This window comes from Sciurus carolinensis, unplaced genomic scaffold (genome assembly GCF_902686445.1).
Source record: "Sciurus carolinensis unplaced genomic scaffold, mSciCar1.2, whole genome shotgun sequence".
Classification (NCBI taxonomy): Eukaryota; Metazoa; Chordata; class Mammalia; order Rodentia; family Sciuridae; genus Sciurus; species Sciurus carolinensis.
In genome coordinates this window covers 668,932-813,110 of record NW_025920147.1, presented here as the reverse complement: position 1 = coordinate 813,110, position 144,179 = coordinate 668,932, and the positions used below count along the sequence as shown (strand labels likewise).

Genomic DNA, 144,179 nt, shown 5'->3' with positions numbered 1-144,179 from the left:
TGGGAGATCTTTCCATCTTCTAAGGTCTTCCTTAATTTGTTTCTTCAATGTTTTGTAGTTTTCATTGTAGAGATCTTTTACCTCTTTGGTTAGATTGATTCCCAAGCATTTTATTTTTTTTGATACTATTGCAAATGGAGTTGTTTTCCTCATCCCTTTCAGCTGTTTTGTCGCTTGTGTATAAAAATGCTTTGGATTTATGCATGTTGATTTTATAGCCTGCTATTTTGCTGAATTCATTGATGAGGTCTAGAAGTTTTCTGGAGGTGGTTTTTGGATCCTCTAAATATAGAATCATGTCATCCTGAAATAGTGACAGCTTAAGTTCCTCTTTTCCTATTCATATACCTTTAATTTCCTTAGTCTGTTTTAATTGCTCTGGCTAGAGTTTCGAGGACAGTGTTGAATAGAAATGGTGAAAGAGGACATCCCTGTCTTGTTCCCATTTTGAAAGGGAATGGTTTCAGTTTTTCTCCATTAAGAATGATGTTGGCAAAGGGCTTAGCATAAATAGTCTTTACGATGTTCAGGTATGTTCCTACTATCCCTATTTTTTCTGGTGTTTTGAGCATGAAGGGGTGTTGTATTTTGTCGAACGTTTTTTCTGTGTCAATGGAAATAACCATATGATTCTTATCCTTAAGTCTATTGACATGATGGGTTATGTTTATTGATTTATGGATGTTAAACCATCCTTGCATTCCAGGGATGAATCCCACTTGATCATGGTGCATAATTTTCTTAATATGTTTTTGGATACGGTTTGCCAGTATTTTGTTAAGGATCTTTGCATCTATGTTCATCAAGGATATTGGTCTAAAATTTTCTTTCCTTGATGTGTCTTTTCCTGGTTTGTTATGAGGGTGATATTAGTTTCATAGAATGATTTGGTAGGGTACCCTACTTTTCTATTTCCTGGAATACTTTGAGAAGTATTGGAATGAGTTCTTCTTTGAAGGTCTTGTAGAACTTGGCTGAGAATCTGTGTGGTCCTGGGCTTTTCTTGGATGGTAGATTTTTAATGGCTTCTTCTATTTCATTGCTTGATATTGATGTATTTAAATTATGTATGTGCTCCTGGTTCAGTTTGGGAGGAGCATATGTCTCTAGAAATTTGTCAATGTCTTCAGTAGTTTCTATTTTGTTGGAATACATATTTTAAAAGTAGCTTCTCATTATGTTCTGTATCTCAGTGGTGTCTGTCTTGATATTTCCTTTTGTATCATGTATTTTAGTAATTTGAGTCTTCTCTCTCCTTCTCTTTGTTAGTGTGGCTAAGGGTTTGTCTATTTTGTTTACTTTCTCAAAGAATCAACTTTTTGTTTTGTCAATTTTTTGAATTGTTTCTTTTGTTTCAGTTTCATTGATTTCAGCTCTGATTTTAATTATTTCCTGTCTTCTACTACTTTTGCTGTTATTCTGTTCTTCTTTTTCTAGGACTTTGAGCTGTAATGTGAGGTCATTTAGTTGTTGACTTTTCATTCTTTTCTGGAATGCGCTGCATGCAATGAATTTTCCTCTTAGTATTGCTTTCATAGTGTCCCAGAGATTTTGTTATGTTGTATCATCATTCTCATTGACCTCTAAGAATCTTTTTATCTACTCCCTGATGTTTTTTGTTATCCATGTTTCATTCAATGGCATATTATTTAGTCTCCAGGTGTTGGAGTAATTTCTCTTTTTTATTTTGTCATTGATTTCTATTCTCAGTCCATTATGATCTGATAGAACACAAGGCAGTATCTCTATTTTTTTGCATTTCCTAAGGGCTGCTTTCTGGCATAACACATGGTCTATTTTTGAGAAGGTTCCAGAAGAAAGTGAATTCGCTTGTTGATGGATGGAATGTTCTATATATGTCTATTAAGTCTAGGTTATTGATTGTGTTATTGAGTTCTATGGTTTCTTTGTTTGGATTTTGTTTGGAAGATCTATCTATTGGTGACAGTGGTGCATTAAAGTAACCCAGAATTATTGTGTTGTGGTCTATGTGATTCCTGAAATTGAGAAGGATTTGTTTGATGTACAGGGATGCACCATTGTTTGGGGCATAAATATTTACTATCGTTATGTCTTCCTGCTTTATGGTTCCCTTAAGCAATGTGAAATGTGCTTCTTTATCCCTTCTGACTAACTTTGGCTTGAAGTCCACTTTATCTGATATAAGGATGGAAACCCCTGCTCTTTTACCGAGTCCATGTACATGGTAGGGTTTTTCCCATCCTTTCACCTTTAGTCTGTGGATGTCTTTTTCTATGAGATGACTCTCTTGCAGGCAGCATATTGTTGGGTCTTTCTTTTTAATCCATTCTGCCAGTCTATGTCTTTTGATTGATGAGTTTAGGCCATTAACATTCAGGGTTATTATTGAGATATGATTTGTTTTCCCAGTCATTTGGCTTATTTTTGGTTTTTAATTTGGTTTGGTTTCTCCTTTGAGTGGTTTTTCTCTAAGGTAGTTCCTCCCTTTGCTGACCTCCATTGTTGTTTTTCATTTCCTCCCCGTGGAATATTTTGTTGAGAACATTCTGTAGCTCAGGCTTTCTATTTGTAAATTCTTTTAACTTTTGTTTATCATGGAAGGATTTTATTTCATCTTCAAATCTGAAGGTAAGTTTTGCTGGATATAGGATTCTTGGTTGGCAACCATGTTCTTTCAGAGCTTGAAATACATTGTTCCAGGCCCCTCTAGCTTTTAAAGTGTGGGATGAGAAGTCGGCTGCTATTGGTATTAGTCTCCCCCTATATGTAATCTGATGCTTTTGTCTCGTGGCCTTCAAAATCCTATCTTTATTTTGAATGTCAGGCATTTTCATGATAATGTGCCTTGGTGTGGATCTGTTGTGATTTTGTGCATTTGGTGTTCTGTAAGCCTCTTGTGTTTGATTTTCCATTTCATTCTTCAGGTTTGGGAAATTTAGTGATATTATTTCATTGAATAGGTTGTTCATTCCTTTGGTTTGTATCTCTGTGCCTTCCTCAATCCCAATAATTCTTAAATTCGGTCTTTTCTTGATGTCCCATAGTTCTTGGAGATTCTGTTCATGATTTCTTACCATCTTCTATGTTTGGGCAACTTTATTTTCAAGATTAAATATTTTGTCTTCATTGTCCGAGGTTGTGTCTTCCAAGTGGTCTAGTCTTTTGGTGAAGCTTTCCATTGAGTTTTTTATTTGGTTTATTGTTTCCTTCATTTCAAGGATTTCCGTTTGGTTTTTTTTTTTTTTTTGAGAATCTCTATCTCTTTGTTGAAATGATCTTTTGCTTCCTGCAGTTGCTCTTTCAGCTTATTGGTATTATCATTCATTGCCTGCATTTGCTCTCTTATCTCATCCTTTGCTTTGCGAATCATCTTAATCCTATATAATCTGAAGTCCTTTTCTGACATTTCTTCTACCATACTCTCATTGGATTCTATTACTATAGAATCTAGATTTGTTTGGATCATTTTCTTCCCTTGTTTTTTCTTGTTGTTCATGTATCTTCCCCTCTAGCAGTGCAGATCTGGGGTATTGCAGATTTCCCCCTTATAGGCTTATAGTGGCCCTATAGGTTTCCAAAACCCTTTCTTTAATATTAGCAGTGCCCATTTCAGACACTATGCAATCCTAGACCAAATAGCCCCTATGAGGACAATAATAAAATTGTCATAATAAAGAGAATGATTTCAAATATTATCTTCAGTACAACAGACAGATTTGCAATAAGGTCTGAAGTTTCAAATGGAGGACAAAGAAGATGCAGAGGGATGTAGAATGTGGCTGTTAATGGGATAAGAAAAGAATATACAGAAGTTCTAGATACTAGAAAGGGTGAGAGTGTAATCAAAAGAAATTGGATGTTAGCATGCAAAAAAGGGAGAAAGAGACTCTGAGGGAACAGATAAACAAAGGAAAAGAGAGCAAGAAAAGTAAAGAAATAAAAACTTAAATTTTTTCAATAAGGAGAAAAAAGAAAATCTACAGTATAACAGACATATAGTAATGCCAGTGTTCAGTAGCCTGACACATGAGAGGTACCTGACAATAAGCTTCAAGCCTCTAGCAGACTTCTCAGGATGGGTTTTGTCCCACCTAAAGATGGGAGCTACAGATCCAGGATTATCCAAGATGGCTGCTCTGGCTTTGAAATGTGTTGGAAAATGGGGAGCTGCAGCTCAGGATGTTGCCATGGTCAGCAGGAGGTCCTGGAGGCAAGATGCAGTTGGTCAGGCAGGGCTCCTGGAGGTCAGGTGTGTTTGTGGAATCCTGGAGGCCGGTTGCAGTCAGTTGGTCTGGGGGTCCTGGCGGCAGGGATCAGTCAGTCGATGTGAGGGTCCCAGAGGCAGGGAGTGTTCTGTGGAGCTGAGGGATCCTGGAGATGGAGCTCAGTCAGACCAGCCCGGGGTCCTATGGGGCCTGGCTGTTTTCTCAAAATGGAGGCAGTCCCATGTAATCAAACCTGCAGGTACTGTGACAGAGAACTTCCAGGCAACAGCAGGCAGCTGGTGCTCCACTGGTGGTCGGCAATCAGTTTGCTGACTGTTGTCGGATGATTGGGAGGTGAACCTCGTGTGTTGGGTGGGTGATGGATAGGTGTAATGCAGGCAGTGGACAGGCAAGAGGCAGGCAAATGGCAGATGATAGGCCCCTGACAGTGAGCAAACTGCACTCAAAGAAGGCATTGATATGCTGGCAGACTGCAGGTGGTCATGGCAGACAAATGGGGTAAACAGCAGGGGATCGATAAGCAGCCAAAACTGCCTCGCCAAGAAACAGATATCCTCTGCTTGAAACAGAAGTTATAGAGCACCAAGGAATGCAGCCTCCCTCTAGTTGGCCATCTTGGATCCCTCTGTGCTTATTCTTAACCTGACGCCAACTAAATCAGAATAAAATAATTCTGTAGATTCTGGGTACATTTTCCCTTAAGTTTATTCTTCTGTTTACTCCATGTATTTTTAGTAAGTGCCTCCTATCTACTGGGCACTAGATATATATTGATTTTAAAAGAATGATAAAAGTTTATTCTCAGCCTTTATGAAGAAAACTTACACAGAGACATGTAATATATATGTTGTTACATGTTTACACATAAAAATTTTATATAAAGTTATAATTATTGCTAAAGAGTCATAGTATCCTATACTCAGACAGACCTTTACATGCACATTAACCACTTAATTGTTATACAAAACCTTGTTAAGATGGCATTACAGGGCTGGGGTGTGGCTCAGTGGTAAGGACACTTGCCTAGTACATATGAGGCACTGGGTTCAATCCTCAGCACCACATAAAATAAATAAATAAAGCTATTGTGTCATCTACAACTTAAATTTTTTTAAAAAAGATATTACAAGCAGGATTTGGTGGTGTGTACCTGTAGTCCCAGCTTCTTGAGAGACTGAGGTAACAGAATCACTTTAGTACAGAAATTTGAGACCAGTCTGACAACATAGCAAGAACTCCATCTAAAAAGGAAAAAAAATTAAAATGACAATATTACAAGCATCACTTTTCACATGGGAATATTAAAGAACAGGAGATTAACCTATCCAAGATCACAAATCTGGAACATTTAAAAGTCACTGCAACTGGGCATGGTGGCATACACCTGTAATCCCAGCATCTCCAGAGGCTGAGGCAGGAAGATTTCAAGTTCAAAGACAGCCTCAACAACATAGCAAGGCCCTAAGCAACTTAGCTAGACCCTGACTCTAAATTAAATATAAAAAGGACTGGAATGTTACTTAGTGGTTAAGCTCCCTTGGGTTCATTTCTGGTACAAAAAAAAAAAAAAAAAAAAAAAAGAAGTCACTGCAACCTAGATCTCCTTATTCTAAGCCCAATACTGTTAACCTAATGTTTAGAGGTTTTAAATATTTTTTTTCTAAATAAATATGCAAAAATATCAATGTCTAGCCTAATCCACGGCATGATATGCAACTCTAAAAAAGCAACTTGCCCATTTTGGTACATTTCTTAGCCATTTTTTTATTTCTGCACAAAAACCCACCCCAACCCACCACCTCTACAGATGTCCGTGCCTAGCAAATGCCACACAGGTCTGATTGTGACTGCATAGTCCTTTGAGTCACATATATACTATCTCATATTCTGAGTAGTGAGGGCAGGATTTGATCTCTTAAAATAGCAGTTGTTTGTCACAAATTTTGGAAAATGCATCCCAAAACTTCTCAGGCTACAAAGAAAAGAAAAGACAGATCAGTTGAGTGCTGAGAAAACCAAGTGAGTCTGTAAACACATGAAAAATTTTAATTGCTTCCAAACTGATGAAATTGGCACTGAAATATATCTGTAATTTAGAAAGATCAAACTTACTAGAGATTTGTCCTAGAATCATGTAAGTACAAAATGTTGTGTTTAATCCTTCCTCAAATTAAATGACCGTTTTTCAAAATCACAATCTTGATGTTGCCATGGCATCATGACTGAAGTCAATCTTAGCAGTGAGATTTTTTTGAGGTAACCCATTTACATTTTCTTAGAAACTTGTTTAAGAAATTTCTAGTAATACAGCTGTGTGTTATTGGCAATGTATTTTAATATAAAGTTAATATTTTCACAAAGTATACATCGATAATTCTACTGGGATCATAAAGCCATAGTTTGGAAGTGGCTGCAAATATGTGTTAATTTTGTATTTACAGTGTTTTGGGATATCTTTTGGGGTACAAGCTAAATGACTTAATTAGATCAAATAGGGAAAAAAATTACAGGTTACTCTTCATATATGACAAGGAAGTATAATCTTAAGAAACTATTAAGTGAAAATAGTCCTAGAATATTCATGACACACTGAAAGTCTTATGTGGAATGCAGATTCCTGAAGAAAATTATTTGAACATTTTTTTGCATTTAACACTTTTGTAACTAATAATTGTCTCTCTTTTTTAAAATCAAACATATACTTATTACAATAGTATCCATAGTTTGAAAACAGTAATTAATTTTGGGCAGATCAGCATTGTGTAATATCGACAAGAAATAAACATCAGTTTTACTTATTTTCAAATAATATATTCATAGGAAGTTGCAAAAAATGGTAGGTCAGAGAAATCCCACCCTTTATCTTCCAGTTTTACCATCTTGCAAAACTGTAGTGCAATATCCCAACAAGCAATTGACCTTGATGCAATGTACAGTTTTTTCAGACTTTACTAGTTTGCCTGCATTTGTTTGTATTTGTGTGTGCATTTCCATGCAATATTATCACGTGGATACATTCATTATAAAAACACCACAATCATGGTACTGAACAGTTCCATCACCACATTCCTAAACCTTATGTCAACAATCTGTTTTCCATTTCTGTAATACTATTATTTCAAGAAAGTTATGTAAATGAAATCATTCAGCCTATAATCTTTTACAGCTTTACTCAGCATAATTCTCCAATGATTCGTCCAGGATGTTCAGTATACCAAGTCGGTGTGAATCTCTTTGAACCTGTACTGGTTTAGAGTGCTGCCCAATTTTTAAGTCCTTCTTTGCTCAAATAAGTTCAAACTTAACTTGTTTAATCTTTCTTTCAGTACATATATTTTTAAAAGAAAAATACAAACTATTTTAATAGTGGATGTAACATTTTACACGTCTATCTGCAAAATATGAATGCCCCAATTTCTCAGAATCCTAACTAGCATTTGCAACTGTCACATTTTTATCTTAATCATTCTGATAGGAACATAGTTGCATCAGATTTTGGGGGTTTTTTTGCTTGTTTGTTTGTTCGTTAATGGTATTGAAGGTTGAATCCAGGGGCGCCCCATCACTGAGCCACCTTCCCAGCCCTATTCATTTTTTATATTGAGACAGTCTTTAAGTTATGTAGGACCATGCTAAGTCACTGAGGCTGGTCTTGAATTTGAGATCGTTCTGTCCTGGCCTCCCAAGCTGCTGATATTACAGGCATGCGCCACCTTTGCAGTTCATTATACTTTTAATTCTCATTTTCCTAATGTTTAATGATGTCAAAGGTTTCTTTATGTGATTATTTTCTATCTATAGTTCCTCTTCAGTGAAATGACTGTTGCATATTTTCTGATTGAATTGTCTGTATTTTTGTTGTTGATTTTTTAGTCCTCTATTCTAGCAACAAAAGGTATTTATATTCTTTGTCAGATATGTGGTTAGCAAAGCTTTTCACCAGCCCACAATTTAGGGAAAGAAAAAGGAAACACACTGTTAAACATGATATGCAGTTAAATAATATCCTCCAGGGAACATCAGATCTAATCAGTACTGATAAGTTGTGGTTAAAAATACAGAGAATAATCAGGAATCTTACAATTAGAAACAATAATACAGCACCTGAAGGGCAGCACACCTTATCCTCTTTCTCAAGATTAATCTCTTTGTGGCCCAGTGACTAAAAGTGCAGCAGTGGTAACTTGCTTCTTTATTCAGTTTCTGTGTTTGGCATCATACATAACCTTAGAAGGTGGCTCACTTTCATTGAAATGTGTTTATTGGATATAGTGAATAATTACATTACTTTTGGGTTCATGGAATATTCTAAGTCTAGAGAAGAAATATTTCCAAAATTCTTATGACACAATTTAAAATATTACTAATAATTACACAATTAAAAATATTAATTCTGATGTAATCTGATTTTGTTAAAGTAACTTAAAATAAACCAACCTGAATTTTTTTATCAGTTAAAATCCTGTTTCAAGATAGCATATTGACTAATTTATGAACTGGATTTTCAGCTTGAAATTCTGTAATAGAGTAAAATTATAATTCAGAATTAATCTGTTCTTAAGTTATTATTAAAGCATACTTTTAAAAGAACTGAAAAACAAATATTAAATTCTTTATAGGCCATTTAAATGAGAATTTTCACATTAACTTTTGATTAATGCTCTTTTATCATTGTTTCTGGCACTCAAATTGATATCTTCTTAGCATAAAGAGTAAGCTAAAGTAATACCATTCATCTCATAAAAATGCAATTTATATAGAAACAAATATTCTCCTTGTATCACACCATTCCGTTGAGAATTGGCATGAAATAAAAATGCTTTGCATTTATTTCCTTACATGTTAATTACATGAATGACACTAGTAGGCAGATTCCACATAGACAAGGCAATGAATAATTTTAGAGTATGTGTCTATATAAAGTTGTTAGGATGGAAAAAATGGAATGTTTACAAATAATTGATAGAATTTCTGATCTTGGAAGCATGTTAACAAAAATATGAGTGCAAACAAAACAAGTCCAAGGAAACTTTAGAACAAAGAGAAATCATTTTTTAAATTATATGAAAATTGAATGACAGGCTTCTGTGCTAGCTGGTGACTTAACAAGCCAGGACTTCCTAAAGGTAAGGAAAAAAGATAATGGTAGTGTGTCACCTATAGGGACAGGGCAATGAGGTTATTTTGAACAGTGAGATATGTTGTTAAGGAACTATTCTCTGACTTCAGATCCACAGGTATGGAAAACCTGGGAAATTTCAACTTTTGCATTCAAAAAGGGGGAACCTTTTTCCCTTCTGACAGAGGTTTAAAAAGTCAATCTCTATTAGCTGCTAGGAAGTGAGTGAACTGTATTCTAGTACATGGAAAGCAGGAAAAGAGAGACATTGTAGGCTAAAAGCCAAATTTGATGGTGTGGTTTTCTATGTCAAGTAAAATGTAGTAAAATTAAAAGCTTCTAGAATCAGGCACACATGTGGAATTGGATTTGAAAATGCACTTGGTCTTGTGAACAAGACTGGTATTCAAGTCTAGCCTAAGAAATAGCCATTGTATTGGCCCATCATTATTCATTTAAAATCTGCAAAGGAAATGCTGCCCAGAGACACCTCTGAAAAACACTCTCAAAATTCCTTTTGAAGATAATTATACAAGATGAAATGGTCTTCCAGCTACTAAAATGTAACTTTTAATTTTGAATTTCTAGATAAGCAGTAAGGAAGCATCACATTGTGCTATAATTTTTCCTCTGTTTTGTTTTGTTGTTTAATTATCCACATCAAATAAACAAAATAGATTGAGGTAGAAAGATGTGATTAAAATTTAATTCAAGGAATGATCATTTTGCAAGTGGCGAAAGCTTATTTCTGTCCTAGTCTCTCACTTGCCACTGGCAGCACACTCCACCCTAGAACAGAATACATCAGATGTCTTCACACAAGTTTGACAATTTGGTGTTGTCGCTGTTCACAATGTTAATTCTAAGTTGGTGTTTTTGCTGAAAATTGTGGCTCTAGGCAGTAGGGTTAAATATATAACATAAAGTTTAGGAAAAACTAGGATATAATCTTCTGGACACAGGGTTAAGAGAAGAATTTTTAGATTTGACACAAAAGCAGAATCTATAAAATCAATAATAGATCAAATATGAAAATTTTACCATATGTATACCCTGTACAAGGATGAAAAGACAGTCTAACTGTGAAAAAATATTTGCAAATATCTGACAAAGAACTAGTATCTGGACTATGTAAAGAACTCTCAAAATGCATTGACTTAAAATCCAAGTAGAAAATGAGCAATGGACATTTTAAGCAGCAAATGAGCATGTGAAATGATGTAAAACATTATTAGACTGAAGGGAAATGAAAATTAAAGCTGAAATGAGACAATACTGCACATATATCAGAATGGCTAAACAGTGACAACAATAAATTCTTGTGAGAATGTGGAAAAACTATACCTTTTGTATTTTTCTGGTAAAGTGATAGTTTGTCAGTTTCTTTATAACCTGTAATTACCATGTTACCCAGCAATTGCATTCATTGCCACTTATCAGCAAAAAATGAAAATATATTTTCATGAAGAAACTTGTAAATGTTCATAGCAGCTCTGTTTATAACACTCAAATGCCTGTCCATGGGTGAATGGTTAGAGAAATCACGTTTCATGGGATACTGCTCATCAACAAAAGGGAATGAGCTAACTTGTGGAACGTGAACAATTCAGCTCAGGGGAATCATGCTGAGTGAAAAAGCCCAATACCAAAAGTTACTTATTATGGTTCCATTTATATAATATTCTTCAAATGATGCATTTATAAAGATAAGGGAAAGATTTGTAGCTACTAGGGATTAGAAGTGGGACAGGGAAGTGGGAGTGTGAGAAAAGGGAGGATGGTGTGCCACAAAAGGACAGCACAAGGAAGCCTCATGGTATAACCTGTTCTCTACCTTGATTGTGCTGCTCGTGATGAGAATCTACATGTAAGAAAACTGCATGGAACCAAAACACCTATTCATTCATATTTTCTTTCTCTCTCTCTCTCTCTCTCTCTCTCTCTCTCTCTCTCTCTCATGAATACATGAAGAACTGATGATATCTGTGTAAGTCTGGATTGTATCAGCATCATTTTCCTGTTTGTGATTATATGATAGTTATGCAAGATGTTACCAATGGGAGAAACTGAGTGAAGGACATATGGAGTATCTGTGCATTATTTCTTACAAATTCATTTGCATCTACAATTATATCCAAATGAAATGTTTAATAAGAAAGGAATTGAAAATAATGCAACTAATAATTTAAGTCATTCAATAAAATACATCATATATAAAATATGAAGCATCCATCAAATCTTTTTTTTTTTCCTGTCCTGGGGATTGAACCCAGGAGTGCTTAACCAGACACACATTCCTCAACCCTTTTTTTTTTAATTTTGAGACAGGGTCTCATTAAGTTGCTAAGGCTGGCATTGAACTCAGGGTCCTCCTGCCTCAGACTTTTGAATCACTGGCATTACAGGCATGTGCCACCATGCCCGGCTCCATCAAATCTTTAAAAGCTGTATTCCCAGTTTTTGTTTGAAGGATTGCCTAAATAGGGCTAAACATTAATAGCATACACATCCTTTTTTGTTGTTGCCTACAGGATCTTACAAAGTACTTGCAAAGAATGAGCACTCAATAAATATTTGATGAAACATTGACCAAACCCACTTCCTAATGTGCTATGCTTGAAGAATAGCATCAAGTCACCTCTCGAACTTACCTTCTAAAGCTTATCTTCATTTCTTTATCTTTGCCTATCAGTTTGGGTTCAGAAACCCTCATTACCTTTTAAGCATTAATGTTCATTTAAAGCAAGATTTTTCCACCTTAAGAAATAAAGAAACCTGATGAGTCCAAATGCAATTACTCCATAATATGAATGACAATTCTATCAACTGTCTCCAACAGAGGATTCTCTAGGCATTTTTACAGAATCAAAAACCTGGGATAGAGGTTGTTTTAGAACAGTTTTAGCAAGTGTATACATTCATTGAAGACTTTTGTTAAATTTTTCCTTAAGATATATTTGCTTTTCAATATACAGATTTAATTCAATCCCATTCAATGACATTCTTCACAGAACTAGAAAAGAATCATCCTAAAATTCATTTGGAAGAATAGAAGACTCAGAATAGCCAAAGCAATTGTAGGTCAAAAAAACAATCCTGGAGGCATCACAATACCTGACTTCAGATTATACTACAGAGCTATAATATTAGCAAAAACTGCATGGTACTATCATAAAAACAGACACATGAACCAGTGGTACAATAGAAGAAACAGAGACAAACCCACACAGATACAGTCATCTGATTCTTGACAAAAACATGCACTGGAGAAAATATAACCTTTTTAACAAACAATGGTAGGACAAGTGTTATCCATATGCAGAAGAATGAAAGTAAATCCTTATCTCTCACCCTGCACAAAATCAACTCAAAATGGATCAAAAACCTCAGAATTAGACCAGAAATTAAGCAACTCCTAGAAGAAAACATATGGTCAACCCTCCAGCTTTTAGTCACAGGCAACAACTTTCTCAATAGGACCCCTAAAGCTCAGAAAATAATACCAAGAGTTAATAAGTGGGATGGCATCACATTAAAAAGCTTCTGCACAGCAAAGGAAACAATGAGGAATGTAACTTACAGAATGGGAGATAATCCTTGCTAATTATTCTTCTGACAGACAATATCTAGAATATATAAAGAGCTCAGAAAACTTTATACCAAAACTAAACACCGAAAAGCAAACAACTTTTAATAAATGGGTGCATGAATTAAGCAAACACTTCTCAAAAGAAGAAATACAAAAGGCCAGCAGATGCATGGAAAAAAAATCAACACAATTAGCAGTTATGGAAATGCAAATGAAAGCTACAGTGAGATTTCATCTCACACAAGTCAGAATGGAAATCATCAAGAATACAAATAGTAATAAATGCTGGAGAGGATGTGGAGAAAAAGGAGCATTTATACATTCTTGGTGGAACTGTAAGTTAGTACAACCACTATGGAAATCAGTATGGCAACGCCTCAAAAGTCTAGGCATGGAACTAACATATGACCCAACTATACCACTTCTCAGTACTTATCCTGAAGAGTTAAATTTATCTTACTATAGTGATACATGAATACCCATGTTTATAGAAGCACAATTCAAAATAGCCAAACTATGGAACCAGTCTAGGTGTTCATTATTGGATGAATGGATAACAAAAATGTAGTATATGTAGTATATATACACAATGAAGTTTTATTCATCTATAAAGAACAATTAAATCATGGCATTTGCAGGAAAATAGTGGAACTGGAGACCATGAATTTAAGCGAAATAAGTCAAATTCTTAAGGTTATGAGTTGTATGTTTTCTCTCATATGCAGAAACTATAAAGGAAAAATGAAACAAATGTAGGGTGTGGGACTCCAAAAAATCGAAGAGACATCAGTAGAGGAAAAGGACCAATGGGCAGGTGGTGGAGAGGAAGGGAGGAAGGGCTTGGAACTGATATTGGCCAAATTATATTGTTATATTGTGTGCATATTTGACTAAGTAACAACAAATCCCATCAATATGTACAACTACAATGCACCAATAAAATTCAATCATAAAGATCAATGATAAACTAGTTCCAATAGGTTCAGCGGTAAAATAAAAAAATATATATTTGCTCTCTGCGTGTGTGTGTGTGTGTGTGTGTGTGTGTGTGTTGTGTGTGACTAGGAATTGAATCTAGGGCCTTGCAGATGCTAAGCAAGCACCTACATCCCCAGCCCTTGCTTTCATTTTGTTAACATCTTAAAATAATGCTCTAATCAGAGCTTTTATTGCTTTCTCTGAGTTTCCCATAAAGAACCAGTAGGCAAGTTTTAAACCCCCTACTTCCCAAAACCCACAACCTGCACACTTTTATTTCTGTGTATTTTTTTTTACTTAATTTAACTGGAGAATTCCTTCTCCCTCCTACTCCCATTGATACTAGGGATAGAACTCAGGGGCACTTTACCACTCAGCTACATCCTAGTTTGTTTTGAAACATGGTCTAAGTTGCTGAACCTAGCCTGAGACAGCAGTTGCTGAACTTGCTGTCTTCCTGCCTCAGTCTCCTGAGTTGCTAGGATTACGGGCTTGGGCCACCACACCTAGCTAGAGTTCCATCTTTCTGGTAACTCCTCACCTGGCACTTGTTTAATATCTAATTTTTTAAAACTTAAAGCTATAAAGAGAATTAAGAGGTTGGTAAAGCTACTTAGCCCTTTGTGTTATTTATAGCACTAAGCCATCAGATCTCCATTTTCTTAGAAAAATAAAAAGGACTATTCTTCTGGATGACAGGAAGAAGTCCAGGGATTGTTAAGTTTTTTAAAGCTAACTTCAAGTAAAGTTTTCAAGAGGACAAGATACACTTCTTAAGTTGAAAAGCTCTCTTAGCCTATTGTCTTTGAATTCATTACTCCTTCATTCCTTGACCATATTCCCTGGACTGAGATTTCCTGGCACACAGCATATGTTTCCAAAAATTAGGAATGAAAAGGATACTTTCCGTTTTTGAACTTCCATTTGCAAAGCAGAATTTTGAGCTGATCTTTAAAAATGGGGGAGGGATAAAGACTTTAACAGAGAAAAACTAAAGCAGAACAATACCACCACAAGAAATTCCTTACAAAAATATTAACAAGGTATCTTCACTTTCATTAAACAGAGGACACCAAATAACAGCACCAAAAGACATGAAAGTATAACATCCCTGATAAGTGTAAATGTATAGGCAGATACAGATTAACATAAAACAGGAATGGTGGCGCATAAAAAAATCTTTAATTCTTGTGTTAAAGTTAAAATACTAAGGTACTATGAACAACTATAATAACAACAAAAAAACTGGTAAATGGACACACAAATATTAAAAGAAGTGAATTCTGACTGTACTAAGATTAAGTGTTCCATGTTAAAGTATACAATTTTTGAATGTAATTTTCTATCATATCAAGTAGGCTATCATAAGTTTTATTTTTGTGATAATCAAAAAGAAAAATAACCTGTAACAGAAACAAAACTATATAGACAAAAAAAATCAAAGTATGTGACTACAAAATCATCAAAACAGTAAAACGTCAAGAGAGGATGAAAAGGAACAAAATAACTACAAAACAGATAAAGCAACAAGATAGAAATAGTAAGTCCTTACCTATCAATGCTTATTTTAAATATAAATGGATTAAACTCATCAGTTAAAATATATAGAGAAGCTGAATAGATAAAGAACAAACAACATACTATATAATATCTGTAAGATATTCCACTTAGATTTAAGGACATATATACCCAAATGTTTAATACATTATTTATAAATGTTTCAATAAGTTACTCCATTGAAATGGTAGCCAAAAGAGAGCAGGGGTAGCTCTACTTACATAAGATAAAATACACTCTAAGTCAAAAGTTGGCAAAACACAGGTTGTCCAAACATTGATAAAGATGTTTCTGACCTAAATAATAATATAATAATATAAATCAAATGAATCTAGTGGACATCTACAGAATATTCTACCCCAAAACAGCAGAATTTATCATCTTCTCAGCAGCTCATGGAACATTTTCCACTATCGACCATATTCAAGGTCACAATGTAAATCTTAGTAAATACAAAAAAAAGTTCTTTATATAATCCAATGCATCCTATCAGATCATAATGGAATGAAACGGAAAATCAACAGCAATAAAAAATAAAAATCACAAAAACACATGGAGATTAACCAACGCTCTTTTAAATGAAGAATGAATCATAGAAGAACTCAAGAAATTCTTAGAAACAAATAGAGATGCAGCATATCAAAATCTCTGGGATAGTAGGAAATCAGTTCTAAGAGGAAAACTCATAGCATTGAATGGCTACATTAAAAAATACTTCCCAATAATAAATTATTGTATGTTATGTTCCATTTCAAGAAATAATTAAGATCAGAGCCAGAATTAATGAAATTGTGAATAAGCGATACATAGGTTCAATGCAACAAAGAATATGTTCTTCTAAAAGATAGCCAAGCAAACCAAAAGAAAAAGAAAAACCCAATCAGCAAAATGAAAGATGAAAAAAAGATAAAAGATACCACCATAGAAACTTCTGAAATTCAGGGGATCATTAGAAACTCTTTTGAAAATTTATGGTTCAATAAATCACAAAATCTAAAAAAAAATTGACAAATTGCTATACACATATGACCTGCCCAAATTGAATCAGGAAGATATAGAAAACCTAAACAGACCAATATCAAGTAATAAAATTGAAACAGCAATTAAAATACAAACAAAAAAGAAAAGAAAAACCCAGGATCAGATGGATTCTCAGCTGAGTTCTAACAGATCTTTAAAGAAGTACTAACAACAAGTCTTTCTCATATTATTCCCTGAAATTGAAACCCTCCAAGATGCTTTCTATGAAGCCAGTATAACCCTAATACTAAAACCAAAGACTCATTAAGGAAAGGAAACTATAGACAACTATCCCTGATGAACATAGATACTAAAGTTCTTAAGAAAACATTAGCAAACTGCATTTAAAAATGCATCAAGAAGATAATACACTATGACCAAATGGGTTTCATCCCAGGGATTCAGGTTGGTTCAACATATGTAAGTCAATAAATGTAATTCATAACATAAGTAGAATTAAGGAGAAAAATCATATAATCACCCCAATAGATGCAGAAAAGGCTTTTGATAAAATCCAGTACCTATTCATTCTGGAGAAACTAGGAATAGAAAGAATTTACCTCAACATTATAAAGTCTATGTATGACAAACCCAAAGCCCACATCATGCTGAATGGGAAAAAGAAACAGTTTTTCCTTTAAAGTCAGGATCAGGACAGATCATCACTCTCATCACTTCTGTTCAATATAGTGCTGGAAACTCTAACTAGAGCAATCAAGCAAGAGAAGGAAATAAAGGAATACAAACAGGAAAAGAAGAAATCAAATTAATTATGTTTTTTAATGACATGATCCTGTATCTAGAATATCCAAAAATTTCACCAGAAGACTTCTAAGAGATGATAAATTAATTCAACAAAGTAGCAGGATACAAGGTCAAAATTCAAGAAAAATAGTTTCCTATATTCCAACAATGATTCTATGGAGAAAGAAATCAGGAAGACTATTCCACTCACAATAACCTCAAAAATAAATTATTAATTAAATACTTGGGAATTAATTTAGCTAACAGGGTGAAATATCTGTAATTTAAAAATGACAGAACATTGAAGAAGACTTCAGAATATGGAAAGACTTCCAATTATCTTGGATAAGCAGAATTAATATTGTCAAAAAGGCCATACTACCAAAAGCAATATACAAATTCAATGCAATCCCATCAAAACATCAATGGCCTTCTTTACAGAACTAACTAGAAAAAGTATTCCTAAAATTAATTTGTAAGAGTAAAAGACCCAGAATAGTCCTGAGCAAGAAGAGCAATGTAGGAAGCATCGTAACACCTGGTCTCAAATTGAAATACGGTAGACACAGAACATCAAGTGTTGAATGTTCCTAACATATGCAGAAGTTAGAGAAAAATAAGGGGAAATAGTGGGGGGTCAGATATTATAAAGACATGGGGAATTTACTGGAACAGAAGATCAAGAGGAAGGGAAATGAGGATTGAATTTAACAAAACCACAGTGAATTCCACCTTTACATATATGTAGAAAGCACCCATCAAAAAATAGATAAATAAACAAGGAAAAAAAGTGGTCAAAACAGAAAACAGCCAGGTGCAGTGGCACATTCCTGAAATCCTAGTGACTTGGGAGGTTGAGGCAGGAGAATCACAAGTTCAAATTCAACCTCAGCAAAAGGGATGTGCTAAGCAACTCAAAAAACCCTGTCTCCAAATAAAAATACAAAATAAGACTGGTAATGTGGCTCAGTCATCCAGTGCCTCTGAGTTCAGTCCCTGGTACCCTCCAAGAAAAAACAAAAAACAGAAAACACTGTACTCTTACATAATGACAAAAGTGTCACTTTCAGGCTGAGGATATAGCTAAGTGGTAGAGTGCTTGTCTGGCATGCAAAATGCCCTGGGCTTAATCCTCAGTATGACAAAAAAAAAATAAGTATCCCTTTGACAGAAAGATACAACAATTACAAATATAAATAGCCACCATGAGAGCACCTAAATATAAAAGCAAACATTGACAGATCCAAACGAAGAATTAGACAGCAATACATTAGGAGTAAGAAACTTCAAAAGCTAATTTTCTATAATGAATGAATCATTAAAGCAGAAAATCAAAAGGAAACAGCAGACTTGAATATACCATGGACAAAGGGACCTCACAAACATACTCAAAGCATTCCACCCAACAGCAAGAGAATACATGTTCTCCTGAACTGCAAGCAGAATATTCTCCAGGATAGATCACAGACTAATTCATAAAACATGTCTTACAATTTAAGAAGTCTGCAGTTATTTCAAATATTTTTCTGAACACAATAGAATGAAACTGGAACCCTATAATAAAAGGAAAATGAGAGAATTCTATTATGTCTATTGAATAGAGATACCCACCTCTTGTCTCCTCTTCCACAAAGAAGTAGCAGAACAACAAATAAACAGCTTTGTTTTGAGGTCGGTGGCTCTGGGACTCAGCAAGAGAGAGAGAGAGAGAGTAATCCCAAGATGTCAGAGGCCTGAGATGGCAAAGTAGAAAATGAAATAAAGTACACTGGCAACTATTATTCTGCTTGTATAACAGGGTTCTCCCTATTGCAAGAGAATGTGTGGACTGGAGAGTTCCAGCATGTCCCATCTCCATGGACACAGATCATCCTCCTGGCAGGAGGAATCCAGTCGTTGGATGATCGGATCTTAGAGGAGCTACCAGGAATTTGCACTGTAGCTTTGCTTCAGACAAGGATATCACATTGTCTCCCCCACAATCCTGAGCACAGGCTGCTGCAGAATGGGTGACATGTTGGGGGCACAACCACCCTACTACTCCCATCAATTCTGCACCACCACTGGGCCTGAAGACACACAGCATGCTTTCCATGCTACATGCCCCCACTGCTGCTTCTGCAACAAGCCCATAGTCCACCCAAACTTCCAGCCAATAGCTGGCCCCAGCCACAGTGTAGGTGGCCTGAGACACTGCTGTTCCTAAAATGTGCATTCTGTCTATCACAACCCCATAAGAAGTGCCACAGCCTATCTATAATTGACCCTAGTTGGCCAACCTGAGCCACCCCTATACCTGGGTGTGTATTTCACACAATATTCCCCTAGTCATTGCCACTTTGACCATCCCATATTTGACCTGAGCTAGTGATGGGTCCAAGGGCTTTCTGCCACTGCTAAGGAAGCATACACCATACTGCATGTTGTCAGTACCACCACTGCCTTTGCCAGATAACCACACAGTGGATTCACATCCCTATCCTGTCTGAGCTGTTAGAATACCCTCTCCTTCACATGGAGCCTAGATACAGAAGAAGGGCTCTCCAATTCTTCTACCATGCAAACCATGCCCAAAGCTATGGATTATAATGGAAGGAGCAATAAGTGGACAATATGGCATTAAACTGAAAACAGAACCAAATAGTTTACCAATCTGACACTCCAAGACATAATTTTAGGATAAAAAATATACTATGAAAGTGTTAGAGACAACTATCTACCAGATGCACAAATCTCAACATAAAGTCACAAGAAATATGAAGAAAATGTGCTATGATGCTCCAAAGGTACATAATATCTTTAGCAACAGACTGAAAAAGAAAAGAATATTGATGAAATTCATATAAAACTCAAAACAATGATTATAGGGAAACTGAATTAGATTCAAGGGAGTACAGACAGACAATTAAGAAAACCACTCATGACATGACTGAGAAATTCATAAAATAGGGATAATGAAAAATAATTTTAAAAATATTGAAAATGAAGAATTCAATAAGTTAAAAAATACAACCTAAAGTCTCATCAGCACACTAGATCAAGGAGAAGAAAGAATATCTGAATTTGAAGACAAGTTCTTTGAAATATTCCAGACAAATGAAAAAGAATAAAGATAACTATTGAGAATTTGGGACACCAATAAACAAATATTCAAATTTTAAGGATCTTGATGGCAAAGAAAAAGGAAATGGCATATAAAATTATTCAATGAAATAAAAGCAGAAAACTTCCCTAATCCAGGTACCAGAGTCCCATGGAATCTTAAATTAATGTGAACAGAAAGATTCTTGCTATGGCATACCATGAGCAGACCTTCAAAAGCACAAGAAAGAGAATTCTAGAAAGTGTAAAAGTTTTGAGTCACATTTAAGGTTACCCACCCCCCAATTAGACTAACAGCTTGAATGATACCCTGTGTCCAAAATAAATAAATAAATAAATAAATAAATAAATAAATAAACAAACAAAATGTCTGGGGATGTAGTTCAGTACTAAAGTGCCCCTGTGTTCAATTACCAGTACCAATAAATAATAGATCCACTGTACAATCCATTAATCCCATTATCTGGTATCTATCCAAAGCAAAGGAAGTCAGTATGTCCAAGAGACCTCGTATTCAATGTTTATTGCAACAGAAATGAAAACAACAAAAGTGTCCATCAACTGATGTTCAGGTAAAGAAATGTTACACGAATATACACAATGGAAAACTATTCAGCCATAAAAGCATCAAATTCTATCATTTGTGACAATAGGGATCATTACATTAAATTAAATAAATGAAAGATAAATAAATGGATTTGATCTCATTCATATTAATACAAAAAAGTTAATCTCATAGAATTTGAGAGTAGATTAGTCTGTACCAGAGGCTGTGGAGAATAAGAGGTAGGGTGGAATGACCAAAGGTTGATCAGTAGGTACTAAATTATAATTAAATCACAAATAAATACTGGTGTTCTGGTGGCCTAAATGATGATAATATACTTTGTATGTCAAAAAGTATCAGAAGAAAAATTTTAAATGTTTTTATGGCAAATAAATTAGCAATTGTTGAGATAATGTGCTTATCCTGATTTTAACACTATTCAACCTATATATGTTTCAAAATATCATGTTTTACCAAAAACATCTATATGTCAATTAAAATAAATAAATAAATAAAATTGTGCAAAGATAGTGAGATACGGGAAACTTTGTACACTGTAAGTGGGATTGTACTTAAGAGCTACCAATGTGGAAAAATTAAACACAAAGGTAGCACAAAAATTTTAAACTGCCATGTGATCTAGTAATTGTACTCTGGATATATCCTGAAGTACTATAATCAGGACCTATAAGACATATCTGCACTGCAGTGTTCACTGTAGCATTAATCACAATGGTTCAGAGACAGAAGCAACCTATATCCATCTATTGATGAATGAATAAATAAAATATGGTATATACATATAATGGAATAATATCCAGCCTTAACAAAGAAGGAAAGCCCAACATTTGCAACGACATGGATGAAACTGGAGGATATTAGATTAAGTGAAATAAGTCAGACACAGGACAAATTCTACATGATAACCCTTGCGTAATGAATCTAGAAGAGTCAATCTGTTAGAAGCGGAAATCATGATGGTGGTTTCCAAGGACTGGAGGAAGTCAAAATGGGAAGATAAAGTTAAGGCCTACAAATTTTCAGTTATCCAAGATGAATAAGCCCTGGGGAAAGATGTTATGTCAAGTAGATGGGTTTATGGCACAGATTGTGTGAATGACTTCACTGGTGTATACTAACATTCAAACTCATCAAGTTGTAAACTTGAAATACTTATGACTTTTTGTATGTCAGTCATACCAGAATAAACTAGTTTCAAGAAAACAGACATGAATCACACAATTGCTATGAAATTATAAAAGTAGTCACACAGTAAATGGTATGGATTAAAATCAGAGAGAAAACAGGTATTGGCAAAAGTTCTTCATTGAGTGACAGCATTGAATGACTCATGTTGACAGGAGCATGTCATTTGAAAAAGCAAATGCCATTCCACACGCATGCCAGAAATTATTCCACTTTAGAGTTGGGTAAAGCCAGTTATGGACAGCCTGAACCATCTCTTTACAAAGACAATAGGAGTTTATGGGGAAAATGTGTACTTTTTCTTGTTGCTACTGAAATCTTGTGGCACATAGAAGACACATTTTTTAACTTTAATGATTATTTTGAGCACCAAAATGTAAAATAGAAAAAGATAAAATATAATATGATTGGTGTTGACAGAATCACAGCTATGAGCACAGCAATGAAGAACAGAGGTACTCAAAAAGTTTGTTTCTTAATGCCAATTATTACCTTCCATTAGTCACAGAAATTTTGGTCTTGCCTCCTATACTTAAGTAACTCAGTGTTGAATAAAATTGAGAAAAAAAAGTGAATGCAATTATATTGTGCCCCTAAGCATAAGAATTTTGAAGGTAGCTCTATTAGTCAGCTTTTCATTGCTACAACAAAATACCTGAAGCAATTTACTTATAAATAGAGAAAGTTTATTTTGTCTCACAGTTTTGGAATTCCAGGCCAAGATCTAGCGGCTGCTTTGCTTTGGTAGTATGATAAGGTAGCAATATGTGGCACATAGAAGACCCGGCAAAAGTATGTTGTGGAGCAAATTTCTCAATTCATACACCAGGAAGCAAACTAGAAAAGGAAGGTATAAGGGCCCCATAATCCCTTTTGAGGGCACATGACCAATAAATACCCTAAGGTCTTCCCACTAGGCCCCACTTTCTAAAGGTCCCCCCACCTTCAAGAAGCATCACCCTGGGAACTAATCCTTTAACATGTGGCCCTTTGGGGACACTTTTTCAAACCATAGCAGTGCCATATACAAAACAGGCAGTGATATGGGAGCTTGCTGTTTCCTGCTAACATATGCTGGTCTTACAAAAAAAAAAAAAAGGTATTCACACAGGTATGCAATAAAAAATGAGAGAATAAAATTGTTCTTGACCACCCTGTTAATACCAGGTTACATATATCAGTAATGAATTCAGTATCTTGAATAGCCTAAAGATTATCACTTCAAAGCAGAAAAATCATAATGCTGAGGCTAAGATATGTTAATACTATAAAGATATTTATGAGAAAAAATAATCAATGGCATGTTACTGGGAATACTTTAAGATAACTTCAAAATGCCTCTGAGAACATGATGAAATGCTTTCCAGAGTGAAATACCTTAATGTTTGGTTTAGGAAGTATTTTACTATCACCTCCTAGTTTAACAAATATTCTGTGCTCCAGGGAAGTGATACACTCTTTGTCTTGTTATTTAACATAAAACTTAAGGTATCCATTTAGGTTACCTAAAACAATTCAGTTCAATCAATTTATGATATGTATGGTATCTTTCTAAGTGACTTTTTATAATTTTGTAGCTAAAAAGAGGAAGATAAACTGTATGTGGTACATTGATTTATTGACCACAGTTGTTCACACACCTCTGCTATGGCATCATTGTTGGGGGAGTTAGAAAATATCTTAGTCCTTGACTTGAGGCCTGATCATGTGACTTGTTTGAAACATCAATGAAGAGATCAACAGATATGAAGCAAGGAGGAGTTTGATGTGTACTTGTCACGGTCTCTTTCAGTTCACAAGGAGAACATGCCACATTAACCTGCAGATCAAGGGACACATGGAACAGAGCCAACCTGGTCAATCAGAGGAAAAACACCTGAAACAGACCCAGATGCACAAATTTTTAAGCAAAAGAAAGGCTCATTTTGGTATACCACTGATATTTTCTGATTGTTATGCACCATTATTATGGAAATGGTTCACTAATGGAAATGTTCAAATGGGACACCTTTAAACTCTGGCTATGGCTCACCAAGGAGAAATGGGTATTTTGATTGATTCAAAACAGTATAATCCTTCCAACTGCTGAGGTAAATATTGTCAAGAGTATTTTTAAATTTGGCCTGATTTTATTGTTTTTAAGTTGCAATGCATTTTTTCATTTACCTTGCTGCTTCATATTATGAATTGCAAGCCTATTAAGTAGCACATAATTGTTCAAAGTATACAAAATGTTGAATTTAAAAGTGATGTCAAGTAAAATATTTAAAAGTATAAAAACCAAATTCTTTCAACTGCTGAGTTAAGCAAAATTTCTTTTCAAGAAACACACACACACACACAGAATATTGCCCCAAACTGTTAGGAGAAAAAAAAAATCCCACAAATTCTCTCTCATTCATATATTACTCCTTTTAAGTCAGTATGTTAATTGTATTCATATGTAGATTAGCTAGTTTTACATAAAACATGTCTTAAACAATTCAATAAAACTTCTTAGAAATCATGCAAGCAATCAGATTCCATTCCTGTAACTACCACAAGGGCAATGTTCCTTTGTAGTATCTTGCTTTAGTGCCTTAGAAGGTAACTGAATCTATTCTCCCTACCACAAGTGCCAATTGACTTTAAAGTTCAGAGGATTTATTGAAGACACCTGGTGTGACCATAAGGGATATCAAAAATAGCCAGAGTATCAGACATTCCAGATATTATGGTTTTCTGTGTTTTCACATTATTCCTGATGTCTTTGGAAACATGACTCATTTTCAGGGAGTTAAATTGTTTTGGAGGCACTCGCCTGTAATCCCAGCAATTCCAGAGGCTGAGACAGGAGAATCACAAGTTCCAGGCCAGTCTCAGCAGTTTAGCACTTAGCAAGTTTCTAAGCAACTTAGTGAGACTCTGTCTCAAAATTAAAAATAAAAAGAGCTGGGATGTGGCTCAATGGCTCAGTGGTAAAGCACCCTTGAGTTCAATCCCCAGTACAAAAAAAGTACTAAAGAAATTATTCTTCATATTGGGCTGTTATTTTATTTTGAGTTATTGGGTTATTTTTGGTGTGGCAATGATAAAGCAGCAAGAACTAGGTTTTAAATATTCAAATGACTATGAGGGAAATTCTAAAACTTGTTTTATAACTAAAATAAAACTTTGTGCATGTGCGCATGTGGCACTGAGGATAGAAACCAGAGCTTTGCACATACTACACAGGCACTCTGCCACTGAGCCCTTTTATTTTGGGACTGAGTCACATTAAGTTGCTGAGACTGGCCTTCAACTTGCATTCCTCCTGCCTCAGGTGGAATTGCATGCACCACTATGCACAGCTTAAAAATTAACATTTTAAATATTAAAAAATCTAATACTTGTTCCAGCAACATCACCCAAACTTTTATGTTCAATTTCACTCAATTAGAAATATTCTTCATTAAAATTTAATAAATCACTCTAGAATTGACTATATCCACATATCCACATCCCTGACTTATCTCACCCTGAGATATGCAAATACTACTGTTGAAGGTGCTGGTAGTGATGTTTTTAATCAATATGGAAAGTGAAAAGATCAGGACAATTCAAATTATTTCATTCTTTGTGACTGCAACACATATCCTCAAGTTCCAAAGACATCTGGAACAAACTGATAACATTCTTTTCTCATCTATGCATAATATTAAAACTTTGTTTTTCTGATACATGGAACTATAAAGAGATATATACTTATGTAGATACATATTGACATTAGGAGGATTCACTCTTGAGATTTTTAGAATCTGTTAACTACTCTTGTACCAAAGTTATAGGTATAAATTAAACACATTTTATTATACATATTGTATTATACATATGAGGTAAACAAAGAATAATAACCCAATTTGTTTTAGATATCGTCTGAACATCATGAGTCATGGTAGCAAAGAGGAAAATAATTTAAAATGCCCTGAGTTACTTGCAGACTCTATTAATCCCTTGGTCTTATAAGAATTTCTAATCTTTCCAAAAAATTAGATTTACTGAATTTAGCTCTGCAGGATCACTGTTCTTGGGTTTTCTATGCAGTCTTTATTTGCTGTACAACTCTCCACAACTTCTTTCCACATGAGTCATTAGTATTTTCAGAATTCAGCAACCTGTATGTGTGGAATATTATTTTATGTAGGATTTTAGAGATTCAAACACTGGTAAACATGGACCTTGTATACTTCTAGAAAATTGGATTTTCATGAGAACATCACTTGAAAACATCAGAAACAGACAAAACTATCACAAAATTGTCCAAAGTTGAACAGAGTAATAGTACAGGGCTGGTTTGATAGGCACCATGCATGGCTCAAAGTCATTAGTACTAATACAGTAAGACAATGCAGGTTGGTATTATTTATTAAGCACTTTCTGTTCCCAAGGCATTTTTCCAAAACCTTACACTCCCCAAAATCAAAGAGGTATTTTATTTTTTATCCCCATTATATAGAGACAAGATAAATTTGACCAAAATTAAATTTCTCAGGAATACAAACTCCAATATCCTGGCTTAAGACAGGATGCTTGTAGTTTCTTAGAAGATTATGCTTCTATGCCTGTACTGTCCTCCAACATCTCAAAAATATTAAGAATCACATGTGATGTGTTAGGCACCATTCTTGGTATGTTACATGCATTAATTTTCATAGTGCAATTATTATTCACTTTTATAGATGAGAAAATCAAAGTTTAAAGAACTTGTCCAAACTCACAGAGTGAGAATTTTTGAGGTACTAATTTGTTTTTACTATTGTGTTTTTATTTCCCTTTCCTCTGTTGTCTTTTGCATTTTCTCCTAAAAAAGAAGTTCATATTTAATATGCATTGTCTATTGGCTAGGTTGACAAGCAGAATAGTCTGGGGTGCAGATGGGGCAAGGGTGGGAGTTCTTTGATTGTTTATTCAAAATATAACCCCAGCCAGGTGATCATGTCAAGTAGTTCCTGAGATGGTAAAGAGGAGAAAAACAAGAATAGATGAGAGCAAGTGAGCTTTCCCACAATTAGGAAAGTAATAGATGATTGTGAGCTCAGAAAACCTTTATCTCAGTTCCACTCTGAGTCTTCAGAAGAAAAAAAAATTCTCTGTGCAATTCTCTTAGGGACCACAGCACTTCAGAGCATCTCACTTCCAAGGAATCATGGAAACTTGGACAATCGGTACTGACAAATATGGCATAAAGCATAGAGAGCCTCATTCATTACAGTACTCTAAATAAGAACTCTGGCAACTGTCACATGATTAGGTTAGGGATTGCTGTGGTTTGTTCCCCAAAGGTCCTTGTACTTTTTCCCAAAGTAATGGTATTGAGAGGTGGGACCTTTAGAAAATGGTGCCTAGTGAGAGGTGGTAAGGTCATGAGGGCCCTCATGAAGGAATTAAAGCTGGTCTCACAGAGTGGTTTAGGTTTTATCGGTAGAATTTTCCAAGGAGAATTAGTTTTTAGAAAAGAATGAGCCTGATCTTCACTGTTAACTTGCTTTCTCTCTTGCAATGTGCCCTCTCCTGCTGACTCCCACCAGTGTGATGCCATTCACCATGTTATGACTCAGTCAGAAGGCCCTAACCAGAAGCTGACCAGATGGGTCTACCCAAACTAGGTTTAGGTCCAAAACTATGACCTAAACATCTTTTCTTTATATATTTCCCAGTTTCATGTACTTTGTGATACTGACACAAAATGGACTATGACAGGGACAAAGGACATCCTGGTAGCAAGTCAGTTTGCATTTCTTGCCATTTAATTAAATTTTAGAAAAAGGAGCATAATATATCATGATGGTAGAGCTGGGTTTCTAGAAGAAATTGCATTCCTACTGTACTGACATTCCAAAATGCTCATATTTATTCTTCTAATACCATATCAAAAGGAGAATGAATGTATGAATTTTGGTCAGTCTATTTTAGGAAGTCATTTTTTCAAAATACAAAATTCATTGTTTTGAAGCTAAGAGTCAGGAACAGTTATATAAGGAGTTCTGGGCTTTAGTCTGAAACTGTAATAGCATAATACAATAGAGTTTTTATTTTACCTACTGAAGAAATAATGAAAATGCCCAAATTCCAGCTGTGTCATCTATAGGCATAATCTCCTGCAAAAACTGAAAAAGTATTTTTGTAACTTTGCCCCCTACAAGCTTGAAATCAATCCATCCATAATTATTTTCTCTTTTTCTCTGAGCAAAAATGTTTTCATGATTTTTAAAGGGTCTAAATAGGAAGAAAAAAATACAACTTAGATACTATTGTTTGTATTGATACTATTGTTTCTGGGTAGAGTTATTTAAAATTTATGTGTACTGTTTTTAAATGATGGACAGATTATGCACAGTCCTTGAGGATAATGTATGATAAGGATCAATGCTCCTTTGTTTTCTTGCTGAAGATTTTCCTCCATGACAAGGAATAGCTGTCAGAACTCTTGCTTTTTTGGCAGAGAAAACAATTACAATCTGAGGTTTGCTGACTTCTTTCCAAATATAGCTTCCTTTTCCACAAAGGTAGCTGACAGACTGTAGAAACTCTAACCAAAGTGAACACCAAGAAGGTACCTCTTGTTTCTAGAAAAGATATGTCATGTCTGTCAAATTCTCCAGGTATAAGCTCACAGTCTCCATTCACAATCTGTTATTTAAAGAGGTGCATTGAAATTCATAATGTTTTTTTAAAAGCCTCAGAGATATTCATCCACCTATGAGCAAATGTCTTATTACTTTCCCTTTAGCAAACACACACAATTCTTAGTCAAAATGATGAATCACAACCTGTGGCAATAATTCCAAAACATTTGATGTATACTTGTTGTCATAAATCCATCAAAACATTGAATGCTATGTTTGTGTGTGACAAATCTTTCTCAATACATTTATCCTGATAATTTCTATTATGCTTTAATTCCTCATATGCTGGAGTTACATTCAAGATTAACATTGAATTATCATTTTGATGATCGCTGGCCCTAGAAAAAGGCTAGAATCATTACAGCCATTAAGGAAAATTGGATGCAGTTCTGCTTATTGCTCTGACCAACTATAGCAAGGTCACAATGGGAAAGATGCCACTCTGGAGGTTGCACATATCATTTGTTTGTTTGATTTTAGTTTAGCTTTAAGGATTTTTAAGTTTTTTGATAGGAGTGATATCAGAAGGAAAGCTTGAAAACTTTGTTCGCATATTCATTGTCTACTATGAGCAGGCAGATGAAGTTATATTTCACTCAGAAATCTGAAGAGTCTGAACTACTTCCATAGCCTGTTGAAACTTATGCTAGCAAACAGATTTCTATGGCACCCACCCCAAGAGGTTTTTTATTCTGTTTAAAGCAAACAAATTAAGCTAAATAGGAAAAACACTGGCCTTTCATAGTTTAGGGAATCCCACATTTGGAGGTTGACCATACCTTTAATTTTTAATTTACATAATTTTCCTGATTCAAATTAAGTTTGAGTTGGTTTATAGGACATGGTATGTTTAATTTAAGACTGTTAATGAGCTGGGGCACAGTGCTTACCTTCCATGCATTAGGTCCTGAGCTCAATCACCAATACTTAAAAAAAAAAAAAAAAAGCAGGGGGTGGTGGGGAGAAAAAGACTGTTAAAAAGTATGCATATAAAATTCCAAGGTATTAAACACAGGTAAAAATAAACATGACAACCATGAAATCTTAGATTTGCATTATGTAGTCACGGCATTACATTTAACTCTGACCTTTGCCTAAAAACAAAGCAGAAATGGTAATGAAATCAATTCTGTGTGAATTCATTTATTATTTCATAGATAAAAGCATCCTACTCCTTTAATAAAGAAAAACTTTGTTTACATTTACTTCTAAAATTAATTTTATAAACTTTGTCATTTGGGGTTTCAGGATTGGCATCATATATTAATGACCTTTATAATGGGATCAGTAGGTTTATAAAAAGCTTTAAATGACTCATATCACACAACTCTTTCAGGTATTTACATTGAAATAGATATCAAAAGTGGACTTACTACCTTTTTAGAATACCATCTAACAGATGGCTATATTTACCCACTCCATGGAGGTAGATTATTCTACCAGTAATGTGGTGTGCCAGTTCCAGAAGGAAAGTAAAAGAGATGCCTGAGACTATCACAGTCTGCCATGCTTTTCTTCCACCAAAAAAATCCACCTTTGAGCCACTTCATTGCCAACAGTGTTAAACACAAATTATTTGGAAAGTAAAAGAATGTTGAACACTCAGTTCATTCCAATATTTTATGAAGATCATACACCAATAGAGTGAGGAAACATAGCAATGGAATCTTTGTTTACTAAATAAGAAATTTTCACTTAACCAAAAGAATGAGATGCAAATGGGTTTTAAAAAAAGTTTCATAACCATTGCTTAGGCAATGATTTTAAATTCATATTTCTCAAAAATATGAGATGATTCTCATTAAGGAGACCTCAATACCCCTAATTTTGTTACCAATAGACAGCCCTGGCATCTCTCATTTTTATCTTATGACTCAGAATGTTAAAATAGATGAGCTTTCAAGTTCTACCTTTCAATTAGTGGCTCTGAAGTCCCAGACAAGTTAAATAACCCCTCAGTTTCCTCACCTGTAAGATGAAGATAATAACTAGCCTATACTGTTGCTATAAGTATTATCTTAGACAATACAAATAAATAACATGGCACACATTAGATGCTCATCATTTTTGTTTTCTTGCTCTTCATAAGTTTATCAACAAGCCTGGGAAATTAATTTTGAATGCCAATATTCTGAACTTTCTGATACGATGAATAATAAATGATTTTGTGATTTTATATCTTACTGGATATAAAAAAAGTAAACCCTTCCCTGCTATCACTTTAAAACTCCAGTGTAAACCAGGTGTGGTGGCACATTCCTGTAATCCCAGCAGCTGGAGAAGCTCAGGCAAGAAGATCGGGAGTTCAAAATCGGCCTCTGCAAAAATGAAGCGCTAAGCAACTCAGTGAGACCTCCTGAGTTCAAACCCTGGTACCAAATATTAAAAGAAAAAAATTCAGTGTACAAAGAAAGTTTTTATTTAATAGATGAAACCAGACAACTGGTTAACAATTGGGAAAACAAAATAAATGAGAAACTCATCACATACCACACATCAAAATAATTTTTATGGGAATGGCTCATAAGAAAAATATTGATTAATGAAAAAGAAGTTTTACAAATTGGTGAAATAGAATAAATTTTAATTTATAGGTCTGATGACATAAAATTGCCAACTTTCCTTAGTGAAAAAAATAACAAAAGACAATTAAAATTAAATGAAGAACCTAAGTATATATTGCTACTCAATATCTATCCTTAATATAAAAGGAATATATAATATAACAAACACATACATAATAAATATGTAGGATGTGTATTTTATGTATAATACGATATATAGAACAAGAGTAACAAAATTAAAATTCATGTAAAACTACACAAAAGACATAAACTGATGAAAAGACTTCCTTCTCTATATTTCTGTATTACTGTGTATCTACCCTGTGCTTCAGGGACTCTATTCTCAAATTCAGGATAGATTCTGATGAGTCTGGGCACACTAAAAACCATGCCTGGCTCCTAGTAACTGTTTTTAGTCCAGGAGTAGTCTTGTGGTAATCATGAATCCAATCTGGAGAAAAGGAGTTATACTTCATGGTTGGGAAGAATTTCTTTCAGTCAGTCTTTCTGCAGGTGAACAGGAAAGCATCTGATAAAGAATAGAACCACTGTCTCGAGAGGCAGACGTTAAGGTGGCAGGACAGAGAAAGAATTTGTGTTCTCACAGATATGAAATAGACAATCATGCTACTCCACAGTTGATTCTGCCTGCTAACTTTGATTTATGTGAAAAAACTGATATTTTTAAACAAGTAGGATTATAAAATTAAAATGATGCATTAATTAAATGTTAAACATTATTTTAATAAACTTAATAACGGGAGCTATGGTCAAAAACTAATAAGAAAATTCATAACTTTATATACCCCACATTAAATTGAGATTGAAATATTTTTATACTGTTGAAATAGGAAAGGCATTTATAATCATGACACCAGAATCAGAATCCATAAAGTAAAAGACTGTTGTTTTTCAACTTATAAATACTTACATATTTTGCACAGAAAAAATAATAGAACAAATTTGCTAATAAAATAGCTGTAAAGAGTACTTACATTATACATGATAGGCAAAGACTAGTTCCTTTAATAACCTTCTACTATAAAAATAAAAATAAGCACACCAAAAATAATGTATTAAAAATTATGAAAGATGAAATGCATAGAGTAAATTTTTAAAGAGTTCTTGCTAGTGCAGGAAGGACTTGGAAATAAAATGAAGATAAAACATTTTATGTACTAGATTAGAAAAAAATTTAACATTTTCTAATATCTAATGTTGGCATGGTTATAAAAAAAATAGGCACCCTCAGATATTCCCTGCAGGACAATTTCATGATGTATATCCATTTTTAAATGGGTATACTTATTGATATAGTCACTTTTAAATGGGAAATAAACAAATACAAAGCAATTCCACAGTTATTATTGATGGTAACAAAAATTTAGAAAAATAACAAAACAAAATTAAATTTGCATAATAAAAATACAGAAATAAAAAAATTTAAAACAATATAAATTGTGATAATTTCACCATATACCATAATTATATTTAAAAAAGGATAAAGTTCAATTTATTATAGAGAATTTGAAGCACCAAGTGGTAATTAACAATGTGATAGTTGTTGATTTCTCATCAACAATCTATTAAATGTGTTACCTGAAAGTGACTTATCTATGTCCTCAGCTTCAGATTCTTTATCAGCAAATTTCTGATAATATCTACCCAGGTTATATGAAATTTGAATGAGATAAATATATAAAATGCCTACTCATATTCTGTTATAGCTATGTGCTTAATAAATGGTAGCCACACTATTGCATCTTTCTAAAATCTGAGCTTTGTGTTCTCAAAATAATTATACAGCATTTTAAACCACTTATTACAAGGTACAAAATGTAATTACTTTTATCAACAACAAAAAAAATTGGAGCTCAGAAGTAAGTATCCAAACCACAGTATGTATGAGGCAGGATAATGATAAGATTCATACTCATGCATGGAGAAATGTGCTCTTAGGCAGTCATCCCAGTAATAAAAGGAATGTTGAAATGACATAAAAAACACTATAAAATTATGTGTTTGGCAACATGGTTGGCCTGAATTTTAGCAAAAGAATAAATTTTAGGCTTAGAGTGTTTCATAAAAAGTACTTCTTTTCATGTCACCCTCAGACATCTCTCCAGGATTGAATAGCCCAGGGTTTTGATGCTAGAGCATAACATAACTATATTTTTCATCTCTTCAATTCACAAGATATTCAGTATATGTTGAGAAGTACTATTTTGTTTTGTTTTAAGAAATATTAAAAAGAAATTTCACAAAGATTTATCTATAGCAATAAAGAATATCAGCATTGGGTGGGAAAGAAAAATTTACCTTGAAGGTAATTAGTTATACAGACAAGGAACCATAATTCATAATTAGTAACTTATTTAGTTTATAGGAAAGCAGGGTCAAGTACCAGCTAACTTTACTCTCTACCCAGTAATTCCCCTATTGGAATACACAGTAACCTTATTACAACCTTTTTAGAAGAAATAAGGGAGACAGAACTGCACAGCATCACACTCAACATCCACCTAAGTTGGTAATCATTTTTTGTTGGGTGAACTTTTCTTAAAAATCTTCTTGAAAGGTTACATTTGTTCATCCCAATGTCAATCTTTTTTTTAAATTAGTTTGTTTGTTCTAATTAGCTATACATGAGAGTAGAATGCATTTTGACACATCATACATAAATGGAGTATAACTTCTCATTCATCTGGTTGTACATGATGTAGAGTTATACAGGTCATGTAATCATATATATGCATAGGGTAATAATGTTCGATTCATTCTACTGCCAATCCTACCTCCATGCCTCCTTCCCGCCCTTCACTCCCCTATGTCTAGTCCAAAATACCTCTGTTCTCCCGGTGCCCCCACCTTGTTGTGGATTAGCATCCGCATAACAGAGAAAACATTCAGCCTTTGGTTCTTTGGGATTGGCTTATTTCACTTAGCATAATATTCTCCAATTCCATCCATTTACTAGCAAATGTTATAATTTCATTCTTCTTTAAGGCTGAGTAAAATTCCGTGTGTGTGTGTGTGTGTGTGTGTGTGTGTGTGTGTATGTATACACACACATACCAGTTTCTTTATCCATTCATCTGTTGAAGGGCACCTAGGTTGGTTCCATAGTTTAGAAATTGTGAATTGAGCTGCTATAAACATTAATGTGGCTGCATCACTGTAGTATGCTGATTTTAAGTCACTTGGATATAAGCCTAGGTGTGGAATGGTTGGATCAATGGTGGTTTTCTTAGGAATCTCCACACTGTTTTCCATAGTGGTTGCACCAATTTGCCGTCTCACCAGCAATGTATGAGTGTACCTTTTCTTCACATCCTCACCAACATTTATTGTTGCTTGTATTCTTGATGATTGCCATTCTGACTGGAGTGAGATGGAATCTCAGTGTACTTTTTATTTTTATTTCTCTCTTAAAGTTTAGATTTCCAATAAATTTTAAAAAGTAGCATACTTACCTATTAAATATGAAATTTCTGTAGCCTCCAGAAATTACTTCTTCATTTTGACTACAGTAAAACTCATACCAGCTACTCATTCTGTGGACCAGACATCCTCAGTCTCTGCCATGTTTTGTATCACTCCATAATTCTTCAAGTCTGCAGTCACAAAGCACATGGGTCTGGGTGATTGTAATGTGTCTGTCCATTCCTTCTTTCTATGTATCTCCAGCAGACACAGGCTGAGTTCAAGATCAGATTTACACAACAGAAAGTACATCTTTTTTGAAATGATACCCAGAATAGATTTATCCAGATCATACCTTTCCTGGAGAACTTTCAGCCATTATCATAATGGTTAGAATCAACAGAAAAGAATTAGGACAGCTGGAACTGTTACAGTAAAGCTAATGTTCTAAATTTAAACTGAATAATGGCAATTTCAATATCATCTATAGATATACTTCCAGGCGATAGTTTGCAGGTAAATGTTTAACAAGCTCTCTGGAAAAATAGACTGAATATATACATGGTACATGTTTATTATTAATTTTACATGTATAAAGATATATATCGACCGCCAGGGGGCGCCACAGGCTGCCCGGCGAGCCGCTCAAGGCCTAGGAGCGCCGGCGCTGGCGAGCGGCGGAGGCCGGCCACATGGACCGCTTTGTGTGGACCAGCGGCCTCCTGGAGATCAACAAGACCCTGGTGATCCAGCAGCGCGGGGTGCGAATCTACGACGGCGAGGAGAAGATAAAATTTGATGCTGGAACCCTCCTTCTTAGTACCCACCGACTGATTTGGAGAGATCAGAAAAATCATGAGTGCTGCATGACCGTTCCTCTGTCCCACATTGTATTCATTGAGGAACAGGCAGCTGGAATTGGGAAAAGTGCCAAAATAGTGGCTCATCCAACCAAAGAACCTGGCCCATTCCAGAGTAGTAAAAACTCCTACATCAAACTCTCCTTCAAAGAACATGGCCAGATTGAGTTTTACAGGCGTTTATCAGAGGAAATGACCCAGAGAAGATGGGAGAATATACCAGTTTCTCAGTCGATACAAACAAATAGAGGACCCCAGCCAGGAAGAGTAAAAGCTGTAGGAATTGTAGGTATTGAAAGGAAACTGGAAGAAAAAAGAAAAGAAACTGACAAAAACATTTCTGAGGTCTTTGAAGACCTTAGCAAGCTAATGATCAAGGCTAAAGAAATGGTGGAGTTATCAAAATCAATTGCTAATAAAATTAAAGAGAAGCAGGGTGACATCACAGAAGATGAGACCATCAGGTTAAGTCCTACTTGTTGAGCATGGGAATAGTTAACCCAGTCACCAGGGAAACCTACGACTCAGGAACACAGTACCACATGCAGCTGGCTAAACAGCTGGCTGGAATATTGCAGGTGCCTTTAGAGTTGCTCTCACCAGAAGATTTAGTGAATGCATGCAAGATGCTGGAAGCACTGAAATTACCTCTCAGGCTCCAGGTTTTTGACAGTGGTGTCATGGTAATTGACCTTCAGTCCCACAAGGAAGAGGAAATGGTGGCCTCGGCCCTGGAGACAGTTTCAGAAAAAGGATCCCTAACATCAGAAGAGTTTGCTAAGCTCGTGGGAATGTCTGTCCTTCTGGCCAAAGAGAGGTTGCTGCTTGCAGAGAAGATGGGTCATCTTTGCCGAGATGACTCAGTAGAAGGCTTGCGGTTTTACCCAAATTTATTTATGACACAGAGCTAAAGGTTTTGTATTTGAAATACTTTCTGTCCATACTTATATCTGGTAGACTGTATGACACTGAGCTAAGAGATAAACCCCGATAAACTGAAAATTTATTAGAATGATAAAAATCTTTTAATCTCTCCCTAAATATTATGGTTCTGGAAACTTATTTAGGATACATAAAGGAAAATACAGAAAATGAATGCTAATATGAATTTAAAATCATGCTATAGTTGTGCAGAATTTAACTTGAAGTAAAGTAGATTTTAATTTGGTTCCCAAAAGTAACCATTTAGTAAAGAAGGGAATTTAAGTCCTTGAAGGAGGAAAAAGAGAAGTTGCATGTTTGCATAGGTTAGATTATTAATTTGGTATGACTAAAATTCACTGAATTATGAATGTTTTCCTCTGTGTCTGATGCACCCATTTTGGGGAGTTTTCTTGAAGGAAGACATAGCTACAGTGTAGTATAAGAACCTGACAACACTGGAACAAAATAATCAAACTGCAGTATGCCCCATAAAGCTCTTCCTAAGGGCTTTTCAAAGCAGTCGTGGGCATGTCTTCAATGGACCAAATAAAATAACTTTAAAAAAGGAGAGGGCTGGGAATGTGGCTCTGTGGTAGAGAGCTTGCCTGGCATATATGAGGCCCTGGTTTAAAGTCCTAGCACAGCAAAAACTTTTTTTATTTTTTAAAAGGAAAAAATTTTATTTGACTTCCATTTATATTTTGAGTAGTTTTTTTTTTTAAGTGGTGATTTCAGGGCTGACATTTAAAGAATGCAGCTGTGTCATTTTGTTTAAAAAATGCTGTGGATTTTGAAACTGAATTAAAGAGCTGTGTAGACATGCCCAGAGTTAAACTATTACAAATTTGGGAGGTAGATGGCTTAGGAATTCCCTGGAATTGTTCCATGGGTGGAAGGGCAGTGGGAACCTTTAGCTAATTTCACAGGAACCTTAGTGCTCTTTTACCTGGAAGCCAAGGATGGGGACAGAAAGTGGAAGAGTAATATGCCTGCTTCTCCTCCCTTAAGGAATCTTAACACTGAACTTTAAAAAAAATATTTATATCATATTCCAGAAATATTTTTTTCTTCTTTGCCCTATGCATTATAAATTGTGTGAACTGTCTTGGTAAAAGGTATTACCAAGATAACAATAACTGGCTACTGTTGCCTGTAGAGTGCTTGAATCTTAAAGTAGACTGCCCGACTTCGTGTGTTACTGCTCTACAGCGTGCAGCATATCAGCATTACCTCCAACTCAGGGACCCCACGGGACAGGAGACCCTTTTCTGAGACTGAGTTGGACACAGAAGAGTAGTGATGATTTTGACCAATTCTCCAGAGGGGATAGTGTATGAATGGGAAAAACCCTTGGCACCAGGAGGAGGGGTGCCCAGGTGCACACTGCAGGACTTTCCCACTGGATGAGATAGAAGCCACTGCAGATGCCCCCTTGGGAGGTGCCGAGGTCCTCAGCCACAGATAAGGGGATTCCCAACCCCTGATCCCGTTCTGAAAAGTGTCTGTTGCTGCTTGTTCTCCAGTGTCATGGGAATGCTGTGGCCAAGGCATCAACAGACACTTTTCAGAACAGATAAATAATAACAGATAAATAATAATCTGTTTCACATGTTGGAGTATTTGCAGATAAGGTTGTTGGAGCTGCTGGATCTAGTTCTAATAGTTGGGTTTCATTACAGCAAGCCTACATAATTCAACATATTTATTTACTTTAATGTGACGATAGATGAACAAAAGTGGAACAATCTGAGTTGTTTAAAGTGAAATAAAGAGGAAGAAAAGTGACATGAATATACTTTACAGATGTCACACTAACTAAACAATAAGTACAATTGATTTTATTATTTTTAAAATGGGCATTCTTCACTTTCCAGACGTCCATTTGTATTTTTATTTTTTGCCAAATGAGGTGTTATTTTGTCTTTTATTGTTAGAGGTTATATTTAGATACAACTAATCAGGCCCTAAGTGCAAAAAAGTTCTGCCTTGGTGCTTATCACTGCTATAATTATTTTTGTTTTCCTAACTTTGCTCATAGGAGCACAAATCTCTTTGTAGCTTTGTGGTAATGGACTATTTCTAGTCACTTCCTGTCAAGAAAAAATTTTTTACATTCTATAAGTGAAGGTTGTTTTCAAGGTTAAATGATTGGTATTAATGTACATACAGTAAAATGATTGCAAAATATTAAAATGATTTTCTTAACTTGGTATTCTTTTATGATTACTCTGTGAAAAACATGTGAAAATGATAAACTTTTAGTCATACCAAGCCAGTATTTTAAGAATTTTTCTTTTAGAATTTTTAATTAAGCTTTACTTATAAATATTTATGACTTCAAGCTTTTAGTGTTTTACTTATCTTTTAAATATGGGAAATGAGTCATGGACTGTCTTTGGTTTTTTTTTTTTCCTTAATGCTGGATTTGAATTCCACAGTGGGTAGACCATGTGTGTTCATGTGAATGTGCTAGCTCTTGTTCCCTGTTACTAGACCAAGCTCATCAGAATGTGGATTCATCATGTCATCACTCTTACTCATATATTTAAAACGGTTCCCTTTTGCCCAACAATCTCAGCATCTTTATTTTGGTACAATGAAGTCACAACTTATAAGGTGGTTAGGTTTTACAGATTGTGCCTAAAGACAAAATAGAACATGCTCAACATGATCCTTGAAAATCTCTTAAATTGCCAATAAAGTTCTCTTCATAGTCTTACAGTTTGAGTCCCTGTGGAGTGATATGTAGATATGAATGTATTATGCATATAGTAAGTACAATATATAATAAAACTGCACACCAACAATGGACTTTCATAGCATTAATAAATGCACTATTTTAGGACTGGAAGTGTGGCTCAGTGATAGAGCACCTGCCTTGAATGTGTGAGAACCTGGGTTCCATCCTCAGCATCACAGGAAAAAAAAATTACACTATTTAAATGTGTGTATCTTTCTTTTTGCAAATACATGTGGTTGAATTTATGTAAATTTACTGGTGATCCCAACCCTTATGATAGAGCTAGAGTGTAAGCCCCACAGGGCAGAGATTTTTATCTGGTTTGTTCATGGATATATCCCCAGAGCCTAAAACAGGGTCTGGCACACAGTAAGCATTCAATAAAAATTTACTGGATGAATGAAAAAAAAAAGATATATATCACACAACTTAGAAATAATAATAGATATATAACACTTTTATGTATAGGTCATTTTTTAGGTCACTGATTCTCAGATTTTATATATATATTTTTTATATATATATTTAATATATATATATATATATTTTTTTTTGTATCAGTGACCTAACTTTGTATCAGTGATGAATACAGTTCTTACAGGAATATTTTTTTTTTTTTTTGCGGTGCTGGGGATCAAACCCAGGGCCTTGTGCTTGCAAGGCAAGCGCTCTATCAACTGAGCTATCTCCCCAGCCCCAGGAATGTTTTTTGATGTCTCCATTTACATTAATAACTGGGATGAAAGTGAAACTGAGATGTAAGTTGGAAATTCACTCATTCAATGACTATGCAAACTACTGAATCAATCAATACTTTTTTGAATAAAGGCAGAGTATTTCTCATTTTTTTTTGCTATTGGCAATGTAATGACTACAGTCACACAAAGTTTAAATATATACCACTGACATTTTTCATTCACTTTACTTAATTCTACACAATAAACAAAATAATAAATCATGTCCTGATTTGTTGCATTTTCTGATTTTCATAATGTAAGTACTCCTACTATGACTGATATCAAACTAACAAAAATGATAACAATAAAGATGGAATTTGGAAAAGATATGCAGCAGCACATTATATAGAATCTTGACCATATAATATGTACTACAGGTGTAAATCACCTCAAGAACTTAGATAATAGAAGAATGTAGTAAAATAATTAGGAAGTGCTGAGTTCTGATTATTTATCTTTAACTATAATTTAGTTAGTTTATATAATTTAATATTTGATACAACTATGTTATTAACAATTGGGTCAAAAATTTTCTGACATTTAATAATCCTCTCATTATGAGTTAGTAGTAAGAGCTAGCCTAACCACACCACTGGTTCCCAGGGTCAGTATGTAAGTCACAAAGTGAGATTCTAAATAGGAACCAAGTTCCATACAACCACTGGGGAATTACTGAAATGAAATTGAAAATAAACCTATGAATTCATGATAAAACATCACAATAGGGAAACCGTATAGTAGTCATATAGTAGATAATGTGTTATTCAATCTAGAATGAAATAACATCCCATTTCTCACATAAAGTCCTACATTTTCATTCTGACTTGTACCACAAATATAGATATTACCAATGATATCATATTTATTTTGTGAAACCATTTAAATGGAAGGGTATCATGTAAATAGCTATCTCAAATTTCTCACTCATGACCCCCCTTCTACATCAATGGGTTATACTATATTATCTACCTTAGTTAGAGGTACCATTATCCTCTTGTCCAGTATGGTTAAGGTGAATCCAAAATGTTCAGACCCAAGATAGATATTTGGAAGGTTCCAGCTAAGCCACTGCAGTCTCTTCCCTCATTTTTTTTTTTTTTTTACAGTTTTTGTCTTCCCTCATTTTTATCTTACCTCTCCCCACCCTCCTAGGAGCCACCCCTTGAATGCTTGAGCTCTTCTTGGCCTCACCATTCATCCTAGATCTTTGGAGAAACTGAAGCCATTACTACTGAGCTTACATAGGTGCCAAAGAACTTCTGCATGTGCAAACCCATAGCACTTCACCTCTGGTGGACACAGTGCCTCTCACAATTCCCTCTTTCCTGTTTACAATACAGCCTCTGGTTTTTTTTTTTTTTTCCATGATGGTTTCTAAAGCACAAATCTTTCCTTCTGTCTAAAATTCATTCTCTAGTATGTCACGGTGCAGGATCAGGCCCAAGCTTCTAATCATAATGAACACAGCCTCTCACAGAGCAGTCTGTGTCCTACCTATAATTCTGTGTCCCAAAACAATTCCTTACACTTCATCAATAAAAATAAATTGTATTTTATAAGGGCTGTTTTCATTCATATTCTATTTAAAACTTTATATGTGAAATATTGCAAAATAAATGTAGTACTAGTGTTTTTCTTTATTGCTTAATTTGGGGGTTTATGTGTTAATGATTTTTCACATTCTTCCCTCCCTTCCCCTTTCTGTAAATTCTGAATTTTAAATTTCTCTTGACTCCTTATTCACACTGACACTGTCCTGCTCAGAACATGATATGATCACATTCTTTGACTGAATGAACACCTCCTGAAAACCAACATTCCTTTATTTCTTCTTTTTCCTTCTCCCTGTTGCAACCAGATTTATTTAAAAAGCCATGAATCTTCTCTCAAATCTCTCATTTTAAAAAAGTTAAATGACCAAAAGGTTTTATTCTCTCCTCTTCATCTTATATATGTCACATAAAAAATATTTCTTTGAGAAAACATTCCCTAACCAGGGTAAATCAATTTCTACTGTTTTGAACACCTTAAGCATCTTACACCATATAACCACATAATGAATTTAAGTGAACATTATTCACTTGATACTGTCCTCTTTCCCACTCTTACATGAAAGCACAAGTCATTATATATCTATTGAAATATCACCCATAATACCCCATAGGTAGGTATTATTATTATGTGTTAACAAAAAAAAGAGCTCTCTTATGTATAATCAGCACACAGTAGGCACAATCAAAAATATTTGTTGAATGCATAAGTTAATTATGTACACAATCAAATTGGCATTAATTTGGTTTAGGGAAAAGCCTGACTCTTCATGTGCCTGGCATCACAAACAATTAGTATAAAATTAATTGACCCTACCCTGTTATTATTCATGCATGCCAAATGATGAAAAAATTTCCATGCAAATACTGCAGCAAAAATTTAGTACATTAGTTTCCTGTTGCTGCTGTAATAAATTACTGTAAACTTAGTGATCTGAAAACAAGAAAAATTATTCTCCTGTAATTTTGTAAGTCAAAAATTCAAAATGAGTCTATGGGGCTAAAAATCATAGAGTTCTGTCTTCAGAACTTCAGTCCTCTGGAAACTCTAAAGAAGACTCCATTTCATTTTGGAAGCACCTGAACTCCCTGGTTGTTGCCGTTCCCCATCATTCCAAACTTGCTTCCTTTACCACATCTAAATCTAACTCTGATTTTCCCACCTCCCTCTTAGAAAAACCCTTACCGCATTGGACCTACCTAGGAAATCCAGGATTTATCACCATCTCAGAATCCTAATACTCAATCCCATTTGGAAAATCCTCTTTATTATATAAGGTCACATATTCACAGATTCCAGGGATTGGGATGCAGACATCTTTGAGGAACCATTGTTCAGTCTATTACAGTCAACTACAGAAAAGTCTGTTCAATTTCCTGTTTGAGAGAAAGAAAAATGCTATTAATTCTCAAATCCCTTCTGCCATAGAGTTTTAATTGACTGCAAAAATGAGTTTAGCCACGTGAGGTGCTTTTTTATTATAATTACAAATCTCATTAAGCTTTGTTATTGTTTTCTCAATTCTGAATGCATGACTGTCACCAGAATGACATGCATGATTTAGAGGATGTGAAAAACCTCTTTTGGGAAGACATCCTGTTTGTTTGTTTGTTTTTTATGTTTATGATGGGACTTTTCTTTTTTCTTGACTGAATCTTATACAATGATTACATGCCATAAATTGATGTCTAGGTAATTAAATAAAAGGGAGGGAGACACAAAGTTCAGATTCATTTCTTTAAGTCATGAACTCTCCCAGACTACCCTGAAATAGCTATTCTTTATACACACACACAAAAACACATACTCCAGAACTACAATCACACACTCCAGAATTATATTAGACTTCCTGTTTAAGATGCAAATACGATGGTCCCATTTTTCTCCTAATCATATTAAGAATTGACCCTTTACAAATGAGTCATTGGTCACTTAATAGGCATTGTAAAATTAAATTTAACTGTAGGAGATACCATCAGTGAAATTATCTTTACGAAGAAAAGTAACTAATATTATGACAGTTTTATATATGACAATTATCAAGTTGTCTTAAATTTACAATTAATCATAAATCCCACCATAGACATGTAATTTTTACTTACAAGACTCTCCATATTAATCGCTTCCTAACAGAATGATAGGAGAAATCTAATTGAAAATAGTGAAGGGTGATTAAAAAGTCACAAACTGTTTTTATTGATTATTTAAAAATCTTCCTATTTATTTTACAGATACATTTGACATAATCAGAAATTTTACCAGGAAGAGAAATTCATTGAAGAATGAGTGATACATGAACTACAACTGATTTTTTTGTATTAGTATTAGTTTCTATAAACTCATTTCAATATAAATTCTATATGTACATAATAATTGATATGGAAAGATTCACTTAAAATTGTGCTACATCTTGTCAAAGGAAAACCTATATTTGAATTTTTTAAAAAAATATTATCAGTAATACCTAAAAGGCACTAACTATATTGATTTCTACTCTATTTTCAATGTGTCCCCCAAAGTTCATGTGGTAGAAACATCATCCCCAATATGATTGTGTTGAGCAGTGGAACATTTAAAAGGTGATTCAAACATGAGGGCTATACCCTCACAAATTGATAACAGGGGAGTGTATTCATTATCATGGGAGTGGGTTCCTTGTAAAAGATGAGTTTAGCCTGTCCCCCCATCTCCCCTTTGTCTTTGCTATTTGCTCTTTCATTATGGGACGATGCAGCAAAATAATCCTTACCAGATGCCAACCTGCCAATCTTGAATTTACCAGCCTCCAGAACTATGACCCAATAAATTTGTTTATTACAAACTACCAATTCTCAGGTATTCTGTTCTGGTAGTAGTAAATAGACTAAGACAATATCATTATGGACACATTTTATGTTAATTTCTTATGTAATCAGATGGCTCTTTTTTCACCATAAGATGCATAATAATTTGAATATGCTGATATGTAATATGTATATTAATCTGTTAAATATATAAGGTTATTTTATCATGTTCTGAGATTTGAGATACAAGGATAAGTCACTAATTTGCAGAAATTAAAATAAAATCTCATTCTATTCCAAGTTTAATATACTCTCCTCCAATTTGTAATATATCAGCACAATGGAAGATGGAAGTGTTTTTTTATAAAGTTATATGAAATATGACCTAATTTTGTCACTATTCATTTTTCTTCCTAAGTTAATTTATCTAGATTTGATTTGCATGGTATCTTTTTAAGAAAAAACATGATTCTTTAGGTACTGCTTCCCCTCTTAAGCTTGTAACTGCCAAAAACGACCTGTATTAGTTCATTTTCTGTTACTATAATGAAATACTTGAGGCATGGTAGCTTATAAGAAAAGAACTTTATTTAGTTCACAGTTTTAGAGGCTAAAAATCCAAAAACAGGCAGCTGCATTTATCCATCCTCTCATGAGGTCCTCCTTGGCCACATCACATAATAGCAGATGGCATCACTAGAGGAAGAGAGATCTCATACAAAAAGAGGAAACCAGAGAGCTACAGAATATTCGCTATAACCTCCCACTAGGCCCCATCTCTTAAAGCTCCCATCACCTCTCAGCACTACCACACTGAGACCAAGCATCCAACACATGATCCGTTGGAGAACATCCAAATCATAGTACCAGTTCAGCTCCATAAACGCATGACTGAGAAGATGACCTGAGTCAGAGCAGGCGTACCTTTCCCATAGCATTTTATTAAACTGGAATCAAGAAAAGGGAGCCAATTTCCCTCTGGTGGTAAAACTAGAAAAATACAAGCCAGTTTTCTTCTAGTAACTTCAGTTTCTTCCTCCTGAAGAGAGCTGACATAAAATAATTAATTCCACTTTGAAAGAAACATCAATAAAAGATGCAGAGTGAATTGTGGCCACATTGGAACCCTGGGTTTCAGTCTTTCAAAAGGTTCATCTCTCTCTCTTCATGTCCTCTGAATTGAATAGAGGAGTCAAAAAACTCCCTTCTTTGCTTAAACCTGGGCATTGGAAAGGAAAACAGACATTTGTTCGCCTGTCTGGAGATAGTGACCTATAATATTCATCTGTTTCTCTAAGCAGGTCCCTCTCACCTGAATTCAGATGCTTTAAACCATATACCATTGAATTCCTGCAGGATCATGTTCTATAGTTGCTTACCAATGCTCCCAGTAGAAGTGATTTTCACCTAGTCCCATTCTTAATTAAATCTAATGCAATAACATAAATTCCATGTCTCACTTTGTTCAGAGTTTCATTTTGATTCTTACAGATCTTTCTTCTTAGAACAGAACCCATGTCTGGCAAATCAGTTTTCTTTTTGAATCTATTGTTTCTTAAATGGACTCCAAAGACTTATTTAAAAAAAAAAAAAAACTTCACACTGTTTCTAATTCTGAGGTCAAATCTAGTGCCTCTGGATGAATTAAAGGATTATTTACAAACATACAAATATGTATTGAGCTCTTATGCTGACAAGCACTGTTCTAGTGTCAAAAAGACAACACCAAAGTCTAATAACTCTAAACATTGTTCCACAACATTCTTTGCTCCAATCTATATTGTGTTTCTATCAGGATCATTTTCTGTTATCTTCACTCAAAATCCTAAGGACTAACACCACTCAATCTTGTGCTTCTCTGTCTTCTTCCAATTAACTGTAACCCCCTAGTGGACTGCTCACCTTTCTGCATTTCCTGGCAGTACCAGCAGCAGAGTAAAGGGTCTTCTCTGGGGTCTCCTGCTCCCCAAGGTTGAGGGGAATTTTAGGTGTTTGTTTCTGATCACTCCTTGGCTGCCTGTGACAACTAATATATTCATCCAGTCGAGTGACTGGTGCTGGTAGCCTGTTCCTAAATCTTCAGTATAACAGTAGATTGCAGAGCTTTCTGGGATGAATAAATAATGCAATGAAGGCAGTGCCAATCCTCACTCTCAATTTAGCTGTTGATCTCCATGTGTCCCACCAAGGCTAATTTTTCTTTGTTTTGCTGGTCTGCTCTGCTGACTACATGCCTTACCTTCACTTCTATTCCAGGTGCATTCCAAGGCTCATTCTGGACACACACACCCACACACACACCAAAAAACTCTCTCTTAGAAATGATAAAGTGGGCAGGTGCTGTCTGCCTGAAATTAAAGGAACAGTGAATGAATTAGAAGACAATAAGACACATCAGAGTTATAAAATAGCATTAGGGGTTAAAAAATTAGCATAGAACTAAAGGAAAAAACTATGAGTAGGGAACTAAGTGCAAGAATCACACAATCTTTTTTTATATTTTTTTATTTGTTCTAGTTAATTGTGTGTGACAGTAGAATGAATTTATACATTTTGATAGATTATACATAAATGAAGTGTAATCTCTCATTTTTCTGATTATACATGTTGCAGGATCACATCAGTCATGCAATCATACATGCACATGAGGTAATAATGTCTGTTTTACTCTCCCATCATTTCTTCCCCCATACCACAATCTTTTCTTAATCATTAATAGTCTAATCTTCATCTATATTTTGGTATCATATGTAGGACATGAAGAAATGTATGGGAGTCACAGAAAATTGTTTTAAATATTCAAATGTTTTAATTTTTTATATAATTTTATGTAAAAATCTTCACTTGTCATATAACTAAGGGTTAAGGTTGTGCTTCAGTAAGATCAAGAAGTTCAGGGAAAGTGATGTTTAAGTACCTAATTGGTTCCAGCATGAGACTATTGTATCCTAATAGTACCTTAAAGTGAACAAGAGATAAGAGATGGCTTACTGAGAAATAGGCAGATTAGATTGCTAGAAAAGAACATTGGCTAACAAGAACAATATTTTCTCATCTGAAAGAAAAATAATCCTATTTATCTGTTCCCCCAAGTTCATTTCCAATTGATTAGAAAGAGAGGTAGGTCAGTTTTAAGTCAGCTGGTGACTACATTCCAGGCATTGCCATTTAGCTAAAACACAATCTTGAGAATAAGGAACAAGTACTTTGCTTGGTATATATAATCTCTCCTGGGAAAGGAAGGAGGGTTGTCAGTGAATGTTCCTGCCTTTAACCCTAAATTCCTATCATATAATTCAGGGAAAGGTCTTGCTCCTCTCCTCTCTGCAGTCTTGCCTCAATACCAAGGACCTTAATAACATGTAGTATACCTGCCTATCATGAGTTCTTCCTTCTGTACCATCCAAATGAGGAACTGGGTCAAAGAAACTAAACTCTGCTTATATAACATTATAGGGACAAAAATGTTCTCCCAAAATGGGGCAAAATGGTTCCCTATCCCATTGCTGGAGTGGAACATAATAGAAGATAACTCCAACTCCATAATTAGAACTTACCAAAGGTAAAACACATTTTTGATGAAATTTTGTATTCCTTAGTTGTGGCTTTTATTACTCTCTTCTCCCTAAGATCACAAGGTAAATCAACAATAGCTGGATTTACATTGTTTTACCCTATTGCAGCACCCAAAACAGGCATACATATGCACATAGCAGTTTAAGCTGGATTCAGTGTGTTTTAAAATCTTCAAAACTTAGGCATTAAACATTTTTCCAAATGAAGTCCATCATTTGAATGTGAACAGCTCAATTTGTTCCTCATTTCAAAAAACATTAACTAACCTTTGCACAGCACTGCTTGTGTGCCAGGCACATTTCCAACTACTTTGCCTGCATTATCTCATTTAATCATCATGAAACCCTTCAATGAGGGAGGTACAGTTATCATCAATTATCATCCTCCACTTTACAGAGGGGTAAATGATGCACAAAGAAGTAAAACAGCCTGCAAAAAAAAAATACTACAGCTTGTGTTGAAACCCTGGCAATCTGACTGTAAAATCCAATTCTAATTGCTAAGATAAATACCCCTTCTGAAGAAACAAGTGAGAGTAACATTCAAAAACCCTAAACATCCTAAGTGCTCTTGATCCATGTTGGTTGTTTTGACATCAAAAGACAAGGGTAGGGGCTGGGGATATAGCTCAGTTGGTAGAGTACTTGCCTCACAAGCACAAGGCCCTGGGTTCAATCCCCAGCACCAAAAAAAAAAAAAAAAAAAAAAAAACACGAGTATAATGGAATGTTCCAGGATTCTTTTGTCAAGTCAAACTTGAAGAGCACTTCACTTTCTCAGGAGAAAGTTCTCTGTCTTGGCTACAGAAAAATCCAGCATCCACTGCCTATGGCAGGCCAACTCTCAAGCACCTGAGTGTCTGAAGGCTTCACTCTGGCCATGGCAACCCTCACCTTCCAGTTGGGTCACACCTGCTTCTGATGGAGATGAGAACATTTTCTGCTTGTTTAGGAGCTATATGTTTCTGCAAATAGTGATTCCAGCAAAATGGCTCATCTCCAGGTTGTAGCCCAATCTTTCAGATGGACAATTTGAGCCATTTCATGGCTATTCTTCAAGAATGAAAGAAGAGAAAAGGAAAGAGGAATACTTTCAAAATGACACAAATGAAATTTAATCAGATTTCTCTAAGACTCTTACAAAATAAAGCTAAAGTTAAGCATGAAATTTTTTGTTCTTTGATCTATTCAATCCATTTTAATCAGTTCAAGAAATCATGGCAAATTAAAGTATGCTGTCATTAAAGTTACATTTAAATTTTTTAAAAAAACATACTTTTATATCAACCAGAGCAATGATTTTCTAATTTAAGCATGAAAATCATACAAACAACTGTTTACAAAGCAGATTGCAGGGTCCCTCTTCTTCAAAGATTATGATGTTTTATATTTAAATTAAAAACATATTCAAAAATCCAAAACACCCTAAGTGCTCTTGATCCATGTCAGTTGTTTTGATATCAAAACACAAGGGTATAATGGAATGTTCCAGGATTCTTTTGTCAAATCAAACTTGAATCCATGAAAGAGTAAATACCCAATTTGATATTTGAAATCATCCTCTATGATAATCCAAACCACGAAAACTTTTTTCTTAAGTTACTAATTACTCAGTATTATTAATCTCCCTCAGTACCAACCTATTTTCATGTTATTTTATAACATGTAGGATACATGTACATTGGCAAATACACTAATAGGTAATTGCTCAAAACCTGGATTTTTCAATTACAGTCTTTCTCTGTTTTCCCACTTCAAGAAGTTGTTTCTGTATGTTTTTATATATCATCATGCTTTCTTCTATGGTACTTGAATGATATTTATAAGTAGGTAAAGAGTTAGGCTGGGAATGTAACTCATTGGTAGAGCATTTGCCTAGCATACACAAGGTGCTGCAAAAAACTAAAAATAAAAAGGGATGTGAAGAGTTCATATTGGCCAGGTAGCTGAGAAGAGCCTGTCCAGCATCCTTAGCATAGCATCATCAACATGTAGCCAAGAAGAGAGGATGATAAAAATTCAGATACAGATGGGAGAATAGACCCTGAAATCTGAGAGTGTCCTCCAGAAAGGAGAGAGAGGGGGAAAGAACTGTTGAGGGAGGGCTCATTGTCCTCTTTTGCAGGAGGAAGAGCCTCACAATAGGGTAGTATAGTTTGGCAATGAGTAGCATGGCCTCTAGTGTTGAATCCCATCTCAACTGTGTGACCTTGAATAGTTTATCCCACCTTACTAAGCTCTGGTGTTCTTGTATGGATGAGAACTGCCTCACAGGCCTATTGCAAGGATAAAATATGCTGACCCATAAAATACACTGAATGGCACAATTGGAACTACAGAAGTGGTAGTTATGGTGCCTATTACCATTAAAGAGAAGGAACAGGAGGGCTTCAAACACTGAAGTTTTGAAGTCAGAACTAATATTAGTCATCATTCCTAACACCATTCAGCTACACCAAAATCACCCTCTCACTGTTCAGCAGGACACTCCTTGACCTCCACTGAGCCCTTTTCTTGACCAGGACATGTCCTTTGAATGTATCCTAGTTTTAACTAAGAATCCTATTGAACCAAGTTTTCTCAAGAATCCTACTAAGTCAGTTTAGCAAAAATACCCCCAAACATTGACATCGAATTAAGTTCCTCTTTCCCCACTGCTGATATATAACCAACTTCCTCTTAGTCATTTCCACCCATGACTCCCTTACTCCCTCACTCTGTCCATTCACTAGAAATGTCCTGCTGTTCTTGCATTCAGAGTTGAGTTCAGTCTCTGTCCTATTTTGCAGTAGTCTTGACCCTATTTCAGAAGTCTTGAATAAAATATTCTTTGCCTGTTTAACTGTCTGGTGCAAGTTTTCTTAGACATTTATGAAGGTAAAACCAACATTTTCTTTGAAAAGTAATTGCTTAGGGTTAAAAGGGAGAGGAAGAGAAAACAGGCACCTACCCTTGGGCCTCTTCTTGTCATTATAAGTCCTCCAACCCCAACAGATAAGGCCTAATAGGAAAAGGGGCAAGAATTGGGGCAGTGACCCATGGAGTAAGAAAAAGGTGTTTGTTCAAAGGGAAAATGGGTTAAGAGTGGGAGGCTGAGTACTGAGATACAAACTGACCCCTTTTACAATGCTGCCAAAGGGAATTCTGTGATCTGTATTAATGAAATGTTTATGGTGCATAATTTATCAGGAACATTTTTTCTCTTATGTGTATATCCCTCTCTTATGTGAAAACATAACAAAATTTCCAAAATAGTAAAAGTGACCTCTTGATGTCATCCAATACATGATATGACCTTAATTCAGGTTGATCACTCATAAATATTTATGCCTTTGTCATTGATAATTTATGTCTTCATCTTTTCACTTCTTCAGCTTCCCATTCCATGTGAACACAGTGATCAACACTCATTTTTATCTTTACCTTTAACTTTCAGCATAGTATTTTTCTAGTAAGAGATTTCTCTCTCCTAACAGATTATAAGCTCTCTAAGAACAGGAAAACACTGTCATTTTCATCTATTAAAGAATACTAAATGTGTAAATGGTAGTTAATTATATTGAATGGTTTATATTCAAAATCTATACATAAGATACAACCTGAGGTCAACTAGTCTTCTCTACTACCTGATGGCAGAGTTCTGGGCATTCCTTTAACCTGATCAAAACACAGTTGCGAATTCCTATCACATCAGCCAGATTCAATTGTGCCATTTTATGGAAGACTAGAGGAATGCAGGAGGGCAAAAGAGGCATATCACACTTGCAAAAGTTGCTTTTATGTGGTGACTTGATGGGGCCACAGGGTTCCCACAACAAAATCAGTTAAACATCATCCTGAGTATGCTGTGAGGTTGTATATGAAATTAACAATTGAGTAGGTAGAATGAGTAAAGTGGATTGTCCTCCCCAGTGTGAGTGGACCTCATTCAAGTCATCAAAAGCCCAACTGGAACAAAAGTCTGATTAAGAAAGAGTCATTTGTTTCCCTCTGCATGACAGACTTCAAGCTGGGACATTGATCTACTCTTGCTTTTTAATTCAAACATAGAATAGAATCTATACCATCAGCTCTCCTGGCCATTAGGCCTTGGGATTATGACTAGAACTACACTATATTAGCCAGTTTCATGTTACTGCAATAAAATACCTAAGGAAATTAACTTATAAAGAGAAAAAGTTTTATAAGTTCATGGTTATGGAGCTCCAGTCCAAGATGAACAGCCCCATTGCTTTGAGCCTCCAGTGAAGGCACCAATAGCAATAGTGGGGAGAACAATCCCTTTCTGGAATACTCCCCCAATGACTCCATGAGGGCCCCCTCCTAGAGGGCCATAGCACTACCACAAATCACCATCCTGGGGACCAAGCCATTAATACCTGGAACTTTAGGAGACACTATCTATATTCAAACCACAACATTTACCTTCAGCTCTCCTGCGTCTCCAGTTTACTAGCTATATACTTTGGATTTCCCAGCCTCCATAACTGAGTAAACCAACTCCTTGCAGTAAATCTCTTTCCAAATTCCTACATCCATATCCTAATAATTTGCAACAGTTCCACTATTCTCTCCATTCCTTTCTGCCATACTTATCTCTACTATATTGATCAAAATTACTCAACCAGATTCCTGGCCCCCATGCATAAGGTACAGTACCTGAGCGTGGTGACTGTGAATGCAGTCAGTCTTATCCTACTCCTTGAGACACGGCATTCTGCTCTAAAAAGTACATGCTGCAGTCACCTATCAAGCAACAGGACCCCTACCTTTAAGAGGGAAGTTTAAAACCTATCTATCCCCCCACCCCAGGACATGCCTTTTAGTTTCCCAATGCGCCTTCAGTATCTTATCAATATAAAATAGAGCTACAAAATTTTTTCTCCATTTTTCCTTAGAAATGAGAATTAACTGTATAATCAAATATGAAGGGCTCTCTAAATTTCTTTATTTTGAACCATAAACTAAAGGAAGATATATTATTAGTTAGAAAGACCTAGAAAATCTTCATCATAAAAAGAAAAGAAATGTTACCAAATTATCCCTTACAAAAGGATTGAATACCCCATTGTTTATATAGCCCAACTAAAAATACTACATAATAAGATTCTCTTTACTCCAACTATTATTTTATAAATCAAATATTTAAGTAAAATATTGCTTAAATTCTTCCTCTCATTTTCTGGGGCTGCAAAAAACTTTCTTCTGTAGTTTTCTCTAATAGTCATTTGCCTCTAAATGCCTTTAAACCCACTAACTTGGAAGAAATCTTCCCACAAGGATAAGTAATTTTTCCTTAAAAAAATATCAAATAGAGGCATATAAATTGACCTTAGTTTGCTTTTTGAATTTACTGCATCAAAGAAATAAGGGACTAACTCCACAAGATACCTTTTCAAAGACCAAAAGGAACATTGGATGCTGTTGTAAATAAACCTTATAAATAGTCCTATGAGAAGCAAAAATGGAAGTATTACATTATGGAGATCACCAACACTCACCAGAATGAGGCAGTATAGTGTGCATAAAATGTGTTTCTAGATTACCTGACTCTGTTTTGTAGATAAGCAAGTCTGGGGAAGTTATTTAACCTGTCAATTTCCTCATCAGTAAAATGGAGATAGTAATATTATGCACTTTATTCACCAAGTTGGTTATTAAAGAAATTTAAAATGTCTAGGCACTTAAGGAAGCACAGTATGAGTACAAAGTTATATGTTTATGTGCCTGTGCTAGTCAGTTTTGCATCACTGTGATCAAAATACACAACAAAAACAACTTAGAGGAGGGGAGGTTTATAGGGGGCTCACAGTTCCAGAGGGTTAGTCCATGGTCAGCCAAGTCTGTCGCTCTGGACTCAAGGTGAGGCAGCACATCATGGTGGAATGGCATGGTGGAGGAGCACCACTCCACTCATGGTAGCTAGGAATCAGAGATAGGGGGAGACAGAGATAGGAGGAGACAGAGAAGGGGTTGCAAGGAATACGCACCTCTCTAGGGTACACTCCCAGTGACCCAGGTCCTCTAGCCAGGACCCACCTACCTACTGTTACCAATGAATCAGTCCATTCAAACTACGATGGAACAATTATGTCACACCTCTCATAATCTAACCATTTCACCTCTGAACATTTCTGTCTTAACACAGGAGCTTTGGGGGATGGCTCACATCCAAATCACAATACTACTCAAGTAAAAATAGTTTTCAGTCTGTCGTGGTAGCACATGCCTGAAATCCCAGAAACTGGAGAGGCTAAGGCAGGAGGATCACAATCAAGGCCAGCCTGGGCAACTTAGTGAGATCCTGTCTCAAAATTAAAAGTAAAAAGGGTGGGGGCTAAAACTCAGTTGCAAAGTGCCCCTGGGTTCAATCCCTACCCCCACACAGAAAGAAAAGTTTTCAGATAGTCCATAATAATATTTTTCCAGCTATTCTTTTTTAAGTAAAAAAAAAAAAATCAAGAAAACATTATGTACCTTCTTTCACCCATTTTCTGAAGTTATGTGAAGTGTTTTCTGTTTCCTTTCTAAAATAAAACCTGTCTCCATTAGTTTCTTCTAATGGTCATTTACCATTGGACCCACTGATTTGGGAGAAGCTGTGTCCTCCAGGATAAGTATTTCTTTATCTACAACATAAAAGGCACAACAATTCACTTGAATTTTCTTACCAAGTTTACTTCTTAAAAGATAAGGGACTAATTTCAAACATTTTTTAAAAGACAGATGTAATTTTCATGTAAAGGAAACAATACAATCAAAGTTATCCACTCAATGAACAGATACACATATGTACACACTCAAATCCTTCACTTCAAAGATAACATTCCAACTTCCAAAAATAACTCACTCTCTATTATTTTGAGTAACTGCCTTTTTGGTTTTTTATTCTTAACTTTTATCCATTTCAGTCTCCTATGTCTCCTCCCTTTCCTTCCTCTTTTTTCACATTTTATGTCCAAATTCCCAAATGATTCCATTCTTCACTACACATTCCCTCATAAAAGCCATTCCATAACTGGTATAATTATCTTTTAGGAGGTTTTACTAAGTGGTCATTTACCTAAAACCCATGCTTTCTTCTCTGTCTTGGGTTCTGATGTTTACTGGTCAGCCTGTTATCTTCTTTCCTGTTTTTAGTCCTCCTTCTTCACTCTTTCCAAAGCTTCCATCCTACAATTACATCTCTGTCTACTCTTCAAATGACACCTTATCAGAACTTTAAACATTTCTAGTGTATTGATTGCCTCTCAATCCCATGCATTATCAAAACTCCAGGGCCATTTCTTTACTTGAATATCAATCAGTTCCATTCAAAATCTTAAATGTTCAAACTAAGTTCCCACTCTCCCTTTTTACATTGGTTTCGCCATTCTCCTAGTGTCTCCAAATCTGCAGATCTAAGAAAACCATCATTATCTTCAAAACAAAAATTATACAAGACAAAATTAACTCATTTAGTCCCAAGTTTTCAATTCTACACACATTTTAACAAAATTGATCACCGGTCCATTACAATAAGTTGTAAATCATAATCTAAAGTTTATATATTAATTAAGATCATTATGTCATAATTATATTTTCTTATTGTATAATTACATATTATATATTATATTTAGGCTTTTACAGGTGTTTCACATCTGAGACAATGGGACAAAAAAGTTAAAAAAGAAAATAAGACAACTGAACACAATTGCACTAGGGAAGAAAAGCCAGAACTCAATCTCAGCTTGTCTCTGCTGAAACAAATGGTGAGAAGGCTTTTGAGCACAGGAGTGAGCTTGTAGAAAAGTACTTGTGGATGTTAGAGGGAAATCATAGGACATCTATGTTTGTTAATTTATCTAAAGAAACAATAAGCTTCTCACCTTTTTGGCTGGAGGTATTTAACTACTTAGACAGGAAACTTATCCTCCCATACAGAGAGGAAGAGGGAGGTACTATCTTTGATGATATTTACATTTCAAAGGATCCTTGAATAAATATTCCTGGGTTGTAAAAACTGGAAAAAGGATATTTAAAATATTTACATTTCAAAGGGGCAGAGGAAGAATTTATAATTACAAGTTTTCTAAAATAATTCTTCTAGGACAAAGGAGGCAAGGGACCAAGAGCAACAGGTAACCAACAGAACCCAAGTTCAGTGTACTGATACACCTAATCCCTGGTAGGGATCATATGACTACACACAGGGAGCATGTCCCATAAGAACTTGTCAGAAAAGGCAGTAGATGTTTCACACAGGAGTTATTGTCCAGAGGAGGTCAGCAACAATGCAGGTGGTCATCCAGTGAATGGTAGTGGCCTGGGAGGTAGGCAACAGTGGCATAGTGTGAACCATCATGGAGTCTGACAAAACAAGCTGCAGCACTGGCAGAACCCATGGCTGCCCAGTAGCAGAGGGCAGCCCAGAAGATCATTGAAACCAGAGCAGGTGGAATTCAACACTGTAGTCTCTGGTTCTGAGTAAATGTTACATAGTTAAGTCCCACCTCCCTACAGGAAAAAAAATGATAAAATTGACAGAACATAGTGACCATTTCATCACACAAATCAAAGATGCTGAGGAAAGATTGATCTCTTTCTTTCAAGGGAAAAAAATGTTCAGGATTTAAATCTGACTACAAACACAGGAGGGGTAGCACAAGCCCATAATCTTAGCAACTTGGGAGGCTGATGCAGGAGGATTGCAAGTTTGAGGTCAGCCTCAACATCTTAGCAAGACCTTGTTTCAAAATTTTTTACAAAGGTGAGGGGGAACTAGAATATAGCTCAGTGGTAGAAAGCTCCTGTGCTTAATACCCAGTACTAAAAATAGTAAGTAAATCTCACAGGAAACTGAATCTAGAACATGAAATTTCAAGTCTAAATTATCAGAATTATTGCAATTTCCAGTTAAGAGTTCACAATTTACTTTGAAGCATGGATTTGTCTCAGTAGAATTCTCTCTCTCTCTCTCTCTCTCTCTCTCTCTCTCTCTCTCTCTCTCTCTCTCTCTCTTATTGTTCTGCAAACTCATACACAAAGATGCCCACAGATTTATTAAAAGTGATTCATGTTTACCTCTCTGGTAAAAGAAGAATCAATTTCAGCATTCCAAATTCAAAAAACAGAACATGAAACATTCAAAATGGGCATAGTATGTTCTATAAATATTTATATTCAAATGATAGCAGGACAGAAAACTTTGTGGGATATAAAATTATACTTCTTTCAATGTGTTCTCATATTTTTTTAATTTGGCACTGTCTTCACCTTTTAGAGTGGCAGAGAATTAAACTCACTTTAACTGATATATTAAAAGTGTAAATATTAATGGGGTACCATGCAATGTTTCAGTATGTACACATACCTTGCAGTAGTTAAATCAGGTTAAGCATAGATATTTCTTCAAACATTTATCACTTCTTTATGGTAAGAATGAGATTTTGGGTTGCCAATGGATGGGGTGGTACCATTTTCCTGCTACTTCTTTAGTGTTTGATTAGATTTACTGCTTTTATGCACCCTACTTATATTCTGTAGGAAGCAGGGTATGATAATATGCATGGCACTGACCTAGAGGTTATGATCTATTTAAATAGCTCTGTTTAGTGCTGTTACCCCAGTAGTGGCCCAGAATCCTTAGAAGTTGTTGTAAAGAAGGCACCGTTACAGACAACACCACCATGGGAATCTGAGAAGAGGGGAAAAAAGAGACAGTTCTGAAGACCAAAACTCTTTTACCTTCATGTGAGCTATGATTCTCTGAAAACCCCCAGTTTCAGAGAAGAGAACACAGAACCAAATAAGCACATCTCCAGGACACCATGTGGGGGGGAAAAACCAACACAGAACTAACTAGAGCAGTAACTGGTCTGCCCCTTTGTGTCCCATCTGAAGCCCCTAAGGTAGCTTATGGCTGGTGATTCAAAGACATCATGGCGAAGGTCCCAAATGGAATTTTACTAGTGTTTGCATCAGTTGAGATATTTGATCTTTCACAAACAGAATCCAAATATTACTTTAACCACATTTCCTTTGTTCAAACAAGCTCTCAACTTTATCCCAGCTTATTTTCTGCTGAACCGTTCTTGAGTAATCCTACCTTCATCACTTTGCTCAGAATTTATCTCTTGCCTGAAATAGCTACAATTTTTCTCACCTAATTGCATCCATTTTCAAGGCTCTGTTTATATACCACTCTGGGTAAAGCTTTCCTCTACTACCCAGCTTAAAAATTCCTAGAAAATTTTGTTAGTAAGCTTGTAAAACTAACTTTCCCATTGTCTTGATTTATTGTTGAAATACAAATGTATCTAATTGTTCACTACTTTTTAACATGTCTCATAAAGTGTCTCATAAAATACAGCCACTGCCTTTAAAGAGTTTTCAACACTATAAGCTCCTTCATGTCAGAAGCCATGTTCTGCATCTTTGTACCCTACTGGTGTTTAAACTTTTTTTTTCTTTTCAGTTGTAGATGAACACACTATCTTCATTTTATTTATTTATTTTTATGTGGTGCTGAGAATTAAACCTAATGCCTCACATATGCTAGGCAAGCGCTCTACCAGAGCTACAACCCCAGTCCCAGTGTTTACCCTCTTGATGCAGAGAGAATACACTTGATGATTCATTCCCTTCTGGGTATAGCCAGTGTTAATAACACACCCAGGTAATCCCTTCCTCTATCAAACTCAATATCTTACTTAATTTACATGGATGCAGATTAATGAGATCTTTAAAGATTCTACAAAGGAGAATTTCAAAGCCTTTTCTCATCTTTGCTGTTCATTTTGAAAATGATTTCCACAGTTGACCTGACTTCACCTCACAACTCCCTGCATAATCAGGCTGCAGTTTCTTATATCCTTCCAACTCCGTAGTTCTCAAAAAAGAGCAGATTTGTCCCCCAGGAGGTATTTGGCAATATCTTGAAATACTTTGGGTTTCACAGCTGGGAACACATTCCTAGCCTCTAGCAAGTAGAGGCCAGAAATGCTCATGAAAAAAATCCTGCAGTGTGCACAGCAAGCCTTCACAACAAAGAATTACCCATCTCAAAAGGTCAAAAGTTATGAAAATTAAGAAAACTGACCTACCTGAAAATAATCCCCCCTCTTTTAAATTCTTAATTCATTTTGTCCCTCCCCTTCCTTATGGGAACTCTTTTTCTCTACTTTGCAATTTGGTGAGAAGGGACATTGCCTTCCTCATATATCAGTCACCCATCTCTCAGTGCTTAGTACCACACCACATACTTTTACCTAGTTCCAAATAATTTTAGAGGATACCAAGACTAAATAAAGCAGAAATTCTTAAGATAACAATACCTAACACTTATTAAATATTTGTTCTCTTCCAAATATCCTAAATTCTTAACAGTGTTTATCCCAATTAATCCTTCAACAATCCTATGTGGGAGGCCATGTTATTTTAGAGATGGGAAGACTGAATCATTAAAGAAGTTAAGTCATCTGTTCAAAATCACAGAGCTAATAAATTAAAGAACCCAAATTCAAATGCACACATTCTGATTCAGTCAGCCTCTTCTTAATGAACTGTATGTACCATGTGCACTTTATTAATGCTTAAAACATAATCCTCAAGCATAGACCAAAGATCTTTGTTATCAAGATTAGGAAAGGTACACCAAAGAGAGGAAACCAATTTTGGAAAGCAGGTTATTTTCCCACTATATTAACTAGTTGCTATAACATAGATGTTAAATGTCTCCAAAGACCCAAATACTAAAAACTTGGTTCCCAGGATGGTGTTAGTGGTAGGTGGTAGAAATCTTTAAGAGATGGAGCTTAGTGAGAGGCCTTTAGGTCATTGGGGGCATGCCCTTTAAAGATGGAACCACAGCCCCTCCTTACTCTCTTCTGCTTCTAGGCATGAGCTAAACTATTTTGCTTCATCACATGACTCCACCATGAGTACTTATTACTGCTTCACAAAAGGCCCAAAGCAATGGGCCCAACCAATTGTGGACTACAACCTCCAAATTTGTGAGCCAAAATATACCTTTTCTCTTTATAATTTAATTATCACAGGTGTTATGGTGATGTAAAGCTGACTAACAGATGAGCAGGGTCAATAAAATAAAACTTTTTCCCCTTGTTTCTAGTAAACCCTATCTGTCATATGTCTTCCCTTTTCCAGAAATCATATGAAGGTCCACATTTATAAAAATTAACAACTCAGAGTCCCTAATTTGAAAGGATTAATGATGGATTAAGAAAGAGAAGAGGTTCAACAATTTTGACTCAATATGGTTAGTACTTTACTAGACCTGTAAATAAGGTGTTATGGGAAACTGAGTAGAAATAGAAAAATGTAGCCTACCTCACTGTGGGAAAGTAGCACTGTGACTGATTCTTAATGGAGCAAAAGACCACCTGAAGGACATGCTGGCAAAGGGAGAACAAAAAGATAGACCTATGGATGCATGTGCTCCTCACAGAACTGGTAGTAATTTATCTGAATAAGTAAAAAGTTAGGTATAAAGCAGTCACAAAATGGAAACTTTGAAAAGAGCAAAGGGTCAAGTGGCCATGCATTTTGTGAAGCTTCTAGCAATCTGCAGAGCATGGGGATATCATCCAGTGATTTTAAGTAGGAGAGTGACATAATCACATTTGCCCTTTCAAAGATCTTTTGGGCAGCAGGGTGGAAGGCATATTCGAAGGGGGCAAGATTACAGGGAGGAAACCTGGTTAGACATTTACTGAAATGAGCCATCTGAGAAAGGATAAGTTCTGAACAAAAACATTGACAGTGGAGGTAAGAAGTTCCCTGTCTCTAAGCAGATGTTTCTTCTCTGAGTTATTTCCTGAAATTTACAGTGCCATATACCTCATCATCCAAAGAACTTAAGCACACTTATATTTTTCTCTTCAGTCAAATATTCAGGACTTCTGTGATTGTCCTTGAATTTGGGGATAGAAAGTCTAGATCTTACTCTAAAAATCTCAAGCACACCAGTCTTTCTTAGGTGTTAAAGAATTTAACAATGGGTAAGGCTTAAGTTTGTTCAAAGAATAGTGGGGAATCAGCAATAAACCTTAATCTTAAACTTAACCTCACACACATATGCCAAGAGCAATTAAAAGAAAAAAAATGTAGTGATAGTTAAAGCACTAAGTCAGACTGTTCAGGACCATCCCAATAGGTGTAGGGATTACAGCAATGGGATGTTGCAGTGGGGAAGAGAGATTGAGCTCAAATCTGAACACATCATGGGCAAATAGGAATTGAGAACCAAAGGGTAGGTGGGGTCAGAGGATGGGGAAATTACTAAAAAGAAAACCAGGGGTAAGGTGGATAATGACTAAACCAACCTAAAGGATTCATGTTGAAGACAGGCTAGGCCAGGTCATCACTTGGGGGATGGCAGAGGAGGAGGAATCTGATCAGCTATTAAAGGTGATTAGTTATTAGGGGGAGCAGTGTTGATTAATGACTTAGCAGGACTTTTTTCTAAAATTAGATTTTACAAGGAAGTGTGCAGATGGGCATATAAGATGGTTCAGGAGGTTGTAACTAGCATTTGGCCAAGCAAAGAAACATTGTCACCTTCAGTAACTTTTATTAAATAAAATAATTTAAGATCTTCTTCCTGGAAGTTCTCAATAATGTTTAACCTAAATCCTTTAGGATGTAGTCTTCTTTTGTATTATTTTGGCTTTCTTCCATATTATTTATTCAAATTTTAGAAGTAATACATATATTTATTGTAAGGCAACTTGGTACCCGCAGAGATAGCCGCCGCTGCGCATTCCCGCTGAACTGCCACCCACTTGCTCGGCTGACCAATAGCTCCCAGAAAAATGCACCGCAGACACGAGGTCTCACGCAAGAGACTTTAGTATGCAGACAAGTAACACGTCCACTCAGGGCGAAAAGAAAGGAAAAAGAGAAAGATGGCATGTGCGCTTCTCCCAGATATTACAACCTCCTGGACTGGAAGGAACCAGTAGCAGAGGAGAATACTTGCAAACTGACTGATGAATCAATAGCTATTTAGCAGGAAAATGGCGGCAGCGTAAGCTGGAAATTCCTATAAGGTAGAGGCGGGCAGAGCACAGATTGACAGGTGGTGGGGAGGCCGGAAATTCCTGTAACGTAAGAGGCAGGCAGAGCGCAGATTGACAAGTGGTTGGGAGGCGGAGTATCGGCTTTATATTACATTTATCTCCTTGGATTTCAGCTTTTGTCCCATAATTTATTTTTAAACCCAAATTAGGATTTTTTTTTTTTTTGGTAGTGGGGATAGAACACATGGGCACTTTACCACAGAGCTACATTTTCAGTCCTTTTAACTTTATATTGAGACAGGATCTCACAAAGTTGCTTATGACTGTGATGGGTTAACAGATCTGGCTCTATGAGAATGTTACAGTCCAGGCTCTAAGGGAAATAATGACTAAACAAACTCCATTTTGATCTGAGACTCCATGTTATATTGGAAATAAGTTTCTCCCATGGGAACACCCTACCTCTGTACCCATCATCAGTTACTTAGTGTGACATGTTTAACAATACAGAATGATAATTCCTATGTAAATAAAAATTGCTCTCTTTTGATCCTTATTGCTCCTAAACAATGTACCATGTGAATGGTGATTGTGTGGATGCTAGTAACCATTCTTTAATTTGTACTTATGTAAGGGTCATTTTGACCCACTTCCCCCTCTGTCAATGATCTCATGATGTTAATGTGTAATTTAGAATCATAGCAACATTTATGATTAATGTAATTTTTGGTATAAGAACCCCTACAACACTGTGGTGGAGGCTGTTCTCCCAATAGCCATTTTTTGGGGCATTATGTGAGACAGTCAGCCGACCAGCTTAATAAAGACTCTCAAATCAGTTGCACCACCTAAGTTGCACCCCATAACAATGGCCTCTCTAAATTGTTAGGGTAGATTCAAGCTTGCAATCCTCCTCCTTAGCCTCCCAACTTACTAGGATTAAAGCAGACACCACCACACCCTGCTACAAACTCTCACTTTTGAAAGCATAAACCTTTTTAAAAGGTTTACAACTTCATTTTAAAGCTTAATGTTGTTAATGTGTTCAAATATATTTGAGAGGAGAAATAAGCACTAAAACACAGGAACTACTTAAATTGGAAATGAGTGCATAGCATTCTTCCCACCTTTGATAGCCTGAAATAAATGAAAGAATTTGTTGAAGTCACTGCCTTCCCAGATCTTTATGTACATATCCTTTCCTTAGGGAGGACTTTTATAGTGCTCCAGGCAAAGTAAGGTACCTCTATTGATGTACCCATATTTTCTGTACCCTGACACTTAGCTGACAATAGCTCCCAGAAAAATGCACCGCAGACACGAGGTCTCACGCAAGAGACTTTATTATGCGGACGACTAACACATCTGCTCAGGGCGAAAAGAAAGGAAAAAGAGAAAGATGGCATGTGTGCTTCTCCCAGATGTTGCAATCTCCTGGGCTGGAAGGAACCAGTAGCAGAGGAGTATACTTGCAAGCTGACTGATGAATCAATAACTAGCATGTTAGGACGTAATGTGGGAAGCAGGAAAATGGCAGCAGCATAAGCTGGAAATTCCTGTAAGGTAGAGTCGGGCAGAGCGCAGATTGACAGGTGGTGGGGAGGCCAGAAATTCCTGTAACGTAAGAGGCGGGCAGAGTGCAGAAGGGCACCCTTAGGAAAAACACTTATTTGATTATCATTCAAAATATATCAAAAACAATTATCACCACACTCAAGCTCTTTAAAAAAAAAATAACTCATGTGGCTGACACTGGCTAAATCCATAGTACGTTAAAAAAATACTTTATAATTATTTCAGTGAACTGGTTCTGTAATGCTAATATCTCATCTGTGTTCCAGTTTATCCCATAAGATTCCGTAATTGACTTTATTAGAATTTTACTTACTTCTGTCTACAGATGTTCAAAATTTTATGCCTTCTTAATGGCCACTCCACAAATATTTCCAAATATGAAACAGAACAAAATACACTTAAAGTCACTGCAATGATCATCCTTGATCTTTGTCATAAATCACACAATTCACTCTTAGTTTGGATGTGAAGTGTTAACAGTTTTTCTGATAGAAAAAGACCTCATGGCTAACTATAAAATCCAATTTCAATTCAGATAGCACCACCTGCAGAGTCATTTTGAAAAGGTTGCAATTCAAAAAACCAAGCAAGCATAGCATTTACTGAGAAGAGGAGGAAAAAGAACTAAGGGGTCATGTTCTCATTTGTTACATTTTTCTCCAGTCCTGCAATTATACACTGCCTTGCAATCTTCTGTAATTTCCAGAAAATTGCAAAGTCTGGGACTTCAAGATTCCAACTGTATTCACAAAACTTGAAATCAAAAAACTTAGCATAAAAGTGTACAACAGAATATAAAGGTATTGAAACATTTTACTACTAATCCTCTTAAGCAGCATGACTTTTTAAAAGTTAACAGAATCTATGCCTTTGGAGAGATGTCAAACAAAATTTCACCAATACAGAGAGCATGTAACTATATAACAGAAAGAAGAAAACATTTTTCTTTCTTCCTAAATTTTGCAATTTCAACAACTCTATCCACCTCAAATAAGTGTGGTTAAATGTTTTGGTTAAAGGAAGTATTGATTGGTTGTTCTCTACAGTACATTAAAAATGATTTCCTATACTTTTAACTGTTAATTATGTCAAGTATTTTGTTCAGAAACCACAGCCTTGTGTAGTGTGACTTCACTGGTATGGCATCTGGGCAATTATCTTTGAGATAATGAGCCTTTTCATCCATAACAGAACAAGGACCTCTCACTTAGACTGCAAAAGATCAGAGCCAATGTGCTGCACACCAGGGTGCCTGCCATCTCCTTTGTAATGTAGCTTATTTTCAAACTAACCTTTCACATTCTGAATTAATTAAGGTGTTTTCAGGTTAAAAATTAATGAATTCACTTTAGCATCATTTTAGGGGATAATAGACACAAAAATATCATCCAAACAATGTTTTGGATCCTAATACCACAGCCTCAATGAAAAGGAAAACTGCATCACAGAATTTTCTGATCTGTCACAGCTCAACTGGATCCTGATTTGAGTTACGTGGAAAAACAATGCCTCAGAAATGTTTTAGTGATGCAGTGTGGTACATAATCACTTGGCATTTTGATATGTATGCTAATATCACTCAAAAATTAATTTGAATGTCACCTAATTTTCAATCAGTAGTGAGGTCCCTAACTTTCACCATCAGTGCCTACCTTTTATTTGTTTCTGCTTTGCTACCTCACCTAGTCTTCAAGACTAAATTTGTCCCAAGTGCTCATGCAAAACAAAATAAGCATGGAACCCCTTTCTCAAGGGGAATTTAAGGCTGGGGATATAGCTCTGTTGGTAGAGTGCTCACCTCAAGGGGAATTTAAGGGAGAAAAGAGTTTTCACCCATCACTATGTTTATTATCTGACACCAGTATAACAAAAGACAGATTAATAAGAGAAAAGAATATTTTCTTGTTTAATATGTTTTGTCTGACAGGAGAGTCTTCCTAAGGAAATAAAGATCCTAAAAATCAGGGAAATCTGTGTATTTTTTAAATTGGTTAAGGCGTGGACTCACACACAGACATAAATTCTTTAAATAACAAAAAGCTTAAGTATTTTTTCAGGTAAACCCTCCAGAATCCACTCAAGGATGGTTTGAAAGTGGCTTTTCAATAATGGACATGTGCAGAAGAAGCCGGCCCCCAACACACAATTTTGACATCTTGAGCTCCAAACCACCCACGCAGAGCAGCAGAACATAACGTCCCTCCCCCAGAAGAAATGTGCAACCTGTGAAGAGACATGACCATCTATGTCTGCAGAAAAGAACCCTTAAATCCCCATTTCACTATCCAATCAACAAACAGCTTCTCCTCTCTCCCTTCCTATAACTCTCCACAAACAGAACCAGTGGTGGAGATAGATTTGAGCAAGACTTCTGTCTTCTTGACAGTCAGTTGTCAGAAAAAGTTTTTTATTTCTGGAAAACAAAAAAAGAAAGAAAGAAAAAGTTGTAGTAATGACTTCTACACATGTGAGGCAACGAGTCTTTGCTCAGTGTCACAGATGTGTAAGTGAACAAAGATGGTATAATCTGATGCCAATGAACTCAGAGAAGGAGGAGAACAAGGCCTGTTTTGGATTCTCCTTGCCCTTTCTCTGTGTTTAAGTATAAAGATGTTCCTTTCCTCCATGTAAACAGAGGATCCCTCTAGAATGAAGTTTATTTAACCTTTTTTGGAGCAAGATCAAGGGAATTCTTCTGTCACTGGAACAGGTCCCAAGAAGTCCCCAAGAGGGGGACCTCAACTGAGGGTAATAGTGATCCTTGACAAATACCATCAAAAAGAATTCCAAAACATGTCAGACAGAGACACCAGCAAAGATTTATTCAGAAAAGGAAGGGAGAAACAAAGAGAGAGCAGGTTATCTCAAGATTGAAACACACTTCTAGGGCCCCAGGTTCTTCTTATAAAGGAATTTTTGGGAGGGGCTGGCATGGGAAGACATGTGGGAATATTCTGATATGGAAATATCAGTCTGGTAATCACTATTAGATCCAAGGCTTAGCATCTATGCAACCATTTTAAATTCCTACCATAAGTTGCTTTCCCATCCTAGAGAGGTACTTCCAGAGAAAACAAGAGTTAAAATGTAACTTCCCCTTCCCACCTGTCATTAACCACCCCACTGGAACATCCCCTTACTTGTTCTGTCAGCCCGTCATAAGTTCTTACACAAATAGCTCATATGAGCTCATGCGACCTTATGCAAGCCACCCAAACTGCCCTATGAAATACCCCAGAGCTAAGTTCTTTCTGCCTCTCTCACTTTCCTGAGTGATGACCTTTGTCAGACCCTGACTGGCAAATAAAACTTTCTATGTGCAGATCTCCTCACCTGGCTTCTGTGTTGCTCATCTGTGTCCCATTTTCCTTTCAATCATAAGATGATTTATAGTTGTCTGACTGTTCTCCACATCTTTAGGTGGATGTTGTCTCCATTATTTGATCAATAGATAAAATATTTAGAATGCATCCTATATTATAGGTTTCTTAAAATAGTATATCTCTCTGCTTAATCTACTTTTAATATGAATGAGTTAGTACATTGCACAAGGCAGTTTTCAAACAGAGTTTTAGATTTTTGTTGTGTGTAGTGGTACACGCCTATAATTCCAAATGTGCAGGAGGGTGAGTCAGTAGAATCTCAAGTTCAAGGCCAGTCTGGGCAACATAGTGAGACTCTGTCACAAAAACTTTTAAAAATATAAAAAATAAATATATATGTACATATATATGTATACAAAATATAAAATATATATGTATTTACATATAGATAGAATGTAGCTTAGTGGTTTAGTGGGTTCAATTCCTAGTAATAATAATAATAATAATAATAATAATAATAATAATACAATAAAGATAATGAAAAAAAGTTTTATAGTTTTCTTAAAATTTGGGGAATGATAGGCCTGGGAGAAAAATCAGCTTTGGTGAGAAAAGGTATGAGGAAACTTTAGCACAAGATTTTTAGATTAAAGTTATACTCTGCTTTTCCTTTCTTCTGTCTCCTTTCTACCTTTTCTTCTATCTCACTTTTAAGTCTGGCTCAAGGAAGAAGAGGAAAGGAAGGTGAGAGAGACCTTCCTGCTCTTGCTTTTTTCTCAAATGCCAAACTTCCACACTTGGGGTAGCACATTCTGAACCCCAGTAGAGTCAAGCATTCCTTGAAAATATACTGGAACCCCATTTTTCTGTAAGTCTATCTTCCTGAGGTAACTTTATATGGACAGATTCCATCTAGATATACCAAAACTTTTTAATATCACCTTGAAATAACCCAGCAATCAGTCCTGTTCTCTTATCCTTTTATGCCTGGCTTGACTTAGTAAGAAGGAAGGGAGACCAGGAAAATGGATGCTAACTGCTTTGTCATCTTTCTCTTTGTCAAGTTTCTTTTGTTTGTGAGGAACAGAAATCAACTCAAAGTTAACTTAATCATGAAAGAGGAATTTTTCATGAGACTTAATTTTATGCAAACCTCATGAAAAACTAGATCAAAAACCTGGAAATGTAAAGCAAAGTCTCCTTCTCCTTCTCCCTCTCCCCCTCCTCTTTTCCCTCTCCTTCCTCTCTCATTTTTCTCTTTCTTCAAGTTACTTAGCTTAGCACCAGTGATCTATGTTGATTTGCAAATGAGAAAAATGACAAAATATTAAGATTCTTGTATTGATCCATATCTGTGTCCAGGGAGGTAGGGATTAATTCTCTGAATATGGTATGTTTCGCCAAGGCCTTCAACATCCAAATAAGCATTCCAACTACACATGCACATCACACTTCCCAGACCACTGGCATCCAGCCCTAGAAGGTTCGGCATAAATGATGAAGATTTAGTTATGCCAATAATCAAACCCGTGGCAAATGATACATCTTTATTTCACCCTTGAAGAATTTTTCCCCTGCACTCATACTAGAAAAATATCTAGCACTGCCTTTGCCACCAAGATGCAGGTGTAGACTGCTCCAGTGGCTGGTGGGAATGGAAAATGGCCCAGTCACTACAAAGGTCTGAATATGCAGCTACTCTGGGACACATCAAGTGGTATGGTTGAGCATTTATCCCAGGAAAATGACAACCCATGCTCACACAAAAATCTGCACACAAAAGTCCACTGCAGCTTTGCTCACAGAGCCAAAAAATTGGTAGTAATGGAGCTCCCTGCTGACAGGTGAAGAACTTGAGGATCCCAGATCATGGAATACTGCTCAGCCAGATCAAGGAATCAACTATAGGTACAGTGACCAGGAGGAATCTCCAGAGGCTTGTGCTGCCTGAGAAGAGTCAGTCCCCAAAGGTGGCATACTTGTGATTCCACTGGTCTAACACTCTGGAACTGAGAAAATCACAGCAATGAAGAGCAGATGAGTGGCTGCCAGAGGTCAGGGCTGGCAGTGGGACAAAGGAAATGTTCTGTATGCTGACTGGGAAGGTGGGAATGAATCTCCACTGTAAGAAAACCAAGAGAACCAACCAAACACACACCCAGTGCCAACAGGTGAGGGCATGTGAGACTGGGAAGCCCAAGCACAACAGGTGTGTCCTTCCAGTGCTGAGGCCCTGGGGGTGCATCAGTTGCATCAGTTTTGCTAGATGTTACCATTGTGGGGAACTGGGTAAAGGACATACAATATCCTCTGCTGTATTTCTTACAACTGGGTATTAATGTATAATGTTCTCAAAATAAAAGGTTTATTTAAAAAAAGACATACGCCACTTGTGTTGTATGTCCACTGGACAGGAAATGTGGGGGAGCCATGAGCCTTGAGGTCTCCCCTTGTCTCCTGCCTACTTTGGTCCAACATGGAACCAGAGCTCCCCAGGCCCAGTGTTCAACTCCTTTTGTTGTAGGACACCCCGCAGCCTGCAGGGGGTAAGCAACCTCCTTCCTGTTTCCATCATCCTGAACTGATAATGGCCCAGGAGGAAGGACCCCATGGGCTTGTGGATCTCAGACTGGATGCCTCTGTAGTAGATGAGATGCAGCAGCTCCTGCTCCTCATAACTCTGGGGTGGGGGAAGGAAGCAGAGGGTTTAGTCAGCTGGGAACCAGCAGGTGGGCTCTGAGGCTCAGTTTGCTTCTTGGAGCAGCCCCAGAGATCCTATGTTCATGAGCAAAGCAATGTGTACCTGAGTATTAACTGTGGCATTATATGAAGGAGCAACACCTAGCAACCCACTGGCTGCCCACCATGAAGAACAGGCATCCCTGCCTGGGTACCACACAGAGATCAAAGAGGGTGGAGGTGCATTTATGAGGCTTGATACCAGAGAGGCTGATTTCTTGCTGGCTTAACAGCCCTGGGTGTGCACTTCTGGTGAAGGGCATCTCTCCTCCCCAAGAGGTTCAGACTTCTTCAGTCTGGGCTCCCACCATTCTCCAGGGCCTCATGGTCATCTGAACCAGCAGAAGGGGAAGTAGACAGTGTGGAGGGAACTCACAGGAAAGATTCAATGTGTGTTAAGTGGGAAAAAAAAGCCTGATACAGAACATATCTAGTGAGATTACAGCATGCCTAGGGCTTTTGCAAAAAGAAAAATGAAGAGCATGAATGTATTGTATATCCATTGTATATTACTGTATGTTAATTGGTATATCATAATTCACATGTACATTTAATTTTAAGCCAATGCTTCATATTGTGTATATTTGGAAATATTATCATGCAGTTATTAGTGTGAACTCAGCTCTAAGAAAACTTGAAAGGGAATGAAACTAGAAGGAACGTTTCCACTTGCTACTTCACACAGCAGTAATTTCTGTGCACACTAGTATGACCTTAGCAATTGTTTGCCATATTGTGTGGAGTTGATTTTTCCACCTAAATAATAATCATTTCTATGCAAAGGCTTTTCACTGAGCTGAGGAGCCAGCAGATCCCTCCTGGACTGTGTCTGTGGAAGGGACCATCTCCTATTACCTCTTTATTTCATATTCCAACTTTAAAAGCATATTTCACATGGGAAGGCTAGTCTTGGGTGTACCCAACAACAATGAGAAAAACAACCCCTATTTTGTCCTTCTTGGGGATTTTAATTTATATTTTGTAGATAGCCTTGTTAAAGCTGTTTAAAAAGCAGAAAACAATTTGCCACTGAGGCTCTGATCTCTTCATCAAACATCTGCTTCCTCTTCTGGGTCTATCATTAGACTCCATTTTGTAGCCTCCCTTGCAGTTAGGAGTAGTCATGCTGCCAGGATCTGGCCAATAGGATGGGAGAGGGTGTGAGAGAAGAAGCCCTTTCTAAGCAAAGGCCAGGAAGAAACAGGTGGGTTCTCTCTGTACTATTTCCCCTTCAGCTTGATCACATGACCATGAGGCTCTGGAAATGGGAGCACAGACTGAAAGAAGAGGTCTGAACCCCTCGGTGGAGGAGAGATACCCTTCGCCAGAAATGCCCACCTGGGGCTCTTAAGTCAGCAAGAAATCAACCCCCTGGTGTCAAGCAACTGAAAGAGTGGGGCCTGTCCCTTCCTAGTGCAGTCTACCCCAATGCCAATAGGCAGCTAAAGGCAAGACGTGACCAAGCAGCTTGAGAATGGTGTTCAGTGAGACCTACTCACTGTAGTGTCTCAACCGACTTGTCCTTAGACTGGGGCCTCCCCAACTGGGAGGATTACCAGAGCACCTGGGGACCTTTCAACATAGATTCTGGGCTGCATTCCCAGAGGTGCTAAATTAGTACAGCTAGAATTGAGCCCAGAAATTAATAAATCTTTTAAATTCCTCAGGAAACATGGAGACTCAGAAACTGCTGGGGGTTAGGAGTACTATGAAATTCTGGGACAGTAAGCTGGTTCTCTATTTAAATTTTAAACACAAATCAATCAATTTTATTTCTAGGAATATCTCGAAACAAAAGCACTAGTACAGAAAGCTATAAAGATGTTGATTGGAATACTGTTTAAAATAAAATATTTTTTATTAAAAAATAACTCAACTATCTGTCATTAGGGGAAATTTGAATAAATTATGTCCTATTCACATATGAGGTGCTAGCATTCAGTATTTCACCTAGAGATTTGAAAGACACTTGACATAAAAGTAAATCGGTTACTTAAAATGTAATTTTATATCATTTAAAAAATAAGAGATAGTAAGGTAGAAATCAGTATTATAGAGGTGTAGATTTCTATCTATATATTAGATATATATAGTCTTACATATCTATATATAAATATAAATAAAAATAAGAGATCAAGATAAGATTTAAAAATATGTAGCTATATATAAATATGTAGGTAGATACAGAAATATACATGTCTATCTTTGAATATCTATAGATATGTAGATTTGTATCTATAGATATATATAAAAATACAGATAAAGTATATATATGTGTGTCATATATACTATAGACTCATAGAAAGACAAATTACAAAGATATATATATATATGTGTGTGTGTGTGTGTGTCTATGTGGCTTCAAATCTATAGTTATAGAAATACAGATAAGATATAAATAAAGATATTCTTATGAATAAACACAGAAAATATATGAAATATTCTACACCAAATTAAGGCCCCAGGGATCAGAACTAGAAGAATAAAGTGGAGAGGTGATATTTCAATTTCTTTTTAAATTTTATACACCTGTATTCATCTTTGAATTCTTACAGTACATGGACATTACTCCTATAATTTTTAAAAAAATGAGTATTTTTGGCAAAAAGCAAAACTACCTTTCTGTTAGTTCAGGCTTGGGAACTAGTTGATCTTTCCTCCTAGTCCCCTGGAACCCCAGGAATGCACCTAATAGGGCCTCCCCACCCCATCCAGGGTGAAACAGCAGTGTCTGTCCTCTCCTGCACCTGGTGGGAAGGCACACAGCCAACAGGGCCACCAGATCAACCCAAGATTCTGTTCTTGGCTCAAACTAGAGCTTCTCAAAGTGGGTTCCACCTTCCACTAATCATGGGAAGCACTTTTCCAACAGGTTTCCATGGCCAAATACATCTGAGGGATCCGTTCCTCTTACTCTCCTTTACTCCCCTGATTTCTTTCCTTTTTTAAAAAATATATTTTTTAGTTGTTGATAGACTTTTATTTATTTAAAATTTTTTATATGTGGTGCTGAGAATTGGATCCAGTGCCTCACACATGCCAGGTGAGTTTTCTACCACTGAGCCACAGCCCCAGCCCTCCCCTGATTTCTTAAGCATGACCAGATATTAGCACAGCCATGGTTCAGAGAAGTCCTAAGGCATACAGAAAACTGTTTAATCTCAATGTTTCCTAAACTAGCTGATGATGAAACTTTTTTCAAACATCAACGTTTTTCTCCCAGGGACTTTTACAGCAATCAGTAAATCTTAGAAAGCATTCAAGCAATGATTGTCTGTAGGTGAGCTATCTCTAGACCCTAGACCACCAGATGGAGATGGGACAGATTTGAACCCTGGTGGAAAAGGTCCAGTGCCTGCCTTGGACCAAGCTGCTCCCATTCTAGGAGTTTGAACAGAACTGTAAACTCCTGCAGCTGGATCCAAGTCACTGTACCTTGTGCAGGACTGAGCACAGGGCTAATGCTTGATCATCAATGGTGACCCACTCATTCCTTCTTTACCCCTTCTGGGGAGGCATATGGGTTAAGTACCCCTTATGTGAAATGCTTACAACTAGAAGTGTTCAGATTTTGTATTTTCTCAGATTCTGGAATATTTGCATCTACATAATGAGCTATTTTGGGGATGTAGTCCAAGTCCAAATAAGAAATCATTTGTGAGCTGGGGCTGTGGCTTAGTGGTAGAGTGCTTGCCTCACACATGTGAGGCACTGGGTTCGAATATCAGTCCCACATAAAAATAAACAAAATAAAGGTATTGTGTCCATCTACAACTGAAAAATAATTAAAGAAATGATTTTGTTTCATATATTTCTTATTACTTGAAGATAATTACATGCAGTATTTTCAGTGCACTTGTGTTGTAACTGAGACCTGTCACATGAGGCCAGGCGTGGGATTCTCCACTGTGGTGTCATGTTAATATCCAAGTAATTTTGGAGTATTTTGGATTTTCAGATTAGCTGTGCTCAACCTGTATATGTCCTTCATTCTCTACCGTAAAGGGGCACTGGGTTGTGTGTCTTGGAATTCTCCAGAAGAGGGAACCTTCAACATGCATGTACAGAACTCAGGCAGGTTGACTCTAGTCCCCACATGCAGGAGGTTCTATTTCTCAGATAATAGGACAGACTTACCTGCAGCCTGCTTCGTGGCAGCCTAAGCCCCGCCAAGGTTTACCATGCTGTCCTGAAGATACTACTCCAAGATCCCAGCAGTCAGGCCCTGCCCAGCATCACAGGGCAAGTCTGGAGACATGATCATGTGATTGACGAGGGCAGACAGGTGGGTCCTCACAGTGGACAGGTGTCTGCAGTAGGTAAGCCCTGTGGGAGTGGTGGAAGGGAAATGTCATGCTCTGACATCTGCCTCTCTGGCTCATGGAGTCTTCAAAGTGGCATTCTTCTCCCCAGCTTATTGAACCCCCATACCCTACACATTCTCATCACTTCTTTTCCCAGAAAAGGAAAGTGAAGTCCAGAGGGGTGATGTCACTTGATGGCTTGACTGCTCAACCCTCAGGAAGTTTTATCACCTTTCTCAGCCTCACTCAGGGTGACACCACCCTACTGGGTTGGAATCTAATGCATTCAACTGACAAGCTGCAGGCAGGAAAGGATCAGGAAGGAAGAGGACCAGGGACTCCTCGAGCTCACTGTGCCTCTGCCTCAAATCTACAGGGAATGTGAGGACTCCTGCTCAAGTTGCTGCTGGATAAAGGAAGTCCCAGCAAGTCAGTGACCTGGAGATGCTGAGGGCACCAGGTCTGCTTTCCAGGGTGGACCTGTCACCTTAAAGAATGTCTGCCAATGTACTACACCCTGGGCCCATGAGGGTGCCTGGAGAGCAAGAAGCATTCAGCAAATGCCAGCCTGTATTTGCTGACTGCGCCCCTTCCTCCTGGCTCATTTCCAATTCCCAGAGAGAATGCTGGAACTTCTAGAGCCTGAGGATTCACCCCACCAACAATAGGAAGGTACAAGGATTGTGGTGGTTGTCACAGAATGTCCAGCATTTATAGTGCACATGATGCTGCACAGCACTAACAGCCAGGACTGTTCCCTGAGTTTCCATAAGTGAGCTATTTCTCACCATGACCGTATGAAGCAGGTATTAGCATTGTCCTTACTTTATAGATGGGGAGACTGAGGCATGCACTGCTTATATCATTGGCCCATGTCACATCACTAGGGGAAGTACAGGGTGGGGATTTGGCCCCAGGCCTTGTGGTTCGAATATGCGCTCTCAACCAGCATCAGGGATGCACAATGTCATCATCTGATCACCTGGTTCCAGACTCATCTCAACCCCTGTCCTTCCTCCAGAAAGATCCTGCACTTGGGTCTGATAAACCCTTGCTCAGTGCCTGCTGCATGCCAGGCTCTGCCTCAGGCACTGGAGATGGTGGTCACAGAACAGGGAAGAACCTCAGCTGAGGGAAGCTTACACTCCCTGTCTCTCTGGGCACTTGAAGATGATGGGTCCATGCAGGCCCATCCAGGTTTCTGTGGCCAAATACATTTGAGGGAATGCTCCTCTTACTTGCCCATGCCCTCAATTTCATGAGTGGGATGGGTATATTAGCATAGAAAGGGTTCTGAGAAGTCCTGAAGAATACAGAAAACCTCAATATTTCCCAAACTAGTTGACAAGGAAACTGTTTTCAAACTTAAACGTGCAGGCCCATGCAGGGTGTATTAGAACTTTTCTAGAATCCCTAAAAATGCATGCTTTATCTTCCCCATTCAGGTTGTGAGGCTTGGGAAATAAAATGTGCTGAGAAACAAGACTGTAGAGAGAAAAAAAAAAAAGCCTTTGGAGTCAAGCATACCAGGATTCAAGTCCTAGGTCTTTAAATCTTGTTAGCTGTGTGAACACGGGCAAATCACTTTACCCCTGTGTTCCTTGTCTGACTAATGGGAACCAAAATATCTATGTTATTAGTTTTAATCTTTAAGTTTTGAGGATGGGACCAGGTCACCTTTCTCTTCTGCCTGAGAAATGGAACTTATGTGTACTGAGCACCTACGACATGCAATACTAGGTGCTAAAGACTTTACACTCTCTTCTCATTCCATCCTGAAAACAAATCCTCAGGATGCAGTAGTGACCAAACCAAGCCTCCTTTCCCAGAGGCCCCAGTGTTCACTGCCCTCTTAGAACCCAGAGATAAAATTATCCACAATCTGTTGAAGAGCAAACTGAGTCTGAAACCAGATATCTAGAAGGTAGGGATGTTCAAACTCCAGAGCCAGGCTCTGTCCCTGGATATTTCTGGCATATAGCGGACACTCAATAGATGCTCCTTGGAGACCACGCCAGCAATGGAGACCTACATGCACATCCGTAAAAGGCTCTGGAGAGGATCTGGTACTTCATATTGTCACAGAGCAGCTTCAGAGGAGCCCTGCAGGTGGAGAAAGGAAGATGCTTTACAAGAGCCACACATAGCCCAGGTTTTCTGAAGAGGATCACAGCCATTCTCTGAGGGGACCGTAGGGTGGGTTACTGTGATTTCCATACAGCTACATTGCCCCTTCTTATCAGAACCCCAGTTTTCCTTTGAGGTATCACCTCTCCCATAAACCTCTGTCCCTGTGGTCTGGATGGGACAAATAACTCTACCTAGTGCAGGACCCAGTTTGAAATCATGGTGATTGGCTCAGAGATGGTCATGTGACCCAACCTGGGACAATGAGAATCAGCCCTTGGGACTTTTGTTGGAACTACCAAGAAACGGGCACTTTTTTTTTTTTTTTTTAAATCTCCTGTCTGAGTTTCTAAGCCAGGGAGATATACATTCATGGCTGCTGGGAGTCATCTTTGCCATTATACAGGGAGGGCCTGCCTGAGAGCAGAGAGTGGAACTAGCAAACAGGCAAGTGAAGCCAACATCTGAAGACACAGACAGGGCTTCCTATTTTGAGCATCATCCATCCAGATGCTGCTTGCATATGAACTTCTCAGTTATGCCAACATGTTTTATTTTCTCCTTGAATCAGCTTGAAGTGGGTTTCTGTGACTTTCTCCAAGTGGCCCAGTAGAACCAAACAAATCCATGCTGGGATTCAGTTGGGATGACCGCAAAGTGGGTGACATCTCTAAACTTCCCCTTGCATGGCCATTTCTGGGTGCCATTTTGGCTAAGGGAAGAGTAAGGCCCTAGAATTGCTGAAAATTATAAGAATTGCCAAAGGAGTGCTGTATGCTCTTGCAGAGCACAGAATGGAAGAATAGCCATGTATTTATTCTCAGGACATCCCAGGGTATGCCCAGGAAAGCCCAGGGAAGCTGGAGAGCAAACACACCTCAATCTCCAGTTATGCACATGGGAAAATATTCTCTCTGTGCCTCAGGGTGGTGAGGTTGACTTGGACAGTTTACAGAAGCACAGCATCACACCCACCACTGTTCCCTAGCAGGCTTGGTTCTCAGCAAGGTGGTGAGCTCTCCACCATGATAGATACATAAGCAAATACTATCAGAGTGGGTATTAGGGAAAGCAGCATTTCTCAATGGCCCACAGAGATAACAGGTGCAGCCTGAGACACTTGGGGTTTCTCTAACATGTGAATTCCTGGTCTCTCAAGAGACCTCAATCAGGATCTCTAGGAAGAAGTCCTGGAACCTGTGCATTTTGCACTTCCTCAGGTGATTGATGCACAATAAAATTTGAGAGTCTCCAGCTGCATCAGCGCTTCTCACACTTAAACGTTGACACGTGTGTGAGGGTGTTAAATACAGCTTCTCATTTAATAGGTAATAAGCTGAGAATCTGCCCAGGTGATGTTGTGGGACCACTTACTGAAAAGCCAGGGGTAAGGAAGCTTTGAAGACCCGATGCTGGCCCCAACCCCTCACAGTCCCATGCCTGAAGACTGGACACCACTAGGAAGAAGGCCAGCAAGGCCAGAAGGAAGGGATTCTCCAAGGCCAGGCCAAGCTGGGCCAGTGGGAAACTACGCCAGTCTCATGAATGGGCTGAGTAGTTCCCAAGAGGCAAAAGTTCTGTGGATATGGACAGAGATGAACTTGAGATTTAACTTAGTGCAAGACAACATTGAGTGTCATTTACTGAACATTGCCACGTGCCAAGTACCATGTGCTGGCCACTTTAAACCATTATTTGATTTGCTCCTCATAATGACATAAAGGAAGCATTTTGTAGGTATTTGTCTAAGTATTATTTTTTGTTTCTTCCTTCCAAGCACATGGTAGGGCTGCAATTCCTGGTTTCCTGTGGGTGGTGTCAATGGATTGGAAGAGGAGATTATAAGTAACATTTTTTGGTGGAACATTTGTTGTTGATTCATGTCCCTCCAGACTGTGAGATGAGCAACATTCACAGTGGCTGCCCTTTAGTGTGAAGAAAGCAGAGCTCCCGGCTGACCCATGATAGACACACAGCATGCGTGATAAAGCAGTTGCTGTATAAAGTTATACTAAGATCTCAGGTCTATTTGTTACTGCAGCACAGTCTTGTTTATCCTGATTGATACAGTGAGTAAGTTCCAACAGTTACAACTGCACAAGGCCAGGTTTTACTCTAGCTCTGGTTGATTCCATAGCTTGTGTTCACTCCTCCAAATTTGGTGCAGGGCAAGAAGTGGGCATCCACAAAGCTCTAGGTAATCCTTCAGCCTCTTCCATGAACAGCACAAGCCCCTCCTACCTCTCATGGTTGCAGCCATTGGTTGAGCTGCCACCAGTCAAGCCACTCTGTGAACAGGACGAGCAGGAGGATTTCCAGGGGCTGGGTTGCCATAGAGATGGAGGTTGTTCATGGAGACATCCATCAGATCTTGGGGGACTGTGGTAAATAGAAGGGGCAAAAGAGCCTTGGTTAAATCTGTGTAGGTCATAAAAACCTCATCCCCAAAGCAAGCAGTTCCCCCCATCCTCCAGGCTGGCACAGGGAAAGGAAAAGACCCTGAAAGACAAAGTAGGAAAGAGCATTTAGATCAGAGTCCAACTGATCCAATGAAAGCCACCACCAAAATCTGGAGGCCCCAAAAGATGGGCAGAGCTGATGATGGCTAGAGAGAGGAAAAGAACCAGGAAACCAGAGCCAAGAAAACAGGCAGCCATGCTCAACATGTTGTCATCTAGCTGTGCTCACAGGATGCTGAGGGGAAGGAAGGGAGCCTGCTGGATGCTTCTGGGAAGGCTGAGGGAACGAGTCCCCAGAGATGGGCCTCCCAGGGGAGTACAAGGTGGTCCAAGAGAAAGGAGCCTGAATCCAGGGAGGAGGCAGAGCACCTCAGGGCAAGAGACCAGTGGGTGAGGGAGAAACGTGCTGGTGCTGTCCATGGTCCTGGGCCACAAAGCTGCTCCACTAGGTGGGTGCCAGCAGACTGGCAGCCCACAAAATCAGAAAGTTACAAGCCCATTCTGTACCTGTGACCTACTGAATTCACCTCCTGGAGACAAAGTCCTTTTGGTACGAGGGATGGAACCCAGGGGCACTTAGCCACTGAGTCACATTCCCAGCCCCTTTTATTTTATTTATTTTTTATTTTGAAACAAGATCTTGCTAAGTTACTTAGGGCCTTGCTAAGTTGCTGAGGTTGGTCTTGAACTTGCCATCCTCTTGCCTCAGACTCCGGAGCTGCTGAGATTATAGGTGTGCAGTACCACGTCTGGCTCAAATCTGTATTTTTCAAACAGTTTTGACACAGCAGTCACATTGCAGAGATCCTGATGTCTCACTCCTGGACACTGGTGATTCCTGACCAGTTGCTCCCAGGACACAACACTCAGTTCCCCTGATTTCCTTCTTTCCCAGCTTCATGAGAGCCACGGCATCTATAAATCTGCTGGGTGGTTGAGTACTTTAGACTTGCGAGCCATCTGGTCTGTGTTGTAAACACTCAACTCTGCTATCACAGTGCAGAAGTCCCCAAACACAAAATGTAAATAGAGGAGGCTGGGTGTGTTCCAAGGCCACTGTGTTGATGGACACTGAAATGTGAACTCTGCATCGTTCTCACATGTCATGAAATATTCTTTTGATTTTTTCACTCACTGAAATAAAATCCACCCTCGGCTCATAGCTGTACAGAATGAGGCCGGATTTGGCACATGGGTCATGGTTTTCTTATTCTCGTTCCAGGAACTCAGAGAGGTGCCCGTTCCCCATATGCCACGGCTCTTGGACAACTCGTCCTATCTCAGCTCCCCTTCAGCTCTATGGCGAGAGGGAGCTGTGGACCTGACCCACTGGCCATCAGAGCTCAGCCCACCAGGGTCTGTCCTGCCCACAGAATGCGGTTCTTGAGGCCACACTCATCCTCCCCATACAGACTCACCAAGGAGATGTCCCAGAAAGGACAGTGACCCCCCTAGTCTGTTCTAGAAAGACATCCCCAGTTCCGTGCCAGTCTCAGGCAAGTGCTTATTGGTTAGCCCAAGTAGGGAAATTCATGACTTCATCCCAGCCCCTCCCCCCAGCAGGCTTCATCAACTGGTCCCTCCACTACTGGACCCACCATGCTGCCAGCTGCCTGCTGCAGGGTGGACAGCTGAGGGCCTTGATTGGTCCCTTCTGTCCATCTCCCCTGGAACCAAGACTCAAATGACAACATGGCAGAGGTGGCTAGGACCCAGCCCCTGGGGAAGTGGGGAGCCCAGACATTACAGAGAGGCTGCTCCTTCAGGCCTGGTGTAGGGAGGGTGGTATTCCATCTGGCTCATGCCCACTGACTCCCCCTGGCCACTACCAGCATGACTGACCAGCAGGAATCATCATCCAGGTGGGTCCCACAGAGATGGGGCAAGTGCTGTCCAAGATGTCGGGGGCAACTTGAGACACAAAACAAAAAAGCCCTGGTGAAGGGGAGGTCTGGGGTGGGCAGGACAGGGAGACAGGCACAAGAACCAATTCCTTGGGGCTTGAACTGTCCCCCTGCCCTGCTCTCCACAGCCCCCCACCCCCAGTCATACTGTGTTTGATTAGAGGAAAAGAGAATGCTCACGGTTATCAAGTGACTAGTTCCATGGGTGCTGGGCTGGGCAGTGCTCTGCCTTACTGTCCACAGTGACCCTGTCAGGGGGGCATCTGTTTTCTCATCTTGCAGAAGTAACTGAGCCTCCAAATGATCTAATTTTGTTACCCTAAGACCCACCAGGGAGTAACTGGCAAGGCCAGACTTTTAACAGAAGTCTCCCTTCTCTTTAACGACAGTGGTCTCTCACTGAGTGCAGGTACAATCATTATCCCCTTTTACAGATGAGGAGACTGAGGCACACAGAGCAACATGCCCAGGACCATCCAGCTAATAAGTGAAATTCCAAACTAGGAGGCCCAACTCTGAGCTCCAATCAGATCCCTGATGCTGTTTCCCACTGGTTCCTGTCTCTCCTCCCATGGGCTCTCAACTGGGGCAGATCTGGAGATGTCTTGAGACTTCAGTTGTCACAACTTGCAGGTAAGCTCAATGGTACAGGCATCCGGTGGCTGGAGGCTGGGGATGCTACCCAGCACCCCACAAAGCACAAGACAACCTTGCATCCAAAGAATCATTCAGCCCACCAGGCCCACAGAGCTGACGGTGGGAAATCCTGCTCCAGACCAGCACTGCCCAACGGGAATGTGAAGCAGCCATGCGCAGAATCCAAAACTGCCCAGGAGCAACATTAAACAGGTGAAGACAGCTGCAACAATGTATTTTGTTCAACCCAACATTCCCAAAATGTTCTCATTTCAACATATAATCAATATAAAATTATTCATACCATAATTCACATTCTTTTTTTTTTATATAAAGACTTGAAAATCTGGGTTGTGTTTTACACCCACAGAACATCTCGATTGCACTAGCCCACGCACTTCTCGAGTGCTTGGTTGGCACATGGGCCTTGTGGCCACTACAGCGCAGAAACAACCTCAGCAACAGAGGAGTCTGAAATGCCAGTCTCTGACGGTGGCCCTGTCCACATGCTCTGGAGTTTGTCTTGCCTCCTGTATAAAGACCAGTCAGGAGCCAAGAGATGTAGACCGGGGTATACGACAGTGGGAGGGAGGTCAGAAGCAGCCACAGCCACAGCCTCTCCCCACAGGGTGAAATAACTGTCCTCCTGTTGAAGCCAAGCATCTGCACATTTTCTCTACAAAGGGTCCAATGATACATATTTTTGGCTCTGTGGACCACCTGAGCTCTGTCACAATCACTGACCTCTGCTGTGGTGGCCTGACTGTAGTCACAGACAATATGTAAATGAATGGAAGTGGCCATGTTCCTATAACACTTTATTTGTAAAATGTGGCCCACGGGAAAGGGTGTATTTCCTTCTGATTTTTTTTTAATTGGTAAACCCCATGTGGCTCAGGCCCCTGAGAATTTCAACCAAGGATGGGGTCCCCATTACCAGGGCTGCCTCTGACCTTGAGGATGAAGAGGGTGAAACCACTTGGCCTCTTCCCACCATGAAAACAATATGCATGGAGTGGCGCTTAGAGGCACAGGCTCTGGAGTCAGACCACCTGTGTCCAGAGCCCAGCCATGCCCCAAACCAGCTGTGTGACCTTGGATCCACTGCTTTACCTTTCTGTGCCTGTTTTCTCCTCTGTGCAACAGAGGAACAGTGATGACATCCTGCCTGGGAGGGCTGAGCTGGGGACGAAATGAATGAAGATAGAGCACAGAAGTGGACCTGGCACATGTGGCACTCAGTAAGGACACTGGACTGTGACCTGAGCATCCACCAAGGATTGGGCCTGCACCTGGCAACCAGGCATTTCCCAAGTCATCACTCTGAGTCCTCAGACTATGACCCTGGTGGGGAGTGCTGTCACCCTGTTCCCCAGACAAGGAAAGGAGACCTGAACAGGAAGGATCATGGGGTGTCCTGCAGTGGCAGAGCAAACTCAGTGGTGGTTCTTTTCTCGAAATCAGTGGTTCTCAAGCAGGGGCAATTTTGCACCCCTGCCCACCTAAAGGCAACATGGCAATGTCTGGAGACATTTCTTGTTGTGACAAGTTGGAGGAACACGAAAGGTCTGCTACTTGGCATCCAGGGTGGAGCCTAGGGATGCTGCTCTGCACCCTCCTGAGCTCAGGACACCCCATCCTATGAAGGACGCTTCCAACCATCACATCAGTGATGCTAAGGTGGAGGAGCCCTCCTAAATACACTGCTTCATCAGGGTTTCCTCAAAGGCAGAGAAGGACCCCAGTGCCGATTATTTGGGAGGTGCTACTAAGAAGCATGGACAGTGGGGAGGTGAAGTGAGATGGGGTAGGAAAGACCAAGAATAAGCAGGTTTCCATGAGAGGCAACTCTACCTAAACTCCCTGGGGAACCCTGAGGGGCTCTGCAAAGCACAGAGGCTTCAGAGCTTGCTCACCTGAGGATGAAGGGCTGGGGTATCTATGCACAAACCCTGTCAGCCAGGGGCTGGGGGATGCTCCAGGGAGACTGATTCCCTGACACTTCCAACATGCCTCACACATGGGAGAAGGGACCTTGGTGGCCAGAGGAACCTTTCAGGCAAAGAGACACTGAGAAGGGGAGCTGGTGATTAAACAACATGCCCAGCACAGGAAGAGCCGAGGACTGAGGGTGGGCACTGCTGGCCTCTGTTCCTCTGCCCCACTGACCCCCAACAGTATAACAGGCATCTCCCCAAAATTAACATACAGCAGCCATCCTGGCTCCCAGCAGGAGCGTGCAAATTATTTGCTGGGTGAGAATCTGCAGGAAGCATTTCCTGGGAAGAGCTCCATGGGATCTGGCCTTTCCCAATCGCAGTCTCATCAGTGAGGTGCTGCGAGGCCTTGTCAGTCTCTGGGGTGGGAGCCCTGGTTCTCAGAAAGGGAACTGAACCAGCTCGGTATCCAGGGGATTCTCACTTGCACAGACAGCCTTTTCAGCACTGGGCCAGAACAGCCTTGGTGCAGGGCCAGGGCTACATGAGAGACTCACTACCATGGGGAGCTTGGAGGAGTCCGCAGCCTGATGGCTGGGCAGCCATGGCCGTGGTAGTGGCTCTGTAATGCCTGGGTGAGCTGGGAACACAGGGCTTTTCTCCTAATTGGCCATGAAAGAACATCATGGGTGAAAACACAAGCTACCCCAACAGACACAATGCCTGACTGCCAAGCCTGCCCCAGGCCCCAGGAGGTGCTTGGCTTTGGACCAGAGCCAGGGCAGTGGGGGCCTGGCTCCACAAGCCCACCCTGCCAGGGAGAACATCTGTCCACTTTCCAAAGAGCCTCTCACTGCTCAGCACATGGTCACTTATGCAAAGTGAGGCTCAGGGCCACTGTCCATTAAATGGAACCAATGTGGCTGCAGAGGGTTAAACAAATGAGCTTAACAGAAAAGCTGTGATTCAATAGTGGTTTAAGAGCCAGCCAGAGAGGCCCACTGAGAGCCAGGCCCCATCTGAGTGAGTGCCATTCAAAGATTCATTCATGGTGTTCGCACAGCAGCCCATGATCATGGGGAGCTGATGCTGGTATGGCATCTCTTTATAGCAGTCAGCACACAGACAGCATGACATCAGCTGTCACGTGGGGGACTGTGCCCCTGGGGAGCCTCCTGGGGCTGTTCTTACTGCCATTCACTGAGGGCTCCCATGTGCAAGACCCACCCCATGTGCTGCCTCTGACCACCCCCTCACCTCATGGAAGCTTTAGTCTGAAGTAAACCATTAACAAGACGCGTGTAACGGCAGCTAACATTTGAGAATTTTAGGTGGCAAATGCGCGATCTTGATTAACCCTCTTAGCAACCCTGTGAAACGGGTGCTGCACACATCACTGTTTCACAGATGAGGAAACCGAGGCACATGGGTGGAGTGACTTGCCCAGGTTCAGCTGGGATCCCAAAGCCCACACCCCTGTCACTACCCCGTGTCGCTTCCTGTCTGGTGACATTTTTATGAGCCAGGTGGAGAGTGGTTATTGGTTCCCATATTTGGGGAGAGCTGAGGCTGCCAAGATCCCAGGTCTCCCTGCCAGACCACCTATCTTCTCGTTCCAAGCACCTGGGGTCATTTTCAGGCTCAGTTGGCTGGTGGATCCCTGGGGCCCAGGGACAGGGCAGCTTACTGAATTCAGACTGTGTGCCAGGGTAGATGATCCAGAACATGTAATCTGTGGCCTCCTCATCTTCCTTGTCTGAAGACATGGACTCGGAGGAACCCTGAGGGCTCCACTTGTGCAGCTTGGGAAACACTTTGCCCTGAAAGGATATGTCGTAATGCAAGGACGCCCCTGTCCCCAAACCTGCACAGCCTGAGGGGTCTTGGCAGGGCATGTACGAGTCTGTGAAGTCACATGAGGGCTCACAGGCAGCAAAGACCTCCCCAGCCTCCCCAAAGCCCCATGGCCACTCACCTTTCCCCATTGGAATCAGAGAGGCGGGTCCAGCTGCCTGTGGGGGAGTAGCCCACTTCCAGGCAGGAGAGGAACTGCAGGAGGTGCCCGCCCTTGGGGAAGTGGAAGGGTGGTCTCTGGATTCTATCCTGGCTGACCAACACCACTGTCCCACCACTGTCCACTGCCACTGTGACTGGCAGAAAAGACACAGTGGGAAGTCACTATGAGGCATGGTGATGGGCTCCCCGACTCTACAAACACAGGTCCCCAGAGGTGCCAAGCCAGACTCCGGGCCCTGAGGCTCTGGGCCAGGCCTGGGCAAAAGATCAGGGTGGATTTTACCCCTCCTGCATCCCACTTCTCCTACCCACAATCCACCTGGCTGGAGAACTACAGGACAAGGTCAGGGACAGTGTGGCTGGACCTCCCTAGAGCTACCCATCAAAGGAGACGACTCCCTGAAACACCCACACTCCTCAAGAATCTGGGGCAAATCTGACTTACTGGAGTTTGGGGTGTACAATTTCACCCCTCCTCAGGCCCCTGGCTGACTCTGGCTAGTATGGTAAACATTCACTGTGTGGCAGCACAGCACAACACAAGTATCCCCATCTTGTCTGACAAAGCATCCCCGTGAGGCTGATCCACTAGGACCTATTTTACAAATGAACCCCAGGCTCAAAGAGGGTGAGTAACTTCCTCAAGGTCACACAGATCTGAACCCAGGTCTCTCTTGTTCAAGACTTGAGCAGCAGTGCTTCACACCTCGGTAGGACATGGACCACTTGCTTTCTAAAGCAGGAGGACCATCTGCTCCCTCTGTAGCTTCTTCTAACTTTAAACAACCACTACAAAGACCTGGTTTGAGTTCAGGCTCTGGAGCTTACAGGCTATGTGGCTTTATGTCAAGTGGCTTCTTCACTTCTAAAATGGGAACACGCCTATCACTAGGTTGTCGTACAATTAAATGACAGGCCTTGTCATTTTACAGAGGGGGAAACCCAGTCACTTGCTTGAGGTTGCAAAGGTAAGAGGTTGTCCCACCACCTTGTCTCCTGATGCAAATGAACAATCAGAGCTAGAGGCATGCAGGGGATCCAAGAGGAACACCAGCCAGGCCCCTGCTCTCCTGTGGTCCCTACCTTGCTGGTGACAGTGCAGGTAGACAATCTCCTCCAAGCAGATGGTCATGGCAAAATCCCAGTAGATCATGGAAAGGATAAAGGGCCAGGCTTGCAGGAAGCCCACATACCTCACAGTGGGGAGGGCTCCGGAAGCCAGAGGACCACTCCTGATGTCCTCCCTTCTCACCAGGACCTACTCATCCCCAACCTGTGTTCCAGCCTCCCCAGACTTTCTCCTTCTCTTTTGGTTCCAGCACCTCAATTATGGAGGGAAGCACCCTCCCCCAGCCCATGTGGCCCAGGCGGGGTGGAACCCACCAACTCTCTACCCCATGGCTCCAGCAATGATCACCAGACCCAGACCTGGCCAATTAGCATGATCCACTGTCCCAGGATGGTACAGGATGTCCCCATGACCCAAGAAGAACTAGTGAGACCCAAGGATCAGAGTTACACCAGAATTGCTGCCTCTAGCTGAGCTGTTAGGAATAATGCTGCAATGGACATTTACTTATGAGGTTTTGTGTAGATAGAAGTTATCACTGCCTGGTTAGATCCCTGGGCATGGAGTTGCTGGGGCTTTGGGTAAGGGTGTCGCAGATGAATCTGCCAAATGGTAAAGTGATTCTCCCACTTAAATGAGCCACACAGCAGGGCAGAGACCTGAGCCAAGTCCAGCCTGACTCCAGAGCCTGATGTTTCTTCTCTAACACTAAGAAGCCCAGCTGGGGAGTTTTGACTATGGCTGTGCAAGAGAAGGCAATGGCTAGAAAGAGACAGAAGTGCTCCTGTGCTTTCCAGACAAGGACCGTCCCTTTGATTGTCATTGTCTCTTGGTCCCAAAGAGGGACACTGGTCATCTGAAGCCCCTGGTCATCTCCCTTCCCCACACTCCAACCTCATGTTTCCTATTCCTGCCTGTTTCTCTCTTCCACTGAGGCCCAGGCTCTGGGTGAGGGTAACAAGGGGAGCTGAGGTTCAGAGCTCAGGAAGGTGGAAGCCCCCAAGGCCAGGATGGTGACCTTGAAGGTCCAGATTCAGTGGGAACTCAGTGTGTCAGCACCTAGTGGTTCCTGTTCACAGAGGAAAAGATGACGTGGAAATGTGGAGCCTGAGGGTGGGAACAGCAGCAGGTGGGTGAAGATCTGGTCAGTGCCTTTCTCCAAATACTGGCATCACAGGTTTACTGCCCACACACTCCTGGCCTTCAGTCCAAGGATTTAGCAAGGTCCTGGGGTTGTTTAGAGCTTTGCTGTTAGGAAGGACATGCTTTGGGATTTGAGAAGCACTTATTAAACCTTCAGGGAATCCCTTGAATCTAGGGAGACCATCTTGTCCAACTCCCTCCCTGGAGAGAAGGCAGAAACGGAGGCTCAGAGAGGTGGAGTGGAATACTCTGGGTCAATCAGCAAGGGATGGTTGAGTGAGGACCTATATTTATGTCTACTTGGTTATTCATTTTCTTCCCCAGGATAATGTGAGCTCTGAGACGGTAAAGGTATTGCTCTCCTTTGAATGAATAGCTAGTTCCCTGTGTCTAGTACAGTGCCTAGCAGTGGGGCTCAGTAAATATTTAATGAGTAGATTGTCCCAGCACCTACTGTGTGCTACGATCTGTGGCTGGTGTCAGGAATCAGTTGTGAGCAAGGCTGGGGCCCTGTCTTCAATGATCTAAAGTTGGAGGGTGAGGTGGTAGATAGAGGAGGGTGCACAGGTTGGTCATGTGACTACGGTTTGACAAACACTAGGACATTCGAGTGAGCCACACTCAACTGGGAGTTCAGGGAAAGCCTGATTCCAAGGTTCAAGATGGAGAGTTGAGTTCCAGGCCGAGAGCCTCTCCTCAGCCCCCACACTGTTTTCTTTAGAAACTCCAGAGTCTGTCAGGGACAGAGTTACCCAGCCCAGCCTGGGATGTCTGGCTGACCACCTCTGAGAACAGGTGGTAACCTCTGAACAGGAAATGACCAGCTGAGAAAATGTTATGAATCACCCCAAGACCTAACATGGACCACAGTGAACTCGATAGTAAGTAGAACACAACAGCATCTGAGACGCTAAAGCCTTCCTGAGCCTCCTTGGTGGCCATGCTCAGCAAAACCACCTGCAGCCAACCTTGGGAGTGGGGAGATCTACCCAGTGCAGTTTTGGTCATGTTTCCTGAAATGAGTCCTTTTTTTTTTAAACCTACATTTAAAAATGCATATGAAATCCAGGTGGTCTGCAAGCTTCTTCAGAATAACACGTCAGGGTAGGGGATGATTGACCGCCAGGAGGGCTGGGGCACAGGAACTTGTGTCATGACTATTTTTATGTTACAAGTTCTTCACCATAAAGATATTTTTAAAGAAAATGAAAAAGAAAAACTAGAATCCGAGGGCTGGGGTTGTGGCTTAGTGGGTTTGCCTGGCACAGGCAAGGCACTGGATTTGATCCTCAGAACTGCATTAAAAAAAGTTAAAAAAATAAATATTAAGTAAAAAAAAAATCTTATGTAGATTCAGAACAGCCCAAATCACTGCTTCTCCCCACCAGCGGCTGCGACACCTGAGGCTAGATTAACGGGCTGGCTGCCTCAGGCCCATGACTGCCCTTTGCTCTTCTTTGCAGGAGGGAGCCAGTCGGGTGGCTCTTTTCAGTGTGACTCCAAAGCTACTGCAGGGCTGTATGGTTGTATGTATTGTGGGTACCAAAGAAGAGACAGTTCTGGGGACCAGAAACCCTGCAAACATTCCCATCCCCTTTCATGAAGTGATGAGAAAGGGTGGGCGGTGACTTGGGGTTATCTTGCATTAGCAGGCTCTGTGGGTCTTTGTAAAGCTGTCCCTCTCTGGGTGGTGTTCAGGGGCACTGGCTAACCCCCAGCCCTAACCCTCTTCTCTTGGTTTCTTCATCCTCCTGAGTCTCTGAGCTATCCCTCAGGCCACAGCTGCAGGGAGGCTGGCCAGGCCACCATAACAACCAGACTGAGTGGCAGACAGGGCAGGGTGCACACCTTTGCTCCCCAGGAGGGGAATCTCCCCGTACCAAGGAGGGTGGATGGACTCAGGGGACACACGGTGGACCCAGGGTCCTACCTCTTCTCATAGTCCAGGTCCCCCATGGACCCGTTCATCAGCTGGTTGGGTGTCTACTTCAAGGTCATGATGTCAGTTGTCAAGTGCACAGACAGGTACCCGGGTACAGCCTCCATGTCATCCCTCTGCAGATAGAAGAGATCAGACCGGCCATGGTGATGGAGGACATATGGACAAAGGTCCTGACCATTTGACTCTAGGATGTGGAGCCAGGTTATCTGAGAAGCTGAAACCTTTTGAAGCCTCCTTGGGTGGTCATGCTCAGCAAAGCCATCTGCAGCCAACCTTGTGGATCGGAGCGTTCCACCAAGTGCAGCTTGAAAGCTTCCCACCCCTGACACCATCACATTTTCCCTCCAGAGGCCTAGGGGTCTTTAGAACCAGGAAGGGGACTCTTAACATCACCCTTTTCAAATCAGGCATTTATCTGGGCCAATCTTAAGGGAGAAACAGATGGCAGTTGAGCTTTGTGGCCCATTCCCCAGAAACCTGCTCCCCAAGTATCCCCAGCACACTCCAGTCCAGCAGTCAGTCCTCCACCTCCCCAGACTTGCCCAAAGGACTTCTTGCCTGCTTTATTTTATCCAAGTAGGAGGGATACGGCAACATCCCTCAAATATGAAGGAGGCAGCCCCTGCACCAAATCTACCTCAATGACAGGCAAAGACCCATAACTGTTTACTGAACACCAGATACATAGGGAGCTCAGCTCAGTCCTCACAGCCTCAGCTGAGCCATGCACCCCATGGAGGAGCAGCATTCCATCAATCCTAAGATGCACATTCTGTTCCTTTCATATTTTAACCTTCCTAAAATGGGGACATGATTATCCTTCATGAGAGCTCACCACCGTGACACAGAGGTGACTGCCTGAACTCAGACTCAGGCGTATCTGTTCTCACTTCAAGTGAGTTTTGTTCACAGTTATTGTGCACGAGCAGGATAGCTTCTATTTTAAATGCCTTCAGAGAGATTAGTCTGTGATTCAGCTTTGAATTGAAAAAAGTTACGGTGACATCGAGAGGCTGGGAAAAGAGCGGCAGAGTACTAATATGATATTGGCAAAGCAGGCACATTATTCACCCCGGCAGGGATGCCTGCAAGTCCAAATTTCCTTGAAAAATAGCAAGTGAGTGCTTGAAGGGACATCTGACCCATCCCAGAGATGAGAATGCATGTTCTTGAAGAACTGCTGCACTTTCTGGGCTCATGGGTCAGGGGGCACCAACATTTTTGTGTAAAGAAACAGAACAGTTTTGACTTTGTGAGCCATATAGGCTTGGCTGCAACCTAACTCTGCCACCATAGCCTGAAAGCTGTACTAGATAACATGTAAACTAGGGTCATGACTGTGTTTCAACAAAACTTTATTTATAAAAACAGGTGGAGGGCCACATTTGGTTCGTGGGTTATAGTGTGTTGATCCCTTCTCCTGATGGAACAGAGAGCAGCATATGGAAAACTTAGGGCATCAATGACTCTTAGTCAAAAGTGATACAGGAGATTAAACTCTGGACTGTGAAGACTTTAGGAATATCTTAAATAATGTACCAATTACACTTTCTCTGGTGTGTACTTGGGAAGGTAATGTATGATTGCAAGACAAATAAAAAACCTATGTTTGATTAGGTCTTGAAGACCTGATTCCCCGGATAAGGGGAAATTGTGCAGTGAAAAAGTTCTGAGCATAATCCGAATAGCATTTTAGAGAAGAAGGCACATCTTGAAGCCATGGCTTCTTGCACTTGAGCAGACAAGGTCTTGTGCCCACGGTGAGGCAGATACTGCGGCTCAGAGGGAGGAGGAGTTGCCCAGGGTCACCCCATGATTGAAACTGTGCCTACACAGCTGGGGTGGCTGACAGTTCACAGAGCTTCCTCCCAGGAGAGCCCAGACACCATACTGACCCTGTGACTCAATGACCCTGGAGAGAGGGGACAGCCAATGGAGACACTGCTCAAGGGCAGGAGCTGCATGTGCCCCACTCTCCCCACATACCTGGATCCTGGCCAGCCTCTGGGTCACAGAAGGTGACTGATGAATGGCCCCAGTTTGACTGAATTCAAATCATAATTCTGTCCCCTAATTCACCCATGTGGGACTCAGGATGAGAAATGGGTGGGTATAAAGATGCGTAGATGAACACTCACTGGCTGAACCAGAACATTGTTCTTGCCATAAAGCAGGGTGGCTCTGGAGTTCTGGTGCAGGGACTCCACGTAGTCATGGGCAGAGAAGGATGGCTGGTTGTCCATGCTTCCACTTGAATGCCTCTTCTGGATCTGGTAGTGTGACAGGAGACAAACAGATGACCCTGGAGTGACCTCTACCCTGTTCCCTGTTCCCAAGTCCCTTCCACAGCCCCACTGCCCACCACACTCACACAGAGGGTTGGCCGCTTGCTGGGCGAGTCCTGCCGCAGGTGTGAACTGTGGATGCGGTGCCTCTGGTCCAGCTCGTCAGCCAAGGGGTTGGTCCAGAAGTGGTCTGCAGTCTTCATCTTGGTGTTCTCCAGGGCACAGGGTCCCACTGCAGAGCACACAGGGCTGGAAACCTGCAGTCCAGAGCACTGCCCTCCCTCCCAACGCCTGCAGACTGGGCCACTCATTTCACTACCCCTCCCCTCCAGCCAGCTAGGATGCCTGAGTCCTGCAAGCAGGAGACAAGAATGAGACCCTGGGAGCAAGAAGCAGCAAACAGTTTTGATGGAGGAGGGTGAGGGGCCCTTGGGAGGTACCTGAGACCCCGGACCAGATGGAACTCAGACTACCAGACCACATACCCAGCAAGGAGGCAAGGATGGGGCCGTCCACAGAGTCCACCAGAAGAGCTTCCTTCTCATAGTATTTACTAGAAAAGGAAAGGACACTCAGGTTTGGATGGAGGCCAGCAGAGGATCACAACTGCCAGCTTGGCTGGATCCTGCATTGCCCACTCACTGTGAGAGCTTCGGCTGCCCCATGTATAGAATGGGGACCATCATGATATATGTCAGAGGGCTGCTGGAAGGATGTTTGAGCAAAACAAGAGATGAACAGTATTCAGCGTGGAGTGTGGTTTGCACCTGCTTAACACACTCTGAAGACGGTGTCTTTAGGAGCAATAGGAGTCACGAGCAGAAGGCTAGATGATTCTGCTTGCTTCTATAACGTCTTCTGGTGAAGACAGGAAGTCCTGAAAGGTCCAGCTGATTTCTGCCCTCCTATCTCTGTGCAATAAAGTGCTGCTTAACTGCACTGTGCACTCAAAGACCCTGCTAACAGGCTTTACAACCCTCACAACTAATGCTGAAAACGCTGCCCTGAGATGCTCAGAAAAGCCCCTGATATCTGGATTTGCAAAGTACTATGGGACACCATCAATATAAGGATCATGCAGAATGTTTCTTCATTTGTTTGTGTGACATTACAGTGTAACGGTTTCCAGTTCCTTGAAAACTCATGCAACCCCCAAACCAACAGAATTTCACAGCTGAAAAGGACCTTGTTTTGACCTCCCAAGGATGTTGGATTCCGAGAGGGTAAGTGACTTGCTAGAGGTGACACAGGTCAGGTTACTCCATCTGCAGGCCCTTGGCTTGGCCCTTGTTAGCATGCAGTAGGGGGTGACGCACATAGGATCTGGAGTCAGACAGACTGCATGGGAGCCCAGTTCAGCCACTTTCCACCTTACTGTGGGCCCCTGGGAAGAAACCCAGGGTCCCTTCATCCTGCTCTAAATCAGAATCCCCTGCACTGGTATTAAACATCCAAATCCTCCCAAATTTTTAAGCTAGGCTTGCTCAGGGTTGAACATCCAGGAGGCATGTTTAAAATCATTTTCAAATCTACTTCACTGTCAAAGGAAAAAGAAAGGCACTTTGTGCATGAGAGTGCAATTCCCAGGATGGGCAGCAGGTGGAGGCAGAGTAGATGCAGGCATCTGGCCGTTACCTCTCACCTGCTGTTTTCCACAAGGTAATGCACAATTTTGTCCAGGACATTCTTGAACAAGGCAGTGCGATCCACAGGTGCTTGATGGCAAGCGGGGACAGGTTGGGCAGCTTGGGCAGCTTCCGAGAATTTTCCTGGAAGCCCTGGATCTGGTTTCACCTTTAAGACCAATAGGGAAAAAGAGATCCAAAATGGAAATCCACAGGACCAGTATGCAAACAGGAAAATGCTCATTCTCTCTAGAAAATGAAGGAATGGCAGGAAAGCAAGAGCCCATAGTGCTCCAAGCCAGTGGGTCAAGTGTTGAAAAATTAATAATACCCAGTGAGTGTGGAGATGTGGCTAAACAGAGGGTTTCAGATGCTGTTGACAGGCAAGCCAGCCTCTGACCTCCCTCACTCCCTTGCTCCTTCCCTCTCTCTACTGGAATGAAATGCTGACCAAGAGTTCTTGGACTACAGATCCTTCAGAGGCTCCTCAGTGTCCCTGCAAAAAAATGTCTTCCCTGTGACTGGCAGGTGCTCTGTGACCTGGCCCCCTACTTCTCCAGCAGCCCCTTACTGTACCCACTCACTCCATGATGCATACAGATCAGTGAGCAGACTCCGGAGGCTGCCAGGCTCTCTGGAGCCTTCCACAGGCCGATGCTGCTTCCTGGTTCCCCCCTCACCCCATTCCTGGGAGGGTCCCTTCTCACCCTTTGGGTCTTGGCAAGGCCATCTCCTACAGGAAGCTCTAGAACAATGCTGTTCTCTGCCCCCTAAGCCTGCTCCATTTTCTGTCTTCCCCTCCATGCTATGATCTTAAGAATATGGACTAAGCAATTTAACTTTAAAAAAATAAAATAAAATACTGAGAGTTGACCAGGAGGCAAGCATGGGTCTGCATTGTGTCTGTACCTCTGGGGCCTAGCACGGTGTCTGGCACAAAGGGAGTGCTCAGTGATCATGGTCATAAATGAGTGATTGCACAAGAGAATGAATGGTTCTCCCTTACTGCCCAGCAAGGGCATCTCTGATCCCCCCCTAGGGAAGTCCTCACACTGTGAAAGGCCCTGGATATCTGGCTCCTTAGGAAGTTATCTGGAAATACCCAGGAATTCAGCAGGTGAACTGGAAGGAATCTAAAGACCATGTGGCTGAGAAGTCCAAAGGGGAGCCGGCAAATCCAAATTCAGAGCTCTACCCACCATATGGTTCTGGGGTAGCCCTGGGCAGGCAGGGCCTGCAGGGCAAGGGAAACAGGGGACTGTTTCTCACTCACTGGAGTGATCAGCTTATGAATTGATGGCAAACGTAGGGCATGCTATAGTTTGGATCTGAAATGTTCCCCAAAGGTCCAAGTGTCAAAACTTTGTGTTCATCCTGGTGCTACAGGGAAGTTAGGGAACCTTTAGTGGGGGGGATGCTGGTGGAAAGTTTTAGGTTATTGAGGGAGTGCTCTCAAATGGCACTGTGGGATGTGGATCTCTTCCTCCTTTTTACAAAAACATTTTTTTCTTTTTTTTGCATCCTGGCCATAAGGTGAAAAGTTTCCACACCATAGGCCAATAATGGGACCAACTGGTCATCAGACAAAAACTGAGTCAAAGTCAACCTGTCCTCTTTTTAAGTTGATTATCTGAGGTATTCTGTTGTAGTAACAGAGAACTGACAGACAAAGAGTTATATCTGCCTCTCCTCTTCCCTTCCCTTGCTTGTGACAGACACAGCCAATCAATCCACACACATTTTCCCATGATGCCCAATCACAGCTTCAGAATCCTTCATGACATAGTCTATGGGAGCCACAGGCACAAATTGGAGTTAAAACCCATTTGCCATCTCCACCCAGGCCCCAAGATGGGGGTTGGGCTCTGTTTTCAGAACAGGCCGTGTGGCACAATCAGTCCATAAACCTCCCCAACTCATTAACCAGGCACCACGATAGGTGAGTGACAACTCCCCCTTCAGTAGCAGCCTCCAAGACAGTTTTAATCAGAGACTGCAGCAGCTGGTCCATGCAGGCAGAGAGCACTCTGATCCTTTGAGGCTTTGCACTGAGAACAGGGTGTGGTCCCAGCACCAACTGCCTCAGGGGCATTTTCCAGGTGCTAGACACTGCCCCAGATGCTAGGGACATAACAGGATGACACGGATGTAGCTGCCTTTCCTTGTGGCATTCAGAGAGGTAACAATCAAGTTAACAATAAAACAAGACACAGCTAATTCCTGATAGGAAGAACAAGTGTGAAGAAAGCAAACAGGATATGTGAAAGAAGGTGGGGTGAGGGCTGGAGTGACCGAGCTGGGGCCACGAAAGACCAAGCAGGTGAGCCTGCTGGAGGAACTGCATGTGCCAAGGCCCTGAGGCAGAAAGAGACTGGAGGTCTGAGGAGCAGAGAGCATGCCAGGGGCTAGGGAGGGGCTGTCCAGCCTGGTCCCCACACTCACATGCTCTCAATCAGCTGCTCCAAGTCCTGGACTTTGCAGCTCAGCTCCTCGGCTGGCGGAAAGCTCTTGCTCACCTTCATGAAGAGAGCTGCGATCTTGTTGCTGCACAGGAAGCCAGTCGCCCGCCGCCGCAGCCCATGCAGGACACAGGCCTCCACTGCAGCTGTGGGGACATGGTGGGCAGCAGCACTGACTCTCCTGTCCATGTTCCCAGCACCCAGCATGGCTCAGAGCTTCCATCAGACACAGGCTCCTTGGGCAGCCAGTACCCCCAGCATCACCTGCCTCTGGCCAGCATTACAGGAAAACACGTGTGCACCCCACCTGGCTGGCTTCACCCTCTAATGAAGCGAGGGAGCTTAGTGGATAACCCACAGTCATGGCTAAGGCTGGTCCACCTCTATGCAGGTCCTCTGCCAGCCACTACCCAGCTGTGTGACTGGGAAATGACCTCTCCTTGGTGCCTCGGCTTACTCACCTAGAAAGGGCAGTAGTGTGAGCATTAGCCTCAGAGATGCTGTTAGGAGAGGTAAAAAGCACACATGGGAAGTACTTAGCAGAGCCAGGCACACAGTGGGTGTTTTATGAATGCCAGCTTCTACCCCTTTCAGAGGGAGAGAGATGGGCTATAGACTGCTCACCTCTACGTGGGCCAAAGAATATCAATATCATCATCATCATCATCATCACCACCACCATCACCATCATTGCTACTGTGAATGTAGTACAGTTCATGTTTATGGGTCTCCTTTAAACTCTGCGTGGCCAGGGAAGAAAGGAAAACTACCTCCACTTTCCAGATGTGGACCCTGAGGATCAGAGAGGTGAACTGAATTGCTCAAGGGCACCCAGCAAGTGAACAATAGAGTCAGGATTCAAATTCAATAGAGTTCAAGGTGAGCTGTAAGTCACACTGTTGAGGATTTTGTAGCAATCTTCCCACTTTTGAATGCCCAGTCTCCTCAGAGCAGGACACATGGATTATATAGCCTGGCCTCTACTGTAAACTCACTGCGTGACCTCAGGTGAACTACTTTCCCTCTCTGGGCTGAAGTGAGCCATTCTGGGAAACTGGTCCTGTGCAGTCCATGCTGACAGCCTCTATCTTACTTCTGGTGCTTCTGGCAGCCCTCCATCTTCTCACCTTCTCATACACAGGTATGCAACAGGTATAACATTAATGCTTACTGCAAAAGTGAGTATATAACAGCAGCTATTCCTTACTGGGCACCTGGGGGATGTCAGATAACTGGGAAGGTTTACCTTACCTAACTCTTGAGACGAAGCCCATGAAGTAAGAGCTCTAGTGAACCACACAGTGTGGAGAGCTCGGCCAAGGTTCTGTGCAAGCAGAGACAGGGAGAAGGTTGGGGTTGACAGGCTCGTCTCTGTTTGAGTCAGCCTTACTTGTGTGAATCAATGTCCAGATTGTCTTGCCCACTCTGCTCATGCATTTAAAATATTCAGGGTGAAACTCTTTTTACATTCTGAGTTTTAACTTATACAGACAATATTTTCCACGTGCTTATACTGAAATAAGCTAATTTCAGGCTCTGTGTACAGTGTTTGATTCTTTCTGACAAAAACTCCTGAGGACACTGGATAAAAGAATGCACAATGGGACTCTTCAGGCCTCAGTTACTGCCACCTGATTTCTCTCACATGGAAACTTTGGTCGGTTAGAGAAGTATCATGATTCTTTTTATCACTTTCTATTCTCTAAGGATTTAATTGATAGGTATGTTGGCAAGTCTCCATGTGGACATGTATGTTTTCTATTTGCAAATAAAAATGTCCAGGAGAAAATAAATAGTTATATAAATGTAACAAAATGTAATTGTTTTATAAAAACATAGATAATATTCCCACGCACATCTGTACTTATACATATGTATTTATGTACACATATGTAAATACATATATTCATATATACACATATATAAACACCTGAGTGTGTATGTCTGTATGTATTAAATAAACATATTCCACTTAAAAAATAAGTTCTTGCCCAAAGTTGCCCAATAAGAAGAGGCAGAGCTGGGATTTGAACCCAGGTCTGCCTGGGTGAAAAGGGGGTGAACTGGGGCTCTGGCTCCCTGACATGAGTGTGCTCAGCACATTGTGGTGCCCCAGCCATCTGCCCAGAGCTGGTGGGCTGGCCAGGAGCCTTTGCTCAGGGACCTCCCGGGGGTCAACGTCACAGGGAGGGGACTGGAGGACACCTTCACCAGGAGATGCTCCCGGCATTACAGATGAAGCTCTCGGGGAGGAAGAGAAACACACCCACTGTGCGCACAACTGACTGAGCTAAGTGCTGACTTCAGGCTCATGCAGAGCGCCTGTCTCCAGCCACCATCAAAGCACAGCACGAACCTGGCAGTGCCGTTATTTCTGGAATCTTAGGAGCAGAGCTAGTTTAGGGAGAGAAGTCTGAGTCATGCTCTAAGCCCCAGGCCTGCCTCCTTTGCTGAGCTGGCTGGCCACAGTCCCTCGGGATGTGTCAGCAGGGACTCTTCATTCCCTGTCTTTAAAAAGTCCTCGTCTGCACTATCCCTCTACCTTGCAAGTTCATAGGCAAAGCGAGGAACTGGAACAGAGATCGTTGCTCAGGTGCACGGGTCTATGTAAGGCGTGCCCACATGGAGGGCAAGGTGATCCCTCAGTGCAAGCCAGGGACCTCCCCACAGGGTGCGGAAGTCACTGTCAACTGGTTCTCTCACTATTCTGTATCTCCAGGTTCTCCAATTGAGTCAGGATCCAAAATTAACTGTGGAGTCACAAAACATGATGTGAGAAGTCTGGCTCAAAGAACTGCCTTTCCTGAGGCCACGCCCAGAAAAGAAACTTTCCAGGCCACAGACGGGCCACCGACTCACCACAGAAGGAGATGATGTGACTGCTGTCTTCGTGGACAAACTTGCGCGTGACCGCCTCTTCCACGATCTGCTTCACCTGCAAGGCAGTGGGGAGAGACCAGTGCCTCCAGGGTGCAGCTCCCCAGAGGGCTGCGCTGCTCCCCAGGACCATTTGCAGGCCATTTTGGGGGCACTATGGTAGTTGCTTTCCTTCCACACCCTCGCCACCTGTCTTCAGCAGGCTTGTGACTTAGTAGCTACCTGCTTCCCATTTTAATTATTTGCATGGACTTTTGCATGGTGGGCTGCTGCTTCTCTCAGATGTCACACCAAATGTCCTCTCCTTCTCTGACCACATCCTGGCCCTTATCATGGCCCCTTCATGGTACTTACCACCCTTCCTGTCCTTTTTCTCTATTGGTTTACTGTCTGCACCCTCCTTCCAGAATATAAGCTCAATGAGGGTAGAAACCTCTCCTGTTTGTACTGTGTTATAACCAGGACATAGTAGGTGCTCAATAAAGATCTCCATGAGTGAGTGGTTGGATGAATCAGGAGGTGTGATGTAGACTGTGTGACATAGACTATCAGCCCTGGGATCCAGCAGACCCGGGTTCAAATCCCCACTCAGGCATCTACCATATGAACGCATTTTGGGAAATGGAGTCTCAGCAAGGGGAAGCAGTTGCCCAAGGAGGTGGGGCTGGCCCAGAGAGGGGACAGAAGTCCACCTCTGGTCACACCCCAGTCCATGGGCTTTTACTGTACCTGCTCACTCAACAAGTATTTCCTGAATTCCCCAGTGTGCCAAGCACCGAGGACAGTGTGAAAGGGCACACAGGACTCGGCTAGTGGCATTGACCCTCTGGTGGTCTCACTGGATTCTAGATCCCAATCTGTTCAGAGTCACTCTGGGACTTAAGCAAAGCCCCTCTCCTCTATGGGCCCTTGAGACTCAGGATACTGAAAGAAGACCACAAGGATCTGCCCAGGTCTGAATCACTGGACTGTGAGGTCAGGGTGGGGGAAGCAAAGTCCAGAGTGACCCAGCCAATGGGTCCCTTCCCTGTGGCCCCTGCACTCATGCTACAGCACATCCGTGCACCCATCTGAGAGCAGTCCAGGCCCCACTGCCCGCTCTCCCTTCCATCTGGATGTCTCCTGGGGTTGAAGGAAGAGCTCAGGACACCCCTGACTGTGTGCTAAGGAGGAACCCAGGGCACACTGAGAGCTGGCCCACTGGACTACCCTCCTCCATTCTGCCGGCACCAGTCCTGTGAAGAGCTCCTGGTCTTCAAGCTCAGTGAGCTTGTGCTGGCCTCGCCTGCAGCATTGCTAAGTGTGAAAATCCAGCAAGACCCTGGGGAGCTGGCCTGTTTTACAGATGTGAAAACTGAGGCTCAGGGAGGTGAAGTGTCCCACTCTGTGTCACAGAGATAGAAAGGGGCAGAGCTGTCATTCAAACTTAAAAGGGTTTTTCCATTATGGCTCCAGATGTCATATCCTGGCCCTTGTAGCTATCAGCTGTGTTACCTCAGGCAAATCACATCACCTCTCTGAACCCTGGCTATTTGATACTGGGAGAATGGAACAAGATGCAGAACATCATGTGCTGAGCATAGAGCGTGGCACAATAGAGGTGACAAATGTCACCTCTGCTTGGAGCCTCACCTGCCTTTTACAACTGTTTTGGCCCTGGCTGGATGTCACCTGTTCAGGACATTACAGTCCCTTGCTAGCATTCCCACAGTGGCTGTGTTTCTAACACTTACCAGACTGAAATGCTTTGGTCGGCACCTACTCCGCTGACAGGTTCAAACCCCATCAGGACAAGCACTCTGTGGCTCCCAGCTTTACCACTGTGTCAACATCCACCCTGAGTTCTGGCACACAGTAGGTACTCAATAAATGATGAATGTGCTGGCTCTGCACAAAACTGTTTGGCTGGGCCAGGCTGGCCTCCTGTGTGTCACAGTCCAGCCTTCCTGCCCAGGTGGCAGTGTCTGGAATGGCTCTCAGGACCTGTGCAGATGTGGCTCCCACCCAAAGGTGCAGACTCCAGCTCTTCCCAGTGGCTGACCTTCTCCAGCATGTGGTCACCCTCCCATCAAGGTCCTCCTGTTGTTCTGAGGCAGCCATCTGCCTGTCACTCTCTGTCGCCTGCCTGTGTCCTCCCTTCTGGTGGGTGCAGGGAGCACCAGTCCCCATCTGCTCCATGTCCACAGAAGGAAACAGTGAGCTTCCTCAGGATATGTGGCAAATCCCCAGCTCTCACTCAGAGCTCAGGGAGGAGGGAAGGAGTCAGGCTTGGAAAGTTCTAGCATCTATTCAGTGCCCTCAGCCTGCTGCTTACCACTCAGGCTTCACAGATCCGCCCAACTCCCATTTTCTAGAATGCCACCTAGTGCCCTCGCTTTCCCTGTCACTTCTCTTCCAACCCTGGGAATCTGATCCTGCAATCTGTCGCCTCTCCCCGTGATGGGCTCAGTTGCATCTTCCTTCCAAATTCGGATGCTGAAATCTTAACTCCTGGCAGCTCTGAACGTGACTGTATTTGAAGATAAGATCTTCACAGAGGTGACTGAGGTAAAACGAGGTCATCAGGGTGGACTTAATCTGAAATGACTGGTGTCCTCATAAGAAGAGGGCACCAGGACACAGACACACACAGGGGACACCCATGCACACACAGGGAGAAGGAGGCCATCCACACACTGAGGAGAGGCACAGAGCAGATCCATCTCTCAGACCTCAGTAGGAACCAACCCTGCCAACAGCGTGATCTTGGGATTTCCGCCTCTGGAACTGAGACAGGATACACTGTTGAATGGCATATTCTATCTGCTGTCCATGTCATTGTCACAGTCCTCATCTCCTCATTCCTATGGCTGAGCCACTCACTGGAGACACTCGGCTCCAGCCCTTGAGGGTCTGGGATGGCCTCCAGGTCTCGCTCCTTCCCAGGGTGGCCCACATCTGACCACAGATGAGTGCAGTGTATAAAGATCCAGCACCTTCACCCACCTCAGGACAACCATGACAAGAAGTCTCGGCTCGCCTAAGAGGGCCCCATGGGACTTCCACTGAGCTGGCATCACAGCCCACTGTCCCTGCTGCTAACTTCCCTTCCCTGGTGTTGATCCCAAGAGTACGCCTCATACAGCCTGCACTCTGAGCCCCACCTCAGCCAGGAACTGCTGAGGTGCAGCATGGACAGGTCAGAGAAATGTTCAAGAAAGACCAGGTGCAAGTGCTGTGGATGGGGGTGCCATCACCCCTGAACTCAGCTGGATAGGAAGGCGGGGGCTGGTCACCCTCATCAGGCCCCAGGGATGGAGGTCAAGGCATGGAGAGCTACAGGGTTGGAAGCAGACGTTCCTGCCCCAGGGGCTTCTGGTCCACTGAGTCCCAGGATCGATGAGGGAGGCAGGACAGTGCTCTGCGGCACACCAGAAGTGCTCGGCTCCTGGTCCTGCCGCATCAGCCTCGCTTGGACCAGGTCAGAAACATGAATTCTTGGGTCCCACCCTAGAACTCCTGAACTGGAAATTCTGGGGTGTTTCTCAAGCCTTCCAGGTGATTCTCAGGAATGCCCAAACTGGATTAGGGAATTGGAGGGGAAGAGAAGGAAGAGGGAGAGGGACAGAGCAAGGGAAGGGAAGAGGCTGAATCTGCAACAAGAAGCGGTCTCCAGCTTCCCTGGGAGAGGAAGGAATCAGCAGCCAGGACTCTTGCAGGACCGTCCCCACACAGCTGGCCTCCTGGTAACCTCTCCTTCCAACCTCTTTCAGCCCCAATGGTAACAGCTCCTGGGTCCCCACTGTCAGAATCCCAGTGTCCTTCCCCACCTTGTTGACAGTCCTTCCATCAAAGTTGCCATCATGTGCTGAGTTTGGGGACCATCTGCTTCCTCTTGCACCCTGACTGTATGCACACACACTGTCTCAAGTCCAAAGCCTGCAGAGTGGAGAAGGCTGTCTGTTTCCAGCTGTGGATCTTGAAACTCAGGTTTATCCCCATCCCTGGGTCACATGGTAGGGAGGAGCCCAGGTTGCCTACCTCCAAGCCTCTCACCTGGGTGGATCCTGGGCAGGGTGTGGCATCAATGGTGTGTGCAGGTGAGGACTCCTCCCACCTCCAAAGCTGCCAGCGATCAGATAGGAGCTCTCACCAGAAGTAAATAACCAGCTGACCACCAGAGGCCAGGAGAGGAAATTAAAAAGGCTGGTGATGAGCACCAGGGCAGATGCCTAGCACAGAAGGTGACTGAGAGGCTTTCTCCATGCAGGAGAGAGAGGCCAGCGCAGGGGCCACAGTCCTAGAGGATGAAGAGCCAGGATCCAGCTCAACACTTTCTCCCCTAGGCTTGGACTTGGTGCACTCTGGAGGACAGTGGATTAGAGGGCCCTGGGGTGGTTTGGGGGCAGTGATGGTCACAAGGCATCCTGGCTCATGGAGACCTACTTGATCATCTAAGCTTCACCCCAGGAATCCCACTGCTGTCAGGGAGCACAGAGCTGGGGGAGGTGGCACTCTGGAGCCACCCAGACCTGTACCTGTACCCTAGCTTGGCCACTCCAGTCCTGCATGAATGCAGCTGGGACATGCCCTGCTGGCACCTCAGGGGCTCTTCTGTGAAGGGGGACCTATCCCCTTCCAGGGATGCAGCAAACACTACATGAGATGTGTTATGGGCATTCACACAGTAGGGTCTTTATGATGATGGTGCTCACCACCCACTATTTCAGAGCATTCACTATGTGCCAGGGACACTGTTCTAATAAGGTTATTTCTAAATTATTTGGGAAACCAAGGCACTGATTTTAAAAGATAACCCATATGTGGTCACACAGAGGCCACAGGGGGCAGACCAAGGGCCTCATTCTAGTGGATATCTTGTCCACAGCTGAAAGCAAAGACCATTTAGAACAAATGCTTTTATCACCATCCCCTAACTTAGAGTAAGAGATGAGGCTTACTGAGCACCTACTATGTGCCAGGTGCTTTGTAGAAAATAACTTCTTCAGTCCCCGCAAGAATACTAATTTTTATCCTCATTTTAAAGGTGCATAGATCTGGGGCAGCTCAGTGACAGAGCATGTGTTTAGCACCTTGAGGTCCTGGGTTCCATCCCCAGCATCAAAAGAAGTACAAGATGCAAAAACCAAGGCTCGGAGGTTTACACAAATTTCCCAGGGTTGCACAGTCAGGAAAGGGCACAGGTGGGGCTTGAACTCAGGTCTTGGTGATGGTCTGACCTAGAGCTTTGTCTACAGCCCCACCCAGTACTGGGTCATCTCAAAATCCAAGATGCCTGGCAACCTGTGAAAAGGGACCCTTCAGTCTCTCCAATTTGGGAAGCAAAAGAAACACTGAATTGTAACTCAGGAGACTTGATGTGGGGCTGCCTGGATAACTCTGCCAACCATACTCTGTGGGCCTCTTCCAGAAGAGGGGGCCAAAGGTCAGAGTGGTCAGGAAGATTCATACTCTTCAGCATCCTGTCTACAAGACCCTCCAACATCTGCTTGCTTCCTCCAATGATGGGGAGCTCACTTCTTTTGGAACCAGCTCATGAGCATTCAGGACAGGTGTCAGGAAGCAGGTGAGAGAAGCTAAGAGTCCAGGATGCAGTCACTGACCAGGGGGTGGATCCTTGGCTACTTACTATCTGTGTGACTTTGGGCACATTCCCAGCTCGTGTGGAGCGTGTCAAGTGATGTTACTGCGAGCAGCAGCCTGACCTATGGGAAGATGTGAGACTGGACTTAGACCAGGGAGACAGTGCCGGACACAGGATGGGTCCTACAACCTACACATGACAAACACATGTGCTTGAAAAGACACAGACTCCCAGGCTCAGAGCCCGGCCCACGCGAGGTGCTCATGCGGTGAATGCTAATTGCAGGGAAGATGCTCAGTGCTACTCCCTCTTGCCTGAGCTTCTGGCCACAGGCCAGCAGGCACAGCTGGCCTCCTCTGGGCACTGCAAGCCTCTGAGCACCTGCCCACCCCACCCTGCCTCCATTCAGAAGCCAGGCTGCACTCCTTCCCTCCCTCGCTCCCTCCTCTTGCAAATATTTAAACAGCATAAAAGGAGAATTACTCTCAGGAGGGAGTTAGGGCAGACAGGGAAACCAAGCCAGTTGTGAAGCTGCCCACATGCTGCCCACCTTCAGCCTGGCTATGTTTGCAATCCGCTCACGTCCTCCTTGCCTCTCTGTGCTGGGCCCTGTTAATTCCTCTAAGACCCGGATGGGACTGTCGGGCCCCAGGGAGCAGGGCTGTTGTAAGGTTGATGGAAAACACAGGCCTAGGGCCTCCAGCAGGGCCCAGCACACAGCTGGTCCACATCAAGGACAGCACTCAAGAGGCGCAAGTAGGAACAAGGAGCTGCCAGGCAGGCCCAGGTCAAGCTCCAGCTGTGGGGGTGACCTCCCACCTCAACTTCCTGGTGGTGACAAGGACACTGTGGGAGGGTCTGTGTGCAAGGCATGCCCAGCTCAGAACATGGCCAGGGACACCATAAGTGCTTGGAGTGGGAGCCCCAGACAGCAGTGTCCCCTGCCCCCTCATTCAGCAGTCCATACGTGACTCCTTCTTGGAGAGGCTCCCTGACCACCCTGTCTACAACAGGGCCTTCTGCAAGCCATCTCCACCCTCCCACCCTGCTTCAGCCTTTCCCTGAGGACTTATGGCCTGATGCTCTTCAAAGATCTCTGGGCTTATCTATTTAACGTCCATCTCTCCCAGGAAGACCTTGAGTCACAGGCATACAGTAGGCACTCAATGTATGTTGATGACCACTCTGATTCTATTCCTAACACTAACACCAGCAGCACATGCTCCTGGACCTCTGCTCCATCAAGTGTCCCGATCTCCCTTCATTCCCAATCACACTGAGAAGTTCAAGACCAGGGTCACTGGAGTTTTTCTACAAAGGATCAGACAGCAAATTTTTCAGGATTTGGGTAGGACTTCCAGATAAAATATGGGATGCTCAGATAAATCTAAACTTCGGAGATATGTGGGATCCTTTTTTAACAAAAGTATCCCTCACAGCCTGCATGCAGCGTCGTGTGGATATCACTACTGCCCCACCGCTCAGGTTTAACTGGGTGTCCTGAAGTTTTATTTGATGACTCGGGCAAATTACTTTCATTTGCTGAATCTGGAAAACCTATTTTCAGCCACCTAGCATCTAAATCACATGGTCTCCTCTGTGTTTTGTTTACAATTCTTTAAAAAAACATCCCCGGCTTAAAGGTGGACACAGAAGACTGGATTTGATCCACAGGGACCAATGCGCCCAGCAAGGACCTAGGTGAAAGTCACCAGAGCTGCGAGAGGCTCCTCAGGGCCAAATGTCTCCACCGGACCCAGATCCCCCCCAGGCCCGCCCACCTGGGCTCAGGTGACTGGCAGCTGGCAGGGGAGAGGAAGAGCTATGAGGGTGGGGTGAGTGAGCTGCAGTCCTCCAGGGACCCTGACTTTTACCAAGAGAATCACAGCGGACAGGAGGCTAAGTCAGGGTGCCTGGAGGGCCTTGCAGGTGGCCTTAAAAATGCCTGAGTGTGAACAAAGTGGGGCCAAGGAGGGGAGACTTGAGAGCCCCTCAGCAACCACTGGAGCAAGGGGGGTGAGCAGAGGATGGGCGGTGCCACCCTGCCTGCCTCAGGGCCCCTGGGGTTATGGGCTGGGGGCAGAGGCCTTCGGAGGCCCACATTCCCAGCTACCTGGACCACTGGCCCTTGCACCCAGGTTCCCAAAGGTGGCAGAGGCCAGGTGCTCATCTCCATGACTTCGCTCATGCAGAGCCTCCCATCAGGTCCCATCCTGTGTGCTCCAGCTGCCACCTGCAGGTTTCAAGCTCCAGCCAAGGCATCACCTCCTTCTAGAAGCTTCCTAGATTCTTTCTACACCCTACTCCATGTTCCGCTAACGCCACTTCCTGGAACTTGTCTCAAGAACCCCAACTGTCGTTCAATTGCTCAGTGTTTCTCTGGTGTGTCCTGCATGCCCAGTGAGATAGGAAGACATGAGCTAAACCATGCGGATGGATAAACAGCGACAACCTGAGGGCAGATCTCTAAAGCTGGAAATGTGGTTCTCTGGGAACAAATAACCAAGAAACCAGACATGACAGCATAGTGGGGAGGTTGGGGAGGGCTTCCGGGAGGTAGTGATGGCTCATGACCTAAAGTAGAAGAAGGAATTTGTTGCCTGTGCCTCAGTTTCTCCAACTCTGAAGCAGAGGTAGCCTGAGCTGATTTGGAGTTCAAGTTAAGAACAGAAGTGAGGCCAGGTGCGGTGTGCACACCTGTGATCCCAGCAGCTGGGGAGGCTGAGGCAGGAGGATCTTGAATTCAAAGCCAGAATCAGCAACTTAGCAAGGCCCTAAGCAACTTATCAAGACCCTGCCTGAAATTAAAAACTAAAAAGTGTGGAGGATGTGGCTCAGTGGCTAGGTGACCCTGGGTTTAATCCTGTTACCAAAGAAACCACAAAGAACCAAAACCAAACAAATATAGACATATGTAAGGACACGGTGCAGGGGAAAGAGCTATATGGCAAGAGCTGGCAGCCTGGAGGTATTTAACTCGTTGTGGGCAAGGCAGGGCCTGGAAGAGGGTCAGAGGTGGCAGTGGGGAAGGGAGTGTTGGGGAAGTTCAAGTCACTGACACAAGCAGATTTGGAGGATAGAGTGGAGAGGGATGGTGCCACCCTGCCAGACCTGGCTGTTCCCATGGTGTGGCCCAATCCTCCCTCCTCACACCCTGCTCACGGGTGTCATTCCTTCTGCCTGGCCCACAGGATCCCCGATGCCTGGCCTTCCTCATGCAGTCCCCTTCACTCGCTCCCCTCCCACTCCTACCTGCCTCCAGCTCTGGGTGAATTCCCAGTCACACCCATCTCCTCAATCTTCTCTGAGCACCCCAACCCAAGTGGATGGTGTCCCCCCTCTTCCCAGCTCCCAGCATCAGGCCTCCACCGCATGGTTATGTGCACTGGACTCCGGAACCAGATGCCCAGAATTCCAATCCCAGCTCTTGCAGGCATGACCTTGGGTAACTCATCATTCATGTCCTTTCCCTGGGCCTTACTTATGCCACCAGTGAGACGGGTGATATTCATGTTTGAATCTCAGGCATAAGATGATCAGTTGACCCTCTGTATCCAAGGGTTCTATATCTGCAGATTCAATCAACCACAACTGAAAAATTTTTTTTAAATTTCCCATCCTTATTCCCTAAACAACAGAACATAACAATTGTTCACACAGCCCTTGCATTGTGTTAGGTATTATAAGGTACTGTAAGTTGTCTAGGGATGATTTGGGACAGACCTAGTGTATGTGTAAATGCTCTGCTCTTTTATGGAAGGGACTTGAGCATCCAATGATTTTGTCATTGCAGGGGCCCTGCAACTTACCTCCCATGATAGGAGAGGTCACAGTCCCTTTCCAGCATTGAATACAATAGCTGCTGCATAGTAAGTGTCCGTACATTTGCTTTACTAGCACCACCCAGGACGTACCTATAAAGGGTTCACTGTGTTTCTGGCCTCAGACTCAGGAACATGATTTCCTCAACTCTTCATGATAGCTCAATGAGACGGGTACATCCCCCTTTTATGGACGTGGAAACTGAGTCATGGTCAGGTTAAATGACTTGTACAGAATACTCAGCTTCGAGTGGCAGGGTGGGAATTCAAACCTAGGCTCATCTGCCCCACACCAAGCCTGGAACACAGTAGGGTCACTTATTCACTCATTCAACAGACCCCTGTGGGTGCTTCCTAGAAGTGGGTGCTTCCCACTTCCATGCAAGCCCAAGTATGCAATCTAGGTGTAACTGTCACCATTCCCAAGTTCCCAATGAGGCTGCTGACCTGGGGAGGCAAAGCCCACCAGGCCTGTGAGGAGACTGCCCTTTGCACCAGTGAGCCCCAGGTGACTTCTGTTGCTTTGCCCAGGTGACCAATGCACCTGCTCCCTCAGCTCACTGCACTGAACATCATGGTCATGGCCAATCCCCTGCTCCCAGAGCCAGGGGCAGCAGCACCTGCCAGCTCCACTGCTTCCCTGGGCCCCCATTTCACAGTCAAGCTCTCCCAGCAACCGGGCACTTCCCACCTCTCTCCAGCCTCAAGCAAGTCCTCTAAGGGGAACTGTCCTAACAAGAACAAATCTCCACCTCTCAATGCTTATTACTAAGTGAAGAGGCTGATCTGCAAAGGCTGCAGACCACATGACCCAATGAGGTGGCGTTCAGGAAGAGAGAAGGCTAAAGAGGCAGGGAAAAGATCAGTGGTCACTAGGGGCTGGCAGGGGACAGGAGGAACAGGTGGAGCATTGGGGGCATGTGAGGGAGTGGAAATGCCCTGGGAGAGGGCGAAGGTGGGCACAGGTCATTCTACAAGTGAAGATTAAGGTAAGCCACAGACTCTGGGTGACAATGACAGTGAGTTCCTGGATTGTAACAAAGGTGCCTCTCTGGCGGGCATTGCTGGTGGAGGAGGCTGTGCATGTGCAGGGATCCAGGCATTGGAGAGTCTCTGCACCTTCCCCTCATTTTTGCTGTGAACCATAAACTGCTCTAAAAAGTTGTCTATTTAAAAATAGAAAGAGGAAGATGTGGCTCTGCACTGGGGGAGGGGTGGGAAGGCAGCCAGCGCTCGGGGCAAACAGACCCAGCGCCTCCTTCCAACCAATCTCTCCACACGCTCAGCACTGCTGGCCTGCAAGGGGCTTGGGGTCTTTGCAGAGAAGGGGTCTGATGGTGACAGCTCAGAAGCCCTCCCTGCCACCTCTCCAGGAAGACTTTGAGGAAGACTCAGGGTCAGGAGAGCCCACCTCTCCCTGTCTGTCCCCATCCTGTCCCTACCTCTCTCTACCTCATTACCTGCGCTTTCCCCAGGCTGCCAGCTGCTTCCTGCCTGAGTGCTGTTACTCTGCCATTCCCAGTTCTTGGCCTAGAAGCTCCTTTCCATCAATAAGCCATCAGCCCCCATGACACCTCCTCTGAGAAGCCCACCCTGATTGCCCCCAAGGCCCACCCCGGCCCTCTCTCTCCCCTTTGCTGTTTCCTCAACCATTTCTGAATTCATTCTATTTCTTCATCTGCTTGTCCCCTCTGGGTCCCTCCATCTAGACCATGGGCTCCAAGAGGGCTGGGCCTTCCCTGTGCTCACTGTGATCACCCCAGCTCCCCCAGCACTGCAGGGGCTCGGCCAGGGCTGGGGAATGAGTCGCGTTGGTTGCAGGGTGGACCTGACCCACCCTCCCCTCTTCCTGCCACACAGCACAGGTAATGAAAGCCGAGCCAGGGCTTGGGGGCACCCTGCAGCCCCAGGAAGGACAAGAGGGAGGGGAGATCAGGATGAAAAGGACAAAGTGGTGGCCTAGGACTAGCTCCTCTGAATCTGCCTTAGGGGCAGGCAGTGGGGCGTAAGGAGAAGCCAAGGCCTCCAACTCCGCTGCCAGCCTGGCCCTGGTTAATGGCTCACTGTCTTGCTATAAATAGGTGCCAGGCACTGTTCCCAACAGGTGAGGACTGGTCAGCCTGCTGGGACCCAGGAGGGATGTTCAGGGCTTAGGGATGAGGTTCCTGCAACAGAGCCAGCACTAAACATCCTGTCCAGGTCCCTCACACAGTCCTCCACAAGGACGCTTCCCTGGACACTGAATCTAGGTGCTTACCTGGGGCCTCTTGGCATAAGGGTCCTTCAGGCTGGTCCTCCACACACAGTCGCCCATGGAGACTGTGGGGCTAGGACCATGACTCCCTCACCCAACCAGTCTCCCTCCACTGCCAGACACTCAGAATGACTCAGGTTCTCAGCCCACACCCTCAAGAACGGCCTAGCTTCCTCCTGGGGGTCTTGCCCATTGCATGTGGAGGGCTCCCCCAGCAACACACCCAGGGGCTCAGGGCAACTCCATTACAGGCCAGGAGGCTCCTACCAAAGGACTTCCTCCCTTTGGAATCAAGAAACACGCCTTCCATTCATCCTCCAGCACAGATCTGCAGGCTGCAGCACCCCGAGCCCAGGGCTTACCCAGGGGGAGCCCACTCCTGCTCTGAGAGCATCTCGAGGTCATCTGTGTCCAGAGGGCAGCAAAGTGTCCCTCTGTGACTGAGTCCATCTTGGTCCCAATGGGGTGAGGCAGGCAGATGGCCCAGCTCTGACAGCTCAGCAGCACTGCTACATGGGGGCAAAGACACTGTCACCCCAGAGGTTCACATGCTACTAAATGGGCAGGACCACAATTCAAACCCAGGACTGTGCGATTCCACAGACTGGCCCTTTGCCAACTCCACCTCCCAGCATAGGTGACAGCCACGCGGGGGCTGTTGGTTTCAGCTGCAGAGCAATGAAAAGCAGGGTTTCACCCAGATGCCTGGTGAACCACTCAGAGTCTCTCAGACCTTAGGCAAGTTACCTGTCATCTCTGTGCCCAGTTTCCTAATCCACAGGAGAAGGTGTTTTCTTCACTGCACAGGCATGGGGAAAGTTAAAGGAGAGGGTCCACAGAACAGGCTCGGTTTCTGATTTGTTTTTAAAAGGCCTTTATTCCCTTAGGGTGTTTTTAGCTGAGCCCTGGTTTTCCTGCAGGGGGGGAAGACTCCCAAAGCCTTGTCAGCTACCTAGTTTTCTTAAGTCTTAAATGCAGACTTGGCAAATTCCAAGTAGAGGAAACAGGGAGGGCCTGGTCACAGAGGGTGGCACCAGCCAATCACATGAGCTGAAGTGCTCAGACTCCTGCAGCTGTGCAAACACCTGCTTAGAAAGCAGGAACAGGAACCTGCTAGGACTCACCTGGGTTGTTAGGGATAGGGAGTTGGGATCGAGGACTCAGGGCATGTCTTGTCCCATCAGGGTTCTGCAGTCTTAGCAATTGCAGGCCCACAGGGGTGACAAAAGTGTCCTTAAAGTACCTGCCAATCCATGACAAAATACTCCCACCAGTTCAGGTAGCACCCTATGAAGCTTCCTTAGAGAGATCCAGCTGGATGGCACAGGAGACACAAGGAAGCAAGAAAGCCAGGCCTTCCTGCTGTCCTCACCACTGAGAACCAGGGTGATCAAGTCTCCCAGAGATGCCTGTCACTATCTCAAGCTCCCATGAGCTGTGCTGCCAGAACCCTGAAAGACCTTCAAAATACATCAGGATGGGACTGCATTATTCATGAGGAATTTCTGCCCCCATCAGTCCACAAACATGATGCACGCAGCTGAACTGAGTCAATCCTACAGACCTCAGGGGGCCCCAAAATGTCCCCTTGGAAGTTCTGCACTCATTCAATGGAGGAGCATTCTGCAGCACCTCCCCTGTGGGCAGGGAGTGGAGTCTGGAGCTTGGGGTTCCCATCCCAGAATCAAAACTCTGCAAAGAACAGGCAGAACTTTCCTCTCTTGCCTGATGACCTAGCATCCTTGCTTCCTTCCCACTCATACCCAACATGCACAAGTGTCTCCCCTTCTCAAATCTCCCCCAGGGTCCCCATCTTACCCAGAGTGAGAGCCAAAGACTTCAGCAGCCATGAGGTTCTGCATGATGGACCCTGTTCTTTCTCTGATCTCATCATCACTCTCCTTCACTCTGCTTGGGTTTCATTGGTCTCCTTGCTTCTCTCTGTTCCCAACTCGAGGACTTGGCTTATGCTGATCCTTCTGCCATGAACACCCTTCCTGCAGATGTCTACATCCTCCCTTCCTTCAGCTCTCTGCTCAAATGTCATTCCCTCAGAGAAGGCAACCCTGCCACCACCTCAGGTGAGCCCTTTCCATCTCTCTCCAGCCTTATTTCCCCCATAGCACTTGGCATTTTTGAGATATATTACCTATCTACATCTCCCCAGACTGTATTGTACACTCAATGAAAGCTTGTAAGTGCTCAATCTGCATCTTATGGAATAGGGCCTGGAACAAAGTAGATGCTAAGTATTTATGGAAGTAAGAAAAGGAGAGAGAGGAAAATAGGAAGTGGTATTTTATGATCTGGAAGACAGTGGCCACCCTCATTCTTTCTATCAGCTGAGACATCCTGAAGGACAGCTCTAAGCGAACCCTCCTTTGCTCTTACATATTCTATAGCTCCCTGCTACCTGTTGAGGTGAGTACCAAGGCTGCAGCCTGGCTCCCACAGTCCTGCACAGACTGGTATGAATGGACCCTCCTGCCTCATCTCCTTCCTCTGCATGTACCTGGCCCCAAGTCATGATCCCAGGGACCTGCCTGAAGTTCACAGTTCCCTCCTGTTGCCCTCTGAATGCCAGGGTCACAAGAACCTGAAGTCGTGTATGAATTCTAACTGCTCCCCGGACTGTTGATGTGACCTCAAAGCAGACTCCTTAATATTTCTGTCCCTTTGGTTCCTCACATAGTAAGTAAAGATGATTCTCCTCGTGGGGCTCTGGTGGGGAGTGAAGGCGATCTGGCTTGGGATCTCCTGGGCATGGTTCCCAGCACCACAGAACCCTTCCATGAGCAGGAGGAACTAGGAATGGTAACATTAGCACAGAGTCCATCCTCACCGATGGCCCAAGCCACTTCACAGGTGAGACACTGATGCAGGCTCAGGAAGTTTGTCCCAAACAACCACAGCCCCCACTTTCCCTCTCAACCCCCAAAACATGCATGTGAAACAATGTAAAACAAGCAACAATGAGTTACTCAAGAAGAGGACATGCACATCAGACTAGCGAGAAGGGCAGAGGTGGGTGTGGGGTACATCAGCATCAGGGGATGGCAGCTTTTCCAACCTTACCAGTACAGTTTGAGTATTTCTAATCCAAGAATCCAAAATCTGAACCTTACTGATGTCAACATAATGCCACTCATGGAAAATTCCACACCTGCCCTCATGTGACAGTTCACTAAGAATACTACATAAAGTTACCTTCAGCATAAATGAAGGATAAATGCATTTCTTGTGTAGATCTGGGCCCCATCCTTAAGACACCTCCTTTTGTGTATGCAAATATTCCAAAATCTAAAAGACATCCAAAATACTTCTGGTCCCAGCATTTTGGAAAAGAGACAGGGACAGTATTGCCATTCTGGGCTGGATGCTCCCTGCTGCTGATGTGGTTGGGGTGGGGGAGTCTTCTGCAGTGCAGGCTGTTGGGAGCCCATGCCTGGTCTCTTTCTGCTGGATGTCAGGATCATTCCCAGCCGAGACAACCAAAATGTTCCAAACCGTGCCAAATGTGCCCTGGAGTAGGGCTGCCATATTTAGCAACACATACTGAAAACATATTCCCTGTTTTTCTGAAATCCATATTTAATGGGCAACCTGTATATCATCTGGCAAGCCAAGTTTGGGGGAGGGACCAAGCTATGCCCTGGTTCATGAAGAGAGACTGGGTTGAGTCAAACCATGCAGTTCCCATGGAAACAGCAGGTACCTCCAGCCTTCCTCTCCCATCCTGGGCTGGGAGGCTCATCCCCAAACACACTCCACTGGCCAGCTGTGGAGATGGCTCTGCAGTGACACCCCTCCCACCAGCCCCAGCTCACAGAACTAAAATCAGCTTCCCCTGCAGGACCCGCCTCATTCCCCTGCCTCCTCCCTGGGTCTCATCTGCCGCCCACAAGGCCCTGCCTTCTCTTTTCCAATTAAGAGGCCTCCCAGGCCCAGCCAGAGGCAGGAAAACAAGGCAGTTAGTCACTTAGCTTCCCTTATCAACTGGCATCACGTGGCTGGTTCCTTTAATGGCAGTTGTCATGGCAATGAGAAGCTGGTCACTGCTCTCTCTGGGAAACCAAAACAAAATTAAGGGGTGGCAGGGAGACCAGTTAGCCAGGAAGGAGCCAGGGTAGAGCTGGCTGGAACTAACCAGAGGAATGCATGCTGAGGCCACCTGGTCTCCAGCTTTACCTTGGTGGCACATGGAGAAAAGGAAAAGTCATAACACTGCCCTGGAATAGCTCAGGTGAACCTGGTGGGTGTTTTCACATGGTTGATCCTGTCAGGTGAGTAATTTTCATTCCCATTATGAATAAACCCAAACTCTGACACTTGTAAATGTGAAGACAAGTGCTTCTCCAAGGTGGTGCAACTCAGGAGCCATCAATCTCTGCTCCCTTCCTTCCATATTCCCAGCATCCTCCAAATTCTTTCCCCTTTGCTCTTAGGGTAAGACCACACACCCCACTTTCTCTACGCCTGCACAGTTCTCCTTCCTCCCTGCTCCAGCTACTTCAGTCTCATCAAATTCACCTTGCTCCATCCAGCAACAAAGCCTCTGGCACATACGGTTCCCTGTCTGGAATGGAGTTCCCTCTTCCCAGCTACTTCACACCACTACCTAAAAAGCCCACTAACGTTTCACGTCTCTTCTTCAACATCACACCCTCAGAGAATCCTCCCCTGACCCCCTGTACATGTGCAGTTCTTCCTGTGCTCTGCCTTGTGTCTTCTCTCTCTCTTTATTTCCTTTTGTGGTGCTGGTGATGGAACCCAGGGCCTCCTGCACGCACGGCAAATGCTCTACCACTAAGCGACACCACTATCCCCCTGTTTGGTGTTCTTACAGTGCCACATGCCTCCTGTAATTATGCTCATATTATTCTTGAGGATCTGCCAGGGTCTGTCTCTTACAGGAGAATTTGAGCCCCAGGAGGGTAGGGGTTGAGCCTGTCCGCTTCACTGCTGTACCTATACAACAAAACTGGTGTCAGACACACAACCCTCAGTTAAAAAAAAATTAAAAAGACGCCAGGATTTGACTTGAACCCAGTACTGGCTGAGCTTCAAGTCTCTTCTTGATCTGCTTCATGGGTCCTGGGTCCTGAGAGCTTCCCAGGTCAGTAGTGGACAGATCTTCCAGCCTCATAGCTTGTGCCAGTCCCTTAGTGGCTGCAGAGACTCATGCCAAGCTTGCAAGCTGCCCAGTTTATCTAGGGAAGCCGATTAAGACACACCTTCCAGAAAGAAGGGTGAGGCTGTGACACTCAGGGACATAGATCCTCTGAACCCAGAGGGAGGGGCGAAGGAAGACCTGATTTGGTGCTCTGATTTCTGAATAAGAGCTTTCAATTCTATCCCACTGAAGACTGGCTCTCTGACACTGGAAGAGATGTCCCTTGCAAAGGAGGTGAGCAAAGGAAGGAAAGAAGGGAGGAGGTCTGCTTTGAGGGATGCAGATTTTTTTTTTCACCACGCTGTTAGGAGAACCCATGCTGAAAAGAGAGCTCAAGGATGGCACATTGGACCCAGTTCCCCTCCACTGAATCTGTGCCCTTGAAACACTGCTTACTCTCCAGGTCACAGGATTCCCACCTATATATACACATTGCAAGCTAGGTACCCCTCACATTCCAATGCTGTGGCACTGTGTAGGTGTGGGTGGAAGCATTTGTGGTATGGGGTGCGGGGTGGGTAAGAGCTTGGCTCTGATGTCAGACAGACCAGGGCGCTAAGTCCTGAATCTGCCCCTTCTTGGCTGGATGTTCTCGGGCAAGTCATTCCCTGTCTGTAAAATGGGGATAACCTACCCACCTCATAAGTCTACTGCACACTCAGAGCATGGCACAGAGTAGCCCCCAGTAAATAAACACTCTTATTCCTAAAATTATGGCTTCCAGAAATGCAGAATTTAGAAAGCACCACCAATTGGCAACTATGATTCTAGACCTGGAGTTCAACAGATCTGGCCAATGTAGTGAGGTTAGACCACCTGCCCCTCCTAGGTACCAAGCAGTGACAAGAGGTCCCTCTGATCAGGAGCTGGCCTTGGCCTAGAGTTACACAGAAGGCTCATTCCAACCCCAAACATGGCTGAGGCCAGGACAGAGGCCCAGACAATGACCATTAGGGGCAATGCATGCCCCACAGCCTGTCTCCTAAACCAAGCTACCCTGACAATGAGCAGGCTGGACCAGTCAGGACAAATGCATCCTGCATATGAGAAACAGTCCTAGAGAAGGGGAGGGACTTGGGCAGGATTCTAAGGGGGCTGTAGCAGAGCTGGGCCAGGACCTGAGGCAGAGCCCTCCCAGAGGCTTTGCGACACTCTCCTGCCTGCCATTTCTCAATTCTGCCCTCCTCAATTGGACCAACCTGCCATTTCCTTACACACCAGGGCTAATCAGAAAACCTCTGGGCTGTTCCGAGGGATCCCAGATATCTTGCACGTTTCCTTATTGGAAAACACTAGAATGTGCAACCAGCCCTGGAGATGATTCTTAAAAAGGAAAAGTCAACACACACACACACACACACACACCCTGAGCAGGGGGCAGCAACAGGTTCCAGCCTCCAGAGGGCTGTCTGCCTCTTCATGGGGAGGGGCTCCTCAGTTCCTCAGTGCTCAGTGGTGCTCAGTGCTGCCACCAAATGCTTCAACCCCCCCCCCACACGTACACACACGTACACACATACACACCCATGCACACACAAGAACCAGACTGGCCCACAAGGTCTACAGCCATGCAAGATCTTGGGTTGACAACTCAGAAGATGCTAACATGGCTGCAATGGGGTGCCAGGCTGAGTAGAGGGGGGCAGGTGGTGAAAGGGGAGGGCAACACACACACACACACACACACACACACAATCATAGCCTTGTTCATTCACGCGTACTTATGCATCACACAGACTCACAAAACAGTTCACACACGCAGATGCACATACACACAATACCTAGAAATGCACTAGGACATCTCCAGACAGATGCACATATTCTCAGACATGCAAATGCCATCCTTAGTCCCCAACACTAGAAATGCTCCCACCTCAGGGACCTCTGGCTATGAATCCAGAGGCTGGACTAAGCTCCAGGCTGGTCCAAGGGACAGTGAAAGGGCAGAGGGGCAGCCAAAGCCTGTCTGTCATCTTCCTGTGTGGGGAGGTAGGGGTGAGCAGACCTGCCTGCCAAGGGGCAGTCTACAAACCCTGACCTGGGACCCTCAAGGAGGGTCCTCCTGGCTCCTGGAGGTGGCTCCGAGGACTGAGAATGTGGGGGTGCAGGAGGGAGTCTTTATGCCCCCAAACTGAACCTCTCCCCTTTGCTGAACGTTGGGCCCCCTGTGCAGCCCCATTCAACATCGCCCCCGCGACAGGCCTGCTTGTCCCCTGGAGCTCGTCTCTCTTTAAGACCCTTCACTAGACCCACACACCTGTACATTCACAAGACAGGGTCCCACCCAGACACCTCAAGGTATGCCCCCCACCTGGAGGAGCCTCACGCCGCATCCGCCCCCGCACACAGCCTGAAGACACCAGAGGAACCCCCACACCTCCAGCCCACAACCCCGAACTCACAGGCCACACCTACCGGCCTGTGGAAATAGATACCCACCCGGGTGAGCCCGCCTCTAATGCAGCGGCCTGGTCACCAGGGAGGACCTCTCCAGGAGCCGCTGCCCCCACCCAAGGCGGCTGCGCCCTCCCCAAGGGGCGGCCCGCACCTACCTCCTTCTTCACAGTGCGCAGCAGCTTCTGCCGGGTCTCCGCCCCTGGGGGACAAGCCGGAGGGCTCGGGTGAGCACGCGGTGGGAGCGACCTGGGCTGTCCTCCCTCCCGCCTGCGCCCACCTTACCGGCAGAGGCAGTAGCCATGGCTCGCGCAGCGTCCTTTCGGCTCCGGTCCTGTTGCAGGCTGCGCGGCAGCGGCGGCGGCGGCGGCGGCGGCGGCTCCTGGGCTCGGTGCTCTGCTGCAGCTGCGCGGGGCGGGGCGAGCGCCAGGGACCGCCCAGGGCGTGACGTCATGGCGCTGCGGTCCCGCCCTCGCGAACACACCCACCCCAGAACCCTAGGCAGGAGTGTGCGCTGAGCCAACCCGCCTTGGCCTGACCGCCCCATGCCCAATGCCCCTGTCCACTTGCTGCATGGGGTAGGGGGGGCGAGCATCCTTCACCGGATGTCTGATGGGTGCCAGGCCGAGCAAGTTGTCTAGAGACGGTGGGGCTGTTACTGCCATTCTCTGAGCGTGTATCTGCACTCTCTTTTTAAAAAAACATTTTCTTTCATTTTTTATTTAGGCATAGAAAGAAAACTTTCATTGAATCAGGAAATATAATACAAATTATGGTGACCTTCAAATGAAACCTGGCACCAATCATGACCTTTTGGAAATGTGCATATGTAAAAATGTGCATTAATATGTGTACCAGAATGCAGTGCGGAAGTTAACAGCCCCAACATGAGTGGCTGCACAGGTGCGTCTGCTCTGTGGACTCAGGAAGCTCTTGGTTCTCGGTGTCAGTGGTGAGCCGACGTGAAAAGGCTGCTCTGAAAAGAAGCCAGGAGATCTTGTATTGGAAGGCTGAACCCCCATGAACACTAAAACGTTACAAGTGTGGCATAAAACAAAAATATCGCTGGGTAGAGAGGCAGGAGGAAGACAGGTCATTCTTATTTTCCTAACAACTACAATTTTAAGGAACTATATATCAAGACATAACAAAATGCTTGACAAGTGGCAAATGCTAAACTGCATTATTGTCTTTTTCTTTTTGGGTACTGGGGATTGAACTCAGAGGCACTCAACCACAGCTTCATATCCCCAGTCCCTATTTTATATTTTATTTAGAGACAGGTTCTCACTGAGTTACTTCGCACCTCACCGTTGCTGAGGCTGGCTTTGAACTCTCCATCCTCCTGCCTCAGCCTCCTAAGCCGCTTGGATTACAGGTGTGCATCATTGTGCTGACTTAAACTGCTTTCTTAAAGTCAGCAACAATAGGGTGGTTGAGGAAGGCAGGTTCAGAGGCAAAGCAGTTTGAGTGAAAGAAACAGTAAGTGCAAAGGCCCTGAGGTAGGAGTGTGCCTTCTGAGGGTGACAAAGAGAGGAGACTCATGAGACTGGAGTGGCACGAGCAAGGCGAACCACATTGGGATTTGCACCAGAGGGCTGGTGACCAAGATCCCATTAGGGCCTCAAAGACTGCTTTCAGCATTTGCAGTACTGCCAATGCACCCTGGCTTTTGTCCTTCCTTCAGAAGGACTGAGGGACAGCCCTAGAGTGCCCTTTCCTGCAGTGGTTCATCCAGGATTCTGTCTTTTCCATTCGTCAGTGGCTGGGGTCTCTGGTTATAAATCACAGAGTCAATTTTGGCTTATCTGGGCAAATAGAAAAAAACTGGAAAGATGACAACTGTTCCCAGAGTCCATGGGAGCCTGGAGACCTTGGAAATGGGATGAAATCAAGGTAGGTCCTGAAGGCCAGAAAGGGGGGCCCTTGGAAATTTTCACCTGGCAAGGACAGTCATTGGTGTGCTCCCACTCGGGGAAGCAGAGCACTATATGCTTAAGATCTGCATTACCTGACTTGAGACATATGTCTAACCCTCGGTTGAAAGAGGGGATCCCCTGCTGTGCTGAGACCCCAGGAAACTGAAGAATGGGAGATGGTAGCTTTTTTTTTTTTTTTAGAAATCACACTCCATTTATGTATGATCTATCAAAATGTATAAATGCATTCTACTGTCATGTACAACAAATTAGAACAAATAAAATAATAATAAAAAATTGAAATGTTAGCTCAAGTAGTTGGAAACTATTTGAAAGTTTTCTTTTAGTTGGCAATGAACCTTTATTTTATTTATTTATATGTGGTGCTGAAAATTGAACCCAGTGCCTCACACATGCTGGGCAAGTGCTCTGCCACTGAGCCACAAACCCAGCCCGAGATGCTAGCTTGACAGCAAAAAATTAATGATGTTATAGTTTTGATCTGCAATGTCCCCCAGAACTCATGTGTTGAAAGCATGGTCCCCAGTGCAGGAAGGTTCAGAGGCGGGGCTCTTAGGCAGCAGTGACCAGATCATGCGGACTCTGACCTCATCAGTTGCTTAATCCATTTGATGGATTAATCCATTGGGAACTGGATGGACTCCTGGGAGTTGGGACCTAGTTGAGGAAGTAGTTCACTGGGCACCTGCCCTGGAAGGCTGTCTTGTTCCTGGCCCCTTCCTCTTTCTTTCTCTTTGCTTCCTGGCTGCCTTGAGTTGAGCAGCTTGGCTTCACTGCACCTTTCCACCATGTTTCTGCCTTGCTGTTGGCTTCCCATGAAGTGAATTCTCTGAAGTCATCAGACAAAACAAATCTTTCCTCCTCTAATTTGTTTGTATCAAGTAATTTGGTCACAGCTACAAAAAGCTGACTAACACAAATAATAATGATGATAATAATAATATTGCCATAGATTGAGGACCTGCTATGTTCAGGGCACTGTGCTGAGGCCTTTGGGCTTTGTCTGAATGACTTCATTGAACTCAGCCTCCTCCAGGGTCCTAATGTCATCGATGAAGAAAACCAAGAAAGGGTGTTTTTTTCAGGTGCATATGGCAAGCAAGCAGCAGCTCCAGTTCTGACCTCAGGCCCCAGTGATGGACCTTGCTTATCTGCACCCCTAACTCTACTGGGATACTTAGGAAAAGAAGGGTGCCTGAGCCTTCCTCTAGAGACACTTTTCAAAACCCATGCTTTTCCTTTTTGTGCCAATCATGGAGTCTGGGAGGCTGACTTGTGCTGGTACTTCCTTGATATCCTGGATATTTTCCTCTGAGATGAAACACTTGATGTGTTTCAGCTCTGCAGCCACAGGAAGGTGGGCATGGGTGGGACCAGGGTCCTGAATTCAGAGCCAAGTGGCTGCCACTAAAGTTGGATCATTGATCACAAGGGCACCATCTCCTAAGATCAGCTTGGAAAGAGTTGGGAAAATTTTCCTGAACGACACCTTCCTCAGAATCTGAGAATCCCATCGCCTGATCCGTGCTGTCCTGGCACGGACTCAAATCAGCATCAGGGAGCTCTGGTGCAGTAGCTTAGCCCTTAGAGGCCTCTGCTTCCTGCAATGTCCCTTCAGCGCCCTCTACTGAGGATGCCCACACCATGCACAGTGTAAATGGGAAAAGGTTTAAAAGCCAGGCTGACATGGAGGAGAAAGCATTGAGGGAAGGAAATAATTAAGATCAGAGCCAAAAGTAATGAACTTGAGAAGAAAATAATAATAATAATAATACAAAGAATCAATAAACAGAGTTGTTTCTTGGAAAAGGTAAACAAGATTGATAAACCCCTATGCAAACATAACCAAGAGAAAAACCACATTTACAAAATTAGAGATGAAAAAGGAGAAATCACCATAGACATCACAAAAATCCAGCAGGTCGTTAGGGACTATTTTGAAAATTTGTACTCCAATACATTTGAAAACCTAAAAGAAATGGTTACATTTCTAGATAAATATGACCTACCAAAATTGAATCAAAAGGAAATAGAAAACCTAAAAAGATGAATAACTTGTAATGAGATAGAGGCAGTAATAAAAAACCTTCCAACAAAGAAAAACCCAGACCTGGATGGACTCCCAGTTGAGTTCTACCAAAAACCTTTAAAAAGGGACTAAAGCCAAGACTCTTCCAACTACTCCATGAAATAGAAAGGGATGGAACACTTCCAAATTTGTGAAGCCAGTATTGCACACATACCAAAACCAGTTAAGGACACATCAAGGAAAACCTACACACCTACATCCCTGAAGAACTTAGAGGCACAAATACAGGATGTGCGTTTTCTCTCATATGTGAAGATGGAGAAGAAAAAGGAAAGGAAAGGTGGGGTAGACCTTATAGAAATCAAGAAAGATCAGTTGAGAAAAGGGACCAGGAGTGGGAGGGGCTGGGGTGCTGTGGAGTGATATTGGTCAAACTAGATTATTTTTGTGCATGCATGTATGAATATGTAACAACAAATCCCACCAGTAAGTACACCTATCATGCACCAATAAAAATAAGAGGGAAAAAGTAAGGATTTTCAGGAAATCTCATTTTGATCCTAACCTCAACCCTGGGAATGTTAAGATGGATAGGTGTCAGAATTCACATTGAACTGCTGTTCTTGGGGCATCAATCAGCCCACCATTTAAGATGAAATCATGGCCAGGAGATTTTGTGTGATGAAGTCCATGGCGGCACTTAAAGGAACATCAGCAAATGGCAAATGGCAGCTTTCTGAGGCAGACTAAGTGGCCCTCTGTAAATTGTCTCAGTAGAAATGGGAAGGGATGGAACTAGCCAACAGAGAGGTCGAAAACCTCAAGATGAAGACCAACCAAGAGCTGTTCCCTGGCACTACATGAACCCCTCTCTTTTGGTAGCAATTAGGAAGGTTTTATTTTTTCCTCATGGAAATATAAATTAGGTGCAGAATAAACTCATTGTATATTCATTGTGTATTCTGATGTGACTGAGGAGACATGATGGGTCTTTAGAAAGTCATTGGACAACCAGTCACCACTCTTATAAAACTGCTGCCAGTCCAGTCCAGGAACACGCCTCTTCTTGTCCCCTTTAACCCAGAGGGATGTATTGTCAGTTTCATGGGGTAGCCAACACCCTCAACATTTCAGTGGCTACTAGAACAAACATTTGTGACTTTGTTCTCCTGGTCTTGGCTAAACTTGGTCCAGGCTGCCAGTTGGGTTCAGATTTCCCCCATGGGTCTCCTTTTTCTGGATCCATCAGAGCATGTTCTTCTGTTGGCAAATGACAGAAGCACAAAAGGGAGAGCATGGCAGGCAAGGCCAGGTCTGGCGCTTGCTGGTATCCCAGCCTCCACTGTATTCTATTGCTCTGAGCAGGTCCATCAGCCCTGTCCTAAACCAAGATAGTGGAGAGGGACTCTCTATTCTGGGAGACACCTCAAGGTCACATGGTTCAGAAAGAAACACTAGAACAACAGTTCTCTCCATCCCAAATGACTGACATCTCTGCTGCTGCTGTCTCTGGAACACAACACTATTGCATGTTGTTGACCCTAGACCCTGTCTGGCCCTATACTTCTTCACCTATGTGGGGATACATTGTAGTAAACCCATCAGAAAACACTAAAAGTCAAAAGTGCACTAATGCAGTGAATCTACCACATCCTCACTCTGCAGCACAACCCACTGTAGAGGGTCACAGCCCACTGTAGAGTCACAGCCCAGTGCAGAGGGTCACAGCCCACTGAAGAGGGCCACAGCCCACTGTAGAGGGTCAGATGTTTCCTCTCCTGATCCTGAGGCTGGCTGGGAGCAGGGCTCCAGCCACAGTCCAGCATTGTGAGAGAACATCATACTATTTATAACGGGTCCAGGAAAGGATGCAAATTCAAATATGGTTTTTACTGAATGCATGTCATTGTAAAGTCAAAAACTCCCAAGTCAATTGGCCAGGGGCACCTCCCTGGTGCCAGCCGCAGTGCTTCCCTGATCTTGCTGGGCTTGTGAAGAGGCAGTGGTGAGCAGGTTGGGGGAAGAGGTGGGCCCCTGGATACAGGGAGAACTGGAGAAGTTAAATCAATCCACAGATGCTATCAACAGACAGGAGTCTGAACCTGAGAATGCTCATCACAAGTTCCTCTTGGTTCTGGTTGAGGCAACGGTGAAACTGGACGAAATGGTGAGGAAAATTAGCAAAGCCTTGGAGGACTGGAAGCCCTACTGGGAGGCATGGAGCGGGGCATGCGTGAGGCAGGCTCAGAAAGCCACTCAGGATTTCCAGAGGGCCACAGACGTGCTCGGTGCTGTCAGAGTGACCTCCAGCTGCTGGAGGATAACAGGCTGCAGTTGACCTGGCAGGAGATGGAGAGTCTGGAGGCGGGGAAGACCAAGAGGAGGAGCGAGCTGGTGCTTAAGGAGGCTGCAGCCAGGTTCCAGGTACAATGCTGCCATAGGCGGCATGTGACAGCTGGAGAAAAAACTCAAGAGGGCCATCAACAAGTCCAGAGCTTTTTGAACTCAAGGGAAAGTACTGTCTGCAGCTTGAACATTCAAAGAAGACTGGGATGATCAGGAAGCCACACTGATGCTGGCAAAGGGCGAGTGCTAGGCAGCCCTGAAGAACATGGGGAGGATCTCAGATGAGATCCTTCACCAGCCTCAGCCGTGCTTCAGTGCCAAGGGGTCTGGGGGCTGTGGCAGTCACCAAGGGCAGTAGCAGGTCTTTGGAGGACCAGGTAGGGAGCCAGTCTGAACCGGATGCTGTTTCTGTAGTAACTTTGTGTTTGAAGATGACTCAAAAACTCAGTTTAATCAGGTTTAGTTCAGGACCACTGAGCCCATCTGAGATATCCAACCAGTTCCCTGCAGTCAAAGGATCTGGCAGCCTGGATCTGTCCAACCCAGTGTCCCTGTCAGAGTTTGGGAAGATGTTCCCAGTGCTGGGTCCTTGAAGTGAATGCAGCAGGGCCTCCTGCCCTGAATGTGAGGGAGAATGAGGAGACAGGGCAGAAGGGGCAGAGAACAAAACCGGTGCAAAGCCAACAACAATGGAGGTCTCAGCAACTGGAGTGGTGGTGGTAGCAGGGCCAAGAGCCAAAGCGACACCTCCCCTGAGGGCCAGGCCTTGGAGACCAGGTGAAGCATCTCTCCCTTCAGGTCTCCAAGGAAAGAGATGGGATTGTTGCTGACCTAAAATATGGTGGCATCCAGGGCCCTGGCCCATGTTCAAATCAATATTTATATATGAAACTGGAGAATGTTGTGCTAATAATATATTAAATATATATGCCAAATCTTAAGCATCTACTCTAAACTACACTAATGAAGTTTCAGTGACCTTGAGGGCTGAAGGGTTTCCATCTGGTAAGAGCTCTTGAACTGGGTTTCCAGGGTTATTGCAGGTGGACTGTGACCAGGGTCACAGCCTTTGCAGAGCAGTCCATGCAACAGTGCTGAGGAATCAATAATTAGCTCCTATGAAAGAACCCAGCCAGGAAGAGGGCTGGAAGCTTGGCCAAACTGGGGTGCCAGGTTTCATCTTTCCCTTCTGACCCCCATTTTGCTTGGGGATAGTGAGATGTTCTCTCCCATTATATCCCAGAGCATCTAAATATAGTTTTAAATTAAATACTCAGAGAATGCCTTTTTGACCTAGTGAAGGTTTAAAATGAAGAACACGATTCATGTCCATTACCTCTGATGTTGAGAAGTGGTTTTTTTAAAAGCATGCGTGCTAGGACATCCATCAAAACCATTTTCTAGGAAGGCTACCAGGAACTGCACTTTTCTGGGGGGAAGGTGAATATGACTGTGGGGAAGGGGAGATGGGGGAACAGGGACAGGTCATAGAAGGGGATTTGTGGCTTTGGGGAGAAGGTTCTATAGTACACCTTATCCTGCCAGTCAAGGGGATTTATTCTAAGAGAAGTGCTTTGAAGAATGGCTGCCATTGTTATATCTAGCTTGACAAGCTGTTGATTTCTCTGTAGGTTGTAACTTTAAAAATAAGTTATTTAATGGTATACCACACTAGTATTCCTCAGAGGAGATTATCCTTAAAGCTAGGAAAGGGAGTAGGCACGTGTTGGCTAAGGCTGTGAAATAGAAGCAATGGAGTCTGTTATGCTCATAGTATAAGTGTTAAGACTGCTCTTTTTATTTTTATGATTATGCATATTTAGAAACACTATTTTATTTGTCCCATTACAAGAAAATTTAGCATTTATAAAAGAAAGCAACCTCCCCATTTCATGTTGTCTGTTAGCTGTCAGAGCTGTATACTTTAGTCATTTGTATATCTCTTCATACTGTAGTGGTTTATTTTTTATTGAGTGATAAAGTATACAGATTACAAGGTTCTTTGGTACTTGCTTTAATACCTTGAGTATAATAAAAACTGCTTTTGAAAAAGAATTCTACGTCAAACTGTCTTCAGTTGGGGACTGCCTGCACCATGCGTGTGTTATTTTTATTCGATATTGCATTAATTTAATATATTTGTGGTATTGCTATCACTTACCAACACTCCTCAGCTTACCTACTGTGGAAATGACAATATTTTCTTGCTAGGACCCTGAAGAACCCAGCACTCCATCAAGATTGGAGTCAACAAGAACTAACAACTTCCTCTGGCAGCAGTTTGGGGTGGATAAGAACCAGATTTACAAAATAGCACCCTCATCAAGCTCATACACTGCTCTGTGCTCTGCACTCAAATCTTTGTGTGTGTGACGTCATATAGTGTGTGACCTCAGTATAACCAATGTAGGCTGGATGTTCTGTTATTATACCAATACAAGGAAACTGATACTCAGAGTAGTAAAGTGATTTACCTGAAGTCAATCAAGTAGGAAGCTGAAAAGACAGGATGTCAACCAGCTTCTCTGGCTTCCCAACCCTTTCCTCTTGCACTTCCCAGCCTCCTATTGCCAAAAAAAATTACTTTGCAAATATAACCTCATACATCTGCACTCCATCTTTGTGGAGAAGGTTAATTTACAGTGCCCACTTGGTGGGTGAGAAAACTAATCTCAGGTAACTGAACCTAATTCTTCAGAGTTTCTTAGCTATAAATTTGTAAAGCTAAAATACCAATCTAGTTCCACCAGAATCCAAAATTCATCCTCCTTCCACACAGCTAATGGCTGGTCATATCTACTCTCTTACCAAGGCTCCATCCTGAGAAGGTCCCAGAAGGAACTCTGCTGGCTCTGACCACAGCCCCCTGGACAGAGATTGGCCTCCTCTAGCCTTGCTATCATCTCTTCTCTGATTGCCTGGCTCCTTTTCAGGCTCTTCGAGCTCTCTACTCCTGTGTCAGTTGTTCAGTGACATCACCTGTCATTCATGTTTTTACAGGTGTCTGAGGAAGAGAAAATTCATATTGATTTTTGAATGACTCGAGATGTAAATGACTGGTTATGATTAACTTGGTCACCCTAAAAGGGGATGATGTTGACTTGACCAGGGGTATAAATCTCATGATGGCCCAAAAAACTCAATTACAGAGCAGCCAAAGGTCTATGTAGGTCCCTAAAGTGGCCACAAAATACCTGCAAATCTGGGTACTGCTCATCTAGAGCAGTCCATAGCCTCTGTCTCCTGGATCAAAGTCCAGTGACTTCCTTTGGAATTGGATTAGGTGTGAAAATAGCCCCTATGCCATTTGGTTATGAAAAATGGTTATGATGATGAAGATGATACTGCAATAGCTAAAATTCATAGACCACTTTGTATACATCACTTCATTTTGATATTCACAAAGTCTCTTCACTGGCTGTCCTAGTCAGCTGCAGTGCTACAACAAAATACCTGAACCTGGAAATGTTAAAAAAACATTTTTTTTCTCTCCATTGGGAGGGTGGGAGTTCAAGGTCAAGGTTCTGGCAGATTGAGCTACTTGCTCACACCTGGCTGCCTTCTCACTGTGTCCTCACTTGGCAGAGAACACATGAGCCCTGGTCTCTTCCTCACCTTCTAAGAATACTCAACTCATCTTGGCAGCCATGTCCCCATATCCTTATCTAAATCTAATTTAACTCCCACAGGCCCCATGCAAGTACTGGCATTAGAGATTGAAGATATACATTAGGAGGAGACACAAACATTCACTAGGGAAGCCATATGGGATCCTGGGCATGTTTTGTAGCTTCTGTGTGCTTCTGTTTCCTCCTGCAGATGATATTAACACCTAATCTAGGTACATGTGTATGTGTGTGTGCATATCATTACATTCAATTTAAAAACAAATTACTAGATGATATATGCAAGCAACTCTAGATGTTTTTTAGAACATGAATATATGACTCTAAGTATCCAAATATAAACTGAACCCAATTCTAAGAAAAATTTTCAGTGTGGGAATAAATAATTCCCAGTGAGAGAATAAAAATGGGGTTTTGTCCTGATGGTATAAACTTTAAAGGAGATCAAATACATACTCATGAAATTTAACTTGATAATGTGGAAGCAATTATATATTTATATTATACATAATAGAAGAACTATGTATTACTATATTGTTTCCACATTTAGAAATCAATTGATAACCCAATTTTTTCACAGTCATTTTCAACATCGATGTTTTCTTATGTCCAAAGCAAAATTTTGAATCTTCAAAGGCAATTCCAGGATTCCAGGTTCTGTTCCATCTAAGAAGAGGGAGAGAAAGGTCTTTGTGAATCAGAACATTGTTGACAACCACAGCGAAGACTTCGTGTGGCTTAGTATATGTGCAAGTTCATCCTCTAGGTGTGTATCTGTGGTCACAATGTGCATTCCTTTAAATGACTGCATGACACCTGCATACAACACCATCCATACACTCAAAAAGGTAAGGCCACATTCAAGGAATCCTGGTCAAATCTGAGTTCAATTTCTTTAACATTCGTTTTCCTGATTCCACCATGTCACCTCTTAAGTCAATATGTCCCCACCCTAACTGTACATAGCATGTCAAAATGACCTTCCTGAGAAACCCCCACATTAAGCATTCCTAAGGACTCCCTCTTTCTCATGGGAAGGGGAGTTGTTCTAGAAGTAAAACATGAAGGTGGTACACCCCAATGACAATGATGAGGGCCCCTTGGGTGCTGGGATCCTTCTTTATAGGCTGTTTTTATAATTTTTATAATTGCTGTTTTAAACAAGAAATAAAGACTGTGTTTACCATTGTTATTAGAAATTAAAGAGCCTGACCAATCTCAGGCTCCAGGACCTCCTGGGTGTGGCTAAGTTCCCTCACCCCCTTCATTCAGGCAGTCAGCACCCCTGACACCAGAGGCAGGCATGATCTAGGAGGGTGTCCAGATTTCCACCCTATGCAGCAGGAAAAGGGGTCTGAAAGAGGACACTGAGAGATTCCCAGCCTGAGAGCCTCTGGGGAGGCCTACAATGGGGGACACACCCCATCTCACAGCCATTTTCCTGACAGTACTATGAATTCACTACACTTGGGCAAGTAGTGGTCCTGGCCACCCCAGAGGAAGATTCAAGATAAGTGCCAGATCAGCTGTGCTGTCACAGGGAGGTCCTGCACACCGAGTCTCAGGCTTACGTTCTTGGCAACCCCACTCCAACTTTTTCACCACTGGAAGAGGAGTGCTAGTCTGTGGTTGCACACAGCTCATCTGGGCTATGGGTGATCCCTCTCCATCCAGGGCCTGGGTCCCCACTGCAGCCTGCCAGGGAGCACCACCAACAGGGGTCAGGAGGATTCACCTCTGGGAGTAACAGCACCAGGCACCATGAGCACCAGCGACACCTTCACCCTGCAGGCTGCACCTGGGAGGACCCGCAGGCAGTGAGAGGACCCAAGGAGCATCCATTTTGGACAGTGGTCCCAGCTGAGGCTCCCTCCTGCCTGGCTTCTCCAGGCACTGCTCACAATATTTTTCCCAGTCCAGAAACCCACCCAGCACTCCACCTGCGATGAAGAGTGGCAGATCTTCACAGCTGAGGGTGGAGGAGCATGCATGGTTGCTCAGTAGGTTATGGGAAGCTTGAGGTCCAAAACTCACACCTAACTCTGGCAGGGTGTCCTTCCATCTGCAGGACACCAATACGCTTGACAGATTGAACCTCCCAACAGTGAATGCTGAGGGGATCTCTAGGTCTGTAAGGTGTCTGTGTTGGATTGAATTGGTCAAAGGTGAACAGGTCTTCCACTGTGGAATCAGTAGGAGGCCTACTAGTGTCCCCAGAACAGCTAAGCAAAGATGCACTCAAACAATTGGAGAATCTTGATACAAAAATCGAAGAGAGAAGCCCAAACATAAATAAAACCAGACTTTGTGAGCACACGAGCTGGGGTATTCTGGCTTCCCTATGGAGGGAAAGGACGGTATACCAGGGTACTGGTCCCTCCCTGCCTGCCCTGCTGAAGCCCTCAGTCAGAGACTGGGGGGCACTCATGCTCTCTTTTCAGCAGCTGTCCCCTCCAGTGTTCCCAGAGGAAGTGCAGGAAGACAGTCCCTGATCCCAAGCTGCCACTACCAGGAAACTTGCTCCCCAGCAGTTTTCCTTCTGTCTGGCCAGACCCTTGCAGGACCATGGACAGCTCTCTGGCCAAGCGCTTGCAGGACCATGGACAGCTCTCTGACAGCTCTGGGGCGGGGCATGGGCGGAGGGATTCCTGCCATTGCAAGAGCTCCAAACCTAGCTGTCAAACCCACCACCGCCTGCGCTCACCAGATCAAGACTAGATACAAACGCTGGATCACACCTTCACTGTGACAGTGGAGGAAGTGTCCTGTCCAGGCCCAGTGAGTTAGATCCTGGTGACGCCATCCCCGCTTGCTCATTCACGGCACACCTGCAGGACCAGTCCTGTGCTGGTGCACCGCCTATCTCCTGTCCTTGCTTCCCCACTTCAGAGGCCCAAGACGTCTCCTGCTGGCAGCCCTGCTCCAGCCACCACCCTCCTCCACCCTTGGTGGCATGTGGAGTGTGCATATTGGGGCCTGAGCCGTTGCCCACCTTTCCAGAGAAGAGTTCCCTCAAGGAGGCACGGGCCTCTCCCTGTACTGGAGGAACAGGTACCACCAACGAAAACCCTCATGTATCACCCTAGTACCCACCTACTGCATGCACCAAGAGCCACACTCTATCTGCCAGCCAGAGACTGCTCAGCCCTCCTGCCACCCACCACCTCCACTGGACTCCAGTGCAGCTGTGCAGCCATTCTGGACACCTCTGGGGAGGAGCAGGAGCGCTGCACCAGCATGAGAGGAGGAATCCCTGCCATTGCCACAACTGCTGACCTTCAACCAACATGTACAACCCTTCCCAGAGGATCAGGAAACGTCAATGGGTCAGCTGGTGGAGCAGGCTCTGAATCCAAAACCCGAGTGCCCCTGCTCCACAGTCCCCCCAGGATCCAGGCATGCTCCAGGTACGCGGTTTCTGTGACTATCCCTCTTGCATCTGGTACACGCACGCGGACCTTTGCACATGCACCTTTGCACGTGCATCTTTGCATGTGTGTGTCCATTCCTGGCACGACCCTGCCTCATGCCCTGGTGAATCTTTGCATGCCCACGTTTCCACGTGCACCTTTGCACGTGCGTGTCTGTTCCTGGCACGACCCTGCCTCATGCCCTGGTGGATTTTTGCATGAGCATCCTTGCACGTGCACATTTGCACATGCACCTTTGCACGTGCATGTCCGTTCCTGGCACGACCCTGCCTCGTGCCCTGGTGGATCTTTGCATGCGCATCCTTGCATGTGCACCTTTGCACGTGCTTGTCCATTCCTGGCAGGACCCTGCCTCGTGCCCTGGTGGACCATTGCAGTGCACCTTTGCACATGCATGTCCGTTCCTGGCACGACCCCGCCTCGTGCCCTTGTGGATCTTTGCATGCGCATCCTTGCACGTGCACCTTTGCACATGCACCTTTGCACGTGCGTGTCCATTCCTGGCACGACCCTGCCTCGTGCCCTGGTGGATCTTTGCATGCGCATCCTTGCATGTGCACCTTTGCACGTGCTTGTCCATTCCTGGCAGGACCCTGCCTCGTGCCCTGGTGGACCTTTGCAGTGCACCTTTGCACATGCATGTCCGTTCCTGGCACGACCCCGCCTCGTGCCCTTGTGGATCTTTGCATGCGCATCCTTGCACGTGCACCTTTGCACGTGCACCTTTGCACGTGCGTGTCCGTTGCTGGCACGAGCCTGCCTCATGCCCTGTGTCAACGGTTTTCTGCACGTGCCCAGGGTTCTCTAACCATTACCTTCCCTACCTGCGTCGTGGTAACAGGTCTTACTCCTGTTTCTTCTGAAACCAGTTGGCCGCAGAAGAACCCTTTCCGCTCGCCGCTGTATTTCTGAATTGCGCCGTTTCTAATAACTGCCATGGGTATGTCCCAGGGAAAGCTTTGTCCCTCACCGGTGGCCACCAGGGACCGGCCAGTGGCGTCCCCCATGAAGCCCTATCACAGCTCCCGCAGACTTCCCTATTCTGGTTGGACACTCTGGGCTGCCTGGTCCCACGGGGACACTCACAGATCATCCTGCCACCGGCTTGCAAGGGCACATTGGCGGTTGAGTGGAGCACCTCCTAGATGCATGTCCAGGATCCTGAAGACCATTCTACACTTCCTGGGAGACGCGGACATGTCCTCCATCCTCCGCATGCCAGGTCTGGTGAGGGAGATGCTGCTGTCTGCTGCACCTTCCACCGATTCCTGCAGCATAGACCATCAAATCATCAAGCACATGCCTCCTATGGCACAGGAGCAGGAAGGGGCTGCTTGCCAGCTTGCAGGACCAAGGCCTGTCCAAGACCGCTGTCCAGGGAAGACTGTACACAGAGCCCCTGGAGACAGTGGCCAAGGGGAGCCTGAGAAGGCAGAAGATCCCGAGGAAAGAAAATGTCAGAGGGGGAGCTCCCATGTGACTGGAGGAGAACAATCTGCCTTCAGGCCCCTGGTGTCCCATGGCCGCCTGCCTTCCTTTGTGCCCAGACCTGGGGCTCTGCAGGTAAACATCTGCACCCAGAGCTCCCAAGACAGAGCTGGCATCTCCCAGGCCACCTGTATGAGTTCCTGCCACAAAAGAAATGCCATCAGCAGCTCATACAGCTCCAGTCGAGGTCTCCCAGGCCTGAAGAGGAGGGCTCCAGGCCCTTCCAACCATAAGCTGCCCCTGGGATGCTCTTCATCCCCAGGGATTCCACCGAAGAAGGCCCACACTGAGAAGGTGGCAGAAGGCAGGGTGGGAGAGCCATTGCCCAGGAAGAAGGGTTCAGGTACTGGGGATGCCGGCAGGCCACGGAAACGGAAGATTCCTTTGCTGCCTCACCACCGAGGGGAACCTCTGAGGCTGCCACCACCTCTGGAACTGGCCTGTCCAGTCACCGCTGAGGACCTAGACCGGGAGAAGGAGAAAGTTCTGCAGCGCATCAACCGCCTTCTGATGGGTGAGACCCAGGCCATGTGTGACAGCACTACCATGGCCCCCCAAGCCCATGCATGGGACCCCGCTGCATTGGGAGGAGGGGCCAGACCTGTGGCATCCCTGGGCCTTAGCCAGAACTTGCTCCACCATCCCAGTACCACCACTGTGGCAGCCTCCACCCCAATGTGGGTGGGCTCTGCTGTCTCATCCCAGAGACACCCTCCCACCTCCAACCTTAGTGTCCTCTTCCCCCACAGCCTGCCAATTGCTGCTTTGGCCCTTCCTCCCAGACCCTCTCCCAGCATGCTGGCAGGCTTAGCTCCACAGCCAGTGGCTCCCTTTGGGACCACCCTCATGAATACCAGTTTGCCTTCCCAGTCCCTCCATGTGGGACCTCCATCCAGCTCGGGTAGGAGCTTCCTCCCCTCTCACCAGGATCCAAAGCCCAACAGGACACACAGGGCCTCACCTGTGGACAGCACCAGCAGGCCAGCTCCAAGGGTGCGGCAAAAGGCTCTGCTTGGGAAGCAGGCTGTCATCTGTGGAGCCACCATTCCACAAATCCCTGGGATTCCTCATGGGAAGATGCCCCTGTCCCTCTCCTTTGCCAGCCCTCAATCTGTACACCTGGCAGCTCCAGGTCCAGGAGCAGTCCCAGTCCCACCATTGACTGCAGGTCCCCCAGCCTTGGCCAGTCCAAGGCACTCAGCCCTTGGGGCTGACACACATCAAAACCACACCATGGGTTCCCATGCCAGCACCCAGGCACATTCTGCTGGCAGCCAGGCTGCAAGGCCTGCTGGGACATCAAATGCATTGGCGTCTCCCTCTGCAGCTGCCCCCCAGAGTGTGGCCAGAGTTTGTCCTGACAACAGGCAGCCCCAGTCTGCCTGTGAGAAACAAGTTCCATCCCCTTCCAGGCTGACAGGGTTAGTTACATCAAAGGCCACTGGGAGGACAGACTTGTCTCCAGGCCTGACTACTCCCACAACAGCAATGAGCATTTGCTCAGAAAGTAGAGGGACCCCCAAACCCGGAGAGCACCAAGGGGCAAGCTTGGGACAGAACAGCAACAGGGACCCTGGCCTGAGCACTACCACTGCACCCAGAAAATGCAAAAGCAAGAGCAAACGGGGGCAAGGAAGCACTGGAGCTCCTACCCTGAATGCCACTCCCCAACACCTGCCCACCCAGGAACACCTAGGCTCATCTCAGGGGACCAACACCACCCCCAGAAAGGCTACTTCTAGTAGCGCATCTGTCCCTTTCACATCAGGGGGATCTGGGAGCCCAGACTTGCTCCCAGATCTCATATCAGCCTTTGGGAACATGTGTATCTCTTCCCAAAGAGGAGGGACCCCAAACAACAGAGAGCAACCTGGGGCAAGCTTGGGACACAGTAATGCCAATGTCCATAGGCAGAGCACCACCCTGGGGACCAAGGGGCAGAAGGGAAAGTGCAAGTCAGAGCAAGAAAACACTGGGGTTTGTACACTTACTGCCACCCTCCAAAGCCTGCCCATACAGAAACCCTTAGGCTCTCCTGGGGGAATAAGGACCACCCCGAAAAAGACCTCCTCTACTTGTAGGCCTGTTCCCATATCACCAATGGGATCTGGGAGCCCAGACTTGGTCCCAGTTTTGACATCTCCCAGGGCAGCAATAAACACCTGCTCAAAAAGTAGAGGAACCCCCAAAACTGGAGAGCAAAATGAGGCAAGTTTGGGACAGAACACTAAGAGTGTCCCTGGCCAGAGCACTACCACTGTCCCCAAAAAACAAAAGAACAAAAGAAAACAAAAACAAGGAAACACTGGAGTTCCTACCCTGAGTGCCACCCCTCAACACCTGCCCACCCAGGAACACCTAAGCTCATCTCAGGGGAACAACACCACCCCCAGAAAGGCTACCTCTGGTAGCTCGTCTGTCTCTGTGACATCAGGGGGATCTGGGAGCCCAGACTTGCTCCCAGATCTCATATCAGCGTTTGGGGCCTTGTGCATCTCCTCTTAAAGAGGATGGACCCCAAGCAACAGACAGAAACCTGGGGCAAGCTTGGGACAGAGCACCTCCAGTGTCCATAGGCAGATGACCACCATGGGGACAAAGGGACAGAAGGTAAAGTGCAAACAAGGGCAAGCAACATTCCTACATTTACTGCCATCCCACAAAGTCTGTCCAAGCAGAACCCCTTAAGCTCTCCTGGGGGAACTAGCACCACACACAGAAAGGCCACCTCTACCTGTGAGTTTGTCCTCATGCATTCAAAGGAATCTGGGAGTCCAGACTAGACTCAAATTTCATATCTGCCTTTGGGGCCATGTTTCTCTCCTCCCAAATTTGAGGAACAAGAAGCCCAAGACAGAGCTAATGGGGCAACTTGGGCTTCAACAACTTCAGTCCCACTAACCAGACCATCTGTATAGTGACCACCTTAAAAGGGAGAAAAAACAACTCTGTTCCTGGGGCTGAGGGGGCCACTCTTAAGTCCAACCCCTGCAGAAACCCCCAAGTCCACCTTGGGGCAGGAACACCTCTGTGAGCAAGGCTGTATGTTCTTACACCCATGCCCTGACCTCTCACCCTGGCAGCTCTGCATCTCTTAGGTTACATTTCTTACAAGTTACATGTTATTTATCTCTCTTTCTCCTTAATCTTAAATTTCCAGGAAATGAGGCATGAGGAGATTGCATATAGGCTGACAGGCCATAGCAGGAACTCTCCTTGCAGTTCCTGTCCCTAAAGTTAGGTATGGGGCCATGTGTAAGATGGAGAAAATCTGAGGCAACTCTTAGATGCCAGAGAACTTTTTGAATATTATTGGGCATTAAAGTAAAAGAAGGCCTAGTTTTTATCAAATGTATGATTTGATTTTGTTTATAGTAATTGGTGAGCAACAAAATTATAAAATGGAGTCAGTATAGATATTGAAAATCAGTTTTACAACTTGCGTGTTTATGCACAATGGTCTTATCACCTTAAATTAAATTAAGTTGTTATATTAGAATTGGTATTTTTTAAGGTGTTAACAAGCAGTAGTTGTAATTAGTAAGGAAAACACAATATAAAATGAGTAAGTGTAAAATTATATTTAATTTTTATAATAGCTATGGATTAAGGAATATAATTTTGTATAATTTTAAACAGTTGTATATAGCATTTTCTGTTTCTATTAGGCACATAGTAATTTGTATAGCAAAAATTAATCTTTTCAATTTAAGTTTAAATGAATTTGAATGATTATTTTAACCTGGAATGAGATGAGAGGTAGAGTTTTATTTTAAGAGAGAACACAGAAGTTATCAAAAGACATTTGGTGAAATAAGAAATACATACGTTCAATGAGCACAGGACAAAAATTTCCACTCATTAATACTAAAAAAGAAGCAAAAGAATGACTAGATTTTACCTAACAAAATAGGAGTAATATTTACTGTCGTTCAATGTTGTGCCAATCCAAGTGTAGGGAATTCGTTCTTTTAAATATTGTTGGGGAGAATGTAAATGGGTAGTATCATTCAGGACAGTGATTTGATAAGTAATTTAAAAGTCTTAGAATTTTATGTGCCATCAATGATATTTTAGAAATTTATGTGAAAATAATGTTTATTTGAAAGCTGAGAGATTTAAAAAAATAAATAAGGTAATCTCCCAGCAGTAAAAAAAAAAAAAAAAAAAAAAAAAAAAAAAAGTTTATTTGTAAAGAGAGAGTTGTAGGAATATTCCTGATAGCTGTTTTTAAGGTAGCAAGAATAATTTAAATGTCCAATATAGGGTTCTGGATAGATGAACTATATGCTAAAAGATCTGGCATTAAAATAATATTGGGTGCAATTTAAAATAATTTAGAAGTTTTAAAACTATTAATATGATTTTATATTTATAAAATGCATATTTATATAAGTTATGTGTTTAATGTTAATAGTAGTTATGTATGAATAGTAGAATTTTAAGATTCTTATGTATACTTCTTAATTTTTCTGAAATGGGTCTCTTGACAAAACTAAGGAAAGATGTTTTAATTTTGAAATGCATCTTAGTTTCTTATCTATTATCTATTCTCTATTCTCTATTCCATATTATCTATATCCATATTATGTATCCATATATGCATTATATATCCATATTATCTATTCCATAGATTTTCGCATATAATGTTTTGGATGAATAGAAATGTTAACCTAAATTAACATTATGTCTGAAACATGAAGACACAAGTTAAGAAAGTTTTTAACCCCCCTTGGGAAGGTGTAACTCCCAGTTATGGCACCAGGAGAATATGCAGTGAAGGGCAGAGCACACCTCCAGAGCCTGTTCACCGTGCATGTCCTAGATCTGTCATGTGTTCAGATGACACTGCTGCACAGTGCTGAGTCCTGTGCCTCTGCTGCTCACTGGGACTCTCCTGCCTCCACCCCAACCCTTGCCTTGGAGGCCTGCCCTAGTGCTGCTACCTGCCCTGGGATCAGTATTGGGCACTCACTTTCACAATCCAGCACAATACTCAGGAATCCTCAGGTCCAAGTCTCTCCTCTGTTGATCTTGAGCATTCTCCCATGGCCACAAACCTCAGTGTGACATTTACATTCTCTCTCTTGATTACAGACAAGTGCTGGGTGCCTCTAATACACCATCCTGCCCCTCTTGTCTGAATTTGAATTCAATCACAGCATTTTCCCCTGAATATTTGGGTGCAAATGCTAAGAGAGCTCATCACTGAGGTTTCCAGGAATTGGGAACTTCCTGTGAATTCAAGGCAAATCCCTACAGCGTCATTTTATTACCAGAAAGCTTGGGTCTGTCATTGTTGATTCTCTTCACCATGGCACTCATTATGATCAAGACGTGTTTACATCATTCACCAGACCATTCCTCAGAGGATTGGATTTGCTCCTGGCAATCAAAAAGGGGACCAAAGATGCCAATTCTGTGCTGAAATCAGTCTGAATATAAAAGAGTTGCCAAAGATGGTAGGGCCCAATTTGCAGGCAATATCCTTTTGAAGATTGGCAATGAACTTCACCTAAATGCCCAAGAATGGTAGAAAATTTAAATATTATAAACTTTCAGGATCTTTTTCTCCAGTTGGCTTGAGGCAAAGCCCCATCATGGAAAGGGGCTCAGAAATGCCTTCAGGATGTCCCAAGGTAGAGTATACCTGACTTCATTCAAATAATTATGTTCCTCTATTTGTCTCCAAAGTAATTAACAAACTGAGTAAATCTTGAGGACTTCTCTGGAGACTGTGTGCTTTGCACATTTCCATCAATATGGAAGACAGAAAAGGTGACACAGGCCCTGAGATGGAGGTAAGAAAAGAGCTGGGGTATGCAGACCAGGATGGCAACTCCCCTACCCAGAAGGGGTTGATGTTTGCTACCAACAGCTGGACAACTGGTACACTCAGTCTTACTTGAATATCCAGGAGGAGTTCACTTTGCACATGGTGCAGCACCACAGAGGTGGGATGCAGTGCTTCATGAAGACCCTGAAAGGCATGACCATCACCCTGGAGGAGGAGCTCAGTGACACAAATGAGAATGTCAAGGCAAAGATACAAGACAAGGAAGGCATTCTTCCGACCAGCAGAGGTAGATCTAGCAAAGAACTGGAAGACAGCACCCTCTCTGATTACAACATCCAGGAGTCCACACTGCACCTGGTGCTGCATCTCAGAGGTGGAATGCAGATCATCATGAAGACCCTGAAAGGCATGACGATCACCATGGAGTTTGAGCCCAGTGACACCAGTGAGAATGTCAAAGCAGGGATGCAAGAAAAGGAGGGTATCCTCCCTGACCGACGGAGGTTGATCTTTGCTGACAAATACCTGGAAAAAGGATGCACCCTTTCTGACTATGACACCCAGAAGGAGTCCACCCTGTACCTGGTGCTTCACCTCAGAGATGGGGTGCAGATCTTCATGAATACCCTGACCAGCACCACCAGCACACTCGAGTTGGAGCCCAGTGACACCATTGAGAATGTCAAGGCAAATAACCAAGAGAAGGAAGGCATTCTTCCCGAACAGTTGAGGATGATCTAGCAAAGAAAGGGAAGACAGCACCGAGTGTGACTACAACATCTTGGAGGAGTCCACCCTGCACCCTGTGTTGTGCCTCAGAGGTGGGATGAAGATCTTCATGAAACCCTGACAGGCACAACCATCACCCTGGAGGTGGAGCCCAGTAAAAGCATAGAGAATGGCAAGGCAGGGATCCAAGAAAAGGAAGGCATCTTACCTGACTAGCAGAGGTTGATCTTTGCTGGCAAACACTGGAAGATGTCTGCAACCTGTCTGACTACAACATCTAAGGGGAATCCACACTGAACCTGGTGTTGCACCTAAGAGGGGGGATGCAGATCTTCATGAAGACCCTGATTGGCATGAACATCACCCTGGAGGTGGAGCGAGTGAGACAAGTGAGAATGGCAAGGCAAAGATCTAAGACAAGAAGGCGAGAATCCCGACCAGCAGAGATGATCTTGAAAAGAGCCAAAAGACAGTAGCCTATTGAATTTCAATCCAGGAGTCAACCCTGCACCTGGTGCTGCATCTCAGAGGTGGGATGCAGATATTCATGAAAACCCTGACTGGCATGACCATCACCCTGAGGATGCACCTCAGTGACACCATTGAGTATGTAAAGGCAAAGATCCCAGGTAAGGTAGGCAACTCTGACCAGGAGAGTTTGAACTGTTGGCAACAGCTACAAGACTGGTGCACCATGTCTGACTATAACATCCAGAAGTAGTGCACCCTGCACCTGGTGTGCACGTCAGATGTGGGATGCAGATCATCTTGAAGACCCTGACTGGCATGACCATCACCCTGGAGGTGGAGCTCAGTGACACCATTGATAAAGGCAAGGCAATGATCTGAGACAAGGAAGGCAATTTTTGTGACCCGCACAAATTGATCTCACAAAAAGCTGGAAGACAGTAGCCTGTCAGATTTCAAAATCCATGAGTTCAACCTGCACTTGGTGCTACATCTCAGGGTTGGGATGCAGATCTTCATGAAGACCCTGACTGGCACGAGCATCGCCATGGAGGTGGAGCCTAGTGACACCATGGAGAATGTCAAGGCAAGAACCAAGTCAAGGAAGGCATCCTCCCTGACCAGTACAGGTTGATCTTTCTTGCCAAACAGCTGGACAACACTAGATGCCTTCTGGATGTTGCAGTGAGACAGGGTGTGTCTGTCTAAAAGCTGTTTTGCAGCAAAGATCAAGCTGTGCTGGTCAGGGAGGATGCCTTCCTTGATTTGGTTCTTGCCTTGACATTCTCCATAGTGCCACTGGGCTCCACCTCCAGGGTGATGGTTCTGCCAGTCAGGGTCTTCATGAAGATCTGCATCCCCCTTCTGAGGTGCAGAACCAGGTGCAGTGTGGACTCCTCCTGAATGTTGTAGTCACACAGGGTGTGCCTATCTTACAGTTCTGTGCCAGGAAATATCAAGCACTGTTATTTGGGGGAAATTAATTCCTTGTCTCAGAGGTGGGATGTAGTTCTTCATGAGGACCTTGACTAGCAAGACCACCAATCTGTTGGTGGAACCCATTGACACATTGAGAATGTCAAGGTAATGATTCAAGACAGATTGGCATCTCCCCTAACCAGCAGAGGTTGATGTTTCCTGCAACAACTGGATGACTGGTGCACCCTTTCTTAGTTGAAGATCTACAAGTAGTCCACCACCACCTGGTGCTACACTTCATATGTGGGATGCAGATCTTTATGAATCTAACTGGCAAGACCATAAACCTGGAGGTGGAGCTCAGTGACACTAATGAGAATGTCAAGGAAAAGATCCAAGACAAGGAAGGCATTCTTCTGACCAGCAGAGTTTGATCTAGCAAAGAGATGGAAGACAGCACGCTGTCTGACTACAATATCCAGGAGTCTGCCCTGCACCTGGTCCTGCACCTCAGAGGTGGGATGCAGATCTTCATGAAGACCCTGACCCACATGACCATCACCCTAGAGGTGGAAATAGTGACATCATTGAGAATGTAAAGGCAAAGATACCAATCAAGGAAGGTATCCTCCCTGACCAGCAGAGGTTGTCTTTTGCTGGCAAAAGCTAGAAGACTGGTGCACCCTGCTGCCTAAACATCCATAAGGAGTCCACCCTGCAACTGGTGCTGAACCTCAGAGGTGAGATGCAGATCATCATGAAGACCCTGACTGGGATGACCATAACACTGGATGTGGACAACAATGACACCATTGAGAATGGCAAGGCAAATATCCAAGACAAGGAAGGCAATCTTCATGACCAGCAGAGATTGTTCTCACAAAGAGCTTTAAGACAGTACCCTGTAGGATTCAAACATCCAGGAGTCCACCCAACACCTGGTGCTGCATCTCAGAGGTGGGATGCAGATCTTCATGAAGAACCTGACAGGCAGACCATCAACCTGGAGGTGGACCTCAGTGATACCATTGAAAATGTCAAGGCAAAGATCCAAGTCAAGAAAGGCATCTTTCTGATCAGCATAGATTGATCTAGCAAAGAGGAAGAAGACAGCAACCTGTCTGACTACATATTGGAAGAGCCCACCCTGCACCTTTTGTTGTGCCTAGGAGGGGGGATGCATATCTTCATGAAACTGTGACAGGCACAACCATATCCTGGAGGTATGGACCAGTGAAAAAATAGAGAATGGCAAGGCAGGGATCCAGGAAAAGGAAGGCATCCTCCCTGAGCAACAGAGGTTGATCTTTGCTGGCAAACAGCTGGAGATGGTGCAACCTGTCTGACTAAAACATCTAGGAGTTGTACACTCTGCACCTGGTACAGTTCCTATGGGGGGGATGCAGACCTTCATGAGAACCCTGACTGTCATGACCATCATCCTAGTGGTGGACCTCACTGACACCATGGAGAATGTCAAGGCAAGAACCAAGTCAAGGAAAGCACCTCCCTGACCAGCACAGGTTGATCTTTACTGACAAACAGTTGGATGACACTAGACTCCTTCTGGATGTGTAGTGAAAAAAGGTGTGTCTGTCTTACAGCATTTTCCAGCAAAGATCAACCCGTGCTTGTCAGGGAGGAAGTCTTCCTTGACCTGGTTCTTGCTTTGACATTCTCCATGGTGTCACTGGGCTCCACCTCCAGGGTGATGGTCATGCCAGTCAGGTTCTTCATGAAGATCTGCATCCCACCTCGGAGGTGCAGCACCAGGTTCAGGGTGGACTCCTCCTGGATGTTGTAGTCAGACAGGGTGTGCCTGTCTTCCAGATCTGTGCCTGCAAAGATCAACCATGCTCTTTGGGGAGATGAATTCCTTGCCTCAGTGGTAGGATGTAGATCTTCATGAGGACGCTGACACTCAAGACTATAACCTGGAGGTGGAGCCCATTGACACCATTTAGAATGTCATGGTAACTATCCAAGACAGGGTGGCATCTTCCCTAACCAGCAGTGGTTGATGTTTGCTGACAACAGCTGGAAGACTGGTGAGCCTTCTCTTTCTTGAACATCCAGAAGGAGTCCAGTGGCACCTGGTCTAACCTCAGAGTTCAGATGCAGATCTTCATGAAGAATCTGACTGGCATGACCACCAGCTTGGAGGTGGAGTGCATTGACACCAATGAGAATATCAAGACAAGGATCCAAGACAAGGAAGGCATTCTTCTGACCAGCAGAGATTGATCTAGCAAAGAGATGGAAGACAGCACGCTATCTGACTACAACATCCAGGAGTCCACACTGCACCTGGTGCTGTGCCTCAGAGGTGGGATGCACATCTTCCTGAAGACCCTGAAAGGCACAAACATCACTCTGCAGGTTGAGCCCAGTGACACCATTGAGGTGTGAGGGCAGGAATCCAAGGAAAGGAAGGCATCCTCCCTGACCAGCAGAGGTTGAACTTTGAGGGCAACAACTGGAACACAGGTGCACCCTCTCTTACTTGAACATCCAGGAGAAGTTCACCCTCCACTTTTTGCAGTATCTCTGAGGTGCAATGCAGATCTTCATGAATGCCCTGACCAGCATGACTACCCCCCTTGAGGTGGAGTCCAGTGACAAAATTGAGAATGTCAAGGCAAAGATCCAAGATAATGAAGGCATCCTTCCAACAAACAGTGGTTGCTCTTTGCTGACAAATAGCTGGAATATGGGTGCACCCTATCTGACTACAACTCCAAGAAGGAGTCCACCCTGTACCTGGTGCTGTACCTCTTAGGTGGGTTGCAGATCTTCATGAAGTCCTTGACCGACACCACCATCACCCTGGAGGTGGAGACCAGTGACACCATTGAGACTGTCAAGGCAAAAATTCAAGACAAGGAAGGCATTATTCATGACCAGTTGAAGTTGATCTAGTAAAGAACTGAAGACAGCACCATGTCTTACTACAACATCTAGTAGGAGTCAACCTGCACCTTGTGTTGTGACTCAGAGGTTGAATGCAGATTATCATGAAACCCTGACAGGCATGACCATCACCCTGGTGATATAGCCAAGTAAAACCACAGAGAATGGCAAGGAAAGATCTCAGTCATGAAATGCCTACCCCTTGACCAGCAGATGGTGACATTTGCTGGCAACAGTTAGAAGACTGGTGCACCTTTCCTGACCAACACATCCAGAAGGAGTACACCCAGAACCTGGTGCTGCACCTCCAAGGTGGGATGCAGATTTTCGTGAAGACACTGACAGGCAAGACCTTCACCCTGGAGGTGGATCCCAGTGACACCATTGAGAATGGCAAGGCAAAGATGCAAGACAAGGAAAGCAATCTTCCTGACCAGTAAAGATTTATCTCACAAAGAGTTGGAAGACAGTAGCCTGTCAGATTTCAACATCCAGGGGTCTAACCTGCCCCTGGTGCTGCATCTCAGAGGTGGGATGCTGATCTTCATGAAGATCCTGACTGACATGAACTTTACCCTAGAGGTGGAGCCCAGTGACACCATTGAGAATGTCAAGGCAAGAACCAAGTCAAGGAAGGCATCCCCCCTGACCAGCACAGGTTGATCTTTGCTGGAAAACAGCTGTAAGACAGACACACCCTGTCTCACTACAATATCCTGAAGGAGTAGACGGTTGTCCAGCTGTTTGGCAACAAAGAGTAACCTGTGCTGGTCAGGGAGGATGCCTTCCTTGATTTGGTTCTTGCCTTGACATTCTCCGAGGTGTCACTGGGCTCCACATCCAGGGTGATGGTCCTGCCAGGCAGGGTCTCCATGAAGCTCTGCATCCAACCTCTGAGGTGCAGCACCTGTGCAGGGTGGACTCCTCCTTGATGTTGTAGTCAGACAGGGTGTGCCTGT

The 144,179-nt window shown here is 42.9% G+C and overlaps 4 protein-coding genes and 1 pseudogene across 4 annotated transcripts; 4 read left to right on the top strand and 1 right to left on the bottom strand.

Annotated features, from left to right (window-relative positions):
* The first annotated feature begins 35,393 nt into the window (after positions 1-35,393).
* LOC124974421 (vacuolar protein-sorting-associated protein 36-like) lies at positions 35,394-36,671 on the top strand. Its single transcript, XM_047537698.1, is given in 2 exon segments — positions 35,394-36,024; positions 36,027-36,671. Coding segments are annotated over 2 exon segments (1,077 nt in total). The 3' UTR covers positions 36,473-36,671.
* Positions 36,672-69,251: 32,580 nt separating this feature from the next.
* LOC124974400 (small G protein signaling modulator 1-like) lies at positions 69,252-117,906 on the bottom strand (annotated as a pseudogene).
* A 13,940-nt stretch (positions 117,907-131,846) lies between these two features.
* On the top strand, positions 131,847-134,903 carry LOC124974415 (putative POM121-like protein 1-like). The gene has a single exon (XM_047537694.1). It carries the CDS (start codon positions 131,847-131,849, stop codon positions 134,901-134,903), a length of 3,057 nt encoding a protein of 1,018 aa, XP_047393650.1.
* A 3,484-nt stretch (positions 134,904-138,387) lies between these two features.
* On the top strand, positions 138,388-138,936 carry LOC124974414 (polyubiquitin-B-like). Its single transcript, XM_047537693.1, has one exon. It carries the CDS (start codon positions 138,388-138,390, stop codon positions 138,934-138,936), a length of 549 nt encoding a protein of 182 aa, XP_047393649.1.
* A 3,630-nt stretch (positions 138,937-142,566) lies between these two features.
* On the top strand, positions 142,567-143,660 carry LOC124974413 (polyubiquitin-B-like). The gene is made up of 3 exons (XM_047537692.1): positions 142,567-142,713; positions 143,014-143,197; positions 143,434-143,660. Exons 1-3 carry the CDS (start codon positions 142,567-142,569, stop codon positions 143,658-143,660), a joined length of 558 nt encoding a protein of 185 aa, XP_047393648.1.
* Positions 143,661-144,179: the final 519 nt, after the last annotated feature.

Excerpts from the sequence above, each read along its gene's own strand:
- LOC124974415 (XM_047537694.1), top strand. The coding sequence starts at position 131,847 with ATGGGTATGTCCCAGGGAAAGCTTTGTCCCTCACCGGTGGCCACCAGG.
- LOC124974414 (XM_047537693.1), top strand. The coding sequence starts at position 138,388 with ATGACCATCACCCTGGAGGAGGAGCTCAGTGACACAAATGAGAATGTC.
- LOC124974413 (XM_047537692.1), top strand. The coding sequence starts at position 142,567 with ATGGAAGACAGCACGCTATCTGACTACAACATCCAGGAGTCCACACTG. Across the intron at positions 142,714-143,013 it reads AGCCCAGTGACACCATTGAG|CTGGAATATGGGTGCACCCT; the intron begins GTGTGAGGGCAG and ends GCTGACAAATAG. Across the intron at positions 143,198-143,433 it reads AAAAATTCAAGACAAGGAAG|ATGGTGACATTTGCTGGCAA; the intron begins GCATTATTCATG and ends CTTGACCAGCAG.